Here is a 144,179-nt window from a genome sequence, read left to right as displayed (position 1 = left end):
TCTCTGCCAGGTGTGTCTGCAACGACCGCTGCTGAATTGTGTGATTGAATGCAAACCACAGTTGCCCTCGTCTCAGCCGCAAATATATCGGACTCATTTTTCACTCGCAACAGAAGCAATCTCATTTGAATCTATGCAGCTGTCTGCACTGGCGACGTGCAGCTTAACGGCAGCACGCTGTCTAACGCTCTCTGTTTGATGCTGTAAGTCCTGCTGCGTGTTCAGTTCCGTTAGCTGTTAGCTCTGTTAGCTCTGTGTGGTGCCAAACGGCAAAATCGTACTTCAAACCCAATAAAAACAAAACGTGCTTTCTGTTTAGGAATTCAGCACTGTTCCATGTTGACGCCAGCGCCGCAGATTGACTTTGTTCTATTGTGGCTCTCTTCTGGAGGCAGATGTGGTTTGTGGTAAACAAGCCATCGCCTGCGACTTCCACTGATGGCTCATGGAATAATAACTTCAGTGTGGTGTAAACTAGCCGTGGGGAGTTTGGGCTCAGGATGAGAGAAACGGGAGGTGGGATAGATCTGGGTTTTAAATGGTTTTATGTGGGAGAAATCTTGTGCAATTATTTTTGTTTGTATTTAAATCTGACAGCCTAAGTCTAGTAACTTAATTCAACAAATAATGGTAAAACACTGCATGCATGTATTGTCTATTGAATTCACAGAAACTGCCAAGAATGGAAGATCAGCTGTGGCTCATTAGTTCAATAGTCCAATGATTTCCAAATCTATTCATATTTTATAGTTCCAGCATTTGCTTCGTACAAAAAAGTGTAAATTGAACGGCTGTAATTAAGGGTGCGTAATAAAGTACTTACAGCGCATGAAGTTTCTAACTGCAGACACTAAACTTTGAAAAGAATCGGTACCACCACTCTTACGAAATGAGATGGTGTGGAATTTACAGTGGATCTGGAAATAGTTCACAATTAAAGTACCGAGGGAATAAATGAATTGGGCATGAAATTGTTCTGCAGTATATCAAAAAAATTGCTTTCAACTTGGACGGGAGCCTTGGGAGCCCTTTTTTTTTAAGATATACTCAAAGATATGAAATAGTGGCATTTTTCATTTCTGCTGCTCCAGACAGGAAGTGGGTAACAAGCGAGGGAGGAGAAATGAGAAACAAAGAAGGGAATCAGGGACAGTGAGGGAGGAAATGCATCTACTGTGCGTGAGAAAAGAGAGAATGGAGCCGATTCAGGATTTGCTTTGCCCGTTAAAAAAACGATGTATGCCTGTATTGAGACACAGCTGCCTTTCATGATTTGTAGATTTTTCTGTTGCTCACTCTCTGATGATGAGTGTTCAGCTTTGGCTAGCCCCAGTTTGGCTCTCATGTTTTGCCAATACATCTAAGCCGCAGAGCTAAGCATCTGTTTAAAAAAATAAAAAATACTCTGAGAGATATTTGCAAAAACCCAAAATGTTGTTTAACATCACTGATCGCTGGTCTCTTAAGTATTTTCAGAATCGTAAAAGAATCCTTTAATCATTTGCATTAAAAAATATGAATTGCAGCCAAATAGAAAAAGATTGTCATGAGAGAGTGTCATTCAATTTGCAGATACTTGATCATAAACCAAAATACCGTGCAAACTGATGACCTGATGGTGATGGCGCTTGAAGAAAGGTCAATGAATCCAAGTTGTTCGCCCTGATGGGGGCGTGAAGCAATCCATCCAATAGTTGTTGAGATATTGCAAAAGAAAATTACCTCATAGTGGCGCTATAGGGAAACGATTAATCCTCTGGTGACCATGCATGTTAAAAATGTATTGGGTGGAATATTGCATATTGTTTCAACATACCTTCAGAGCAGTAGATATTTTGACCGTCAAAGTCGGATACATTTTTTGGATGCTCTGTGACTGGAGTGTAATGGTCCCGCACCAGTAACAAAGATTGGGGCTTAGCTTTGACCATCTGCTTTTTCAACCCATAAACACTTCCTCTCGCAACAACAACAACAACAACAACATGAAGATGTGAGAGTGTGCGTGCAGACACTTGTGGGCCCTTTACATACTTAACGACATTAGCCATGGACCTCGGGCCGTCACTGATAGTGGAGCGACCGTCAACAGATGGCCCGAGTAGCGGTTCAGACGTATTCATTTGTTCCCCTAAACAAAGTTGTCGCCATCAACCGCCGGTCCGCTGACACCAGAGCCCCATTAGTGTAGTTTAGTGGTCTGGGCGGGAGACCGAACATGAACTGACGCAGCAAAACGAGCGAGAGGAACATCCATCTGTTCTCTCCCGCTTGCGCTACAGTGAGCGCATCTATCCTTTCATCCATCTACCCTGCTTTCCATTATTTATGAGACATTAGCTCTTTATGTAATTAATTGGTGCCGTTAATAGCAAATGCATCAAGTTAATGATTTTTAATTAAAGATATGTTTTGGTGTTGTTGATTATGCCTACAGGGCACATATCTGCTGTGGTTTATGTAAACTACCAGGCTCTCTTTTGTCTCCTTTTAATGAGTTAAGGCATGTTTTGGGGCTGCCATACTGTAGGTAATGCAGCACGAGGGCCTGTTTAATCTGGCAGCAACCCTGTGATGTGTGCTCGCTCCGGCATATGTCTCGATTATTTTGCCCCGCTCAGCCGGAACGCATTGACCTTTAGCAAATAGACAACCAAATAAAAGCCTGCACACAAACGTCATGATGATTGTCTTTCTCTTCCTTGCATCACCAGGGATAAACTACCATTCCTTTCCCACAGATCAAAGACTCCTGTCAAATACAATCACAACCGGAGACAATCTTTTTAACCTTTCAGATGTCATAGCACGAGGATGCGCAAAACTAGAATGGACTTGTATCCTGAGCAGCAGCGGAGTATCAATTAGGCCGCTTTGCATGAGATTAACGATTTCACATCTGCAGGTCTGTCTAGCTTCGAGTGCAGCTCTGTTCTGTTTTCGTAGGGCTCAACAGAGAAGCTGTGGGCTTTTCATCTTCGCCTCTGTGCTGTCGCTCTGTGCCTGCCTGCCTTTTTCCCCTTCCAGTGCAGCAGCAAACAGCAGCAGCGGTAGAAGTCGTAGCAGCCTATATGAGGACAGTTGGTGCATATCAATCAGAGTATAGGGTGCTTTCTGATGAAGACCACGTCCTTCTATCTTTTACCGTTATCGATACGTGCAGCTGCATCGCAGGGCTAAAGAGGGAGGCCGATGCTGCCAGTTGATTTTACACATGGAGTGAAGAGCAGGAAGACTGCTGTAATGCTGAGATGATAACAGTGCTGTCAGCATATGTGGGAGTAAGTATTAGTGTTAGCTGGGGCAAAAGGCACCATCTTGTTGGTAAATGATGGTTCTGCACGTCGGCGTGGTCGCGGCCGTCGGCAGTCAGCAGTTTCCAGAATGTTCTGTGGTGTTGGTCTGGGGAAGTGGATGTCTCGACTCCCACCACACCCATGTGTGTGCCTGCGGGACTGTTTGGTCTTTTTCACATTTTGAGGAGCATCAGAGTGCAAGTCAAAGAGCGAGAGCACATTTCTCCGAGCTCTGCTTTTATGCTTGAATGCCTGATTGTTGAATTATGCACCGGAGCCTCTAAAATGAGCGCTTACTTTGGTCTACTTGCTCCTGGGAGGACACGAGCAACAGATTTTAAGTAGCGGTGCTGACGTCATACATGTGGTCAAGTCTGTGACTCAGCCGTGTTGCCTGCACGGTGGCGACTGTTTATGCCCAAAGTGGCGGCCGCGGTGGGAAACCGTTCCGCCGCTTTTGTGTCTACGTGCGTCATTCGGAGCAGTGCATCATTTATGCTGCACCTCAAATGAGAGCCTTCTCGGGCTAAATAAAGACTACTGGCTCTTATGTAACCAAGGTCCAAGTCTGCAATAACAGTATGCCGAGTAGAAAGAAGAGACTCAACTTGTTCATGTTGTTCTGAAAATATCTCAAGGGCGTCACTCTGACAGGAGCTGTGGCTTCACTGAGATGGGGGGTACTTTAACTTTCACAGTTCCACAGGAACAGATGAGTCTCTTTTCTCAGTAGTTTATCTACCCGTACCCAAACTATGTATAAAGTTCAAAAGGTAACAAATACATTACAGTAGCCGGTTTCATGATTAACTACACAGCACATTATGACGCTAAATGTTGCACTACTTTTCCTTTGTTAGTTAGTAAGCATCTGTGTCTCTATTAGCGCTGAGAAGCTAATGCTACGTGAGAAGCTAATGGGTATTAAAACAACAAATGTAGCTGCAGGACGCTGTTTAAATGTGTTAATTCTGTGAATGAGATAACTGAGGGGTGGCGGCCAGCAGAAACCTGACCAGATCACACAGACAACAATTACAACCACTTAGCAAGACAAAAGGCCAGGAAGCAGAAGCTGAGGAGAAACAGGCTGGTTGTTAAATCCATGACTTTATGGATATGAGGGCATATTGAGGCATGAATTATTAAGGATTTAACTGAAACCACAATTACGTTATTGCACAAATGGAGGGTTTAAGTTAAAATGAAAACAAAATGGTGTTTTTCCACATGTAGTAGTCCTCATGTTTTTAATATCAAAATCCCTTTAGTTTTGCTTTCAGTAATATTTTACTAGTTAATTCCTGAAGGTCATTTAACGTGTTTGTTTAAAGCTGATGACCTATATTTTTAGAATGAAATGACTTTGTTTAATGTAGAAAGGACTTTTCCTCTGTTTTTAAGGGCTTTTTAGCGTCTTTCAGCACATTGTTTTGGCTTTCACAGCCTGCAGCTTTACATTTTTGGTTCAGTCTCATTTCTCTCATTGTTGTCCATCAGCAGCTTCATGCTGAGCACCGAACAACAGGCAGACACAGTTAGCAACGAGCTAGTGGTGAACATAGTTGTGCATTTAGCTGCTAAAGGTCCAGATATTTTGCTCAGGAGTTGGTGGAGACCAAAAACAGAGCTAAAGGAGCGTAACTGTTTCACTTTCATTGTCATCAAAGATATCTGAAGCGTTCCTTAAAACTCTTGCGTCATGCAAAACCTACAACATCACCAGTTTCAACGTGAAATTTGGTGCACTGCATGCTTCACTAAGAAATGCTTGAACCAACACAAGGCATCTATTACAAATAAAAACTCTTTGTTCGTCACAGTCCAACCCGCTTTCTTTTGAGCTGTCCCTCCCCACATTGTTCAACAAGAAAGACATCATCAAAATAGCATTTCCGTTTGACTTTAAGCTGTCACTGTAATCCACTATCTCATTGTTCACAGACTTTGTCTTCAGGCTTTGTTTCATCTTTTCCCCTCATTCTGCTCTTTCGTTTTTCTTCTTCCACGTTTCTACATAACCTCACATGCTCTTGCATCGGAGCAATTACTCGCATGTCCCCGCTGTAATAACGGTGGTTAAGGCGGAGAACAAGCCCTTTTTCACCGCCCGCTTTTCAGTTACTGGATCAAAGATGGCTCGAGAGGATGTGGATGGGAGCAGCACTAACAACACCACACACATAAAGACAGAACTAACAGCTCTGCACTGTCACAGAATCCGGCTCTAAGAACTTCAGAAAAACTCTGTGCACCAAATAAATAAATAAATGACCTCTCAACTCTTGGAATAGGCTGCTGTCACCTGGCTGGTTAATTACCTGCCAATCAGGGCAGTAGATGGACCCACAAAGAAAAATGGGTGGCAGTCAGAGATCAGGCTCAGTGGCGAGGATAGAGAGGGAGAAGAGCGGGTGAGGTGTGGGGAGAAAGCTGAGACAGAGAGGCTCATAATGAGACCTGTGAAACAGACACAGCTGTCAGAGCAGCAGAGGGAGACTGAGACGGTCGGGCTGGAAACACACACTCTTGTTCCTCATCTATGGATGCCAATTTGGGGGGCTTTTATCTGGGGACGCCATTGTGCTCCATTTTAGGGCTCTGATACTGTACGCTCGCGATTGTACAAGACAAACTAACTGCGCGGGATACAGCAGTGCTCGCTGCTGTCGAGCAGATGATTAGAAAGGAAAAGGGAATACGGGAACAAGGACTGAAAACTGGGCTACATCTTTAAATAATGTTTTGCCATTAGATGATGCCTATTTTTGGAAATGTAAGAGGAAGTAATGAATGGGCACTGATGGTTAATTGATTACATTATGTCTTCTTTTTTACTGTGTTTTTAGAAAAGACAGCTTCTCTTCTTTGATGGCCTGTTGATGTGAAGCAGCAAGACATTCTTTTCTTCTGTAGGATTTATTATTTAGGCCCGACCATGAATATTACATTGCTTGTAGTTCCTGGAGTGTTGATCCCGACTGTGCATCAACTTTGACTTTCAGGCACCGCCACTGACTGGTGTAGAAAATGGCAGCTGTCTCCAGTATGTTTTAAACAAGGTTTTCATGGCTGCAGGTGGTGGATTTCATTGTCAATAGTTAATCGAAAACACAAGAGTGGGAACTTCAGCAAAATACAAACGGAGCTTTCGTGCTTGAAATGCTGATTGTTGGATTGGGGATTTACTTTTCCAAGTTTCCAAGTCTTTGAGGAAAGACGGTCCCAAAGTGTGCACCGTTATCTCGATTTTAAATTGATTATCTTGACTATATATATCTATCATGGCATGCTGGACAGATATAAACACAACATAATGACATGGCTTGGCCTTCAAAGTTTGTCAAAATACTGCATGGTGGTTCTAATAATATGAGTTTGATTGTTTGGAAACCTATCAAAGGAAGACATATTGTATTTTCTGTCTCAATGATTGTGAGGTTAACAGTGGAATAAAGTTGATCTCTTGCACCAGTTTGTTTTGCCGCTGCAGTTCGTTGAATAATGTGTTATTGTGCGTTGTGTCTCATTATAATGAACAAATGCACCTCAGGTTCAGGGCTGTCCCACGGCAAGACCAACAAGTGCTTGAGGGATCAGGTTAACCTTTGAGCCCTGGCTGCACTTTCTGAAAATGAAAGTGTTTAATTCATATAATGTTGTAACAAAGAAAACTCTTGGGATATTACTACTGCTGCCTCCCGCTAGTTAAAAGCAACAACGCATTCAGTCTTTGCAAATAGACCTTCATCTTATGAATGTGACGAGGGATCCGATCACAAGTGGCCACTGGAGACGCATGTGGCGACGCAATCTAATGCCAGACGTGAACCGACGTACTGTGAGCTGTCCACTTGTGATCGGATCACCCGAGGGGCATATTAACGCCGGGTCTGAACAGATTCTCAGACGCGGATACTGATCATGCATGTGATGCCTTTTTGAAGTGGTCAGTGCTTAGAGTGGTCCCTGGAAATGGGCCGCTCTCTCTCATGAGAAGGAAAAGGAGCAGCGTTTTGCCCTCTGACCTCTTATTTTGGCAGAAAGCACAGCTTCCTGTTTGCAGTCTAGAAGGTGCACAGACAGGGAGCAGGTGGGCGGATGGAGGATCAGTGACCTGTGACGGATTGTAGATACACCTGCAGGAGCTGGTGTAAACAGACTGAAAGGTTTTAGTGGTGCTGCCACGCAAATGAACCCATAAGACCAGACATGGAATAAGACGAAAACGCCGATGAGAAGAGGAAGGCTGGAAGCGCAAGAATTGTTTCATTTTATTTCAGTGCTGCAAATGAATAATTTCGTACCAGTGTTTGCAATAGCCAAAGGCTGGAGCACTCCAGAGAGAATTAGCAACAATGAGGTTTATTTCACCTCACAGTGAACAACTTATCACCGCTAAATCATCCAGGCTCGTGGCCCCTAGTTAATCAAATAACATGTCTAAACAAGAGTCAAGAATGTTTTCTGAATTTCATCACATCTCCACCAGTGCGGTAAGTGGCCATGTTTAATTCATAGTTTTCTCTAAATGATAGGGCAGCGCTCGATATTGTTCTGGACAACGGCAGGCTACTTGAAATGATGGAAAGCCCGCTAATTGTCATTTCCGTCTTAAGTATGCACGATTCCTCGTCGAAGGCCGTGCTTCTGGGACGGAGCTCCATCTCAGCTCATTCAGGCTGTTTGGATCTTTGCACCATTTCAATCAGTCACTGCCATCCCTCCATCCTCTGCTTTGTTATCGTCTGTCTCATTATGACCGCTGTTCCTCCTTCCTTGTTCTGCTCGGCTTGCCTCCTGACAAGCTGAGGGTAATGGAGATGGGTCGGAAAAGCTCAGAGCGTCGCCCCCAGCACAAAGTTATGAAGAAACTGAATAGCTGTGAGAATTATGGAAATAGATTCATTTGGACTTATGATAGTTTGAATTTGCTGCTTCTGTGTTCTCCCCCCAATCCTCTCAGGCGGAATGCCAACAGGATATTGGAGTTGGGTTGTTCTGGAAATCAGCAAACAGACCAGCGATGACTCACCGTGATTTAGGAAACGTACAAGGAGAACATAATGAATCCATTTTGCCTTCGTTCAGGATACGTCTCGTTGTTTTTTTAAAGCACAATGAGCTAAGTGGCACTGGAGCTTGAAATGATATTTTAACTATATGTCTGAGCTGGGTGCAAAGTAATAGGCTTTGCCACTGAGTTTATGTAAGCATCGTACACAAAGAAGGGGATGTGAGTATTGATCAGTGGGACAGATTCACTCGCAGCCTTTTCTCCAGATGGACTGGTGCATCTCGTTAGGCCTTTATTATTCTGGCAAACTTCTTATATTAAGTATTCACTTCCTTTTGTCCAAGAAAAATAGTCTCTCTGCACACACACACACACACACACTGACTCTTCATTTCCTCTCCTGCTGTTTCTTCCCCATCTTCTCATGCTTTCCCTCCCTCAGCGCCCAGGGGTGCTCATTTATCAACAAGCTATAGTTTGCTGCGACCGGCTTGAGCATCACACACACAAAAAAACAACACACATGTGGAGCCGCTGCAGAGTGTTTGCATTATAGATCTGCAGAGGAAAAACAGCAGCAGCGGATACCTGGAGGTAATCATTGGGAAATTAATTTGAGGCGATTCGGGCCAGTGGCGATTGATTGTCTGCCTCCTGTGTCGCTGTGATGCCCAAAGGAAGGCAGCCAGTCTTCATCTGAAGCACCTCGACAATAAAAACATACATTCACATATACCCCAGAGCTGGAGCAGTGAGATGAGACGTATGAGGAATACTAACAGAGAATCGCTGGGGCTGGAGGTGAAATAAAAGCATGCAAGCTGACATACTATCTCATTACATCGGGTATTGTAGAACTCATGTTTCATGTTCCTGGATGGGAAAAAATAAGCAGATAGAAAATGTGGGAACTGTGCGAGTGCTACTAATGGATAATTTAACACATATTCTGGCTTTGCATCTTTCTCCACTTTGTAGAAATACTTTGTAGAAATATATGGCTCATTACAAGTGGCCACAGCTTTGAAAATGAGCGCTGGATTAACATTATGAGCTGTGTTTATGGATCTTTGATTAATGATGCTCCTCCCCGGCCGTCTGCTCCCTAATGCAATATGTATGCATTGTTTTTCCTCCGTTTTCTCACTGACTCTGAATGGACTGCAACTAATTACACACACAGCAAAATGAAAAACACAAACTGCTTTCGTGCATTCAATTTCCATTAGATCCGTCTTTAATGTCACTTAATTTTAAGCTTGATAAAAAATCAGAGTAAAAGCCTTTCTGAAAATCTGCTTCCACGGGGGTTGTTTGTGTGAAAATTCACACGGCTGCGTCTTCGCTTTGTTCCAGGAGACGAGCCCAACGTGGAATCGGAGTCAAGCTGGAGTGCTTTAGCTGAGCTCGGCTGAACCTCATTATAACTTTTCAATTAGAGGCTGATTGAAGTCTGGGGCGGCTGCAGAATCAGAAACTCTCCAACCAATCGCGGGGCTTTTTAATCATTCCCTTTGGTTCAAGGGGAAACTATGAATGAGAGAGGGTAATGAATGGCCTTGTGAGCTGCAGTGCCAACTGGAAATGGGGGCTGAATAGTGTTTTTGTTGGGGAAGTGAATGTTTTTGATAAATAGAAATTATTTGATTTATTTAATTTTGAAACAACAAAAGATGGAACATTGCCATTCACACTCGCATGCAAAGCACTCTTCCTGTAGACGGGTGGCACAAGATGCAAAGTGATAAACAAAAACAAAACAACAACAAAGAGATGCAAAATGAGATGCAAAGCAATAACAAAGAGATGAAAAATATAGAGAAAGAGATGCAAAATGACCACAAAGAGTTGCATTGTTTAGTTGTTCAGTCTTTTTTTTTTTTTTTTTTTTTTACTCATATCCCAAACGTACCGCCCAGCAAAGTTTGGTCTCAGACAAACAATTTAAGTTTGGTTTGTGTGCACTTTGAAAAACAGCAAAACTGTCAAAAACCAGGACACCCTCCTGTTTCCTCTGTGATACAGACACAATACTGTATGTTTGGTGATGTCAACTCATCCCATCTGCTGGCAGATCAACTCATCCCACTCACTGTCTGACATCCTTCTATTCTACTTCCTGTCTCTTCGGTAGCAGCAGGCCACATGGGGAAATCGTGCCGAATGTTTGGCTGTTACACGTGGGAGTTTTTTAATTTTTTTCTTTTTCTTTCACACCAGCGGCCTACTCCACATTCCTCCCAGCCTCCTCCCATCATCTGAAAGAGTCGTCCTCCAGCGCAGTTTGTGTAAAAGCCCGGCTCAGACGACACAAGCCTGCCAACAGTCTGCCACAAATTCCTCCAATCCCTCTTCACAGTCTTCTTATCCCGGGCCTCATTATCCCAAGGGTCTGGCAGTCATCAGCCGCGCTGCAAACGTCCACCGTATCCGCTCTCGCCGGGCCCAGAGCATCTTCATTGTGTCGAGCAAACCGATCGCATACATCACGGTCCGCCGGGAAGGCCTTTGTGCACGCAGGAGTCCTCCCCGAGAGAAAATAGTCTATTTGTGCAAAACGTCTGATACGCATTCATTTGCTCATTTGCTGTTTCTATGGTGAAGCCCGTCTCTTTTCTTCCAGGATCTCCCTCCTCTTTTCTCTCGCTCTCATTTCAAACATGAATCTTCACAATTCATATTTGACTGCTTTGATCAGTTGTGTGTGCTGCACATCATCATGCAAGTCGTCTCACACAGCCGGGGGCTACCATCATTATTATCAATCAAATATACAGCGTTGCAACGCTCCGACGTCCAGCCTCGGTTTCCTTAATTATACATCACAAACAAAGACCTGCAGGCTTCAAAAGGGGAGAGTGTGTGCATGGACGGCGTGATGCATAGTCTTGATAAGTGGACTTGATTACTCGGGTGTCTCCTCGACGGTGTTTAAGGGCATCTGGCTTTGCTTTAAATCCCAAACCTGTATTCGTCAACCTGCTCCCTGAGACGCCCTCAGCCTGCTCTCTGTTCTGACACGTTATTCACGCCCGTGTTTGCCATGTTTCTTTCCTCTCAAGCGGCCCTTTGAAGTCGGGCTTTCTCGACAGTCTGAGCGCTCCTACACTTGTCATTAGGAGCAGCACTCCCCTCCCTCTATCATGCATGTCTCCTCTCACCCAGGGGGGTGGGGGGGTTTAGAGCTTTCACCCAGCGACTGGCTGATCAACTCCCCATGGGGTTAAAGAAGAAAAAAAAGAAAGTGAGATATTGATGTGACGCAAGCCTTTAGTGTCACAGCGGAGAAATGAAAGCAGCACCGTCTTCTTCTTCATTAGTGCCTAATTACATTTTCTGCTTATAGAGTGAGACTGCTCCTTTGATGTAACACTAATTAATTGAGATTTAACACAAAAAACACAACTAAAGAAAATACATTTCTTCAGTAGCGTTGGAGAGGGATTAGCAGACGCACCATATATATTATGGTTGTGATTATCTGCTCTTTAAAATAGTATTTCAGCAATTAAGGTGATTAGACAAGTCGAGAACAATGAGAATCGATAATGATTACACAACGTTTTGGGGTAAATCGCTCGTCTTGGAAGCTTCATCATGCCGCTGGAGAAATACATCACATCCTGCAGACTGGCAGAAAGCCATTTGGTTACAGGAATAATGCAGAGAAGGAATTGGCGATAACTTCAGGTCACAGTGAGGTCACGAAGGAGGTCGACGTCATTTATTATCCCACGGATGCTCATCTTTTATCTCTCGGCTCCAGGTAAAGTTGACTTCTGCTAACAAGCTTTTAAACGGAGCGTGAAGGTTAATTTTTGACCTTGACAAAAACAATTGTAGCTCACGGTAGATTTACTGGCTTCCTCCAGGGCATTAAACCGCATCTCACGGTCGTAATCATCAAATTACGTTGGCTCAGTTGTCGTTGTGTGGCTGCGATGGTAGTGGAACCTTCCGTCTCCTCCACTTCCCCATGGAACTTAATACTACATGCAAAGGTCTGAGGGCTTTTAAGATGGCCTCATCTCGACAAAAACTATTCAATGAATCGTGAAGCAGCCACGTAGGAAATGACATGTGGAGGAAGTATAAGTGTACAGCGGCTACATGTCGGTATACATGTGTAACAGGTACTAACAGCAGAGATGTGAAGTTGTTAAAGAGGTTTGTGAAAAGCGCTGGACCTTGTGACATGAAGTGAAGGGAGGATGCTCGAGGTTCATGGTTATTTAGCAATATCTTTTCTGGTCTTATGCCTAGGTGGGATTCTCACTGCATTTCCTACTTGCTGTCGTCCACTTTCATAGTAAATGGAGTTAAAGGAATACTCACCACTTTCATGTTCGTGTGATAAGTATTCGGCTCGAGAAAGGAGGATAGCATCTTATTTTACCACTTTAAGTTTAAAAGCACCTCTAAAGCTCACAAAGGAACGTGTTCTTTATTTTATTTGTTTGATCCGTATAAAAATAGAAATAGTAAGAGGTTTTAGTAATAGTTACGTAGTGTTAACTTTGATATGCTAAAGTAAGCTAATCGCCTCCAGCGCCATACTTTACCCACAGAGGGGCGAGTGAGAGTATTCCTGTTTAAGACTGTTTTGTCAAATAAGTTGCTACATATATATATTTTAAGTGATGCTTTCCATCCCATTTGTATTTGGAAGCACCTTTTGATGCTTGTGAATTCAGCTGGCTCGATTATTGCATCGTTGAAAATGAAGCCACTCGCATCTTAGTTCAGTCTCAATCGTTCCAATTCTCAAATTCGCTACCTGTTAATTCCAGAATTGATTTAAAGATCCCTCTCCTTGTCCATGGAGCTCTTAATGGTCTGGCTCCAGATTATGTATCTGACATGCTTCCAATGTATCCGCCCGACAGATTTCTCAGGTCACGAGACAGATGTCTCCATCAATCTCCCAGAGCTGGGTCTGAATCTGGCGACTGAGCATTCAGTGTTTATGCACCTAAAGTCCGGAACAGCCTGCCGGTTAATTTGAGGATCCCACAAACACAATCTTCATCTACTTCGGTGAATATATGATTTGTCTCTCTGTATCTCTGTTTTAACTAATTGTTATAACCCTGCAAAGCAGTTTTAATTGCTCTTGAATGCGATTATGCTCATCAAATGAACTTGAACATGTGTACAAAACTAATTCAATGCTGCGGTGACCTCCAACAGGATAATAATCACACTGGTACATTGCAACACTTGACAGGACCCATTTGCAGACCTGTATTGGTCCCAGGTTGGTAGGAAGGGTTTCCTCCTGGGGGAAGTGTGATCATGATGAAAGCGTATCAACACAGCAGTCTTGGGAATCACGGCTGTGCAATATTTTGCAGATGGTGAGTATAATTAGTGTCCCGGTATTAAAGGCACTTTAAGTAATTGCTCCATTGCATCCTTCCTTCCTCTCTCTCCGTCTCTGGATAATATTTAACCTAGATAAAGTAATGCTTTTTTTTTTTCACTCATTTGTTGGAAAAATAAACTGGCTTACTTTGCAGTCCAACTTTGGTTAAACCTCTCATTCTTGTTCTGCTTGTGAAAGTCAACTGGCCGGGACTAACAGTCTTTTGAAGCAGTTCATTTAAAGATATAAAAGGAGGCCGACGAAACTTATGAGACATGTTGTGTACTGAAGGAGAGAATTTGACAGCTTGAGCAGGGACTCAAACCGAAACCAGCTCTGCTTTTAAACAAGCCAGGGTGAGCTGTGATGGTGGGGCTGTGTTGTTTAAAGGGGAAATATCATGAAAAACTCACTTTTTCTTGTATATGCAAGTGCCTATACTTTTGGGTATCTGGAGTGCTTACCAGCCCACAAACTGTGAAATAAGAGCGTTTTTTTTTTTTTGTGAGCTGCCGAGAACTGAAAAGACATTCAGATTTGGCTTCCCTTCCTGCAGTATGTCACATGCAGGCCCATCTGAATGCATTGCCACCATATTAGTATCTCCACAGCCTGAGAACTACTTTTTGAAGGTGCTCCATATTGTTCTTACAAGCCAAATCGCAAGCCAATTAAATTTATTTTGTATAGCCCAAAATCACAAATTAGCCTCCGAGGGTTCAACAATCTGTACACATACGGCATCCTCTCCTCTGTCCCGGGACATCACATCGGAACAGGGAAGAAAGACAGAGGGTGAATACCGGTATATTCATACAGACAGTGTGAGAAAAAGAGTGTGTTTTTTTTTTTAATATTAAAGCATGTAAACATGTTCTAGTTGAAACACAAAATAGAAGTTTGAACCTGAATATGAGCACGATACATCCCCGTTATACTGTTTAGACAATACAAATACAATTCAGGAAATCGAATTTGAGTAAAGTGTTCTGCACATTAGTTTGTCAAACTCAGAGACAGTATTTGACAACTCTGGAAACACAGCGTACATGTGCACTCACTGTGCTACAAGTGCAATATTCTCATAATTGATCAACATGATGACCTAAACTACGAGAATAGGACCCACGTTTAAACCTGAAATACTCTTAAAACCTTTCAGCATGGGACACATACGCTGTGAGAGTTTTACAGGAGGTCAGGGCATCAGGGACGTTTGCACCTCGAGTCATAAGCGAGCTCCAGAAGGGCTCGTCGTGCCCGAGCTCTGCCCGCAGCGCTCTCATGCGCTGCTTCCTGCCAAAACCACAGCGGGCGAAGGCAAGCCAGCACCAGCCTCCACACACACACACACACACACACACACACACACACACACACACACACATACACATACACACATACAGGAACACACAACTGCTTCAACAGGAGAACAGAGCGGACTCAAGTGCATTTTCCAGACTTTAGAGATTTGACATTTCTGTTCCATATTCATGCAAACATAATAAATGTGTCTCTCTGTTCACTCTGTCCTCTGTTGCAGAAAATTGACCGCATAATTAGCACTCGAGGACGACACCACAGGTGAATTTGCTTACTCATGGACTCTGCAGATAAATGAGAGCGCACACCGTTGCACACCTCGTGCTCATCAGTTACCCGAGTGAGACAGGTGGTGCTGGATAGTCAGCGTGTGTGCCCTCCCCATAGCAGTGTGCGCTGGCATCCTCCCCTGCCATACTTTCGCCACCTACGCACACGAGTGTTGCAGATGGGCTCTGGCGTAGCGTGAAGCCGGATGCTCCTTTACAGTCCTCCACGGCAGGAAAACACATTTTCACTTTCCCACTTTTAAATCTGACAAAACTCAAGGTCACGATGCGAACATGAGTTCACTTACACAACACAATACTCGTTGTCTTTGTACTTGCACTCTATGCAATGATAGCACATTTTCATTGAATCTAAAACAGTCCACTATTCCAGTGTAGTAAGTGAGGGATGTTTTTTTTCACGCGAGCCTTAAAGTGTATGTCTGGGGAGATAACTTGAGGCCTCAACACACTGTGGGATAACAAGGATCTTGCAGGTTAATTGCATCGTGCACAGTGTCATGTCGCACTTTCCAAAACGGGTTTAATGAAATCTTGGTTGCAATCTGTCTCTGACTGTAACAATATACATTGCGAGGCTAGTAAGCAGAGACACATCAGTACTCCCAGACTCACTTGAGGTCACTGTAACAAAAGAGAACAAGGGCCAAGTTAAAAAAACGATTGTTTATTATGAAGGCCGTCCATTACACTGTGTGTTTAATGGACTCAGAAGCTCATTAAGTGGGCGACATAAAGATGCCTCAGTGCTCCACTGAATGACTCAGAAGGTCTTTTGTTCCAGCAGCAGTCACTTTGTTTTAATGAACACTTTTTTTTATTTAGCATCTTTCTGATGCTAATCATGTCTCATGTGGCATTTTCTGGTGTTATTTATTAGTTGTAATGTGTTTTCTGTCTGTTGTTCACTGTGGGAACTTTGTCTCTTTTTATCTGTAAGAGTTGATTTGGTGGCAAATGAGTTTCCTCCACTGGGAGTTAAGAAAGCCTTCTAATCGAATCTAACTCGTCCTTCTTTAATGCTGTTATTCCGCCAGAGTGAGGGCACATGTTTTCAAATCTAGTTTTACAAAAATGCTGCGATGTCGGCCGGTGTAGTGTACGTCACTTCAAGCCGTAATCCAGTTGGTTAGCTTTTTAGACGCGAGTTGTAGCAGCAGCAGCCACATTGTGAGAATTGGGCCCCTTCATTTCTGGCTGTCTTAGATCACAAAAGCACTAAATTGTACGTGTGTGGACGCACCGCTTTGCAGTAAGATCCTGCGATTTCACCACCTCTCCCTCGCTATTGTCGTCTTTTGTGAGGGAGCCCAAAATGACATTGTGAAGAGGCGTTCAATTATCCAAGTCACAGGATAATGGTGCTAGAAGTACTCACTCACAGATAAGACCATCCTGACATCCTCTTTTCCTCGGGCAGTTTCACACCAGTTCACGGCTTAACTCTGAGGACGAGACCTTGATGACCCTCGGGTCACGTTATTGTGTCAACAACCAAAAGAAAAGGTCAAACTTCCTGGGACAGAAGAGAAGCGCCTCTTGGGCGAGTAAAAACACATCTTTAAGATTGAAGTACATCTAGACAATAAAGCTTTCCCACGAATACAATGTTGAAACCGTCGATGCCATATTTGTGTTGCTGCACCATTTGATCAAACATTATGTTATATGTTTCTCTATGATTCAGCCACACTTGACTATGATTTAACATATACGTCTAGTGTTTGCTGGTCCATGGGATTGTCAGTGATATGAATGAACGAGCCCAGCAGTTTCTCCTCCTGCTGTCAGGTTCTTGACGCAGAAGAAGTGTCATAAATCCCATCGGGGCAATCAAAGAGTTTCCGGCTGACCTGATCCGCCTCGTATTCACCCGTCTGTTATTAACCTTCCCTGATTTGAAGAGAGAGAGAAAAGATGAATGAATATTTCTGCTCCTTGCTCTCTTTCCTGGGATTATTGTCGTCCAGAATGGCTCCGACACATCTCATTACGAAACACAAAATGTGATTCGGTGCACTGCAGAGCTGCGAGCAAACGGAGGAATTCATCCAAATTGCCAATTTTGATAATAACGAACCCAGCATTTCAATAGGGTTGTAAAGGAACTACAGCTTTTTTTTTTTGGGAGCAGAGCAAGACATGCGTAAAGGACAAAAAGGTCAGACTTGTCGAATTCACACACTTTCAGTTGAGTTGAGTGAACATGCTGACCCTCAAGATTAATGGCCAACATCAACCTCCGCTCCCTGAAGGAAAACAAAGGCATTTTAGATCCTCCAATGTGTGTTTGCATGGATCAATGGTGAGCTCCGATACTGTACCTCCATTCGGGCATCCTCCATTGACAGCAGGTTATGGTGATTAAGTGCTCTTTTATCAGTTCTCGGGCTACAACAAAGGTCCAAAATAGGATTAAGCGGAGACGTGAAACACTACCACAGCTAATGCTGCGGCCCTTTGAGAATCTGCTGGCAATGAGAAGAGCCGCGATGCTGCAGGGCAGGATTACGGAACAAAGAGATGGAGGGATATGGAATGAGGTGTGGGAGCGCCCGCCTTCTCCCCCTTTTTTTCATCTTGACATCCAAGCCCCTTAAATGCTTCCCATACCATCAAATTCTGCTCAGCGAGGCAGCATCACTCACTCGTTTATCTATCGCTCTTGTCCGTGGCGTGTTGTTTGTCGCCAGATGAGTCAGTGCCGAGCGGCAACAGTAGATGTGACTCTTTCAAGTGGCGAGAGCAGCGAGAGGGACGTTCATTCATCAAGACGAAGTGCAGCGCAATCCAGGCAGTAAGCGTAAGTTAGATAAATGGCTAATAACCTCAAGGAGGGAGATGATTCATCGCTTCCTCAAATTAAGTTCATTAAAGAACTGCTTGAGGACATCCATCATTGTCTCCTACTGCAGATGATCTTGTTTGTTACAGTGTACCTGTACGGAAAGTTATTTCCTCATATGAACACAAAAAAAGGACATGCTGGCGGGTTGCAGCATAGTTTTTTTTTTCATCATTGATTCTAATGATATGTTTCTTGCAGTGGAGGAAAGTAAATAAGAACTGTACTTATATGTATATGGGCGACCTTTTTAGATTGTGACCTCTCGCAAAATAAATAAATCAGTGTAGTTTAAGGCCTTCCAGAGCAGGCCGGTTGCTCGGCTCCCGGTCTTGCCATTTTGCAGCATTGTTGGGAACTTCGCTTGTAGACTTCAGGGAATTGAAGAATTTGGCTGCAACGTTAGTTTATCCAGCAGCAACATTTGAACTTCAGTCAATGTGGCTGTAAAGGGTCAGTGAGACGACAAGCTCGACTGCCTCCACAGAGCCCTGAGGTCCCGTCCCTGCTGTCACTCGTTTATTAATATTGAACGCGTTGAGGGTCCAACATGCACCAACTTTGACTTGACTTTCGATAGTATACTATGATTATCTTCATTAAATATGACCTTTTACGACCATCCACTTTTTTGGACAAACTATACCAAGACTTTTCTTTGCCATTTTTCAACATACCATGTGGCATAATGACACATTTTCATAATATTTTTTTTGTGACATTATACTATGACTATTTTCACGTTATTTTTAGCCAAACTACATGACTTTTTTTCATCACTTTATACTATTAATTTTTCGAAATATATGTATTTTTCGACATACAGTATGTCATAACTGACTTTTTTTCTATAAATGTTTTCCGACATACGCCTCTGAGGATGCTCTGTGCTTTCCTCCGGCAGCGTGTCGAAAGTGTCCACGGAGAGGTCGGAGCAGATGAATCTCTGCAGCTTTAGTGACTCGTTGAAGAGATGTTCCATCAGCCTGGGTTGTGTTTCCAAACCACACGATGATCCCACTGGTGAGCATGCTTTCACAGTCCTCTGGAGGCTCGGTGTGAAGGGCTGACGGTTGAGTCCGGCCTTCTTCAGCAGCCTGATGAAATAAAGCCGACGCTGCGCTTTCTTCACTGTTGCTACAGGCCCAGAAACTTGCAGCTGTCAGCCCACTCCAGCTCAGACCTCTCCATGGTGAGAAGCTGCAGAGGGGAGGCTTTCCACCTGAAGAAATGGGTCTTTTTTTGGACATATGACATCACTTGAGGTAATTTATGAGATTTAGTGTAACTCCCTCGAGAGCCACAGAAAGAAAAGAAAACAATCACATATGCAGTGAAGACCTTTAATTGGACTTATTTGCAGAACTAGTACACTTCCCAGTGTAACTTTAAAAGGCAGGACTTTACTTGTTAAAAAAAGCATCCTTAAATTATGGAATTGGTACTTTAACTTTAGTAAAAGATCTGAGCACTAGTTCTATAAAATGCCCACAAGATAGTGATTAAAATGCTCGTCACATTTCCCCAGAGCCCAAGGTCACATCTTCAGACCTCGTTTTGTCGGACAACAGTCCAAAACCCCAAAATGTATTTAATTTACATCGGAGCAGCTGGAACCAAAGAATATTTGCTTAAAAAATACTAAAGAGATTCATCTTCTATCAAAAGTGTTGCAGATTTAAATTCTGACCATTTGTTTTTGCCCCCAAAAACATGGATTTGTTTGAGCATTCAGTGTGTGTGTGTGTGTGTGTGTGTGTGTGTGTGTGTGTGTGTGTGTGTGTGTGTGTGTGTGTGTGTGTGTCTGAAACCAGAAAAACAAATAGTGCATAAACCAGATTACTCTCCTCCGTGACCAGTCAGCGGAGCGGAGCCGCTGCTTACACAACACATGAGCCTGGGAACAAACAGGCGCTCAGGGTAACCTTGCCAACCAAAGTGGAAACTCCCCCACGCGTCCATTCATGTGCGGATGTGCGTCCGCCGCCGCCGCCGCTTCCCCACAATGCCGCTCGGACCGCGAGGCCAGAGAGGAGCTATCGCTAGGCAACAGGCGGGAAGGGAATCCGTTACTGCTGCTACAGCGAGCCGCACGGACTCGTGACGGATAACGGTCCGGAGATAATCGACACTGGAGGAACTAAAATACACAAGAGGGTCATATTCAATGTGGTCATCTTCATGGCGCTTTAGCTGCAGCAGCCCGGGAGCAGCATGTATATTATCTCAACAGGTTGGAAAACAAGAATTCAATTAAGGACAAAATTGGAGAAAACCCTCCACCCATATTCATGTTTTCAGGGGAACGATTACAATATGATTCTCATCATAGAATTTATCCTAACCCTTAAAATGATGGTATCAGAACATTTTATTTCCCCTCAAAAGATCCTTTGCCAAAGAAAAAGTGAGAATTGACTTGATTTAGTGAAGACTGGTTTGATTCAGATTGGCTATTTTCTATTTTGCCAAAAATAATGATTATTCCAAAACTTTACCAGGCGTTTTTCTGAATACGAGGGTCCATCGTTTGGTCTACAAAATCTACACTCTAATACATGTTAAAAGTATTAATCCCTCATGGATGTAATTAACCAAATAATTTGCTTTATTGAACATATAAGATGCCTTCACACAGGTAACAAAAACAGACAACCGATATGCTTGAAATGAAAAAAGAAAAACCCACATTTTATTGCACTTAAGTTATAAGAAAATAAAATTCTAAGTGAATCAAACAAATACACAATCCCTTTAAGGTTTTTTCTGTCTGTTTTCTTTTTTGCCAGGCAGTTTACATTAACTGAAAAAATAAAAACACCTGCAACAAATCTGATTTCTCAAACCAGATCATAAATTAAAACAGAGGGAGAAAACAACGAGAGGAGATAGAGCAAGATTGTTTTCTTTTTTTTTCTTTTTTAATATACAGTGTTATACCACTTTCACAGTTCAGCTTGAGTTGTGACTCTTGGAGATTGAGACGATTTTTCGTTTGGCTACAATGTTTCTGTTCACGTTTGTTGCCTTTTGTGTTTTTATCCCCCCCCCCACCCACTGACGATCCTCGAGGCTGCGACCGCCGCAGAGCAGCCGCCCCGGAGATTTTAACTGCAACACATGTAACACAAAGACTCCCGGCAGCTCGACCCCGTCAGTGGATGCTTTGTGATGGTCTCCTCTGTTGCTTCAGACATCTTTGAATTGAACACCAATCACACACGGATACGGACAGTTCTTTCATTCACGTGTTAAAATCAATACATCTGCTAGTTTTTTTTTCTTTTGCCAGTCCACACAGCATTTGTACATTTCCCCAAAGAACAACCTGAAAGAGCGTTGTCCCAAGGAATGTGTTTACAAGTTGCCCATTAACACGCTAGCACACGCACTCATGCACACACACACGCACACACACACGCACACACACACGCCAACAGTGTACATCCCCCTGGTTTCCTCTCCGCAGGCGCTCCCGTCAGTATCTGCCGGACGCGCTCCCTCCTCTCAGCCTCGTAGAGGCACGTTTGGCTCAAGTTTCAGTGGCAAAAACAAACAAAATAAAACAAAAAAGTTGGATGTTATCTTTTGTGATCTTTTGTTCCTTAAAGTCCAAACATATAGAGTTCAATTTGGAATTTTGCCTGGGACTAAAACGTCACAGCAAGTAAAAGTTCCATCTCTCTCTTTTTTTTCCATTCATCTAGCAGCATAAATACAGTTTGGCCACTGGGAGAAAACAGTAGAGGGGAAGGGGCTGGGGCGTTCAGGGGCAATAGTCCACAGCGTTGGAGCAAAGAACCGTTACTTCTCCTCATCACAGCGCTGAGGAAACCTCCCCAGCTAGACTGAAAAACTCTGGACAGCACTGATGTTTATGTGGAGACGGAGCTCCAGACTCAGGTATGTAGAAAAAAAGATAGGAAGAACAAACAACTCAAATAAAACGGAGAAGAAAAAAAAAAAAACCTTGTGACATAAAAACAGCAAACCTAAAGAGAGCAGGTTGTTAATACTGGGATTTGTTGCTGTTGGCAACCGCGAAGAAAGAAAAAAAATAAAAACACGAGTGAAGCCCCTTTCATGTGATAAATCAAGAACGTATTGAAATTCACAGTTGTGTATTGTAAAGAAAACTACAGAAACCGAGTGGAGAACAATAAGACAAGAAACGAGCCTGATTACAGGCCGAACCCTCCAACCGCCTCCTCTCCTCTGCAACAAGCAGCTGTGTGTGGAAAGATACCTCTAAATGCATTCCCACCTTCCTCAACATGTTCCTACAGTGAATGCTTCCCACTTTCTGGTTGGCCGTTTGAGTGTATGTGTGTGAGAGGGGGCGTGTGCGCTGATGGGAGGGGGAAGGGTGTGTGTATGTGTGTGGGAGGTCTTTAAAAAATAATATATCTCTATACATCTCAAAATCTGTCAGGCTTGAGCGGAACCAAGTCTCTGTGCGAAGCGGCCCCCGAACCGAAAGGGTTGAGAGTCACTTCAAAAGAGTTCAGTCGTCATCAGTCGTTCCTTTCTTCCTCTCTTCTTTCTCCCAGCCAAATCGAGGGACAGACCGGTGGTTCCCCCGCCGCCTCGTCTCCAGCCCGATTCCCCTCCGACTCCACCGCGTACTGGTGGCAGGGGGTCGGAAAGCGGGGGCTGAACACGTGTGAGGGTTCTGTGGCTCCGTCAGTAACATATGCCCAAAAGGGGGACGGGGAAGTTGATGGCAGAGGACAGGACTAGCCCACTGTCGGTGGGGGTGGTGGTGGTGGTAGATTTTGCGAGTTTGGGGTGCAGAGTTCTGGGATTCGTCTCATCTCCCCGTCCCGCTCTCCGTTCCTTTCCTCTACTTCATGTCCACGTCAAAGTCCAGCACCAGCAGCTTGGTCTCCTCCGTGCCGTTGCGGCTGCCCACCGCGCACACCAGCTTGGTGTTGGAGGCTCGGATGCGCCACACCACACCGCCGCTGCCGCCGCTCTCCAGGGTCACGAGGTTACGGATGAACTCGCCCGTCTTCAGATCCCACAGTTTGACCGTGCCGTCGTCCGAGCTGGTGATGACAAAGTTCTTGTTGAACTGGAGGCACGTCACGGCGCTCTGGTGCTTGTGGGGACCTAAAACACACAAAGAAACAGATTCTTAGAAGGACGTAAAGAAACATGTCACTGCATTCCTACCGGCAGGAACCACAGTCTAAATGTGTGTTCCTCGACCAGGCTCTCCACGTCCACTAAACAATTTCATGCCCGGGCCTCTGTACTTTCTGATATCATTTTGTCAAAAACAGCCGTTTGAAATAAATAGAGTAATGTCGTGGGTATAGAGACGTGGATGGGTGAATTTGAAATGAGACTTGAATACAGAATAAACAACTCTGAGACACAAAGGGAGAATTCCCCTCTTTTATTCCTGAAGCTATTGTGACAGTGTAGTCAAGACTTCCTGCTGCAGGCAGCAGGCTTTAGGACTCGTCACTGTCACAGAGGCTTACAGCTCCAGCTACACCTCCGTCTGCTGCGTTGGTATGCTGGTAGCTGGCAGGACGCCACACTAAGTGAAGATGGCGGCTGCTACTGCCTGCATTGAGGTGACTTTATTTGTGACACTGCGTGTGCAGTGACTTGAGATTTCCCTCAGGGCTTGAAAATGATATCTTAATTAAATCATTTAGGGCGACACAAAGCACAAACAAGTGCTGGCAAATGAACTGCTGTTTTTTTTTTGTTTTTACCGGAAGTCGCTATCACAGCTATTTCATTCAGACAAATTCAATTTCTTTCCGCTTTCACAATCCATTTGCAGAGAATTTCCTTTTGAATCTCACCATCAATAAGCTTTCACATATTTTCCATTTCTGTCTCCAGTTAGTTCAAAGGCTGTGTTATTTACTTGAGTATTCACTCATGCTCTGCACCAACCCCCAACATGCCAGCCTCTCTCCTCCCCTCTGCATTAGCACAACAAAGCCTGCTCCATCATTACCTATGCTCTCTTCAGCTGACAGTGACGACCTTGTTGTCGACCCATTGTTTTATCAAAACGCACTAATGAATAGCAGAAATTGTCCGCTGACCTAATTAGATGACCTACAAAGTCCCCCGTCCTCCATTCCTTCACTGTAGTCACCCCCATCTTTACAGGATACACACACACACACACACACACACACACACACACACACACACACACACACATCCTCCCCCCCGGTCCGCCGTGTCCCTCCCCTCTGTCCTTAGACTCTCACTGGGGCATCCCTTTGTTCAGCGAGGGGGTGTTTGGTGTTTGTAGAACTAGCATGCAGGGTTGTAGTTTGCTAATGAGGGCATTTAGGGGCGGGGGCGCTGCTGGTTGCTGCTGCTATTCAGCAAAGGATTTCCAACTTCCTGTGAAGCGCCAGTGCTGCTGCTAATGGGTTTTGAACTATTCAAACGGACACAAAGGAAATGAGAGTGTAATCAGGGCCAGCAGGGCCACGAGGTGTTGGCTCCGTACTGCCACACAGGCCGCTTGAAACTGACCGTCCAATTAAAAGCCAGACTACAAATGACCTAAGTCCCATCTTTTGTGCTTTTTGTTGTTCTTCAAGGCTGCTATTGCCATTTTACTGTTGAAGTTATACGTTTATAGTTATATGTGCATATTTACAGTCAAATGTACATTTGAATGATTTTAACTTTGTGTACAGTCAACACTAAAACATAGCTATACGACTGTAATCTAAATATTGTCGCAGAAAGCAACATTATTCAGTAAACATGGTGCATAAAGAAGATACTACCAACTATTACCAGATATTAAAATACCTACAATAGACTAAAAAGTAATTTAATGTATTGGTTTTTACCTGGATGATGTTTAAAAGGCGCTACATTTGAACATGAACATTAATATAGCAGCAAACAACCATTTGCTATAAAGACATAGTTGAGTGACAACAATATTCAGATTGTTACAATATATTTTTCGTACAATTTAACCGTCCATGTTCAGGTTGGTTTGGTCCAGGTAATAGTAGCACAGCTACCTCTTGGAGTGGCAGAAGCTTCCCTTAAAGCCAAACTGGGACGGCAGACTCACCTTGCAGTGTTTGCAGGCACTGGCCCGTCTTGATGTCCCAGATCTTGACAGTGGAGTCTGCGTTGCCTGAGACCAGGATGTTGTCTTTGAGCTCCATGCCGCTGGTGAGGGACTGATGCCCCGTCAGCGTGTGGATGCAGTTGCCCGTCTCCACGTCCCAGACCCTTATGGACGTGTCCAAAGAGCCACTCACCACGTGGATCCCATCGAACTAGAAGGCAGAGGGAATCAAAAGTTCAACCATACACGTTTGTGTCCGAGAGCAGACTGAACGTCGATGAAATTCATTTTAAACTGGCTGAAAATCAAGCTGCCACTTCAAGATGACAGTAACGGTCACTTTGACTTGCCGCTGAGGCAGGAGCAGCAGACAGTCATACCATTAACAAACTTAAGAATAAACCCATTGAAATTAATGAATTTTATTGATCTGTGTGAAACTTTGCCTTGTATTTGCACGTCCAATAGTAGAGCATCGACACTTTAAAAAGCCTAACGATGCAGTGTGCTACAAACACCAATCTATCAGTGCAGTAAACATCCTCCTCCCTGAGGTTGATGGCACCAGCTAAAAGTGCACCGTAATCACACAGAGTGGGTGAGAGGACATCTTAGAGGACACAGAGGCATGCATTTTAAAACAACCCCAACCACACACCCACACAGACAGACTTCATTAAACATTTAAAAACAGTAGATAAAAATGAGCAAGACAGATAAAAATGTTAGTGCAATCACATTACATTGACTTGTTTATGGCGCGTGTGCCACATTGACAAAGCAACAACCTTAGAGAGAATACAGACTTTCACTCTGTAACTGCCACGCTACAACTGAACCAACTGAACCAACTGAAACTAACATTAGTGTGCCGATATGTTTTGATGAATAGCTGGTTTAACCCAATCCTGCTGTATTTCCTCCAGCCCAAAATGTAATCTTGAAGATGAAGAAAAAAAATGCATTTGATGTACAAACAGAAATAACCCACTGCTGAATGTGTGTGTGTCTGCTCACCTGTAGCGAGTACACTCTGTTGGTGTGGCCCTGCAGCGTGTGGAGGCAGGTCTCCGTCTCAGGGTCCCACACTTTCACCATGAAGTCGTAGGCACCGCTGACCACCCGCCGCCCGTCGTACTGGACGCATCGCACGGCCGCCACGTGGCCCATGAGGACGTGTAAACACTGACCCGTCTCAATGTCCCAGACGCGCAGGGTGGCGTCACGAGAGCCACTGACCACCCTGAGAGGAAGAAAGAGACACACAACGAGTCAGAAACATGTGGTGAAACGATGTGACGTCTTAATGTTGAGCTTCACTTTAAGTAACGTCTCCCACAAGTAACAGATTCCGTATGATTAAATATTCAATAGACGACACAACACTTTGATTTCATACTGCGGCAGCTGCATTGACGGAATAATGAGACAGGTATGATCAGTTTCTTTCACTCCTCTCACTTTGAGTAACCTACAGCATCACATTCATGTTCATACTTGAAAGCACAAAAACACTCATTTAACTTAAACTGCCGCCCTCCTGCGTCTTCACCCCCCGGAGTGGAAAGATAGATTATATGCTAGAGAAAGGGAAACTCCCTTTAGGGAAAATTCCAGATTATTACTGTAAAAACGTTTTGTGCCAAGGAAATCATTCGTTAAGACAAATTTATTTAAATCTGGAAAATGATTGACACTGCTTTCTTTAATATTTATCAGATTCCCGACAGTACAGACACAGACATTATTCTAAAATCTAAAAGTATTTCTGTTTTTAAAATAAACGTGCCGTAAATACACACAGCGCATACTCTTTATTCATAAAATGCCTTACAGCGATACATAGATGGAAATCACCAGCATGTTATTCACTGTCTGCCTGCAGCATTTCCACTGAGTGAGTAATCAAATGCTATACAAAAACCTTGGTGGGCCTTAAGGCGAAAGGAGCACTTTAAGTCTCCGGAGTGTAATACTAAGTGAATGAGCGAGCAGCAGTTCACTTAAAATGGCTCACAGGGTTTATTTAATCTCTCAGAGACCACATGCTCACTTTCATAGAGACACTGTCCTCTAAGAATGTTTCAGAGATGCTCTTTTGCTTGGTGGGATCGCTGTGAAGTCGGGCGCAATGAATCTAATAATAACGGAGCACATGGGGCACATTGAAGGGATAGTCCGCATGTCCGTTTGTTTTCAACAAAACAAGAATAGAATGTCAATTGGTGAGCTATAGGTGTTGGTCAGACGATTTTATTGCCTTCGGACAGAGCCAGACGAGCAGTTTCCCCGACTTCCAGTTTCTATGCTAAGCTAACTTCCGCTGGGAACCGCTTCATATTCAATATCCATAAAGATCAATATCACTCCCGTCTACCCAACTATTTCGTGAAGAGAAATATTTTGTACAAATAAATCTTTAGATGCACGTGTTGGTTTGCAAAAAGAATATTTTTAAAGCTCACTAATTAACATGTTAATGGCTTTATTTAGGGATGCTACTAATGATCATTTTAATTTCCATCTGCCCATTATCTTCTCAAGTAACAGATAGTTTGTTTGGTTTGTTAGTCAGAAAAAAAAAGTGAATAATGTCGATCACACCTTCCCTGAATCTTATGTTCTGTATAACCAATAGAAAGATAATTATTCTGCTGATCAATCGATTTAGAAGTGAAATGGGTCTCGTACCTTTTCTCATGTAGGTGCATGCAGCGCACTGTTGAGGTATGCCCATAGAGGGTGTGGATACATTCGCCTGTCTCTGCGTTCCAGACCTTGAGTGTGCGATCAGTGGAGCCGCTGATAATAATGTTGTCTCGCATCTGGGATGACCACACGCCCCCCGTGTGACCCACCAACGTGCGCAGACACTGAAAAGATCGCAGAAGAAGAAGTCTTGATGAGCACGTTACTGCTACTGCAGATCAGAGACATGGTACGTTTCAAAGACATTCAGGTTCATTTCATTCATATACATCACATTTGAGTTGGTAAAATCACATTTCCCCCCCTACTGCTTTCAGGGGGAAAAAAGACAAGTGAAATGAAATGCATGTGACCTTTTCAGGGAAAGAAGAACCTAGTCGAATACCTGCAGCTGGGACAAAATCTCTAATTGCTTTTACTTATCTGTTGTTCTCTTTGCAGGAAGGTTTTACAACTGTCTTCAATTTTAAAAAAATCCACACATTCATCCTCATTAAGGATGCTAGATTAGCTATTGATTAAAGCAGTTATGGAAATCTTTCTGATCAGTTGAATTTGCATCTCTACAGCTTCTAATTTGTCCCTAAATTTAATTAACCTAAATGTTTTTAATTAAATTTATTTGGGTACAGAAGTGATCTGTAGACAGGGGTCAGTGCCGTAGTCATGTCAGGTTGGAGCGTGTCTGAGGTGCTCAACATGTGACCCTCGGAATGCAGCTGATAGAGAGCGAGAGCTTTTATTGCAGCGAGTGAAAGAGGAAGATGCTGCTGTGGCCCGTCTTCGCTCTCTGTTGCGTGATAAAGAGAATCACTCCATTAACTGTGGGCCAATGTGGCATGACCTGACAATCAACCTCAATGTTAAAAGTCTCTTGTTTTATCACTGCTGCCTTTTTTCTGAGCTTCAGACCGTAGTGAAGTGAATAATACTGCAGTCGCAAGAATATCTGGCTAAATTACAATGTATTCTGCATTTAAAACATGGCAGATGCATATCTAATGTTTTGGAATATTGTGGGACATCATGAGGATTATTGACAGCATTGTTGCCCAGCATGCATCTTAATCCACATTTGTGATAAATATTTGTTTTCCTCCTGTAATACTCAACCACAGGCCTGTGGTTTATTGTAATCATACTCTCAAGGGTGAAAGATTTTCCTTGTGAATCGGAGCCAGTGGTTGAGCTTCCAAAACAAGAATCAGTGTGTGTGTGTGTGTGTGTGATTAGAGCCTCCTCAAACACTGCGTGGGAAGAGAGTACCTGAAATGGAGGGCTTAAGCGTCTTTATCAGTCTATGAAACAAACATAAAATGAGGTCGTGCCTGAGAGTGAAAGAAGATGTGCATTCTTTTAATGAACCTTTTCTTGCAAACACATGAGGGGTTTTATACTATGCTTAACGTTTGCATTATGCGCTCATACATTGAAAGAAAGAACTTTGGGAGAGTGTATCCAACATAGCAGCCAGCCAAAGAGCTCCAGACCACGTGAGACATACTGGAGCTTTCTCTTTGGATGGAAAAAGCCACATACTTTGCCTTAGCAGGAAATATCAGGAAAAAAAAGGGATAACAGGGCTAAAAGCTGATGGAGCGAATGATTTGCAAATGTCAAAATAAAACTACATCAGGTCAAGAAATCACATTATAGACTCACTTAATGTTTCAGATATTACCCAGGCCACGGCTGAATCTACAGTAAAGACTGCTCACAAGTTTCCATATCATTTTAAATGACTGATTTCAGTTTGTCAGTAAAGACAGAAGCACAAGAGAGAGAAAGATCTCAGATGTCCCTGGGTGGTGCCAGTACTTCTACCACGGCCGTGGAAAATGTTCTGCTTGGCTGAACGCTGGAGTCTAATAACACAACTCAAAAATAGTTCTGCTCAAATGGTTTCTACATTTAGAGAAAGTTTGAACGACGACAGCAACTATGGAGATCATATATGCTGTGTTCATGTTGAAATACCCCAACAGCTAAGCAAACAAATAGTTAAACCAATAATGCCCAATATAATGGCGTCCATGGCATCCTGATAGATAAAGTAATGACTGCAGTAATTTTCCCCCGCAGCTGCTCAAACTGATCACGGTCTCAGCTTGTTTCACAGAAACATGCTGGGGAAGAAGAGATGAATCAAAATGGTCTGAAGACTGAAGGTGTGAGAGCCGAGCGAGGACGAGGTTCAATTATTCTGCCGCTGATTTGACGACATGGATATGATTTACTGGTCGACTCCAATTACCGACAGACAGACGGTTGCTGCGTCTCCTCCACAGTAAAAAGCTTCATCACAGAGACAATACAAAGCCACGGTTGCATTAATGCTAGATGACCACAATTACCTTAATTTATCTCAACAACATTCCAATTAAGTTCACAGCTCAAAAAGCAATCTCTTATCTCTGAGAGTTAAAGAAGAGGAGAAGTCAAGCTTGAAATGTGGCCGAGGACGCCTCTCCCACAGGTCTGCCATCTTAGATCGGCCTGACAGCCGACATTGCTGCTGACGGGCACCACCAAGGACATGTGCTGCTCTGTTGAGCACCAGGCCGCCACCTTTGAAGCGTTGAGATGTGTGTGGCCGTTTGTGTGTGGAAGATTGACATCTTTCACTGACGCTGGAGGACGCGCAGAGACAAAGGTCCATCAGGTAAAGACAAAAAGCCTTCAGGCGGCATCCAAGCATCTGCTGCTTCAGCAGGAAAAAAACAAGCTTTTTGGAAATTCCTGCAGATTGCGAATCGGATTAATCCTATTTAATCTCAAGACTCTGGTGTGCTTTTTAAATCTCCAATGAAGTACTTACACCGCAATCAAATCCCCATCGTCTTACCTGATCGCTAAGCAACGGCCCAGTGCTGCGGAGGCATATATAATAGAAAGTGTTCATATAATAATTTGGATTTCCACACAGCAAGGGTTCAATTCACTGTGTTTTATATAACAAGCTCAATCAAGGGCAAGACAAAACTGACAGCAAAGATGAAACACGGATTCACATTAACTCGGGGATTTGGCATTCCTGCATTGATGAGTATTTATTGAAATGTATTAAAATTAAGCCGCGTGTCCATGCTAAGAACCCTGTCAATATGATGGGACACTTTGCTTTCTGTGCTTGAAATGCAAAGTGAGTTTAAAAAAAAATACATGATTCACAAACAAATCTTTAACAAAAGAAAAGGATATTGGACAGATTCATGAAACAATTGATAGTAACATCAGTTGTTAATCTTTTCAGCATCATAAATGCTCTATTTAGAGCTGTGAAGAGGATACTGTGTGTGGAGACACATCATAGCATTTGAACGCTGCCAAAGTGATGTAACACCAAGTGATCCCCCCACATTGCCCCATCACAGTGGGAATCTTTTTGATCGTTCTAAATTGAACAAAAGGTTTCGGTGGAATAGCAGCAAAAAGTGGCGGAGAAGAAGCGTTTAACGCCGTTCCACCTCTGGCACACATCTGGTCTATTTCTACTACCAATTTCTTTCCCCATCCCCTCAAATTAAATCCTCTACCTGCAGTGAAAGCCACCAGCGCTGCATTTCTACATCTCTCATCTGAAGAAAGACGAGTGTATGAGCAAATTTACTTTGTAATCTGTAACTCATTATCGGAGAGAATACCGTTTATGCGAGGACAGAAACATCTTCAACATAACATCTACTGGCGACAGGTTTCAAAAGGAGAACCGTCAAAACATCAGAACTCTTCATCTCCGTTGATAAGAGTGCTGCCATCTCTTATTGATCCAATGCGGTCTCAGACCGAAGTTCTGGTGTTAGCGGCTGAGCTGTGGAAGGTCACCCTGAGCTTTCTCTGAAGTTGGAGGGTTCATGTGAGCGATAAACGGCGCATCACGGTCATATATGTCACTTTAAAAAAAAAAAAGGAAGATTATGGAGTAGATATGATTTACAACATGAAGGACAAGAGGAGTGGATATTGGCAGGTGGATTTGGAGCCAAGGGCTGTCGCAAACTGTGTCTTTTTACTCGACACCTTGAGACCACTGATAGCCACTTTACAGGCCGGCCTCTCACAGGGACAACTGGCGGAGAAGAAAACATAGCAATCAAGTCCTCAAAGCGCTGGCAGAGACTGTAAGGAATGTTGACAGGAGGAAAAACCAATGCAGATACTGGTAATACCATTGTATTCCTACTTTACTGGCTTCGACAGACTCCTCACCCGAAATGGTTGACTAGGCTTAATTGGCCATTTGTCTCCAGTGAGAGATTCTCTCTCTTGTGTTGAGCGCAAAGGAAGCAAAGAGATGAAATCCACAGAGGGGTTTGTGCTCTGAATACAACACCCAAACAGAAACGGATTTCGGCTCATCTCCTCTTCATGACTAATGTAAACAAACAAATCTTAGGCGGATTAGCGTTGTCGAAACCACAGACGATGTACTGTGTGGCCGTGACGTCGGTCTGAAGGCCGGGTGGTAAAAAAGCGTTCGGGCCTGCTGGTGATGTGACTCACCACAGACTTCCTCCACCAATGTGGATCCACTGCAGCTGGAACTCAACAACCCGTCATCCAGATGTCTTTGGGTGAAGGAGAGCCAAATTGTGCTCCGTGCCTATCGGATGACCTTGGCAAGATCTGTTCAGATCAGCAAATGCTGAGACCGATTTTGCGTTTAATCGCCAGATGGCTGAACGCCAACGTTACCATTGGTTTGGACCGAGTCTTTAAAGCAATGGAAAGCAAACTCTCTGGTATATTGTGCTCAACCCAAAGAGAGACCTACTGCAGTGTGATCGTGCAGAGCATCAACTTCTCGAAAGGCTTTTCTATGAATGTATTTTTTTGGGGGGGGAGGGTTACAACTCCACTTACCTCAATTCCTCGCCCAGTAAAAGTGAAAGGAACAGAGTGGAAAAGAGGAATATGCAATAAGTTTACAGAGGATATCTTTTAGTAAAAATCTCTTTTGTAAATGGAGTTCAACACCGAGGCATGAAAGAGCTGCGATTCACAACAATCTGTGAACCTTTCTCCGACACCAGAGTACAACCAATGCTTTTCTTTTTATTACACAGCAGCGTAAAGCTGCAGCCAAGCCCTGTGTAGCTTGAACCGGCCTCAGCGGTGAATACTAACAGCTCTTGCAGACATGTGCCGTGTAACAAGTCAGCAAAACCACAAACTGTAAGAGGAGAGAATAGAGAGAGAAAGAATGGAGTCTTGCCAGGATGTTTTCACCTGACGGGGCTAATGTTACTAATCACTAACTATGCTGATGGGACAGGGATCAAAGTTTTCCCTGTTTTTAATAATTTAGATGAACGTCTCACCCGCTTCCCAATAAACAAGTCTGAAAAATCAATGAAGTGAATTCAGCTTGAACTTGCCTACCGCCCATTAAAGTCTGACAACGGTGCAGAAGAAAAGGAAGCCATTAAGATGAAAAGGAGGAAACAGGTAATGGAAAAAGCAGTTAAGCCGTACCTTTCCTGTGATGGCCGACCAGACTTTGAGCGTGTTGTCGTCGGAGCCGCTGACAATGCGGTTGCCACAGAACTGGAGGCAGGTGATCACGTGGTCGTCATGGCCTTTCAGCACCTTCAGAAGAGACAGATCAAGAGAGATGCAATGAGAAGGACATTGACGACGAGGTGGATGCTGAGTGACACAGCAGGAATTGAGGCTGACAATGAGGCGTCTCTGGTGCTTTGTACATCAAAGGGGAGATAAGAGGAAAATGTCACCAAGTGCTGCTGGTGTACACGGCTCTTTAAGCAGCGCGCGCATGCGTGTGTGTGTGTGTGTGTGTGTCTGGGTCGCAGGACTGCTCGCACAGCAAACGACAGAGCAGACTACAAATGCAGAGGAGTATGAAGAGCACCAGCGGTGGCCTAAAACAACCCGCAGCTGTTTCAAAGCGAGCCAAAGCAAACAAGGCCCATTAAGGATCGGCTCCAGCATGCTGCTTGTGCTTTATGGGAAACTTCTGAACAGGCAAAGGACAAATACAGTCTTTACATTAAAGATTAAAAAGAGTAAGAACATCCTTTGCTGCAGCTTAATTGTTATTCAACAAGAATACTGTGGAGACCTGACCTCCCACTAACTTTCCATCATTTTTCTGTGACTCAAAGCCATTTTATATCAGGTCCATGAGATCATCCACCCGCTGGGGAATTTAAGTTTGAAGGCAAAGCTACCTTGGGTGATTTGAGGTCCCCTCTCCTCCAGTTGGTGTCTATTCTGTGCTGCCTGATGTAGGCACTCTTCCAGGGGCTGTGAGTGAAGCCAGGCTTGACGATTTTCCTCTTCTTGAGGGGCAGAGGCTCATCGATACCTATGAGGAGACGAGAGAAATGAAAGCAGATTGGATTACGGCTCATGTTTTGTCCTCTAAAAGTTTATTTTAAAAACGGGTGCAGCGGCACCTTTAAGCACAGCATTGCCCACAGCTGTAGCTCCCGACTGCTCCCGCTGTGCAACTGCATGTTCTCTGTCTGCATCTGTTGCAAAGACTTAAGACTCACCTTCTTCCCTGCATTTCTCCCTCCACAGCAGGTTGTCTTCTGCCAGGATGCGCCAGTAGCGACACGTCTGGGCTGCTTGAAGGAGGTCCTTCGGTTCCAGGAACGACAGCACGTACAAAGCCAGCTGTTGAAAGACGAGGAATGCGAAAGGTGTAAATGGAAAAAGAGAGACACAAAAAGGACACATTGTTCACCGCTGCGGGTGTATACAACAGTACAACCGCCCGACTCACCTTGAAGCAACTAAATCACGACGACAAAACGGAACAAACCGTGTGCAAAATATTAACAGCATGGGTCTAACTAAGCAAGGGTAAACAATGGCATTACCAGAAAACTGAATCAACATTTCCATTAAAGCCTAATAAAAAAATACACAATAGGATCCACACTGCGGGTAATAATGTCGGGGCTCCAGTTCGTTAAGCCAAAGCCGGCATAAAAAAAAAGACACAAAACCTGGTATAATGAGCATAAATCTGGACCCCTGAGCAATAGAGAGAGAGAAAAGCTATGGTCTGCTGTTTATATAAACATAATTGTAACAGGTATATATTTGGACAAAGGTCTCAACACACAATGTTTATTTTACCAAACAATGCGGCGGATCAACCTTTGGGACAAGAGATGTTCTGTATCATCACAAAAGGGGAAAGATTATCGGTTCATTTTGTAACCGGTTGTGTAAATATTGTTCTTTTATTGTTTTACAATAATCCGAGATGATAATGACCCTCGAAACACTGTGATAAATTCAGGAGTGGTGTCACGAACATCAGGAGAACCAGGGGCCGGTTTCTCAAAACCAATTCGCCAGTCTTAATGCTGCTCCTCGATCGTGTCTAGATTAAACTAAATATAATGTTTTCTTCATGGATCAATCTGCCCACTATTTACTTAATTAATAATTTTGAATTCATCACAGTCTGAGGTGATTTAGCCATATTACTTGTTTTAAAACGCTCAGATATTCCACTATCATCTAAGACAAAAAAATCCTGGTATCAAATCCTCACATTTGAGAAGCTGGTTGAGCAATTCTGTTGATAAAATGATATGAATGAATGTTGTTTTTATTATTATTGTTATACTCTCGGCTGAATATGTCTAGTAAAATGCTCCTGCAACGGTTGAGTTATTGCAGAAGGTAAACATTAGTTGAGAGGTTAGACTGTCAACCAGTTTTTTGTAGCGAGTTTATTTACTCTGAATTCATTGTGAATTAGTCCCGTTAAGATAGAAGACAGCTATTTGCAACAGATGAATTCAGACGTCAATCTAAAATCTATTCATTCGATTTAAGCCATGAAGTCAAAGCGAATCTGAATCTAAATATTGTTGTACCTTTATGAAAGATTTTTCAGAGATGTTTCTTTTCAAATATCCAACTTCCCGCAGTTCAAAACTTCTTTGACAACATTTTAAAGAGGACTGAGGGTCGTTATGAAGGGCAATCAGAAGGTTTTCATGTTGTTTTCTCAACCCGAGGAAGGCTTTCCGGTATTAAAGTTGAGTTTTAGGGTTATTTCAAATCACTTGCCCCAGACAAAACCCACAAACCTTGACATTTCTAAATCACCTGAGAGCCTGTCTAAGCCAGTTATCATTACCGGGATTCAGGATAATTCAAAAGTTTTATGAATGGACCTCGAGCCTCCAGTGATTGCTTTTTAAGCCTGACGGACCGTCTTCTGAAGGTTCTCTTCATGGTTTCAATTTCACCAGTATCTGTAGTGCTGCCACTGGGATGGTCCTGTTAAAATGACTAAACAGCCCCCCCTTCAATACATTTCCAGCAGCTCTGGCAGAGAGGACAGGCAGGATTATCAAAAGAAGTCAGAGGGAACAGAATATATAAATAAATATATAAAGAAGAGACAGAAAACTAAATGAAAAGAGAGGACCCATGTCCTGATGAGAACACACATGATGCTGTTGTGTATTTGGCTTTAGAGCAACGTCTTGCATTGTATTGCCTCACTCTCTATGCTAGCAGCCCCCAGCTTTCATCCCAACACCTGCCAGAGAGAGTCGCGGTGTAAAGTATTTGATCAGCTGCGCCAGATACGGTGGATTGAGGCTGTTGTGTACGAATCCCTTATGTGATCTTATCGTCAGCGTGGCACTTCAGAGTGTTTGTATTGTCAGTTATGATGCAGAGGAAAAAACAAGGCACCCCACTATGGATGTCTTTAAATGATCTGAGGGAAGATTGCAACAGGATTAGGGCTGGAGAGGAAGCCCCGTCTCTGTCTCGTACCTAAAAAACAATGTGTAACTGAAGGGATTCATTCCCACAGGAGTTCAGGTCAGACGGAAGGACGCGGAGTTGAGAGGAAGCCGTGTACAGACAAAAAAGGGGATTCAGGAACTCACCTCTTTGGGCAGCAGGGAGATGAAGTCTCGCTGAAACTGCGGCTCGATCACCTGCATCATATGCTTGACTTGTGTGGGCTCACAGCTGTCAATCAACTCATCCAGCGCCAGCAGCTTCTCTGGGCCAGTCCAGCTCTGCAACACAAAGGAACTGGTTTAAAAAAAAAAAAAAAGAAGCTTCTGTCTACTCTAAAGTGTGTTCAAACCTCGATAGGAACAAAAGTGACACAACATATCATACAAAATTGGAAGTGAATTACTTCAGTGCTGCATGGGCTGGCAGATAGATTGAAACTAGCAACTCTCAATGCACAACAGATGAACGTACTAGAGTAGTCTCAACTCTGCGAATTCTCATTTTTGTCTTGAATATTTTTTTCAAGTCCAATCAGGATGAAATCCAGTAACATTAGACTTTAGTTACATCTCAGCAAAAATAATGATGTTTTTCAGACTGCGTAAGCTTCCACTTTGACATTTTGGACAGTTCTGCATCAGAAGCATGATGTTCACTATGATTTCAAACACAGCGTAGCATTCCTATAATATTTCTATCTTACGTTGAGTAACTTTCCATCTTCTTGAATATATACACTAAATCATGGACTAACACTTTCTGACGTAGCTTTTTAGTGAGTTTCTCCTCATATGGTATCAGTACAACAATAGAGGAGCTGTTTGACTTGTTCATAATGTATGCTGCTGGTTTCTATTGTTTTTAATTTAACTGCAGTCTGTAGTCTCGAAAGAATTTAAAATTAAGAGGAAAAACATTTTTGGGCTATTACAGGTGGCAATACACTAGTTGAACTATGTCAGCAGAATATTCATTACACCTCCACACATCTGGATTGCCACAGCCAACAAAGCTGTGCTAAGTAAAAAAAACATAGCAGCGGACCGTAGTTGTGCCAATTTATCGTGGTCAAAGTAGACACCTCAGTGTGCTTGTGTAAGCTCTTATTTTACTATAATTGGAGAGCCCTGGAAACAAACAGTCTTGTGCAGTGCGCCTTTAACACATTAATGTTCCCTATGTGCCCTCCACAGCAGCAAAGAGTTACTTCAGGCACCTGCCTATTTCTATGAGCCGACACATTAGTGGAAAATATGAACATCAGAAACCAGACTTCATCAACAACATTATAAAACTCTGCGGGGCTATTTCTTCTGCTTGAACATTGCGTTGTTTAGCGCTGCACTGTATGTTGGACCCAACAGCCGCAGTTGTTTTTCTCTGTGGGGCGCGGAAATCTAACAATGATTACAGGCTACGAAGCAGGATGGAAAATCTGGCGCACGCAAACTACCTGTAATTTGGCAGCTAAAAGCTTTCGCCAGAGGTGCTGGTTCTGGTGGTAATCAGGGGGTTCAGAGACCTCGTCCCTGCTATTGGGACGGCCATGCAACAGCTTCTTGCGTTTTGCATACATTTTCATTACGTTTTGTTTAAACAACTACAGATTCACAATTCCCAACATGTGATGTTTTTTTTTGTTAAAACTGAAACCCTCTACCTTATAGTTTGAGAACTTTAAGAAGTAAGCTCCATTTCATTGTTCTCTATGGGGCTGAAAACATGGCAGAATACTGTTGAATATTGATCTCAAATCAGAATTCTGAAGAGCAGAGTATTCCAAGAGCTTCCAGAATCAAATCCAGTCCTTTTTTGTTGTTCATCATTTTTGCCAAACTATTTTTCCCTCAATAAGTCAGTCGTACTCTTGCTTTAGTTACCGATTTCGTAAATTTCCCCTGAGAATGGCTTTGAAAAAAAGACTCCAGGAGTCAACATCTGGGATCACAGTGCTGACACTTAAACATGCCGGGAATCCAGGCTGGTTCACAGATTGCACAAGTGTGAACCACTGATCATTTTGACGAGATGCTGATAAAATACGTGAAAAAGTGTGAAAGTATCTGCTCAGAAACACTTCATTTCATTGAGAGGTACGATTACGTAGGCAATTATTATATCTGTTATGTCAGTGATAATAACTGCTTGTGCCTCGTTGTCTGGATAAATTCTGTAGATAAGATATGTTGTATAAATATATTTAGAAAGAATTAACAAGCAATGGTATCAAGCCAGATGTGCCCCGTGTTGGTTGTGTAAAATAAATAGTTTTACATTTAATTAAATTTTTTAAACAAGGAAGTAATCCCACACATCACAATAATCACATGTTCATACACTTCAGTTTTTGTATGTATTAAACAAACCAGACATCTTGTGTTAAATAGTCATCTTTAGAGGTGACTGTAGGAAGGGGCCAGGCCAGCTGTTTACAGTCTTCATGCTAAGCTAAGCTAGTCGGCTGTTCAATCGGTGTTGATGGTACATGTATTAGATTGAAGCAATACATCCCTCAGTGCATGCTATATTGACCCAGAAAGCTGCAAAAATATTTTTCTTCGTGCTTCCAGTCATTTGACGTAACATTGACGTACATGGATACTAGTGAGAACTACCGGCTGTTTCAGCTTGGATTTCTCTGGTAGCCCGGAGCCATGCGCTCTACTAACTAACTTATTCTCTTGGCTTGTGTGGAAAACTGTGAAAATCCCAAAATATGAATGGATTGAGGGCGTTATGGCCAAGGACACGTTTTATAGTGTTTTTGCTTGGCTCAAATATTCAGCCGGATTTATTCGAGCCAAAGTGTACTGCCGAAGAAATGCGGCAGAGAAAGGCCGAGGACGCAGCGGGGTCTGAAGCTTGCCCACAATGCATCCTGGTACATGTAGCCACTGCCAACATTGCTCAGCGAGCAGGAGAAATCTGCTTCTTCAGTCAAAAAGGAATGTATTACTTCAATTGACTACATTCAACATCAACACTGACTGGACATCGACAAAAAAAGGTGGCGAAGTTTCCCATTTAATGGAGACACGCGAGTGTCCTCGATCTTCTCATCCAACTCTGAAAAAGGGCGGTCGAGTGTATTTCCAAACTAAGTTTTTCAAACTAATCCTCTAATGTAACATGTGACTTTGTCATGACCATGTGTGTCCTTGTGTTTGTCTTTGAGAGTGAAACGTCCCAAAATAACACTAGTAGTTTGGACATTTTTGTGAAAAACATTCTCTCGCTACAATGTGCTGCCTTGTAGTTTCCCTCTCTAATAGCAGCTGCAGGACAGGACTGGACTGGGGAATGTACAGAATGTAAGTTTGAGGTGTAGCTGCCTGAAGCCTGTGCTGTCAAATTAAAGACTGCAGCAGGTCAGGCCTGAAGACTAATATATGTAAAATAAACACTGAGGTGTCACAGTTTCGCCCAGCGAGTCAAAGAAAATGAGTTTAAGCTCTCCGAGGTAATGAAGTCCATGGCAACCCATTATATAGGAAATCAGAGATACCACATCAAGGCTAATATGTTTAAATGACATTCTATTCCCATGAAGTCTGGAATCATTAGAGCTGAAGTCTAACATGAAGGAATGGCTCTATTATGTTGCATTTGTACAGACTATGATAACATAGCAAAATGAATATGAAAATAGGGTAAACTGAAATATGGCGAAATGAAGAGTATTACCTCTATGTCTCCATCAGTCTAATGCACCTATTCCAAGTTTTTCTAATCATGGACACAACATGACCTCTTAAGAGAGACAGTCTGCATTTGTGTCCTTGGGTGCAGTAAAAATACATGGCCAGGTAAAAACAGGCTTAGATTATACCGCAGTGACTAACTTCCTTCATCTGAGCAGCATAGAAGACAACATCTGTTCAACAATTAGTACGGACTTTAAGTCTACAGTAGAAACAATTGATGTTATAACTCTGCTTTTAAGTCTGAACAGGTACGTCAAATTCCAATTCCACGCTACAGCGGTTATGCTAATGTGGTGGGCCCGGACAACAAGGCAGCAATTATCTCTGAGACTAAGTGAACAATTATTGGGCAGAACATCTGCTTTTTGATGAGCTTTTGCTCAAGGGCTTTGGAGTTGCCCATGGGAGGAGAAGGAAAAGAGAAGAAGAAAAAGAAGAAAACTCCAGTGTGCTCACCTGAAATGTTCGGAGCCATTCTTGGAGACCCGTGGGTGGCTGGATTGAGGTGATGCGCCGTCTCTGCTGCCCCTGACAGTTGGCTGTTCTAATGTGGCCAAATGTGGTGGGAGTGGCCGGACATGGGACGATTCCTGTCGGGCTGCAATTTACAAGGAAGGAAAAACGCTTTAAAACGAATAATAAAATTAGATCTTCACAAGCAAATGCCCGACTGCAGACATTACAGGGAGGACGAAAAAAAAATGGAAACATTAAGGGAATATTACAGACATTAAGGATGCACTATTGATGAGAACAACAAGCAGCTCAATACGTTGTTCGCGGGTTTGCTTTGCTGCAACTTCTGCAGATATTTCCACTGCAAACTTTAACATGGAGAACACAAACGATAGCGAATACTGCCGAGTTAAATATTTAATGCTACACATAAAACTGAAAGCATTTCGCCACTAACAGATTTGATTTCACAATGAAAACCGCAGCTTAAAGCATGTGTATTCTTCCAAGCAAATACAAAAAATGGTGTTTGGTTTGTACATTATGCAAATGTTCCTAATTTACCCCCATTCCTTTTTTTAAATGACAGTTTATGGCCAGCTGAACAGATGTGTTGTTATAATAAGGGCTGAATCTCTTTAAATTATAGAAGAATATTTCAGTTGCTGTTGGACCTGAAGAATATAATTACTTCTTGGCTGTGTAGTTTTTGTTGTACAGCTCTAGCCCCGAAAAAAACAAAATCTACAAAAGTAAATAAAACTTCGGACTTGCAGCTTCAGAACAATAAGGATATCTTTAATCCCTTATCACACATGTCCTAGTTTCAAACGTCGCGTTATCCTTAACGCTTCAAAGACTTCAAAGTGTGCACAATCCCACAGACGATCTGGTGAAGTCCAGTTTCTCCTGTTGTAACCTGAACCTGAATGTGAAAAGCAGCACACGACTTCAAAAGGGCGCCCGTGAGCACTCGTGATGTCAGGGCAGCGGGGGAAAAGCATCCAGAGGGCTCCCTTCGTTTTTTTTTTTTATTCTGCTTGCTGGAATGCTGGGGGTTCCATTTCATTATTGATTAATTTTTTATGAATTTTGGAAACTGAGCCGGAGCGAGCTACATGGCAACATTTACAGTTAAGTGACTGTGTTCGGTCTGAATTTTAATGCGGCTACATGTGAACACGGGCATTAAATATTCAGGGTTAGAGAAATATCGTTGACGGCTGGCTGGATGCTGGAGATGCAATATGTTGTGAAGCATCATTCTGTTTGAAGACAAAGTATCTTTGTTCATGCTGCTTGATATCTTTTCCTGTCATGGTAGATTTATTTAATACCTGAGTAGCACTAAGATAAGGAGATAAGACTCGTTAACGTGGAAAAGATCGTCTTGACCCCGAAGTGGGAAATGAATAGAGTTGAGGACAGTTGAGCAAGGGCATGTCTCTGACGAGCAACTGGAGACTTTAGGGGGAAATCTAGGATGCTTTACCTCGGATACTCTGTGCCTTTGCAGGGCTTTTTTCCTGAAGGGAAAGATCGGACCTCGGGGCCATGGTCCAACTTTCTCTTCATCTGAGGAAGAAAAACAGAGAAGAAAAACATTAGAAACCAGCAGGGCATCACAACAGAGGAGACTAGTATAAACAGAAACCTAATTATTACACTGCATCCTTCTGAGAAGTAAATCAAAATGTGCAGCAACAGAATGTGGTTGGAGGCGGCAGTTCGGGCATGTTTTGTATAATCCATCATTGCTTTCTTCCCTTCTAATAACCTTCTTTCAAAAACTGAGTCTATGTCACTTTATTTTTAAAGTGAGAAGCCAGTTCTTGAAAAGCTAATTTAAAAAAAATAAAAAAGGTCACACGTCATGTAACTTCGTTAAACCAGGGGTGGAAGCAGAAAATTGCTTTTGCAAAGTCACAGACTTTGTTAAAATGATGAAATGCAGCATATTCAAATACAGACACCACAGTCTTGCAACAGCTTCACGCAAATAGGAAATTAAACTCTAATGCATCGGGGAGAGATTCAAATGTACTAACATGTTTCATAACAAAGCAGAGAGGTAATGACCTATCTGTAGAGGAGACAGCTCGACGCTATGAGAGAGTGGGACACAACGCAGGAGCTTCTATGACAACGCTGTGCTTTCCTTTGATGATCTTCCATGTCGGAGGTGATCGTTGACAACCAGACACCACATGATATACACAGAGGCACTCTCACATTCACACCCGAAACTCCAAGTGGACAGCATGTTCATGCACACAAAATAACCACAAGGTAAATAAACTTGTTCAGGGAGGCGACAGGGTGCATTCTTCCTTTTTGAAGCTTGATGTATACGGACACTTGAGACAGAAAAACAGGGTTCTTTATCTCCTTCCATCACCTGCATGTGAACACACCACCCAGTCCCTGTTACCACCTACCCAACTGTGCAAACAAAGGAGCCTGTGTGAGCCCGGGCAAGCCAATTTTCTTCATCTCATGCCTGCCACTCTCTCTGGCAAGGCCCCTCACTACACATGCAAGTGATCACCATCTCATCGCCGGCCCCTCACGATTCACGAGCGAATGGAATAATGGAACTGGAGTGTCTGGCCAAAACAAGATTTACAATGCAACGGTCCCGTTTTGTTTCTTGAGTAATTAAACATGTTTCATGCTGAAATGAAAGCTTATTGTAGGTTTGAATGTGATCCTCTGAAACAAAAAGACTGTTCTCTCAACTGGATTCAATTAAAATAAAATGCTGGATCGTGGGAGCCACCAGCAGAAAACAACAAGGGTGTATTTTCACCAAGAAATGGGTATCACAGTGCAGATGAATCATGTATTACTGCACAAAAACAAGTAACATGTTTTACACAAGGTTCTCTTACATTAGTCGTGGCATAATCTTTTTTTTTTTGTACTTCCATTTAAGGTTCAAATCATTTGTCAACATTTGGTCTCCAGTTCCAGAGCAGCCTGTTTGTGCTGCGAGACGCAACCTGTCCTAGAAGCTGATAATGGCTTTTTGAGAGCAGAAACCGCATTCAAAATAAACTCCCCTTCTTTTGGGACAAACGATATGTTGTATTCGGATGTATTTTTGCCGTGTTATGGTAGTATTGGATGCTAAGAATACACTGGCACTGGATATGTGACTCCATACTGTCTGGCTCCTCAGTGACATGATTACACATCTCTCCTCAAGATGTGTTTTTTGTTTTGTTTATCACTATAATTTGGCGAGTGTGTCTGTATGTTTGTCCGCTCTGTGTTTTCAGCCTAAGTGGCACATTTGAGTGTTGAGAGCAGCAAGATGAACCGAGAGAAACGATTCAGAAAAGCAGAACGATGAGCAGGATATCAGCAGTTGCACCCACAGCATTAGGCATCACCATAGGCTTCCCTATCTCAGTATTAAATGTGGACTCCAGAACGAATCAATGCACCAAAGCAACTGACACAACTGAAGCCTGAGTCTATAGGAGGCATGTGGACATGACCAGCACACCAACTTGTCCTGCAGGTTAGAAGCCCCCTGGACATTACACTGGGATCTGACCAATGATTTGTGATCCGTGCCTTACAAGTCAGCTCCTGTGTAAAGCTGCGGGGGGGGGGGGGGGGGGGGGGGGGGGGGGCACACAGATCTTGAGTGATTCATTACGGGAACGTAGAGAAGAGGCACTGGGAAATGTATTCTTCGTGGAAAAACAAACAACATGTAAATATAGTCTAAATGTTTTTCAGAAGCTTGGTACGTATGCATCTTATGTTCCACTTGTCTCCATATTAAATATCTGGCTGACAGCCTGTTTGAGTGCTAAGGAACATAAAAGGGGGGTTTATAAGATATTCCGACTCGTGAAGATCCAGCTCTTAAACCCAACTGCCTTGTTCTTTAAGCGGTGATCTCACTGCAAAGGCAGTTCAGTAGCCAAGGAGAGCCTGGGTGTGTGTGTGTGTGTGTGTGTGTGTGTATATGTGTGTGTGTGTGTGTGTATATATGTATATATATATATCTGTGTGTGTGTGTGTGTGTGTGTGTGTGTGTGTGTGTGTGTGTGTGTGTTTACGAGTGGGAGAAAAAAGAAAGAAAAAGCAGGGAGTGCTGGCTGCCTTTGAGTGTGTGTGCGCCTGTGTGTGTGCCTCTGTGTGTACACATGCAAAAAAAAAGAGAAAAAAAACTCTAACTAAATGCATGCGTGAAAATAAGCAGCGTGGAACCGGCCCCTTCTTGTGTTTCAGCCTGGAAAAAAGGTAGCCAGAGCACGCAGTGTTTGTAAATCACCGCTAATCAGTCCTCCCCTCCTTCCTCTTGGCTTTCCTATCTGGCCAAAAGCACGACAGATGGATACACAGAGAGTTAATGATATTTTAAAGACAGCAATCACTCTTACATAATGTGTTGATTCATTTCAACACAGACTACATCCTGCAGCATCAGTCACTTGAAGGATCTGGTCTCATTTTTTTAAAACTGCTTCACGCAGACATGAAACCGTTCCATCGTGTCAATCGGCGTCACAACGCATCCGAGAACTGGCCATTTTGGAAAGGATTGGCAACTTGTAGAACTGACAGGGACCAATCGAAGTGGAAAATGGGTTTGAATACGTCTTAAATAAATCAGTCTTGGCGTTTCAGTATCATCAAAGAGCTGCAAAAACACATTTGAGCTTGAGAGGCTGACTTCCAAATCCTGATATCTTAGAATGAGCACAGCCACAAAATGGATGGAGAAAAACAAAAAAGGGCCACAGTTCAATTGTATAAACTATTGCCCATCGATTCAGTGACATTTTTACTCAATTATTAGGATAAATTGAGTAAAGGCTTCAACACTACACAGCCAAATGTGCACACAGCTACACACACAAATCCCTCCACCACAGGAGAGTCTGATTTTGAATGATTTAACTAATTTGTTTACATTACGCACACTGTGTAATGGATTCCCTTTCATGTTCATGTTTGCACTCTGCATTTCCAACTAAGGGAGCATCATTTCATGGCTGCCATCCAGCAGAATACACCCAACATCCTCGAGGATATTCTCTACCTCACGCAGTCTGACACAGTGACCCATTATCTGAGGTTGGAGCCAGAGGCGAGTGCACAATGTCAGGGAATAAGGCTGCTCCAACAGGCAACGGCAGACTGATCACATGCATGAATCCCAATCAGTCACTTTGGTCAGCGCGAGATAACCACTGCTGCATAATGTAGAATCATAATAACCAGTCACACTGGGGAGGCTATTGCAGGGGGAACGGGCAGCTCTTCCTGCAACCAATGGTTATTTACAAAAGTGGACATCTGCATGTTTTAAAAACACAGGAGGTGATATGAACCAATACGTAGTATATAACTAAAAGCAGCTATAAGATGATGATGGAGAGGGCAGGACCACAGCACAGGTGCAGGCAGCATTGAGCCAAAAATGTGAGGCACAATTAGATCTCATGCCAGCCAGAACCGGGAAATCAAGTTGTGTACAGGGCGAACATATTTTTCAATCCAGCATTGCATAGTTAAAAAAAACAGCCGTGAAAGTGCCACAGCAGGAACCTATTTAAAAATGCAACGATTCGCCCCCGAATCTGCGCGGTGGCGTTTGTTCACGCAGCCGAAGTTACTATACGGAGGGACACTGTGCCAAATGCGCGTCGTAGAAATCCCGACATTGAACGCAACGCGCTAACGTTACATATATATATATATAGGCCCGGGCAATTAGCGCGGAGTCTCCGGGGGTTCCGCCACATTGCTGTTCATCATCCGCAGTGGCCGCACAATCTGCCCGCGAGAGGCGCGTCAACGATAACGAGGGCGACGGCGCGAGTCAGACACCCCGAAATAATAATAGGAGACGGGTGTGTGCGTGTGTGTGTGTTGGAGGTTAAATACGAGCAGAAATCCTACTCACTTTGTAGAAAATCATCTTTAAAGTGCCGTAGAACCCCATCCTTGTAATCCGGTGTTTTCCCTTTTTTTCCTCTCTCTCTCCTTCTCTTCAGTGACAATCGGTGAAGTCCAGATCTGCGTGCGCGGTGGGGAGGAAGCTCTGACGGCGCGAGGGCAGCAGCGTACTCTCAGGTAAATCCGACGCCGTCTCTGGTGTGAACATGCTCGGGCACGTCACCGGACTGGCGTGCGTGCGGTAGATTCCCCGGGTGTAGGCATTCAACAACACACTTATAATAGCAGGAAGAAGAAGAAGAAGAAAAAGAAGCTCCGCCGTGTCACGCAGATTTAAATGGAGCTCGGTCGGTCGGTGGGGGGGGTGAAACAATGCGATGCGACGATCCCGGAGGCGTGTGCGCCGCCGACCAGCCTCACCGAGCAGAGGGAGTGAACAGATGAGGGAGAAAGAGGGTGACACTCGGGCAGAAAGTGGGAGGAGTGGACGGGGGAGGCGCGTCAGAGCGGTGTGGCAGTGCGCTCTTCCTCCACACAGGATCGGATTACAGCCTCCCCGGTGGAGACGACGGGAATGGTGCAGTCCAACACTCGCATCCTCCCGCGAGCAGCGCAGGGTACCGGGGAGACATATGCGTGCAGACGGAGGCAGCGCGCAGAGGCCGGGTGGGGTATATGCGCTCGTCTTTAATGCGTAAAATGAGGGACCCCCCCGCACTTGTTGCAGGACTAAAAACACTCACCCCGCCCAAGTCTATACGCTCCCTTCATTTGTACTCACTTCTAAACAAATATCTGCATCAAACAGAAAACTCTCCTCCATGTGAAGCACACGCAGTGGTGGAAAGTCACAAGTACATTTACTCAAGTACTGCGCCTCTGAAGCAAACAGAACGGCCATTATAATCCATCATTAACAGTGTGAATGGATCCACGTCCACAACACCTGCTTATTTGCACAGGCACACACACGCACACACACACACAGGGTCAATATTTGCATTTCAGTATGGCAGGTAAAGGGTGATAGCACCTGCCTGCCTAACAAAAAGAAAAAAGTCCTGCTTCAAGACTGCATTACAGCTCCTTAACAAAAAAAAAAACAGCCTCAAGATGGCATCTTAAGTTTAAAAAAAAACAAACATTTAGTGCAGGTGAAATTAGAATATTAAACAGTGTCCCTATGTGACGTCACAGTGCTGCAAGAGAACAAACTGAAACACACTGATGCATCAAACTGACCAGTTGACCTCTGCAACAGTGAAATGTGCGTGCAGTTTAAACTAAACTATGATCATGGGTTTGCCTTAACTCTAGTTTCTCTGCTTTAGATATCCAGTTCATACCAGTTTGGACCACACCATGAGTTTCTATACAGCTTTAAGATTTGCCACCCGTGACCTCACAAAACGTCTGCATTAGATCATCGAAACACAGAGCACAATGAAGGGTCATGGGAAGGGCTCTATTCCCAGGTGATTGAGGCATTGAGATATGACAGACTCTCAGACGCTCCCGGCTTACACCTGTAATTACAGCGTGTCCTGGTAGGAGGAGGAGGGGGTTATTAGGGCTTGTTATTGAAGAGCAAAACTTGGCGAGAGACTTCTAGTAAAAATCCACCACAATTTGCGCTCCAACTGTTGAGTAATTTTGGATTAGACGCTTGTAAATGTATGTGGTGTGACACTACAACCGTGTAGCTGATTTTCATGGTGATTTACCAAATCAAATAACAGCTAAATCCTGTTCAGTAAGTCTGACAAAACGTCAGTTTGAATGACACGACAGGTGTCAAAGGATTTGGCTGATCCTGGCATTTTAGTCACACTTTCTCACCACAGCAACACACAGAAAATCACTCAAACTAGGTGCACAGACAAAGCTGGTTGAGCTTTGTCTGTGTGTGTGTGTTTAAGGTGGCCCTCATGAGAAAGGCCCTCTCGTTGCTCTCTGCCGGTTCAACCTTTACACAGCACATTGGAATGCTTGGCATGCAAGAGCGCTTGCACTGTGGCCTTTGAATGGGCCGTGGCGCTCTTTGTTGCTCTCCTTCTGCCAGTTGGTAAAGCATTAACCGGCCTACCCCCCTCCTCCTGATACTGACCTTCTGCTTATCAAAACCAAAATCCTGCTGGTCAGTCGTTCAGCTGCAAAAAACAGTTTTTCAGGTTTTTTGTATTTTTCTTTTTAAAATCAACAAACAAACCTTCTCAGGTACCAGCGCTCCATCAGACATTGGATCATTTTAATGCAGTATTTGAACAGCAGAGGATGTGTAAAAATACACATATTACAACGCCGTGCAGTAGATAGCTTGTAGGGAAATGCAAATCTTGTCTCATTTGACTGTGCACAAATAATTGACAACATCCATACCACGGTTTCAGCACACTGACTCTGAACTGTACAAGCCTGCAGATTTGACGAGCATCCCTGGATGTATGAAGCAATTAATGAATGGGGAGGACATTCTGGCGGAAAATACGAATAGCAAGTAAATCCTCACATTTTGGAAGCAAGTGTTTAATCATTTTTTACTTGATAGATGGCTTAAATAATGAATTAATGTGTTGGTAAAACAATCAGTTGATTAATCGATGGACAGAGACTTAATGTGTAACAATTAATTAATATAATTGTAAAAATGCCAAAAAACTTACCGGTTATGCTTTTGAAATGTCAAGATGTACTTGTTTTCTTAGTCTTCTATGACAGTAATTTAAATATCTTTGGGTTTTGGACTGCTACTTCAACTTTTTTTTTACTTCATTAGACCAAATGATTAATCTATAAACCTGTAAAATGATCAGCAGATTAACAGATAAAAATAAAAGTTGGTTTCAGCCCTAAATTGACCGATCTTAATTGTCGAATAACATTTTGTTTGAGTCACCCATTAATCGTTTAATCCTTAGAAGAGGTTTTAAAGGTCCAACACCTGTCTCGCGCTATTGGAGGAACGTGACTGGCCTACTAATACAAATCAGCAGATGTTGGTGGGAAAAAGCTTCACGACAGGAAAAAAAGAAGCTTTCTTGAGCAAATGTTTGATGTGAGGTGGTGAACTTGAAGGAGGCAAATACTTCTCGGGCAGTGATGCATCACTAAACGGCGCCGTGTCATTGTGCGATTGTCTTCCCTCTAGAAAAAAAAATGAGGACTAGGGGGTCTCCTCAATAGATTTTGCTGAAATGGTGAAGCGTGAGCCTCATTCCAGGCTGGACAGATGCAATGTGTGTGGGGGAGGTTTGATGAATAAGGAAACCATGGATCATGGCATTCTGCGAAGGATGATAATAATAGCATCATCTGCAAGGCGCTGAATTATCATATCCTGCAGCCACCCACGCGACCGAAACATTCAAGTAGGACGGGGTCAGGTCAAAAAATAAATTAAAGCGAGTGCCACTGGTATCTCCCTTGTGACGTTGATGTTGTTCATTGGAAACAAATGAAAAACAGGAGGTCAGTATTTGCAATTATTGGTAATTATTTAGAAATTGGAGTTTCAAACAGACACAGAATTTTAAAATGTATACAAGCAGAGAGAAATTAATTAATAGGCCATGGTCAACACAATGAAAAGGAGAAATAATACCAAAAGCGCTACCACTAAGGGGAGAACATTACAATTCAAAGAGCTGGTGTCCCAGTGGTGTTCCCAACCGCACAGTAAAACACTGGGAAAAATGTATCCCGGGTCATATTTGTTGCGTATCACTCACTAAACATAATACAAATTGGAATTTCTGCCAGTTAATGAATGAGTGGTGATGTCTCATTTTATGATTTAAAAAGAAAAAACCTTGCGAGATGTCCTCCTACAAAACTGGTTAAAATACATTTGCACAAGGCCTGTCACAATAAAGTTAGCTTTAGCTTTTAGCTTTGAAGCAGAAGGCAGAAAGCCACAATAACGATGCAAAGCAGAAAATTAATTTAATTTCTTAGATATAGAAGTTTCTAATAAGAACTGCAGGCTGGAGGCGTTTGCATGGCTTACGAACAGAATGTGTTCACAGTCCGTCCGACTGCATTCGTACTGCCTCTATAGTCAGGATGTGACTTGTGATTTGCAAAGTAGAACTCAGGAGTATAAAAATAACAGTCTCCTTATTTTATGTGGACTATAAAAAGTAACCACAGAGCCCTCATTGAGGCAATAAAGGACAGCGAAGCTGATTTCCCCGTGAAAAATAAGTCAGTCTGATGCGAGTGCTATGGCAAGATGATATTGACACAAACTATTCATACAAGCAGCGACAGTTGCAACAAGGTCTGGGCAATATATCTATATGTTATTGATAATATCATAATATGAGACTACATATCGACTTTGGATATCTTAATATAGCATAAGCTGCATTACAATCAAGGGATGTACGTTTAGTAATATACCAGACGGTTCTAGCTGTTTCTACCATTTGCCTTGGCCCATTTAGTAATTATATACACTTTACTGATGATTATTTAAACAAAAATCTGATTATGTAAATATTTAGTGAAAACGCCAATGGCCCGGATTCTACTGACTCGGAGTAGTGTCTGGCTGAGGTAAATCGTTGTATAGCATAAGCTACTGGAAGCTATTTTATTGAGTTTCCTATGAGTGCAATTATTTTAGTGAATTTGCATTCACTCATGGTTATGCAGTATTCTCCATATGTTTATGACTTGTATTGTTAAAGGTAAGAATGGAACAAGAGCATCAAATAAAGTAATAAAGTTTGCCTCTGTCTGTTGAATATGTCTGTTTCACACAACGCGATTGGTTGATGCCTTTCTTTGTGGTGCAAAAGCTCAGACAAATTTGACCTTGTTTGTGTAAACTAATTGATGCCGCCTTTCTGCTGCTTAATATTTGCTTTCAGTGGGAAAGTACTCCTGACAAAAACAATATATTAAGTGCGAATAATCACACACCGGGGAAAACATATTCTGGTGTCTAAAGGCCTTAAACAAATGCAGGAAGTAGTATAGATATCAACGGTTTCCTGTGGCGGTAAAAAAAACAGGAAAGCTTTGCGTTCAAAGTACACTTGTGCCTCACTGATGTTCAAACAAGACACGTTTGTTTCATTCATTTTGCAACAATACGCACAATCTCACTTTAGGAGAATAATACGCACTTCCCGGCAGACTGCAGTTCTTCCCAGCGGGACTACAAGGACAACTGTCGTCCAGGTGTCCTTGTAGTACCACTGGGAAGCATTTTAGTGGTGGGGATGAAGATGGACACTGCATCACAAATGTGTCCTCAAAAAGGTGTTCATTTTTTTATTTGTTGCACTAGAAGTAATGAAGTCCAAGCTATCAATAGCTGAATGCGTGTCTATGCATTTTAAAGACTTGACCGATGCTCTCAATCGATATGTTGTCCAATCACAAATATCATGCCCAAATCCTGAGGCCATCAGGAACGTGTACAGCGGAACCATCTTTGAGGGAAACTGCTGTGAGAAAAAGCTTCAAACGGAAAAGCGTGACCCTCTCCAGGAGCCACAGCCTTCCTTCAGACCCTCATTACGTTTGACCTACGACATGGCGAGAACAAGTCGGCCGCCATGTGTGAACAACTTTTACTCTGCGTGACTTCTCTGAACTGCATCCCCTTCCTCCCCTCGTCCAAAAGCAAGTATATTTTTTTTTAAGTGTGTCTCAGAGGACTGTACAATCTGCCCAACAATGTCTGAACTGACACCCACCATCCTTACATCAATGATGGATGAAAAAGAAGCCTCACTCCTCGGAACCGAACAGGTCGAACAAAAAGATGCCGTGTGTACGCGAAGATAGTCGTAGCAGCGCTACAGTGTTGAGTGAATAAAATATAAAGTAAATATCCAGTCTAATATATTTAAGAGTTTCAAGCAAAGACCTGAGTATTTGTATGAAGTTTTGAAATGAGCAAAAGTCATCACAACATTCAGTCAGGACTGTTTAAATGTTTTAAAGCAGATTTTGGCTCCTGAGAAAAGAGTAACGAAACTTGGATTTTCTCAAAGTCAAATAAATTCTCTAAAATGTTGAATATACTACACAATAAGTACCTCAGGAGGAGGGTCATATACTAAACACTCAAGTGGCAAATTGTACCATAGGAGGTATTCACATTTTCCTTCATTTCTAATCTTTTCCCAACGTTCGGCCCATCTAGTTTTTGCATTTAGATGCAGTTTGAGCCATCGTATCTCATTCAAAAATGAAAGAGGGTTATGGAAATGTGTGTGATGAGCCAGGTGAAACTTGGCTGGGGCTGGCGTCAACATTTACACGGAAACGAATAAACCTCTTTAATCATCCAGAATTACCACTCTGCATCCGAGATGCAGCAGAGCGAGCCAAATTGTGCCTGCTGGGTGTTGCCTGTCATATGCAGATCCCTAAATGTGCTTGAGAAGGGTGACTTGGTCGCGTGCCTCGACCTGAACTTGTTACAGAAACTCATGCATAAAACTGCCTTTGGTACTTTATCCCCCTCTGTGATACTGATCTCATCTGGAACACCATCTTCTTATAAGACCCTTTATCTCGGCAACAAAGCAGTCATTTGCATATGTGCTGTTCCAAATACAGGATTTTCAAAAGAAAACATGCCTGAGTAACCTCTGAACGGAGATTTCACCTTAATCCAAGTGGATCGGATGATGCGATTTAACACGGCCTGTTAGAAGCAATGCATCAAGCACATATATTGATCAGTATTTGCCAGGATGAACTTTAGATCTGCTACGATAAATGGAGAGATATTTTTTAACAACTTGAAGAACTACCAAACTCGAGGAAGACAAACTACGATGGATCCCAGTGAGTCTCACTAACGAGGTCATCTGGAAAGAATGAAGTTTGAACATCTTGTAAATTTGCGCAGCTTAAAGTTGAAAAAGCAGCTATTTTTTTGTGAGCCCAATTTTTAAAGTTAGGTTAAGTAGAGAAGTGGTTCAAATGGACAGTGACCCAAAACATGTTGACACAGAAATCCAATTTCCACAAAATGAAGGGTACATTTGATCTTGTTTGGACGAGTCTACTGGCTATGCTTTGAAAGCCAAGGCTCTTGTCTAAAGTGTTTGGGATTATGGTTATCTTTGATGCACCACCAGCAGAGTGGGTGATAGCAACCCTTTTAAGTGCCCGACTTGACTGCTATCAACTGCCACGTCTGATAGCACAAATGAAAGATCAAAAAGACAGCAGTTTACACATCTTTGTATACGGACAGTTTGTCAGTAAAGAATGCTTGATGCAACGTTACAGCAATGCAACTCTGATAAAGACCATCGACTGGACTTGACCAGATTTTACTCAAGTAAACAATAACTCAATGAAACATCAGCCCAACCGCAGGCTATTGTTATGGTTAATATGGTAAACAAATCATTTACACATCCAGCAGTTACCCAGCGACAATATCCTTCACTTAAGTAAAAGTAAGTCCAATGTCCAGTCTGTTTTGGTCCCTACCATCCCTGAGGGTAAAGTCTGGTTCTATAGCTGTTAAATGCTCCACTACGTTCACCAGCTACTAACGTTCTGTGTCTGCTGTTCTGATTAGGTAGAGCGCAGTCACAGGGTTTTATAGCATTTCTTTGCAATTAAAAACACATAATAGCTCCTTTAAAGAATCTTAAAGAGTCTTAAGATAAATAGATTTGCTCATAATCAGGAAATAGAATAATTTAACAGGTTGATCAAATTATTATTAAATGTGCAAATTAATAACTCAAGTGATTCTCTAATTGCATAATTAAAATGCAGTTTTAATGAATCAATTTGTTTAATGAATTGATTAAATGTAGCTTTCAGGACTGTAAAATCTGTTGCACATAATTAAGAAATCTAAACACGTTATTTAAAAACTGAGAATATGAAATGAAACCTGGTAAATGCATCTATAAAGTTGGCCTAAATAGGTGGACCTAGGTGTCTAATTGCTTGTTTTTATCAGCGGTGTACAGACAATAAGAAATGGCAATAAAATGCATCTTGCATCTCTCTACATTAACAAATACAGAAACTCAATAATGGTGTGCACTGTGAACACAGAAGACGTGGAGTTATTTCTTAATAAAACAGCCTGAGGCAAAGAGAAAATTGCTTGTTGAGAAAGAATGCACCAGAAGATGATCAGCATTAACGCAATGATTGGGCTCACGAAGTGCACTGTGCTACGGGATCATATTTACCATGTTTAATCTGCCATCCAGGTAGGCCTGAGGATCAAGTAGCCTTTTTGGCTGAGGCAATGCAACTTAATAAGAAAAGTAATCTAGGTTGGAATTTTTGTACAATATGAGGAAAAGAGGGGATCTCTTTGTTGTGAAGGACACCGAGCATTCTCGGACAAAGTAAAGGGAGAATACTGAGCAAACAGAGAAGTGATGGAGAGAGAGAGAGAGATGCGTCTCCCATGACTTAAAAAGGATATATGGAATGACAAAGGTCAAGGGGCATAAATGTTTCATTTTAGGAAGGGCAGAGAAGTCGTGAACCTTGGATGCCTTGCAAGCATGTTTGTTTCACTCCCACACAGACATACAAATACTTGGTACTACTGCAGTCGTAGTATTTAAGAGAATGTGCTGCTAGATACTACTGCTAAAGTACTATTCAAATGTGAGGCTCCAGGGGGAAAAATATCAGTCCACTCTTTAAAGAAAGAAAGAAAGCTCAACAATAGACACATAAGATAAATCTGCTAAACAAAAGGAGATGAACAGCCCCTCAAATAAGAAGTTTATTGCAAAAGCTTTGTCTTCACCTCAATAAAATACATAATTAGTGTTTTTACTGCTGTCTATGTCTAAATTTGACTGATAGACATGCCTTACATAACAATCAATGCTTTAAACTTGTTTCTGGATTTTAGGCTGCAGACGCCACACCTGGTGGGGACTACAGATGAAAAAACTAGCCTTCTGGCATATCTGCAGTAATGATTATTAACATGCACTGCCCTGGAGAAAAACTGAATTAAAAAAAAGGGAAAGCTCACAGCATAACAATAAATATACAAGAGGTCTGCAGTTATACTGGGAACGGCTGATGTTAGGTGGCTGCCATATGTCCATTGTGTCTTGAGACTGAAATCTGTCTGGCTGTGAGGGTCGGCAGCATGGGGTCTCTGAGGAGTGACATCCCATGCTGGGCAACATGGAGACAGATGCAGAACAGAGGAAAAACCCAGCTGCTGTCAAAAGGAAATCTTGAATAGCTGGAAATGCATTTTTATGGAAAAATAAATGGAACAGTATGGCATATTTTGTGTTCTTCAAACGTCTGACTTTTGTTACAAGCCCTTGTTTAATTTATGTAGGACATCAGAAGATGAACTGGCATTGCCTTTGTTGAAATTATTTGATTAAAGTTGAATGTGTAGCTTTTCCAAGTTTCTGTTGGTGGCTTCACCCTTAAAAAAAAGAAAGAAAAAAAAGGCATACACACTGAAAGCAGGAGTTATGTGTCAGTGATTCGATTCAAACTTTGCTGCAGTCTTTTCCTCTTCCCTGCCTCCAACTCATCCAGCGTCTGACACATACTGCGAGAACACTCCTACACACCAAACTACACAGAAGACGCCACTATTACTTCATATCTGGCAGAGAATGAATAAGGCGAAGAGAGGATATCGGGTCATTTGGAGCAGCACCTTTAGGAGCCGAGTTGGTGTGTGCTTGTTGATTTGTTTGCCCGTGTGCAGCGCTTTATGCCATGCATAATGGATGCAAGAACTCCCCCAAGAGCTCTGGCAACAAGAACATACATTCCATTGTCATACACCAGCAGCAGAGTGCAAATCTTGGGCATGAGGTAATATTGTTATACGATACTAGAGAGTTTCTAGGCAGAGCAATGTCTTTCATGACATTATGGAAATGTTGCCGTTCGAAATGTAATACAAATTGATAATTTTTAACATTCAAAAGAGTCAAAATTAACAATACTTTCTGTAAACTGAATGTTTACTAATGTAACCCAAATGACACAGAAGATATATTCTATTGAAGCCATTGAGAGTCAACCATCAATGTCTGTGCACAACTATCATTGTGCTTCACAAAGTCAATATAAATATATATATTTATATATACACCCCCATGGGGTAAATACTGAATTTAGGAAGACTGCTTTATACTGTGTGGTGCTCTCCTCATAAATGAAATCAATAACCGAGGACTTTAAAACTTGAATGTCATCCAACCGGCTGATTTTAAACTTTAAACTTCAAATGGATTTAGCGATGCCCGTGATTGTCTCTAATGCTGTATGTGATATAGTTACGCCCAGCTGTGTTCTTTGTATGCATATACTGCCTTTGTTTGTCTGGCTATGTTTGTTTCCCTATGCTCAGTTCCCTTTCAAAATAGATCTTCATTTCAATGAGACTACCTGATATAATTAGAGGTTACGTTCCGTGTATTTCACAGTACGTAGTAAGTAAGTTCACAATGTTGACTATCGGCATCATTATGTTTTTTTTTTTAATGTTTTTTTTTTTTTAAATGCAGTCTTTAGTGGCTACAAATTAAAATATTGAGATTTTAGTATAAAAATATGCAGGAATATGTGGAATTTGATTACTCACTCAATTGCTGTTGTGGCTTTGTGTCTCCGTTCTTTGTGCCTCTATTTTCCCTCGGTAACTTGTTCAAAGTTGACACCAGATTGCCTGACGCAGAACAATCCCTCTGTATTTTCAGTTTAAGGTTAGAGGTGTGGCAATAACTTAAATATCTTCCTGTGTAACTTCGAGGTCAACCTATAACACACTGTAACATGCAAATTGTCCCCTTTGTGGCAGGAAGTGTATTGTTAGTTCGAGCTGTTAATTATCACGCTTCAGTCTCGAAAACCTGTCATTCATCTTGATGAGCTGTCGGCTCAGAAACGACATCCGGCTCGAGGGCGAGCATCTATACACATTCCTGCAAGAGGCATGGAAAAATAAAAGGAAGCATGCCTTCCTGTCTTCAATGGTGAAGGCATTCCTGGGTTCAAACGGCAAGCATGAACACTCAAAGTTTCAAAGTTTTAAATACTGGCTTTTAAATTTTGATACACGCGTCGGGATTGTAGTCACTCAATATGTTTGAGCGATGCGTTCAAACATAACTCAACAAATCAGAGGACTGTTATAACTCAGTCCATCAACTGCTTGTGTTGGTAGATGGTTATCAGAACTTTCTTTTAATACGCATGTCATGCTGTTACTTCTTTTTCTTCACTTTTCCCACAACTTTCCCAACAAAGAACCAACCAACCAAAGAGTGGAAAATGGAAGTGAGGTTGGAACAACTTCCCCAAAATAGACTTCCCTCAGCACACACTGTCATCCTCTCAAACCACGACAGCATGGGAGGCTTTAATGTTTTCCACTAAGACGCCACACTGTCTTTCTTTAAGGGATGTTAGCCTGCATTTCAAAAAATAGTGCAACTTTGGGGGTCAGTACCGCTCAGCGAGTGAGCTAAATGAGCACAGCAGCCAGAGTAGGTTATCCCAACCCTATCCCCATCAACGCAGTACTCTTCATTGGAGCAGACATTTGAGTGGGTGTTGATGTAACTCGTTTTAGTTATTCATAGCTGAAATCAATATTTTATGAAATTTAAAATTGATAAAGTACAGGATTTTGGGGTTTCTCTGGCAACTCATGAACCCTCAGTAAAACTCCAGCGAAGGTTGTTTCAGGGTATCATCACTTTTAGTCACTTTCTATTTCCTCAGCCTTCTTTCCTAACCTTTATGTCAAACTCAAACTAAAATTAGAGATTTGAAATGTCAGGCAAGTCAAAATGAGGCAGCTACTCAAAAACCCTGTTTACCGACAAGTCTAGAACTTTTGCTCCTCGTTTCATATGACAGTTTTTCCAGGGTGTTGTTTTACTTTGTAAAGTAGGTGGGTATACTATATATGGAGGCTACAATGGCGGTTGTTCATTAAAAACAATGAAATCAACAGGGTGGCAATATTATGTTTTTCTTATCGCAAAAAAACCCCATAAAAAAACTAAACCAACATGGTGTTAGTCAGTCTTTCAATACTTTGACTTTTTTTGTTATTGCCATTCTATGGTGCTTATTGTACTGCCAAGCCCATTTGTTCCTACTGCAGGAGTTAATCCCTGAAAGCAGGTGATGAATACATACTTTCATGAGTCATTTCCAGCAGTAGCTGGCAATGAATTTTTGGCAACCATTACTCAAACAGGAGTAATTAGTATATTTGTTGGGGACTATTTTCAGATGTAGACTTGGTCAGCAATTACGGCTGTATGTGGCATCAACTCAGAATAAACTTAACCGCACAGATTCGACCATAATGAAGAAACATATCAATCAGGGGAATAAGTTCATGTAATGTCTCACAAGCTTTTGATACACAGGCAATGCTGGTCAGTAGAATACGCGTTTTTGCCTTTTCATAGTGTTTTTATTGACAATAAAGGAGATTTTAGGAAAAATGTTAATAATGCTGCTGGTGCTAAACATGTGACCCTGCACTCTGACTCCTGCCTCCCCTTCGCTCGCTGTTTATTGATCCATATTCCTGACAAGCCACAAAGCAATCATTAGCAAGACCTTTCACCAACACAGTTCATGGATGGTAGGCGGGACTCACCACACCAATTCAGCCTTGACCCTATAGATGACCTTTAAATTTCACAATGGGCAGCCCACAATAGCGGCCATGTGCCTAGTGGTTTAATCTCCACGGCCCATCTGCTGCGGCTGCTGCCTGTGAGTTGAATCTGGTAGAGGAGAGGGAGTGCCCAGCTTCCCTCTGAAGCTCATGGGTGTCTGTCTCACTACATCCTGTGGGACAGCTGTATGTTAATGTGCACAAGAGGCCGGGGACAGCACCAGTCACTGGGATTGCAAGGCAGACGCAGAACAAGGACCCCCTTCTCAGTGGGTAGCCAAAGGCATGAACTTGGCAGATTAGACATTCAGGAAACAAATAAGGCTCCATCACAGACAGGCATCCGAAATCAAGAACAACAACCAAACACACAAGGCTGCAGAGAGAGCCCGAAATAAGTAAAAGGAATTCTGAAACTCTTTCAGTGATGAGACTAAGGAACTCTGCCTGCCACCTTGTGGTTTTCCTCCCTTTGAAAGCCAAATACATGCAGTAATTAGGAAAGACAACATCACAGAAAGCTTGTCCTCTATCCTCAAGAGTCCTTATGAAGGAAAAAGAAACTGCAGCATTAGAATTGTCAGTTTCGGAAGGAATTATTTATTTTACTCTAGCACTGCTGCAAGCGTTGGTTAGATTCTTTTAGTCTTGAGCCTGATCACTGGCGGTCAGTGACAGCTGATGTCAGATGGCTCGTGTTGGACCAGCGCAGGAAATGTTGGTGCTCGGGGAAATCTAATCAATAATTCAAGGCCAGGGAAGTTGCAGATCTAATCCTGACGCGACAATGACGAAGGACAGGCTTGGGCGTGGGCAGCAGTGGAGGACCCCGCTACCAGCCCCCCACCACCCTCCTCTATCTGTAAACTGTTGCCTGGCAACAGGATTCGCTCTCGCTGGCCTCCAGGCTGCAGTGTGCTGCCTCTGGCCTCATCCAGGGATAAGGCTCTTGTTAGCTATTAGAGTCAACCAATTCTGGCTCTGCATTCGGGGCTTGCCATTAAGTAATGATTTCTGCAGAGGCTGCTAATGAAGGCTTCAATTTCACAGGAATAAGGGCAATTCTTTCTCAAAATGTGACAAAAATCATGAAGCAGGGCTGGATATGCACCAGGAAATTCTTGCCATGTGCATTATTACAGTTTGCCACTCAGCTAACAATGGCATGAACATCAGGCCACAGCCCCTACAGGCTGGAAACAATGGAAACGGCACATCTTGAGTTTCTCTTTTCCCCTCCTGTATTGGCCATGCCATCTGTCTCTGATGCACACGGTGACGATGACACTTAATTGTTATGCAGGGGAGATGCGTTTACAACAAATGGATAGTTACCCAGCATTCAGCCAGTCTCTGAAACAGACACATCATCTGTGTTTCTCATGTATTGTGCTCACAGACACACACACACATGATGAAACCTAACAGACATAAGAGATGGAGAAGGTGTGGATAGGCTAAGTTAACAAAGATTAAACTTTTAGGCTTTCTTTATAACACTCAGCTAACGCCTCACATACAGGCTGAACTTTACCTGCCATTAAAATAATCCAAAGCATGTCTTAATGAAAGAACATCGTTTTCATTTGGAAATGCAGAGACTCACAGGGGAATACACCTGGCAACAAACAAAGCAAATCAGCACAGCAAAGAGAAACTGCTGGGAGCAAATGTTTGCATTGCTGGTTACTAATTGGTCTTAACAGAAAAAGGAATGCATGCTCTTTTTCTTTATAAGTGAAAGAACGCTTCCCAAAAGTGCAAAATATTCCAAAGCATCTTTGAGGATGAGTTTAAAGTCGCTGACAGACAAACCACACATGGTAATGTTCCTACCAGTTATATAACAGACTCCTTCAGAATTCAGCACTCAAGTTCAATTAAAACCAGTTGGTCTCTGCCTTCTAAGAACCACCACAGAAAACCGCCGACTTGTTCCCAGCCGACAGGTTTCGCTTGCCGCATTCATTTCTCCTGTCTTTCCTGGAAAGAGAGCCCTTCCTAAAGCAATTTCCATGGAAGAGATGGAGGAAAGAACGAGGACTGGAACTAATATTAGCCTTCAGCCACCTGAGTTGGACAAGTCACAGGGATGTGATCCACATTTACAATCTTTTTAGTACATTCTCCCACTTCTTATTTCCCTGGACACAGTTTCCTTGCCGAGCAGCAGTGCAGAGACAGTGGCACGAAGACTGAAAAGACTAACTTTGAAAGAGTCACTTATTCCACTAACAAGGCCGTGTTCCCCCAATCAGCTACACTGAAAGCGTTTTAGAAAGTGATCTCTTTATAGGCGGGAGGAATGATTACAGCAAGCCAAACAGGTTTCACGGTTCATATCAGCAACAGACATGAAAAAAAGATTTAAACCAATGCTTAAAAGTCCGAAAACATTGAACATACCTTGAACTAGTTTTCGTGGTTTCCATGATGTCTTAACACACACACGCACACACACACACACACACACACACACACACACACACACACACACACAGTACTTTTATGTGCAGGGAACAGCAACATAATTATTCATATGACCATTTACATTAATATGGAATTGTCCAGGTGTTTGGAGACTTTGTCTGCCATCTGTGTCACCTAAACACGAGACTCTTCAATTTCTCACAGGTCAGGCTGAATGAACAGTTTGAACTTTACAGCTGTCTAGACCGTTACACTGTCTGCTGGATACTCCCTTTGATCACCAGGGATATCAAATAAGAGCAACAACTCATCCGGTTTATGTGATTTGAGTCACTAAATAAATGAATCTGTGCCGATTTGGAGAAAGATGCACTCAACAACCCCAGCAGTGTTTTTCTTCATCTTAAGTCATTCTATCCTTTTTTAATGAGCGACAGTAAATATTTGTCCTTTGTAATGGCCATGTTATAAAAACACAAACTGTGAAATTGAGTCTCTTGTGCGCTTACCCTCCAGAAATGATTTTACAACACAGTTTCCTCTTTTACAAGATGTTGAGGGTCCACAAACTTTCAGCCTGCCAGCACAAGAGGTAGTGAAATATCTTTTTAAGTGTTAGAACATGAATTTGCATACTTGTTCCTGCGAGAGAACTCACATGAACTCAAGAGATTGGACACCAAATTATTCTTTAACCTAAAAGGTAAAATAAGTGCAAGGATAACTGGTGTGCAATGGGTTTACTTTAAAGAACGATTTCACCAATAGTACCCGAAGAAAAAGTGACAATTTTCAAATCCCTCGGGTCATAAAAAAGGAGAGTAATTCTTAGCTTGCCAATGCGACTCTTCCCAGTAGTGGTCGAGAACAAGAAGCTGTTCTGGGTAGCCGGCGCTGACTGAGCAGGTGTGTCTACAGCTGGCTGGAGGGGCGGAGCAGCAGCACAACCTGGCCACAAGGCTCTCCGGCATTCCCGTGAGGTCCCACTCTCCCACGCTCATCACAAATTAAAGCAGCCAGTTGGACCAAATCAGCACTTTCTCTTATCCACTGTAGCGTGCTGATGTTGTACAGGGGTGTGAGGGAGGCCCTGAGAAGATCCGGGGAGATGAAGCATGAAGTGCACATGTGGGTACTGTGAGCCTTAAGCAACTCCAGGGTGACTTCATCCCCACTGACTGTTAAATCTAATGTGCACGAGAACCTCTCAGAAAGATTTCATGATCGCATCCGACGTCCCTCTGGTGTTCAAGGAAGCATTCCTACTGGACTGTAATGTATATTGGAGAATTATGTTGGAATGTGCTGCTCAGCATGTAAAGTCAGGCTCATCCGATAGCAGCCGAAATAACTACCCCAAAATGGCATTTCAGTTTGAAGGCCATCTTGGTTTTTATTCAGGGTTATATAATATATAATACACCATGTATGGTGAGGTGTACTAAATGTCAGTAAATTGAAGTCAGAATCAGAAGGAAGTTTCTGAAATAAACTAATTTAAATTGATGCAGGTATTAAGATGGTGTGGGAGGCCACGTTTATAGACTTGTGAATAGTATAATTAGTTAACACTGCTAGATAAGAAGTACATAGAAGGGGGACTTGGCAGATTTTCAACATGATTTCACCTCAGTCATTAAGATTCAATGTATGTGTTGTCCCATTGTACACAACCAATCAGGCTTTAGGGGTTGATAACTGTCACATTTCTGACCACCAGTTGCTCTATGGAGTGACGTTTTTATGAGTGGGTTCCCGACAATAAAAAGGCAAGGTAGGCGGATGAAGAATGATAGATAGTAAACATGAACAATGGGAATTTAGATAATTTTTTTGCATTTATACAACTTTTTTGACATGGCAGTAATACTCTCAAACATCAGAAAACAGACTTTAATAGCATTAAAATGGACTGATCCAAAAATAAATGGATCAGTCCATTAAGACCACCAATACGCTCAAATGTATAATGGTTATAAATATTAAAGCAGGAGTAATGATTCATTACATTCTGTTACAGTATATTTGGGAGGAAGGAGTCAGCAACTAAGTATTGACAACATGTCAGGGGGGAGAATCCAGCAGGAAACGCCTGCCTCTAAAAGTTAACTTTGGTGTAATCCTGTGGAAACTTTAATTTGGATAAACCTGAAGGCTGTCTCCAACACAGTTGTGTTTTTCCACTGGACTAATGATAAACAAGTGGGAGGGGTAACAGGCAGAGTAATGAGGCGTTTCTAATTACATCAGAGCTCGGTTTAAATGGGAGTCTGTTCCTGCCTGGTTAGATGATGGAGCTGGAAAATCTAATGTAGCCATGGAATCCCTTTCATTGTCATCCATCACAGTGATGTAACGACTACTGACACGCTGCAGCTGTAATAATAACAAAACGAGTGTTCGTGTATGTGAGCATCTTAGTGTATGCTTTTTGATTTGAGGAGCCCATCATTGATTTTCCATTCTGTATTGGTAAATTAATCCCAACAATGTCCCTCCCTCGTCCTCATCAGAGGAGAGAATATTGATTGCCTGGTTAAAATGCGTTGAGGAGGCCATGAATTGCTTATCAAAATACAAATTCTGCAGGGAACTGCATCAGGGCAAATATTCAATTCCTAGTTATACAAAACAAACAGAGCCTAACTGTTGGGGGACATACAAAATGGAGCAAAGTCACTGGTTGTGAACTTGTATAATTAGTTTTTGTTCATTTGAAAATCCAGGAATGGCAAAGTTTCTTCTTTTTTTATTTTTATGAAAGGCTTCATTTAACGTTTAAAAACTTAAGGTTTGAAAACGTATCCTGTTCATGATTTACTTATGCCCAATATGAATTCGACTTTGTGATTATCATCATTGTCGACTGTTTTATGGATTTAGAACCCATTAATTACATATGTCAGAAAAGAGTGAAAATTACGTTAAATCACTCATTTTGTCTGACCAATACTGGCAATTAACTTCTCTTCAAGTTACATCCAAAGCAAATTCTCATACTTTTGTTTGTTTGTTGTTGGTTTATTTTGTAAACAACACTATAGCTGCATGCAATAATTCGGTTCTTGATAGCCTTCAATTGTAAAACATTGATCTACTTTTTTCCTACAAGAAAACACGTTAGTAACCGGAGACATTGTCGTTTTTGGTAAAACCGCATTTAAGCCCTGTGGCTGCTTTTGGCATACTTGTATACAATAAACTTGGGCTGAAAATACAAAGGCATATCACACAATTTGAATTTAAATTAGTCTTGGCAGCAACAGAAAGATTACTAGCGACATACTTGTTCTGGTCTGGCACTTAATTCCATGCTCCCGTCTACTGTAATGTCTCTGTGCACTCTGAGATGGTTATAACACTCCAGAAAACACTGAAGCGTTTGAAGTGCTGCTTTAACACGCACCTCCTTCCAATTGGTACTCCTCCATTATCATCCCTGAGGCAGCAAAATTATTTTCCTTCACGGTGAGACAAAGTGTGTATACTTTGATATACGCACACAGGCAGCTCGCTGAATACAAGAATCAATATGCGATGCTGAAATTAGATTCTTACTCTTTTTTTTTTATGTGGACAATGCTTTAATTCAGCGGGAGGTCAAAACTGTCCTGAGCAGTAAGAATACATAAGAGGACAAATGCTGCTTGACTGAAAAAAGGACAATTTATTCATCCATGTACAATGAGACGGTAATGCATCAACAGGGTAGAGTGCTGGTTTATGCTTTCCATGTAGCCCGACGTGACCTCAACATGAATGCAGATGTGCGGCCCTGCAACTGGATATATTTTCATACTTGCAGACACCTTGCAGTAAAAAAAGTAAAAAAAATTAAACTGTCCATATTGTTTCAACAGATAACATTAGAGGATGATGAATTTGATTTCACACGAAGCATATTGGACACTTGCTAAAGGGCCAATGAGATCGGGGTAGTGTGGTTGTTACGGATTGTGAAAAGTAACTTAAAGTACAAGAGACTGAATATTGGCAGAACCCTTGGTCTTGCAAGAGATTTTTTTTTGTTAGGACACTCTTTTTGACTCCGCAAAATGCTACCCTGGCCTAACATTGTGTCGCAGACTGGCCTTCTAGCTTCCCGGCAGCGAGACAGAAGCACTGAAAGAAACAAAAGATGCAGCTTTTGACCCTACACAAAAAAATCAGGGTGCACCGATGCAGCACGAGGTCCTCAATTATCCCCGCGCCACTTCACGCCGTGCACAGATGTGATACTGGGAGCCACTTTGCATCCATTGACTTGCGCCCCATCAAACTGTAGCACACCCGAGGCTAAACGCTGAGCAATTCCACCTCCAGACCGTTGCAAAGTGACTTGAGGGCCAAATAGTAAGGCAACAATTCATTTGACAAAGAATATCATGACGGGGGAAATTATTTTCAGATTGCAGATGATTGTATGGCCTGAAACACGAAACAGCCATTAAGGACTGCACCGAATTCACATTTAAGTTGTTTATCAAACCTTTAACAAAACCTATAGATCTTTTAGCACATAGCTTTTTGGGGAATTGCTTCAAGGATTTTCTGTACAATTACCTCCCATTGCATTAAACCCAAAGACATGTGCAACAGTGGAGGAGCTTCTTCAGACTCCTAATGTAGTATTGAATGCAGCACTTATAGTCGTCATAACAACCTGAACATTTATTGAAGCTCTTAGCCGGGAGTGTCTGCATGTGGAAAATGAGTGAGGAGGGGAGCGAGTTGGTGCTTGAAATACAGCAGATGTGTGTCCGAGGGACACGGGAACCGCTTATAAATACTAATTTCGGCAAGAGGCAGAGCTGTGTACAGCAGGAGTCAAACAGACTTCAGGCACTAAAGATGTGATTGGGCGGTGTCGAGGATTTCACCAAACTAAAGCATGACAGCGGAGAGCCACAAGACCGCTGCGGTTACGAAAACAACTGCAGCAAAAACATGAGGGATTCCTCCATTCAGACCAGAAAATGCCACAATGCTGTTAAAACAAGCTCAATTAAACACAGTGTGCAGACAGAGCCGTAATGCACAAACCTTCTCTGCATACTAACATGGTGAAGGTGCAAGGTTACACTGAGCTTTCTACTTCCTCAGTGATCATTGCACTTTTAGTTCATGCTGCCCCCTAGAGGTATCAAAACAGCATTTTGAATTGCTGCAGACAAAATACACCAGTGGAGACCACAGCGGGTTCTGATCAGCTATAATAATAATAATAATAATAACAAAAAAGGAGATTTTTCTTACCTGTGTGTTCCATAACAGGGATCAGGACATAAGAGAGGAAAAAAGAAAACAAATGCATGTCAGTAAGCGCATTAGAAGCAGGTTCAAGGAGCGATGAAGTGCTCCGATCACTTTCTGGTAAAACAGTGAGTCACCGTTGAAAAACCTTGCAGTGAACAGTTCTTAGTCAAACTACCTGGTACAGAAGAAAAGGCCCATATTCAAACTCTCCATGAGATTCTAGACTTATTCTTAGTAACAAGGACATTGTTTCTGAACACACACACAAGTTGTCCTTTTTTGGGGGCAGCAGGAGTCAAATCAACTCGACGTTTAGAGACTGATACATATAATTAATGGCAAATTAAGCCAAAGCTATGTATTTAGTTACTGTGCAACTCTGCATTGCTAGATACTGCTTTGACTTCAGTGTTAAATGTGTTTTTAAGTGTACTTTAGGTGAACTGAAACTTCATAAGTATTGTATTGTTCTCCTAAATACTGACAAATTGCAACACAAACAAGTGTGGTCTCACCAGGACTAACCACTTCCAAGTATCTGTCAAGCTGTTCGCCTGAAGCATTTCGTCTACCTGGTGAATTCACACAGAAAAAGAAAAAAAAGCAACACCTGCTCACTCAACCTGTAAACTGAGTATTAAAGAGTCACGGCTGCAGGTGTAAGGGTGTTAATCAATCTAAGGAATATGCAGAGGAATGAGTAATGAGGTACGTGATAAAAAGGAAAAGAGCAGCAACAACAACCTGCACAAAAATCATAAAAGATTCATACCAAGGGAATCGTTTTAAATCTATTAAAATGTTTGCAGGGTTAAAAAAAGGCCGACTGTTTAGCCTTCTGTGAGGCCGACTTGCAAAGACTACAGAGGGATGGGATTCAGTAACGAAGGTGTTTGTTGTCGGTGTCTGATGTTTGTTGGGGAGGTGATTAAACAAATTCACTTTTTTGGTTCAGAGAAATAAATTCGGGTTTCTTAGTTTCCTGACCAAATGTACAGACCGGCACCAGCTAAAGTGGTAAAAGCGCCAAGACGGCTGAAAAGTAAAAGCAATTTCTGTGTTTGGCTTAAAAGGAATGAACCAGAGCTTGAAGCAAAGAACAGCGTTCGTCTGAAAACAACTACAACACCCACGATCAAATCGCAGAGGTCCACATGCTGTGAGAAGGCTGAGGCGTCGGCGTCACACAAATATTTTTTCCCATTTTTTACTGTCACATTTCTTTACTTATTCATTTAAAAAAAAGTTATACTCAATGGGAAAAAAAAAAAAAAAAAAAGTGCTGCAGTCATTCCAAACAATTCCTTTTTTTTTTCCCTTCTTTTTTTAATCGCATGGACCAAAGACGGACAGCTCAAACAGATGTGTCGATTCATTTTAATATGAATGGTTGCCTTGTTGGCATTGCTACAAGTATTGTTCCGACTCTCACAAATAAACAGCTTGGCATAAATGTCAGTGGCTACAGCATCAGCAACGTCAGGATTCCCCCCAATGTCTGCGGGCCGTGTTGAACCACACAGCCACCTCACAGTTAAAAAGTAGCATATTAAAGTATTAGTTTGGTCTTCACCATTTCCAATATTTGTTTACATTACATGTACCAACATTTTTGGGTTTCCCACAAAATATTTAAGACCTATTTCTCAGTTATTATCTATGTCGACACAGTTCCTTTATGGCTGCACTTGACTGCCGTCTTATCTTCCTTTTGTATGTGTATTTATTAGTAGTAGTGAATTATTAAAATGCCTTCTAAATTAGGACAATATAGAAAGGAAATTGTCGCATTTCCTCTCCTGCTACACAGACTTTGGAGAAATGACATGAGAAAAGTGTTGCGACATGTTCACAGGAAACAATTACCAATACAATGAGTCTTCATATACAACTTTTATGCCAAATTTAAATCAATTTCGATATATTCCCGAGAAATGATACAAACTGCAGCTGCTCGCACACTCGGCGTGTAAAGATAGAAGGCATGAAGCCACAGGAGGATGGAGACGTCTTCTAAGTGTATTATGTTCTTCCCTCTGTCTCTCATTCTTACAAAACATAGATAAAATAGATTTTTTGGTTCATAAATAAGTAATTTGCACTTTTACAATGCCACCTTTTTGGAAAGTTAAAGTTTGAAAATCAATCATCAAACAGTTTGTGTTGGAGCGATGCTCCGTCAGAGGGAGTGATCTGTAGTGAGACTGAATGACTCAGTCGGGACAATGAGCTGCCCATCCAGAGAGGAGGGCGGGTGTTGACTCTGCTCCTCAGAGATAAGACCAGGAGTCTGCTCTCCTGACGGGAGGGAATGAATGAGCGAGCGAAAGAAAAGGCTGCAGAAGTAGGAAGAGCGGATGGTGAAATATAAGAGGGAGACAAAGCAAGAGTTTTATGAAGAGTCAATATTCTGCCAGGCACGAAGCCATCCTCTCTGTTCTAAACCCACATAGGGCAACTGAAAGGGAAGCTATAATTTCCACATCTTCATACTGTTAATAACACAAAGGAGTGGTTTGTCCTTGAAAGACTAGGGAGACATATTTCTGTACAGCTCAGAAGGATGAAGATGAAACTCTGATAAGAATGAAATCTCCGAAGCAAGAAGATTCCTCTTATTAAGCTGTATGCGTTATAGGGCAGCAGTCATTCATACATTATTCTTAACAGCTCTACTCCCTCAGACCCTGGTATGTCCCCTTTCAGTACAGTATTTTTTTATGTGGTGGAATATTGTACAATATTCTCCTCTCAACTGATAGCAAAGGGAAGCGGTCAGGTCTCTATTAATAGTCACCCGAGTCACTATTTACATTAGTAGAACTTTTTCAATAGATGCATCCTCCTCCTCGCAGCAACAATGACTTGATATTTTGAATAATAAAATGCAGAAAGTCAGAAGGTGGAAGAAAGACTAATTAAATGAACCATTTGAGAAGCTCGTTCATGCAATGTGGCCAGAAAGTTAAAAGAAAAGTAAGAATCTGGGGTTTGGCTGCATTCAGACCGATAACAACCCCGTTTCCTGATTCATTTCAATGAACCTGATGCGTTTGTAGTGTGGTCAGAAATGAATATTCCTGGGAGGATATTTGCAACATTAACAGTGGTAATTGTTTTGTTTACCTTGAGAACGTCATGTGAAAGTATTATAAACCCCTGTGCAGTGTTTTGGTATGCGATAAGCCTTCAAAGTCATTGACGTAGGCTTCAAACTAAACCTTCCGGATCATATTTCATTTTCTCACTGGTACCTGTAGCAACTCAGCCCCTTGCGGTTTGTTAACACCGAGTGCTATTTTTGTTCTGAAGCGGCCTTACGTGTCAGACCTGGAAGTTCAGCACACCAGAGCCACAGAGCCAAGGTCATTTTATAAACTGCACAAATTATAAATATGGATATCATGGCCCCAACCTGGCAGTCATCCATCATCCCTCACACTGTACATGTGTGCTAATCAATGTCAGGTACAGTGTCTCTCAGACCGGAAGGCAGTAGCTGGGCCACCGGCACCCGCCGGAGACTTTACCATACATCTCAGAGGATAATTAGCTCACTTTTGGTACTGGCTATTTGAATGTTTTATGATAAACTGAAGGATTAAGATCTTACGTTTAAGAATTTGCCTACTGTAAGAAAAATGTTCCATGAGGGTTTTTTCAGTGTCCAAGATAACAGCTTAAAATGTCTTGATTAGTCCAAGTAAAACATCCAAAACTCCAAATGGGAGAAGCTGGGACCAGATCATTTGATCACACACACAAAAAAAAGAACGAAAAGAAAGAAAGTCAAACAAAAATGTTACTGAAACATTTTCAAATAAATTAATCAACATTTAAAACCCCATTGGTTGAGCTGGAAAATGTATAGTCACAAAGCTGAAATCAAGGGCATTTTTATTGGCTCAGGATAACTTGGCGATTTAAAGATACATTTTTTTTCATGGATAATCGCTGATATTTTTATTTGATAACTGAGCAACCGTTTGGGCGCATGTCTCGCACAACATAATGGTTTTTCATAGCCCTTTGTCTTCTGGCCTTAAGATAATGTGTGCTTTAGATATGAATGTGTGTCGCCAACAAATCAAATCAGCTGTAGAAGAAAAAAACACTAAAAAAAGTCCAAAACCAACACTTTAATATATGCATCAAATAAGGTGTCTTTGTCCTGTTGCCTTGACGAACGGCTTCAACAGCCAGCAGAACTGCCCTATCAGAGAAATATGTTTAATCCTTTCCTCTTTCTATTCAAAACCTTTCGGGTCGTCTTGCCCTGTTAGAGGCCTTGCATTCTAAAAGAGTGTGTAATCCTGTTGTTGCTGAGCAAGTATTTAAAATTCTCCTTACCCTGAATAACAGACCTCTGTGACACAGACAAGATTCTCTCACACACACACACACACACACACACACACACACACCTCATCTTTCTGCTGTTAAATCACTAAGGAAGCACTTGATACTTCAACAGAAGCTGAAGCTCAATGGTTTATTTGGTTTAAGATGGAGAACTTTATGGTGTGGAGGGTTTTTCAACAGGATCAAACTTGACTTTGAGTGTGCTTTCGCTGAATGGATTTTGTAGTTAAGACGTTGTCACAATATTGTGTTTTTTTAGAGACACTTTAATCTTTTTGAAAAGGGGAAAAGAATTGAAGAAAAAAAGATGTTTACAAAGTGTGTTGGGTTGCAACTGCCTGACCGACAACGTCAATCTAACTTCCAAACTTTGGTAAACGGCATTCACATTACCAATAACTTTTACGATGCATTATAAAAACGGGGCAAACCCATTTCACAGACCTGACGTTACATATTGCTGTAGCGCGATCGTGCAGGAAGTCGAGGACTGCAGCGAGTGTCCAGACAGCACTGCAGTACGACACAAGTGCACATCAAAAGCCGGGGGCTACCACACACTGCGGCTCCGACAGCAGGGCTCATACAAAGATTAGACAAACTATGCAGACGGCCGCATCGGTTACAGGCAGCCAGCTCTCCATTTGCGGGCTTGCCTCCACTGACGGCCAGATTCTAGCCGGCAGGACGCCGTCAGAGGGACAGGGGCGGCTCGTTGAAGGTCAGCCGAGAGAAGTGCTGATACAGAGACGGGGTAAAGGGCCGGACGCGGTAATTCACGGCTCACAGTGGAGAGAGATCACAGCCAAGTCTGGTGGAGCGGCCAAGTTAGCGAGACGTAAATTATGTCCGATCGCATAAACGTCAAATTGATGATGACAATACAAATATTGTCACTGTGGTAACGCCGATCAGCTGAAAAGACAACTTATCAGTATGGAGGGTTTGGATCATGCACAAACTCACAGGAACTTTAACAAAGAGGCACGCAGGCAGTAACATTGTAAACAGTATCTGCATATTTGTTCGATTAGAAACTCAATCATTTGGGTGAACTTTTCCGATCCTCTGAAAGCCTGTGAGTATATCTCCGTCACATGAAATAGTCACAATTAAGCAAACTAAAAGTTGAGAAAAAAACCTCCGTAATGTTTTTTTTTTTTTTTTTTTAAATCAAGAATTTAAGCTACTGATGCACTTTTGAAACAAGAGGTTGCATCGTCTCGATTTTGATGCGTTCAAGGTCCACTCAGCATCATAAATCGACCTTCACTCGTACTCATTTACTCCATCATGAAATATTCAAACGTGATTTTGGAAAGCAATTCTTGGTGAGAAATTTGAATACACAGTTTGAAGGACATGTTTTCACAGCAGCTTTTAAAATATTGTTAAAAAAAACTAACGCCAAAACGTTTTCAATTATGCAAGTATTTCATTATAAATAAAACATGTATTTCTTAATCCTTTGAATTGTGTGTTTTTAATGCTAATAACAACTATGGATGACAATAACAAAGTAAAAAAAGATAACATTTAAAAAGTTTGACCTACTTTAGGATTATAGAAATTATTTTTCAGGACGATGGTGTCATGCTGTCAATTATAGCTTTTAGAAAGAAATTTGAATCCACAGGTCAGACTTAAAAAAAAAATCTGAATCAGCCAAGAAAATTGTATTCTAATTTTAACACACAAAACTATAGTATTCTGCGTCAACAGGACAGTGCATTTGTAGTTTGATCACATACGATTTGCAAACTAGATTTTGATTAAAATGTGCCAAAATGTAGATTAATTGCACAGTACATGACAGAACCCAACCCTAAACCAAGAATACAGAAAGCTCTAATGCAACACAGCCTTCTGTTATAGCTTTGGCAGAAAAAGGCGTGCTCATGTATGCACCCCGTCCCTAACAGTAAAACGCTGATTAAAAGGATAGGTTATCGGGCTAATAAAAAAAATATTACCATTTTAACAGTTTCCTTAAAATATTCATACATTTTCTGTATGCATTCTATACTACATACAAGTAAAAAAAACAATAGCGTTGAATTATGTAGGAGAATGTGTGTGTGCAGCACAACCGAGATGAATAATTTCTCTGGAAGAGTAATGAGAGTGTTTGTATGTGTGAAAGTGTTTAAGAGGTTCCACTTTGCTTCACATCTTCACTTAAAATAGTGTTTAGGAGCTTTCAGCCGTGACACTTTCCTAAAGGAAGCGTGTATCTTTTTTCAGTTCCTAGAGTATCAAACAACATGGGAAATGTCCGTGCCTTCAGGCAGCCCTGTGGCATGTGGGAGTGCATTGCTCTCCAGGACGCTCTGTATGTAAAGCACAACAAGAATATAACACCACACACCCACAGCTGAAACAATGTCAAAATGTAAAGACTGTTTTAACATTGTCGACATCTGGCTATAAAAAAAGCTGTATGCAGATATTCAGTTTATTGCAATAGGTTGTGTTTTTTAAGTCCCATTTTTAAAAACTAAATATAAGAAAGCCCAGCTAGACCGACGTCAATCAAAGAAGAGTATCTTTATCAACAAAATAATCCCATTTTTCGGGTGCCACAATTGGGTCTCGATTGAAACGGGGGGTAAACGGAACGGTTTGGCAGATCTGGGTGATGGCTAGCGAGCTAACTGGATCGGTGTGCTCCCTGGAATGAGACGGCTTCTCAGAATAGCCAATGGCAGATGCCTTCCTCCTCTCCGTGTTATTTGGAGCCCAAGGACAATGAATTCCAACCTCCTGCAGTGTGCTGTGGTCCTTACTTCAGAGGAGGGCTTAATGTCCGAAATCAAACGTTTTTAAATCAGACTCTGATCAGCAGTCTGCATGGGCTCAACAAATAGGGTCAACTGCATCAAGGTGACATCATAGGATGACTTAGTTGCAAAAAAAGCAGGCTTTAAAACTTGAACATACCACAGCAGCCCTTCTGATCAACGCATAGATTCAACCATCGTTTTCATTCGTGAAACATTTTGAAAAATACACCATTTCTTCCAATCCCAATTTCTTAAAACCGATTGCGAACAGCCTATGATATAAAAAGCTGCATCGTCTCAGTATCCAGTATCTGACCAGTTAAGACTCCCAGTGAGCTGAAATGAACCACACTCCTGATTATGTTTCGGCGCTGCATTGACGCATCGCCACCTCTACAACTTATACTTATCCACTATTCAAAACCAACTAAATACTAATTAAACCCACATTTTCATTATAGTTGAATTGTACTTGGTCGAGAAACAAGCAATTATACATTATTCCAGGATAATGCTGCAAGACAAAAATGTAGCCAAACACCAAATTAAGCAAGGAATCTCACTTCATGCCAACTTTACTCCAGTGTGTTTCAATACATTGCATCAGTCATAGAAGAAGGGGGGGGGGGGGGGGGGGTTCAAAAACTTCAAAAGATTAATTAGATTCTTATGCCGTCTAACCCAATATTCTACATTTGGCTATCCAAAAAAAAGGAGAAAACACGATTTGAAGGTCTGAGTGATGGTGTTTGTCAAGTAGCATGATACTGTCAGGGGAGCCTGACTTTCTTTACCCCACGTCTCTACAGACTCCGACATTAGCAAAGGCAGCTGCTCCTCCAGGGCTGCAAGTTTATCTTAAGTGAAACACTGACTGCTAATGAATAATGAGTCAGGTGGGAGCAGCAACCTTTATGTAGCACAGATGAATTTAAAATAAATGTACTGTTACGGAGACCCTGCAAAGATTAATTTACTTACATTTAATGGTACTTAATAAAGCGCACATAATAATCTGCATTGCTGATGTTGTTCAGACACTTTGGTATTTTAAATCAGGTTAGTGATCCTTATGTGGCTACTTCTCATCACAAACACAGTATTTCCTGTTTTCCCGATGCACCAACGTCTTAAATGTGCGCTGCTTACAATATATAGTTTTTTTTTTGTTAATATTCATTTCTTAATTTATTCAGTTTCCTGATCCAATGTGAGGTCCTGGGACAGGGATGTCATATGTGTACAGATTGTAAAGCCCCCACAGGCAAATTTGTAATGTTGGGCTATACAAAATAAACTGAATCGAATCCTCTGTGTATCCAGGCATATGTTCTCAAAAAACTGTGCATTCAAATAGTGAGATGGCTTTTTGATATCAATCTGATAGCACGATTCATAATCAACTAAAGAAAATATGCATAAAAACTCACATTTATTCAAGATGGATTGAGAAAAGCCAAAAAAGAAACCAAGCAAAACAGGAAAGAAAATACAGCTGTTGTGTGGCTCTAATTAACGAATCTGTAAACAAAACCCGAGGAGACCCAGAGGCTCGATTTCAAACTTGCGAAAGAAAGTTGCCACACATCCACAACACCTGCTCAGGCAGCAAATGCATCTCGCTGATAGCTGTTGATGCGGACATAGCTGCCATGGGCAGGTCCAGATCCCCTTACTCAACAGGCCTGCACTGCAGGGTGTGGTGGGTGAGAAAAGCAATACCTCTACTAAAATGCCCTGCTGTTAATGTTCTATATCTTGATCGCTTTATCCTGCAACAGCTGGATGCTAATTTTGGCTCCCGGAAATACGGCTTTGGCTTCTCCTGGACACGTTGGAATTGTAAATTTAACCGAGGACCATCTTTATCAGTACAGTAGGAGACGTGTTCGGGCCGGGGAAGATCTCACTTTAAGATACGAGACATCGTAGATACGAGAAACTAAATAGCCTCACAGAAAGTTCCCACGTCAAAGTCCAAATTAACATTTTTAATTGGAATAAAAGAACAAGTTATACAGTAGACAATAGAAGCATCAAAATATGTATTTCCCAATATAGTGTTTTTTTTTTTTAAGAGAGAGTCTCAGGCAACTTAAACTGGAACCAGACCGCTGAGACACTAGGAAATCCCAGCGATGTCATTCACTAGAGACAGCTGACATGTTCAGTGGAGCCGGCGTGGCGTCCTCCATTTAGTTAACAGACTTCATAAACAACCTTAAATCTCAGGTTCTTTTTCGTTAAGTCGAGAGCCTCCTGATGTGCTTGCCTTCTTAAACATGAAAAGCAAATAATCAAAAGTAAAAGTATTGCTGAGCACAAACACAGATGCCTCAGTCTAATCCACTGGCATACAGATTAAAGAGATCAACGATGTGCTTTTCCCCAGTTCCACTTTCTTCAACAGTCAAACCAATTATTACTCTGACAGATCTCTTCTCTGCTGCTCCCAATAACGCTAGATGTAAAGTTTGGCAAATGTGGAATAAGGCTTTCAACAAAAAGTCCATATTTGAAAATATATATATATATTTTTTTTTTTTTCTTCTGACATATTATATGAAAATGGACATGTAACAGAATAAAAATATATTACTATTATAACTCTGAACCTATTGCCGTTACTTATTTGTACTTGTTACTGTATGGTTAATTTCTGCATAATTGTGATTCTCAACCTCCCTATAAAAAGGTTAACAATGTGAATGTGTTGTACTTTAATGTAGAAACAGTTGAATTAACACTTCTGCATACACTTAGTGTTACTACTATAATTACTGCATATTAGATTTATTGAGAAACGCATATGAGAAAATGATGACATCCTAAATAGTAGTAATAGAAAAATGCAATAGAAAAATGTTACTTGTAATTGTTTTGGCTGGTATAAAAATAAGCTTTTCCAGCAAATTGTTTCCATCCACCAGCCAGAAGTTGGCCGGTAAGCTAAAAACATTATTTTGGACCCCAGATACACAAGTAAGACCAAGAGTCTCCCGCCAGAAAGGCTCAGCTGGAGCAACGCTGAGGCTCATGGGAATGTCGTTCTTAAACCAAAGACCAGACAAATCTTAGCAGTAAAGACCAAATGTCTTTGATGCTCAATATGACTTTATCATATACAAGGATACAGGCTAAATGTAGAGATGTAATTAGGGATGATGCATAACATCTTAATGTCAAAAAGAGGTGCAACACACAGCCTCCATCTTTGTTTATCTTTATTGTATTTTATGTTGTTGCCGCTTTGCCGTGCAACAAAGATGTGATGGGACGTTTTAAGGCCGTGGCTGGGTTATCTAAAGAAACCTCCCAGTCCGTCACAGCTATTCTTTGAAATTACTGTTAAACTGCTGTATAAACAGCAAGAACTTAAACTAAATCTCTATATCCGACCCTTTGTTTCATAAAGCTGGTCAACACAGCGGCAAGCTTTGATCTGAGAGAGAGAGAGAGAGAGAGAGAGAGAGAGAGAGAGAGAGAGAGAGAGAGAAGACACGTCTGTCATTGTGACGTTTTCCCTTATTTCTATTTTAGTCTTAATATTTCAACCTTTTTCCTCACTACCTCAATCTATCCATTTATTTCCTGACCGACTGGAGCATAATGATTCAACTGCCTTTTTTTTAATCTTTAGTGACATTAAAGAAACTGTCAGCACCACTCTAATTCAGAGGTCGAATACAGCCGTACAAACAGTTGGTGAGTCTTTCGCCAAGATGTTCTCAGTTTAATATTGTATTAAAAACCTGACAAGTTAATTCAAACACACTCAAATCTGGTTGGTCAAGTATGTAAACTAAATATAAAATATGAAAAAGAAAACTGAAGTTAAGTTTCAGGAAGTATATGTATTTCCTGGTGTATTCGTTTTAATAAACCCAAACTAGATATTGACAGCGAAAACCAAAGTGACAGGCGCATACATTCTCAAATGGCAGCAGGAATACATTATTTTTCTGAACAAATCTTCTAAATTTCTAAAATATCAATTAAAATATGATGGTTGAACTATTTTAAATGTGTCGTAACTTGGTTTAATCTTCGCGTTTGAGCGCTAGACTGCCGGTGACAGAACATGAAGAGATTAGCGTCACTTTGAGGGTTTATTCTTTCAAACATTGCCTCTGGTTCATCTAGCAAGCATCTTACTTGAAATGGAAGTTTAATATTGCCACTTCATCAAAGGAGACTTTTAATGCAAGCAGTTTTACTGTCATAGTTGCAAACAGGCATGTCATAGTTGTAGCGTAATGATATTTTGGAATCGCTTCAACCTTCAACTTGCTCTTACGCATAAGAGGTATGGCAAATTATAATGTAAGCATATCTTCCAATTAAGGCAACACCACCAATTTCTGTTTTTTTTTTTTACATTTTAAGACAAATAGATTAGGGTATTACAAAAATCCTACAACCCTATTCATAATGAAACCAAATGATCAATTTATCTGAATATTAAAGATATTAATTATCTAACAGTTTTTTTTTACAAATCTTCATCTAAAACATGACCTAAAAATAGGCTCATTGGGCGACGGCCTTTTTAAGGTTATATGTTGGTGTCCGCCGTCCGTCATGGGTGGAGCCGTGGAGAGAACTTTTATATCTGTGGACGTCCTGAAACGAATGAAGTCTGACAAATAGACAAATCTATCTATCTATCCATCGATTTTAAAAATGAAAAGTCACTCAATTTGTTCTTATTTATTCCTACCAATACCAGCAATGTAAAAACTATTAGATATTTATGGTCAAACAAGTAATCATTAAAAAGGAAGATATTCTGCTCGTTTGTTTTGGGGGGTGTGACTTCACATTATATATTTGGATAGTAGAACTGAAAAAGATTAATTCGGTAGTAAACGTGTAAAAGTGAAGGTTTCATTGTGCAACAACAAAAGGCATTTGTCGAACAGAGATGCAAGCAGCCAAGGAGCTTCAGTTTTGAGTCACCTCTTCGATAAAACAGCCGTTACACAACGCAACAACAACCTAGGGGAAGAGGGTGAGAGATGACCTTTGACATTTTTAGGTTAGTAGCTCAACTGTAACTGGCCTAATACGTACAAAACTCACCCGTCTGCGACAGAAAGGCAAACCCTGTGCAATGATGTTGATGCTGAACATCTTGAGAACTTTCTGGGGGGGTAACGGTTCCTTGGTAACGTGCTTGGGGTCTGCCTGGTCGAGCGGCTGCTTCTCCAGGGACGAAGTCTTCTCTTTCCCAAAAGCGACATTTGGCATCTTTCTCCGAGCGCCAGATGAGAAACGGGGAATGGGGCAATGCCTCAGCATTGCAAAACAGGTCGTCTACTGGATCATATCCCAGAGGGAGCTCCCGAACCTGGCCGACTATCGTCGCGGGCAGAAAACTTTTCTTACATGAACGTATTACCTTCCTCGGACCTCACGATCATAGGACAGACGTCTCAATGCTGCGCTCCCTGAGCCTCTGCACCTACCTACTCAGAACTCATCTCCCTGCTGACTGGCACCCTTTAAAATATCTCCGAGGTGTGAGGTCACTGTTGCGCCCAAGCCAGGCAAGGCAGCTGCCGTCAGGGCCTAAAAAGAGGATGGACCAACTCACCAACTCAGCCACTCCCCCTCAGACGGGCACTGTGGAATCTGCTCTTATGACCCCTCGGTGGTGGAATGTGAACCAGCAGTCGTCTGACACAGCCCACGAGTCCGGAGAGCTTCCTCATTGTGGTCATTCTCTGAACCCCCTGTGGTCCTCCCAATTTAGTGGACTGCATCATCACTGAGCCCAGTTAACTTTACGCCATGAACGCATGTCAGCATACAACAAAACTGCTCAGTATCCTCATCTGAATCACATTGGTAAGGCCAGGTGTTGAAGCTCAGATCCGTTTTACGCTTCTCTAACTCTTCCATGAACCAAGGTGTCCAGGAATGTCAGTCACTCCGCCTATGTCAGCAGAGAGGCTGAGGATATTTCAGGAGACGATCACACAGTAGTTCAATGTTAGTATGAGTAACACTCGCACTTAAAAAATGATTCACTTGAACAAGTATCAAGAGGGATTTTAAGTCGATTAAAGCGTGTTCACATGCAGCTACGAGAAGCAACAGCAGGATGTCGGTCTTTAACCACCTAACCCTTCATACACAAAGAGGCGCTAATGAAGTGACACTAAACACCTACTGAAAGGTGCAAATGTGGGGAATTGCTAAAAGTTATTAATGCAGGTAATGCTGATTCCCAAAGAAATTAAAGATGCCGCAGAAAGCAGCTGACAAGCTGATGAATATGTACAAATCTACAGAAAGAGCAAGTGGCGAGAGACAGCCTTGTCTGTGTGCATGTCTGAACACATGGTAACAGACAGACCTACAGGGCTTAACCTCTCTTCTATTCTCACATGTGCCATTGTTTGCGGAGGATTACGGAGCAGGAACATCTATCAGAGTAGGCCGAGGGCCCGAACACACCAGGCCAATGGACGCCATTGAGTGTTTGTGGCGGACCAACGGCCATAGTTTTTACAGTATGTTCAGCACAATTGGAGTAAGTTGGCGCCTTATCGGCAGCTGTTCAGCCAATTGAGCACGTTGAACAAACAGCAGAAGCTGTTGGTGATAGAGAGAGCTAAACATTCAGATGACCAACAAGTAGTGATTTCACCCGTTTAGGACAGCCTTTTCTTATTTTTCCTTTTCCACTTCTTCACAAGCAAAACAGCACATTATAACATGTACAACATATGCCGGGCAAGCCATATGCCGCTGCAGTTGTCGCTTTTAAAAATCAATCACCTCGACAATTTGTATTCCAAGCACTGAATGAGACTCAATCGATTCATGGTGTTGAAAAAAAAGTGTGTGAAATTAACTTTTGCCGTTGATTTTTGGATTCAGTCACGTTGCATCTCCATTAAATTAAACTCTCATGCCCCGTGACATCATGGCTCTGCAGCAGGTAATACATAAATATTGATGGGATCAAACACAAACTATAAACAGAGTGAGAGACCGACCGACAGTTTTGTGGTCTGGTAGTTTGATAATGTACTAAAAATGGTGATAAAACACTAGAAAGATAACTTCATTTACAAACCCAGCCATTTCAGAGTTCAGAGGACTGAAATGAAATGTGACCGTACCTTTCCATGAGAGCTGAATATAGTACAGCCGACTGAACATGTCAGTAGTGAACTTACCACCAACTGCAGTATTTGCAGGGAATTCACATGTACACCCTTTTACAGATAACTTCAGGGGACCCAATTTGTTTGATCAGTTGGCTTTTTTGGCACTAGGTCTTTAGGTTTCGCCTGATGCGTCAGGTCCTTACTAAACCTCTGTACTCCAAGACTATGAGGAGAGTGTAGGTTTTGTCTTTCAAATGTATACCGACAAACAGAACAATGTCTTTATGTAGACGTACGAGAAAATAAAATAATCTGACAACAGGCCTTATGCTTTTAGAATTTAAATTACTTCAACGGTTGGCCTACACTCATTTAATTTTTCCCTTTCAAATTAAAAAACATTTTTGACAAAACTCCACATGCAGTGTGAAGTGACCAGGAATGGCTGTGACTTGCTGACTCGCCCCCGGCCTTGTGGAGGTTACTTGAGCTTTCGGACTAATCTTAGGCCATAAAGCTATGTGACCGACTCACTGTTCCAGACGGCTACAACATGATCAGTCCAAAGTAACTCGTTAAATGGCAAGCCATGCAATCATATTCACCTTTTGAGCCTCTGCAATGCATGGAAGAACATTTTCCTTAAACATGATCTATTATGCCATTTTCCATCAATTGATCTGGGAAACACGCAAAAGAAATATCGAAAATATGGGAGAAACCGTGTTGAGTATCTTAGAAGATCTAGAGTATGAAGCTATACAACTCTAATAATTAAGAAAAAACATTTCATGGTCATATGAGCTTGTACTATTGTACAAGCTCATATGTTGCCCATGAAGCCCACTAACAAAGCTATTAAAGAGGTAAATGTCTGCTGCACATTTGTCCGCTTTCCTTGTGCCCCAGTATCCCTGACTGGTCATTGAGTTTACAATCCCTGTAGTGCCAGAGGTCAAGAATGTTTGGCTTCTGGTAACTCAGTACACTTACAAATCACTGCCTGCTTTTCAGCGCAATTGAGATGACGAGGTACCCTGTGAGAGGGGGACACTGTAGGTCATCCCCGTGTAGTATAATGTTATCAACGTTTAGAGTTCAAAGTATTCATCATGGTACTGGAACTAATGCTGCAGACCAAATGTGCAGGAAGCATCATTTGCTCAGGCGTCAATCCAAAACACATGAAGGAACCCCTTTCTTTATAATCCAATGAAATATTGACAAAAACAATGAACATTGGAAATACCTGAACACCGTACAGACGGTATCGAGATGAACTGAGTCACATCAGGTGTGAAACAATGATAAACTTAAGATTCATGCACTCCTACTCTCACAACAGTATTTACATTTAGAAGTAAAGCATGGACTGTTGTGTTTGCATACTGGTACGATCTTTTTGCTTCTCATAGCAGTGGTAATATTGTAGTTGAAACAGTGTTCCGCTCAAGCTACGAAACCGTTTTTAGTAGTATCAGTAAAATAATGTATAACCACATATTAACAGCACTGCACACTATTTTCTGCTAGCCAGTGCTGCCAATATCACTCATACATCATCTCTGCAGCTCTTTAGAGCATATAAAATGTTTTTAGGACATAGATGACATAACAAAATTATAAAATGCACATGAATGACAGGCAGTAATCCACCTTTTAATTTAGGTAAAGGATGAAACTATTGTGACACATGTTCTGCACTCTGCGTTGGACGATGCAGTGTGCCACCCAAACATGCAGCGGGGCATAGTTTATTACATTTAAATATTCATACAGTAGATACAAGTAAAGGTTTCTAGCTCAAAAATTGCTATTCGCCCCCACACTTTCTCTACATCAGCAAGTAATGACTTTAAACAAACATCAAAGTATTACTGGAGAAAGCAAACGCATGGAAGCTCACTCGCTTTCACGCACCGGTCCATGGGAGACGGACTACAGTTCATTACTGGATCAAGCCTGTGGTGCATTCTGAGCACAGCTGCAACAAGCACCCACAACCTGTAGGGTCACGGATTATTGTAGGTACATGACTCTCAGACCACTGCCTCCCTCTGGTGGCGAAGACCAAGACAACAATGCTGCGCTGCAAAATCCCCTAATATCCTGTGAAAAGAAGGTTTTTACAAGAATCTGACTGTGCTTGGAACCTTATGAACACACGACCAGGTCGTTTTTTTCTTGAATATAAAAGTAATAGTTTGTCTACTCTAGGTAATGCACAGACTATGTTAAAGTACCTCATACAACCCCACTTCAAAACACCTGAACGATCCCTTTAATTCTGAAATGCAAATTAAAGCTGTGCAGTGCAAAAACCAAATCACAACTAAACGAGGCTGCTGCTTCGCAAACGTGATCGTCATTGCAGACAACGGATTTGTGACCGCACAGACTCACGCAGGTTTAATGCAACTGTATGCTACTGTGGAAGGGCAAATCCTTTTGGTCCATGTGCCTTTGTCGTTACCTTCTAAAGCAGAAAAAAGCCGCTGACGGGAAGAAAAAAAAACATGCTGAGCATGCAGGAGTCGTGGGCCCGCACACACACGCGTAACAACAGAACGGTTATTTTGGTTTTCCAAGACTCATTTGAGCAAAGCCTACCCGAGGCAATTATATAAGTCTCAACAACTGGTGACGTTGACATCAATTAGCACGCTTGGATTTAGAATAAAAACAAAAAAAATCTCATCTCAAGCAGCACAGAAGACAATTAGCGGCAGTCTGCAGCAGAATTAGACGACCCAGGAATAGCAAGTGGGAAGCCAGTGAGGGATAACCTTCTTGTTGCTGCACTGGTGACTTCTTCTCGTTGGTCGGGGCATAAATTGGTTTGTTGTTAGTATGATGACGCCTTGAAACTTATTCCATTACTAATAACATTTTGTTTGTCATCTATGATTTAATGTCTTAAAAATATTAAGCAAAGAAACCGTGTTAACCAAGACAGATAAGCAGTTGTGATGAATAATCATCATCTTCAGTAGAGGACAGACTGCTGGGTAACAACCAATTCAACAGGCCTGTGGAAGTGCATCGGTATATAATGAGCTTCAGTGAAGATAATTTTCCGTCAACATACATTGGTAGTGACTCAACAGGTTGTTTTCATGTGGGAGGATAAGAACACTGGTCCTTTGTGGCTCACTTCAGCCGGTGTGACAAGGCCAGTGTGTGGGAGATGCCACCTACAATAAGCCGGCTGTCTTTCCATTGGAAAAATATTTAATTACCGACAATGAACGGTAATATGCGCGCGAAGAAAAGTGGAGCACTAAGTGCACCTCGAATTGTCCAAGTTTGCTACAGTAAAAACAATTTGGCTGACAAGTTAGTGCTCATTGCTATATCAAACTGTGATGCATTCAAATAAATTCACATTTTGAACAGCCTGCAGTAGAAGTCTATAGAAGTCACCGTGTCCCCAAAGCCATTAACAAGTAAGCATTAAAGTGAGAGTCTGACCTCTCTTTAAATGTCCTTTCATCAATATTCAAAAAGTAATAGCTTTGGAAATCTGAAAAGACATGGCACAAAGAGGAGGAGGACATCTGAGCAACTCTGGCTAATGCAAACAGATTAGAGTCAAATAGACACTTTTAGTCTTAGTCAAGACAAACTGAACATATCAGTCACAAGTCTCACTATACTAATATATTTATATCTTCTTTTAATCCAGATGCTTTTCTTCTTTATTTAGCCAGCGTTGATGTTAATGTGTCGTGCCGTCAATGCACTCGTGGCCTCCCCTTTGCCTCATCACAGCTCCGCAGAACCATTTGCCACCAAAGGTCTCCTGTTGAATCCATATGACACATCTAATCCTGTAAAATTGCATAATGCATGAGTAATTAGTGATGTTAAAATTAATTATAAAATGGTGGAGCAGCAGAGTACTGCATGTAGCCTAAAATGGGAAGAATATGTTCCAGTTTATTAATATCACATATCTTTTTTAAAACTATGACAGCTAAACGACTTGACGATCGGTTTTGGATTGGAAAAATATGCAATAATTAAAAAAATGTGTCTGAGGCTATCTCCTGTGCCGTGTAAAAGAAATTCGGATTGAAATTCCAGATCGAAAAGGTGTTTTAGTAGAACAGTAAAACACATTCAGTCATCTGAAAAATGACATAGGCCATTTCTGAATACTAAACAATTTATGCAGAGTTATGGAAATAAAGAAAAGTGGAACACAATCATAACATTTGTAATTTATCTACAGCCCAACAAATAAAGTATCTTAAATGTTTCAAGCTCGCCTACCATTTAATCTGTGAAGCTGAGCAATATAAAGGGCTTCTAGTAGAGTCTATAAAATTCACAATTGCTGGGAGTTCTGAAAGGGCCTCTGTAATAACGGCAAATTAATTTGCTACTGTACGACAACAATGTCTTCCCTGAACACTAATTCACAGTATGTGGCATAATGAATACTTCAAATTCTCTGAAACAATTGAAAGGATCCCTTTGCCAATTGCACATACCACCCACATTGCAAAGATACAATCTGCAAAGTAACCCTTTAAGGAGTGGAAGTATTTCCATTAGTAGTGGGATCATTAATAGTGAGGAAACATGTACTCCACTATATGGAACATAATATTTAACACACTAACCCATCTGCTACTGTCAAGCAATCTGCTTTCCCAGAGGCTAATGTATATGACACACTATGTAGATATCAACACCCGCTTCAGATACGCGCCTCATGTTCACTCAACCCTATATATTCTGTCATTCAACACATTAAAATGTCATATGACGCATGCCCTTCGTAGAGCCCTTGAATAGAAAGGCATCTGATATGTAAATCTAAATGAAGTTCAGACTCAACTTCAGAATATCTTTGCACATTAAACCTGCAGAGATGTTAATGCACGGCTTGAATATTGATTCACGAAGCTCTTTAAGAATTTAAAAAAGGTAAAAACGATGCGCATGACCCACTCCCGAGTATCACACTGTTGGCACAGGGTCAAAATACAAGCATGGCAAGTAAAGAAGGAGGAGGGGTGGGGGGTCAGTGTCTAAATCTGGTGACCTGAGCCGACCGCACCTGAATCCTGGGAACACAATCCGTCCTCAACAGGGACATGTGAAGACATGCACAGAAAGCTGAGCGTTACATTATATGTTGTAATAGTGCCACTTCTACTTTCCACATGTCTGTGTGTTTGCACCCTTGTGCCACACATACAGTGCGCATGTGGCTATCACCTGACCCCACATGGACGCACACATCTTTGGTCCAAACATGGGTACTGACCCTGCTGCCCTGTGTTTGACTCACGGATACTGCAGCTGTCAAAATGCACAGATCATAGTTTGCAAGACTGCATACGTGTGCTCCATGGGAGCAGGCACACAACCTTTAAATGTGTAACTTATATGAAGGTAATACATCTTCTACTACCTCTACCACTAACCTTAGTAACTGTGGTTTTGTTGAAATTAATAAAAGACACAAGAGTCATTGCGACTGATAAAACTAAAATGACATAACTACTGACTTTGTTGTTATACAGTACAGACAATTTAAAAAAAAAAGATATTTAGTAGTTTTATGACCACAGTCTATATCAGTCATTGTGAAGGCGACATAAAGTTTAAAACATACAGTATTGTGTACTTCGTAAAGCTGCTGTTCTTCAAGACGTCTGATGACCATCTGATTAACATCAAAGCCAGCTGGCCCACTGCAGTGACTGACAAACAGCTGTGTCAGACGGCAAGAGCCACTCAGGAGCATTTCAGACCAACTGCTATATTTAGGCCAATATAAGCAAGGACAATATCTCCATCAAAAGCTCAGCCACACACAGACACACGCGTAAAATCACTCTATATTAAGACCACAGGTATGGCATATAATACAGGAAACAACTGTGACGGTTAAGAGAGACGCATGCTTTTCAACCGTAAGAATCAGACTTCAACGGTGAGCCGCTATGGTCAGGAGGGTCATCAAACTTCGCTGCTGATGACAAATCTGTCACAGCTTTAGTCATTACCGTCTGTTGAGATGGTGCATTATCACTGGTGTCTCCTATGATACACAATTAAACATTGTGAACACAAGTATGGTTACATCACCAGTAATACAAATATCTGCCGCTGGTCTTATTTTGTAAAAGAAAAAACACAATTAAAATGAAAACCGGACAAATACTAGATTAAGGGGGTTAATTTCCGTTTTAATTTGTTTTTGTATTCTTAATATACTCACACTACCATCTGCTCAAGTGATCCTGATACTCCAACAACTCTTATATACTATATTAAGCAATGGGGTCTGAAGGACAAACAGTGCTGTGACGGTATTAAACCTAAATCAAACTGAGCACATTTGTTACAGAGAATAAAAATCTGATCTGTGCAACTTGTCTTTTGAACATCTCCTTACTCGTCACTCAGCATGTCAGCAAACTATGAGTGAGGCATGAACGCGCTCGGAGTTCTACCATGTCCTAAAACTGTCTTCCCTGCGTTCTGCACATGAATGAAGTGTCTCACGTGGAGGATGGGAAGCTATAATTACTAAATACCGGGCTGCCACTCCATCACAAACTGCATAACAAAATGGCCCTGGAATACAGCGTGTGATTAAAGAGGTGAAACAAGATGCAAAGAAAGACTAACCCCAATTTCAGTTGCGATTACTCATCGTTAATTGTTTTTCCCCCCTCAATTGTTGGGACCGCACACGGCAGCAGCTTTATTAACTGGTGACTAATGTTGTAATTTATCCAGACCCTCCTCTATGCGTTTCGGTATTGATGACGGCACTGGGATGTGCTTTACATCATCATTCCTCTCAGAAATGAGGGGAAATATGATATAATTAAGCTTTTATCTCACCATCAAGTGAAGCAAACATATGGAGGAAAGGCAGTGTCCTCAGAAGGGTCGGGCAATTTGACAAAATATCGTCAATGGCTAATAAGCCGTGTACGTCGCTGGTTGGTTATTTTTGCTGTTGGTCAATTTTTGCCATTTTATTTAGCCAATTTAATGGTCTGCCTCCAAAGAACGAGTGAAAGGCACTGCTCAGCAGGCTGGCAACAGCATAGAGAGACGGCGAGGAAAAACAGTGCAACATTAATGCATCACTTCATCAAACTTCCTTTCATCCAAATTTGGGATAGAAGTTCTGGAACACATCCACTCAGGAGTGATACACGATTGAGAAGGAACGTGACAGGATTGGAACGAGATGAGCAGCAATAAATACCATGTGACCAAGCAGGAAAGTGGATAAATAAAATCAGAATTTGGTGAGGTTCCATAAATGCATCTTTCACCTTCTCCCCAGTCTTAAAAGCTTCTTTGGTCCAGCCTCATGTTTAATCTTTTATTACTTCAGATCTGTCCTATTCCATCCTTATTTTTCATTGGTTTGTATGTGCATTGTCAATTATGAAATGTAGTTTTAATATCCTAATCCCTCCACTGGGAAGATGTTGTCACTGCCTGTTAAAGAGAACATGCATTGCTTTGCAGCGCAGTAACACACTTATGCCAAAAGAGGGCGCTGCCGTTTCAAATATGAACAGAGTGTTGCCAGTGAAGCACATTGCGTGGAGTTTTCACAGCAGTGGTGTGATGATAACCAAACACTTGCCTGTGAGAAACTTCTGGAACTGCTGTGCCTGCTGCAGAAACTCTAAAGAGTCCGTTCACTCAATTTATGAAGTCTGGAAATGCTTTATGTTTCATCTGCTCAAGATTTATGGTGTCCGTCTCTGAGATACAATGGAGGTGAATTGAATTTAGTTTGTGTTGCCAATAGTGTTGAAAAATGAGACTTCAACAGAAAATGTTCTTCCAGAAACAGTGATCCCGCTAACTCTGGAGGATTCACAGAACTTCCTGTGAACTGTTTACATTGGAGCTATTTATTCAATAGAAGGTACCGGGCTCCCAGTGAAAAGTCTTCAACAAAAAACAGCTGTGCTTACCTTCTTGTTGGAAGAGCTTTGGTGAGTACAACCCGAGTCCAGGTTGTTATTGGGGGCAGACACATTGTTCCTGAGAGAGGGAGACCGCAGCCCTTCCTCCCTCTCTCCTTCCTCCTCCTCTTCCTCCTCCCTCCCACTCTCTGCAGAATGTTCAAATTCATCACTGTCTTGGTCCATCTCTTCCTCGTCCTCATCCTCCTCCTCTTCCTCCTCGCCCTCTTCCCTCTCTTCCCCTCCCTCTGTCCTCTCCTCCACCGCCTCCTCCTCTTGGTGACTGCTGCTGTTGTTGTTCTCGTTCTCTTCCTCTTCCTCCTCCTCGTCCTCCTCGTCCTCTTCGCCCAGCGGTTGGCCTCGCAGTCGCCTCTGCTCGACCCCCCACATCCATCGGGCTCCTTTCTCTCCTCCGTTCACTTCGTTTGGCGGACCCTCCTCGTCTTCCTCCCCTTCCTCCTCTCCCCGAGGGCCGTTGCTGGCTCCCGATTCACTTGGCGCCCATGGTTGTTCTGCCTCGCCATCAACCTGCGATGCCTCAGGCTGTGAAGTGCCAGGAAATGAAAGGAAATACAATTCAAGGCCTCAGAGGAAAGGACTGACGCTAAATTAAATCTGTTGTATTTATACTTGCCTAAAAGTCCCTAATTGGTAACCATAGCGCACGCTTAAATCAAATTTCCACAATTACGTTGATTTGAGCTATGCATCTTCACACCTCAGCTCACAACTCGCTAATCTGATTTAGATTATAGGTCTTTATTTAAAATCCTTCAATATGACGACAGCGTTATTTGTTGAATGTCCGTTGGCCTTACCCTTTGCTGCAGCTGCTCTTCCTCCTCTACTACCCGGTTCATGTGCTCATCTTCATCACCCTCCTCTGCTGCCTGCTGGGGTGCCCGGGCCGTGGAGGAGGCGTTACCTCGGACTGCCGGACCGCCCGGCCCCCGACTCCGCCTGCTGCTGCTGCCCCCCGACAGCAGATCCTGGTTCATTTCCAAAAGCCAGCTTGCTACCTCCTGGACCTTCCCTAGGCTGTCTGAGGAGGAGAAGGGCTTGGCATTCTGCAAAGAAACACACAGAAACAGACAAAAGACACAGATTGTTAACATATTCCAATTGTTTTCTCTTGTCCACACTCAGCTTGTATTTCTGAGGCAAAAATCAAACTGCTAAAAAGAAAGAATCATTGCACAGTCAATCACTCCAAAAACAAGTGTGAATATCAGTCATCATATTGTACTCTTGACCTTAGCTTAAAAAAAAAGGACATTAAACATTTGCTCATGGAAGCACACTATCGCTGCTCAGCAGCAGACAAGGGAAAAAGGTGGGAGTGATTGTGTTTGGCTTCAGATCACACAGCGTTGGATGCCGTGTCTCACACGAAGACGGATGAGCAGAAAAGCCTGGAGAGCTACTCGTGTTCCAGCTTCTAAAGTCCAATCTGTCAAATGCGAAAGCAAAACATGGCTTAAATGTACCAGAAGCTAGTCCAACAACTGTCCTTTAGATTTGAGTCTGTTTGGGTCGTCTTACAAGTGGCGTTAAAATGAAAGACGTGTTGTTTATCATCTCGGTCAGCTGCCTTGCTGCTATGCATTCACGAAGACAAACCTACTGAATAAACACACGAGTCGCATAGCTTACTTCTGTAATATCTCGAACCGTATGTAGAACCGAAACGACGGGCACCAGAGCTTTATCTGCAAAGAGACAGCTTCTCCCTCCGCACACACAAGCGGCGATGCAGACGGGAGTCTAGCTCATATCTAATCTGTCACCATCAAACCGTCCTCTCTCTCTCGAGCTTGAAGTTGATTTCAATGCATATGTCCTCACACTTATGGGCACATATGATTGTGAAAACTACATTTGGATACCCTGCCTCTGGGTTTTGTGTCGTCATTTGAGGCTATAACAATAGTCATACAGCAAACTTTTCTCAAGGCTTTTGCAAATGTGATTAACCAGACCCTGCATAAGCTACCACTCCGGGGCTCACGTCCAAATCTTTTCCCATGTTGTTTCCCAAATAAGGCTCTAACCCAAAAACGTGTGATATGTTTTGACATTTCTAGAAGGCAAGGTTGTTCTACTGGGAGCTGTGGTTCATTACATCTTGTTATATTCCATCACACCCTCAAAAATCTGCAGTTGCATCCTTTTAACCTCTTCACAGGGTACCTCGGAAAATCAAATAGTATAACAATATTACGGCCGGGGATATTTTGTGGAGCTTTCTTTCTGTTATTTAGGGTCTAAGGAAAGACATGGTGCCGTGCAAAAGTGTGATATGGGGCTATATAAGGTAACCGACTAGACTGAGATATCCAACAAAGCCTTGAAACAGGACACAAAATCTCAATTGTCACTGGATTTGAAACAGTAACACAGCCAAAAGATGTCAATGAATTGACTAAATTGTTGCATCTAAGGTCTGATGACAGTCTGCTAATTTGATTACAAAACGGAAAAAGGAGTAACAATGACTTCCACCAATACATGTGAAGCTTTAAGACAAGTAAATTAGAGTACTTTATTAATGCAATCTATGAGCCATCCTTGACAGTGAAAAGGACAAAAAGATGACAGATATTTGATATATTCAATACTTTCTTATTTTGTAAAAGAGTACAAATGAAAAGAAACCGCTTGGCTGCAGCCATGTCTTTCTTAATGCAATGCAGAGCTTTTCAATTGTTATGCATATAGTCTATATTGGATTGATTTGAATAATTGTAATGTATTTGAAGTGTGGGACATCCAGTGTATCACAAGGCAGGTAAAACATTATAGTTGAGCACACACCTTTTTACTGTCGCTTAGTATGTTCATTGTGTTTTAAGACCATAAAGTTGTTATGCCGTGACATACATTTCTCAAAGTTTAATTTTGTCTGCTGAATTGTACATACCCTTAGCTAATGTAGCTTTTTAAAAAGGTGCCAATGAGCTTTTTCAAAGCCTAAATGAGGTCTTTAGCTAATCTTAACCGTGACAAATTAAGAATCGGCTATGCAGACCGCAGTTCCAAATCTTCTCAATGAACTACATGCGAGATGAGGACATACTCTATCTGTCTCAGTGAAAACGAAATGCTTTGACCTTGAAGAAAAAGCCACTGGTCCCTTTATGTGCTTCTCCCAGTCTTTGCTGCATGGCCCGCTGCTGTGGTGGGAAGCATTAGACCTATCTCAGATTGCACGGACCCTCTCTCGGGACTGCCAGTTCATTGCTGGGAGCTCAGAAGAGGAAGGCTATGAATAGCTAAAGTTGTCCCTGCCTTTTACCGGAACGGACGAGGTTTCCGTTATTAGTTTCCTAAACACAGAATGAAATTAGCTTGTTGTTGTTGTTGACGTTAAAACAGCTGTGTGTAGTACAAACAGTGAGAGAGGGTGACGCACAGTCGAAATGTGCTGCTGATGAGACAGGACCAATGTACCCGGGTTTTGATTTGTTTGTTGGCCAAGAGCTTTATTGTTTTTGTTCAATTAGTCAAAAAACACTTATTGTTATATATATAGTTATTGTTCACCTTTGTGGCAATTGTTTCAGGCTCCTGTACAGACTGGAATAGCGTGTACACAAATAAAACTGCTCTTCTGTTGACGCTTATAACGTGGTGGAACACAAACAAAGATTCCAGGAACACTTGTAGTGAACAAAGACTTGGGACATGGCCTTTAGTGTTGTGGGACTAAGAATAGAGACTGATGAATGAAACGTGTGTGTGCAAGAGAGATGTAGTGGACAAAAATAGCTTTGGGAAGCTGGAGGGAGCAGGTGTGAATGTGTGTCTCCTGACACAAACAGGTGACACAGGTGCCCAGGAGATAGAAAGCCACTGAAAGTAAACAAGGAAAATGAGATCGTAGCCCTTTTTTTCCATGTTCTGGGATTATTAAATTATGGGACACGCAGCTAATTCCTCCGTTTTAATTTCTTAATCCATCTTTTTTATTTTACATTTTCATTTCATTTATTTTTACTGGCAACTTTGGTATCAACAGTGAATCCAAAACTATGTGTGATGTGAAAGGCGGCCTCTTAAACATAGTAAAGCTAAAACATAGTAAGAAAAAAATGTCTACGATAAAATATTTCAAGAATTAGTATTATTTCATGTCAAGAAACACAGAATAGGAGAAAACTACAAAAACCTATAAAATACAAAGTATGTATAATACATTTGATTTCAAATGAAAGCTGTATAGAAGAGAGTTTCAATGACAATATATACAAACAAACAAAAATAGTGTCAAAAGAATATGCAATATAGAAAAATATAGCCGCAGAGAAGTGTATTAATGTAGCGCGTATAGACAAGTGTGAAGATGACTTTAAAGTTACGTGGCGCGTAGGTGCAGATGAAGCGTTTTTGGGGAGTCAGGTTTGGGTGCTGATGGGCCGCCTCCTGCCAGGCTGGGAGGGGTTGCCAACAATCGTCCTAGAGGGTTGGCAGAACGCAGCCAATCACCTTCTCAGTGGAGCAAATGATACGCTGCAGTCTGTGCAGTCCATCTCGTTAATTGTGCTCCTAAATTTATTATAAATGCTCGTCAGAGCAAGAACATGTATAAAGACCAGCCTTGATCGTGTGTGCCCAGCAGTCTGGCAGTGCGACATACATCCAGACAGTCCCAGGTGTAGCTGCTGATATGGAGGGGTTGGGATTTCATCAGCGGGCAGTGCCAAGTCAGCTATTCACTGATAAAGTCACAGCTGTGGCACAGACATTACTTCAGCCTTGTGCAAAGACCCAACATAGGGCACTTCAGAAAGAATGAGCTTCTCTTGGATTTGGACAGACTGATCTACATGATGTGATGGGTGGGTCAACAGGGAACCATGAACTTTCTATGGAGGGCATCTGCCCCACCACACAGCTGCAATACAAATGTATTTCCTATCACTGTGGACAAAACCTAAAAGTCAGTAAAACCTTATTTATGAGCAAAAATAACAATATAGAGTTTTTTTTTTTTTCTCTTTTTTTCTCTTCTTTCAAACAGCTAAAATCACTCACTCAAATCACTGCTGATTCAAATACATCTCAAAGGCAGTCGGAGATGTAATCTAATGATGGTTTCTGATGTTATGGGCCATAAGTAAGCCGTTGAAAACATTACATTTCATTTAGCTGATGTTTTTTTATCCAAAGTGACTTACAATAAGTGCATTCAACCATGAGTACAAACTCAGAACAAGAAGAATCAAGACAGTACAATTTCGTCAAGAAGGCCAAACTACAAAGTGCTATTACTAAGTGCCATTTTAGTGATGGCTTGTTATATCTGGCCACAGGGACTAGGGTTGAAATTTAGCCTTAGCTCAGACTGACACATTTACCCCTGGGCTGATGGATGTGTACGGTCCCTGTTCAAAAACATAAAAATGAAAGTGCTACTAAAGTAGCATTATCATTGTATTATTTCAAAATGATTTATAAGGGTGTCCTGAGCAATAAAGGCATTTTAAATTGTTTCAAGTTACAATAAATAGCAATAAACACTCCCACATGGACCCTGCATTGTTTTGGCTGCGTCATTAACTAAACCTACGGGGCATCAGTGGCTTTTTGATTTGGGTTTATTTTCTTTGATTTATATTTATTTTACTCACGGGACAAATGGCCATTACAGTAACGGTCCAGGTTACAGAAGTGAGGCACCTTTACAGTTGGCCAAACTCCTATTATGTTGTCCCGTTAGTCATGTGATTCCTCCACCTTTAAGTAATGTCCAGTAAAAGCCCGTTTTATTTAAGCTGGTTAAGAAAGCAATGTTTTGAAGGTCAAGAGAAAAGAGACAGTTTGGACAGAGGTGTATGAAGAGACTTGGGTCCCATTACTTTAGAAAGTGGTGCTAAAAGTCAAATTTTACATTTCCTTTCCACAAGAGTGTTTGCCTGAGCAAAACACACTTTATGTAACATCTGTCACAACAACTGTTTCCCATTAAGGGTTTCTTTGTCATTCAAGTCTGGTTTAATGGGGTGTGAATATTCTCTTCTTATTCCAGTGATTGAGGTTATATTGTACACTGAAATAATCAGTGTTCTACTGACACTTATTTATGAATCATTGATGTCTGATGGTGGTTGATTATGTAGAAACAATGAGGCATCTATGAAAAAAAAAGCCTCTTCAAAATGTTGAAGTTCATGATGCCTTAATAAGGGTATTCTGTGTTTGATGTTAGATTTGGAGAACTGAGATCCTGGGGGGGCTAACATGTGACAATGATCTTTGAAAAAGATGAAACTCTGACTTAAAAAGACACTCAATTGATTCAAGCCTGCTGGGTACAGCGAGCACATACACCTCGTTGAGAATAGGGAAAGAAAATTAAGAGGACTGAGCTGCACACCCTCAGATGGCTCCAATAAATCTCACCAATATGACCTTAATAGCGCAGCAGGAGAGAGTACAGAAATATTGGCTGTGCACAAGAAACATGGTAACCGATATAGATCTAGCTGATGTATCGTGGCCCCATCTTGTATTTTCAAACAGCCCAATAGCAGTGGGACATTGGTGGAGACTGAACGTGTGTGTCCATTTACATGCATGTTTTATTTGTTTACTCTAGGAATCCTGCTACTAAGTACTTTCATTATATTTTCATATTAATATGGGCAAATGTAAATTCCTTTGCTCAGATTGTACAAAAAGTAGTGCTATGATTCACTGATTGCATTTAAAAAGTAAACTTGTATTTATTTATGCATATTGTGGCGTGTTCTTTGTACCAAACAGTGTTCCTAAAATTAGATTAAAAAATGCAATATATCGCCTGTATTGTATCCCGACCCATATTTTCTTGCCAGTACACAGCCTTAGAACAAACCATAGACTGTAAGTAGACGTAGTCATGGTGACGTCACCCATTGGTTTGTGGACCGTCGTTTTGAAGCCTCAAATTCAGCAATTTGGCCGTATTAAAAATAAAAAAAACATTTTAATGAAATATATTTTAAAGAGTCTAGAAATCCTATAAATACTCTGTTTGCTGACATCTTTGTGTCTCCAATTCAATGCAGAAGCTAGTAATCAATGTTTCTATTTAGAGCTGGTGCCCTGTGATGTCTCAGGAGGAGGAAAGTGAAACCTCAATCCCCAAGCTGCTCGACAGAGGGATAACGTTTTGCCACATTTATTTCACACTTCAAATTACTTCACTCGACAATGCTTTCATGGGAAAACAATAACTTCTTTTCAACATAAAAGTGGCATTACGGTCTCGTCTATACGCACCACGCCTTCTCTAAAACAGTCACTCATTATCTCTTTATTTGAATTGTTGCCATGCAACATCCCAATAACATTTTCCTTGGTGGATTTCTGTCATTACTCAGAGCATAAATCTTCTTGGAAACAAAGACAATCCATCTTTACTGTGAGGATGGCCTTCTGCCAGAAGGACTCTGGAAGGGACTTGAAATCCTAGTCAGTGCCAGCCAACTATTAAAACTAATGCTATCATGTGCAAAGAAAACAATGAAAGAGGGAACCGTAGATGCTTTAGCCATGAGACTGAGGTCTGTCTTAGAGCAAAGTCCCACACACACCCACCCACCCACACGCGCGCGCACACGAGCACTTAGATGCAGTCTGGTTTGGCTATTATTTGTTCCATTAGAAAAAGCTTTTTCCCCTGTAAACCACAGTCGGTCTGAAGGCATCCATTTAAATGACTGCCAGCTGAAAGCAAGTCCACTGTTGTCAAGGCAGCAAGACAGAAGTTAAATCACTTGGTGCCATTAAATAATCAATTACTGCGCTGCTCTCCCTGGAAGCACACTTCTTATACCTGGGAAATTGTTTCAGACAACCGAGGCAGATAAATAAGGACGCTGTACTTCACACGCTGCGCATTCTGCAAATATGCTTTCAGGACCCATGAGTTTCTTGCATCGCACACAGGTGATAACACATAAAAAGCCTCCAGCTGACTGATCGGGAGGCAGTGGGGACGCGGCTGTGGGGACGCGGCTGTGGGAAGCAGACGTGGCTCCGTCAGCGGGCGCCGGCGCATTGTTACCTTTGGTTGAGGTGGGCAGCCGGTGGCCAGTCGATGCAGCTGTTCTGAAGTATGGCTGGAGAAGAGATCAGAGCAGCACGCCGTGCGGCCCAATCTCTTCATCAAAGAGGAGATGATGCTGCAGCCACAACCACACATCGACGTGCTCATTAGTGGCCTCGGTGCTCTGGGGTAAGAAGACGCGTGGAAAAGAGCGACGAGCTGCAAGCCACAGCCACTTCCTGGTCCTTGCCGAAACCCCTCAGTTGTGCTCACAGCTGGAGTCTTTTCTGTAATTATTCCACATGGTGCTGATCCACAGGTACTCCACCAACGAGATCCGTCTACTATCTTTCTACAGTCAACATAATACATACGCCGACGCTCACCTTAATCCACGGTAAACCGCACGCGAGTTGTGAAGTACTCCATTTCCCGCGTGATTGCTTCCCACTTACTCCACCCTCTCCGCTGTACTTCTATCTCTAGCACGCACCTCCTGCTGTAGTTCTCTTTCCCATCCACGGAACACTGATACTCGAAATAATACTCTGGATGCAATGTCTGTGCCACTACCTTCTGTCCCCCACAATTTCCATGTGTGTCTTTCCACTGCCTTTGGCTGCTGTGCAATGAGGATGCTATCACCGTCAATGCTGCTGCCACCACTGTACAGCCCCCCCAACTTCCCTCCCCCTGAAGCTCCAGCAGTAAACCACTCAGACTGCGATCCTCCAATTTGCCGATAAAAGTGCTTCCCATGACATCTGAGCTCCTGGCTGTTCCATTAATTGAGGAAGCAGTGGGCAGAATATTATAAGAAACCCAAGCCACTCTGCATGCACTAGAAGGGCCGATAAGCACCGATAATACAGCCAGAGACGCAGAGGGGGAGGGGCCCGGGAAAAGCGTTTAAGGGACAATAACGGGGCGGACGGGATTATCATGGTAATAATCTGTCACTGCGGTCGAGATGTGGCTGATGTCTGCTGTAATAATTTGAGAAATAAAATGACCACTTTCAAAGCCGAACATTTCTGCAAATGATAGACGGTGGAAAGTAAACACTGTAAATGACTGCTCATATTTCAGTTATTAAGCTTTCATTAACGCAAATATTCTATACGATACATGCAGCCAGCATGTCTGATTAGTGCCAATACAGTGCAAACATCTGCAATACAAATGTTTCTGTTTTAATTCCCTTGCGAGTCAACATCTGCCCCAGCTTCAGCGAGAGCGCATATTCACTGCACACCTCATCAGCGATGTTTAACATTGTTCAGCACAGTAGCTAATAGTTACCAGAGCCGATGAAGCTGTGAGGCCTTAGGAGGGAGCGATAGCAAGTGGGAGGGACAGTATTAATGGCAAGGCAAAGATAGACCAAAAAAAAAGGGTTCTCTGTTAAAGGAACAACAGCAGCGTGCTATTAATAGCACAAACATAATAACATTAAATGGCTCATTCAGATTCACTGCCTGCTATCGCCACAAATACAAAAGACAATGAAAAATGGTAAAGGGTATGCAGATAAGACAACAAAAGACAGTGAATGTTTGTAAACGGCTGACAAACTATATTTTGGTTCAGGAAAAAGGCAATTTTTTGGTACATTCTGCGTATTTTGTTGCCTCACTTTCATCACTCTGGACATCAACTGATTTTTGAGTTGCCATGACAAGTGTCTTTCTATTATTTCTAATCAATGTATGGTTTATTTATATGGACATCAGAGATAATAGTCACTGAATCCAAAAATGTCTCATGATTTAAGAATTATGACTCAACTACTGTGATGTTTTCATGCAAACTGCATCTCAGTTTGAAAACCTTGAATGACGGTTAACTAACATTTTTTTGTTTTACCTTTGTAACCGTTTGAACGTATTGGAAAATTTGATGGACATATATCACTTCATTCTGACATTTTATAACAATCAAAATGTTTCTGTGGTCAGGCTTAATTCGCCCCAAACAACCAGCCTGTACTCAACAAGCTAGAAACCTATTCAGCGGTCTTGTGTGCATGTGATGTCTAGCTTTGTGCGTTTGACAGCTCAGAATCGAACGGATGTCCTCCAGTTCGTTTTTCAACAACATTGCTCCTTTTCACCCATCGCAACTGCAGTGACGGCTGGTATTTGTTTCACCTTGTGAGACCATGTCTGAGTGTTCATACGTTTTGTCAGTAGACAGATTGTCACCACCATTGCAGTAAAATGCATTACAACTTTACAGATGTGTAGTTAAGTTTAAAATTGAGGTTGAGTTCGACCCTACGACACGTCTCCTCTCAGTTTGTCCTGCTAAGAGCAAATCTGGGTCTACATATGGTTTAGGTGAAAATACACTACCTCTTAAATTGTCGTCATGCTTGAATATGCCTTTACTGCGTCAATTGAAGTGTGTATCCACACAGGGTACAACAGTACTCTGGCCCTGGGCTGTCCACACTGTTGTTCAGTCCTCTACTACTGGCTGGCTGAGTTAAATGACGCAGAGACACCCACTCTAAAATCGACAGACATTAGTCTCTTTTCATCTGGATATTGCAAAAAATGACAAGAACGGTTATTGCTACATCCGTTTATTTGGGTGGCGTGCATCATAATTTGGTGTGCAGCTGTGACCGCCTGCCAATAGTGCACATAGTGCAAGTTTTTAAAAAAGGGGGGTGAAAGGGCGAATAATGAAGCACTTAAAGATGTTCTCCTCGCTCACTCACTGGCACATCTTGGTGCTGTTGATGAGAGTGCTACTAAAGGTGACACCTCACTGTGAATCATTGCAACAGAGGTTTCTTCCAACACCAGGTTGCCGTCTCCCCGGAACAAAACAGCGCATCAGGGGATAAATTGAACACATCAAACACAGAGACCTCTATCTATAATCATCTAGAAAGAAAAAAAGGTAGCACTATCAGACCGTAAACACAGACAGCTGTGAACATTACGGCTGAACAGTGACTAAATGTTTCGTCTTAAATCAGAACGCTCCAGACGACGAATAAGCATTGCGTTTAACGTTTTGTTCTTTTCTCGGCTGGGACTGAAAGACGGGGCAGGGTGAAAGGGTGCCCTGCTCATTATTTATAAATATTACTTTTCACAGTGTCAGCTCACCGCTCGCTTCCGTATTGATCCATAAAGAGGAGACTCTCTACACCATAGTGGAGGGTTACAGAGGAAGACATAATGACTCGAAGCTAACATGCAGCACGAATGGGGAGAATCGAATCCCAGCAAGCCAGCTTGACTGGCATCTCACATGGAATGAATATCTCTGTATTACTTGTCCTCTGAAGAAGAAAAACAGACTATATAAAATTTTACAATCTGCAGTGTGCCTACTCAAGTAATATCCAGCACTGCATTAACTGAACAAACGCTGTTCTGATCGATATTGTGCTCTATAACGATCTGTGTTGTTTCTTGCACTCAAAGGGGAGAATGAGACATTGGACAAAGCTTTTGATGAGTTTACAATAAGTGCAATTTACAAAATAAATCTAATGCTTATACCACTGTCATCCCCATGTAATGATTGTGTAGTCCTAAAACTGTTTATTGACTGGATTCAGAATCTACAAATATCCCACAATAGGCTTAAAGAGCAAAGAAATGGATGGAAACCCTGGCTAACCTACAGGCTGACTTTGAAACTTTAAGAAAATGAAAAGGCCATAAAATCTGTTTGATAAAGTCTATGAGACATGCATCTTAACAGTTGATGGAAAACGAAACAGCAGCCTGAAGGCCAATGCAGCTTTTTGTACTTCAAAATTAACATCAACCCATCCCCTGGACGACGATGATCAGAAGCGTAGTCATCTCACGAAACGCTCCGTCACTGTTGTCTCATCTTCTATTGTCGTCTGTTGTGTGGCATAATAATCACAAATTCCACTTTTTCTTTCCCCTGATACAAACTCTGATACCAAAATCCTTGTTATGTTTTTAAACACAGTATAGAGCCAAAGACACTGTACACCTCTATAAATAAATCTAACCGGGATATAACGGGTCACAAAAACATACTTTGCACCGATGATCTCTTATTATGTTTTGCCTCGTTTCACAAAGCCCGATGTGATATTTGTTTTCTTGGCGAGTAAGTATATTTGATTATATGTTGAAAAGCCTGTGCAAAGAGAAAACAAAATGCATCATGGCAAAATGCTTAAATGTATAATATACCATGTTCATATTGCCACCCCCTAAAAACTAAACTTGGGCAGTTGAGGTAAATATCAAATCGTTTCTTAATATTGTCCTGATGTCAATGTAAATCACTAATGTCTGCAAAAGAGATAGATAGATACGATTTACCAGCCTCTATATCCTGGATTTAACGTTTTTGTTGTTGTTTAAAGCCAATTGTGCTGCGTCTGCCGTCTGTCGAGTAAATCTACGGCACGCTCTTCACGGAGAAAACTGATGAAGTGAGACATTGCGGTAGACAGTTGTAAGTAACCACTGTCTAATGTTTATAGAGTCTATAAACTCAAACAATAACAATAACAATAGAACAATAAATGCCAGCAGAACGTCAGAGGTAAATTATTAACCCGACAGTGACCTAAACTTTAGTGTTTAAATATCAAAGTGACGAGCAACGCTCTGAGAAATACGATTTGTAGACAAATTACTTCAGTGGTTATTAATCAAGTGGCAAATGGTGCCATTAATCTCTTCAAACCAATTAGTGGTTGATACATTTAAGTGGGTTAGCAAATTGTGTCCTCAATTACCAGGAAGCTCCCAATTTTTGACATATTGAAAGGAAACGCACTGACGAAGTGGGACAGTTTAACGGTTTGTTAAAAAAGATGAGTAATTCAATTTTTAAAACCGCACACATCTGCGTGTCACTTTAAACAAAAATAAATCCTCAACATTATCACAAGATATGGTTTGCAGACGGATCGTTTTCTCTGAGTAGGCTGCACTCTAGTGGAGAAAAGGCAGATTGTGGATCATTGCTCACCTCTTGAGACCATTAAAATCATCAGCATGCATTTACGAGCAGAATTCTTTTATCTACAAGGTTGATTATCAAAAGGTTAAATCGAGGATGTGCTGAGGACTTATCATCCATAATTTATATTAATATAATTAAATAAAGTAATACATACATACGCAATAGGGCTGGGCAATAATTCAATTTCAATGGGTCATCTTTCAATTAAATCATATCGAGATGAAGTCATACATTAATAATAAGCACATCCCAACTCAAATTTCTCAGAAAATATGTGAAATCTTTTCTGAGAATGGGATTTACACTTCAAGAGTGTAGTTTTTACATTACACTTAACAGTATTATTCAGTTCAACGAGATTAACAAATGATGCACATATGGATTGTTTTACTTGAAACGGTTCATTTTGCACTAAACGTCTTAATTAAAAAGGAAAACATACTCACTTTCTTATTTGTTAGCTATTTAATTTACACGGGAATATACAACAAAAGGCTTTACCATGTTGCCATTTCATAAAAAAATATTGATTTTATTATCACAAAACACGCTCTACTGCAAGATATATAGTTAGATATGAAATTACCTATATCGTGATAGTTTATTTTTGCTATAATAAAAAAAAAGTCCAGCCGCAATATTGTACCAACAGAAAAATGACACAGAAAAAATACATTTGGCAATCATCAGAAATCATCTCTGGGCACTACGCCAAAGCCAAAAGAGGTCCAGTAAAGTCACAATTTCCTGTCTCAACATAGGGACAAAGCAGGATTTCCTGTTTCCAACAGGATCCCTAAAGCATGAATGACTGAGAAAGTGCTAACCACACCCCTCAAAGGATGACACAGATCCTCACATCAACGGCCATCTTGTCCTGTTACATTAACAATTTTACAATTGAACACAAAGCAGCTTGAGAGCATGACGATTAAAAAAAAATACATCAGTGAGCTATATATTCCAACCACTAAACGCCACCATAGGAAAAAAGAGACGATGCCGCAAACTGGAACTGAAAGCTGTTACTACTCATCTTCTGCATCCATCATCACATTACAGATACACACAACTTAGGAGGAAAGTCATTTAGAAGTTTGGTACCACAAAACGGTGCATAACTAGTTAACCATATATACTGAGCCTGAAGCAAGATTAAAAATACTGACTCCATTTGGCTCACATTGAGTGACTGTCCTTTAGTGTATACAATTAAAAATATGTTTATAGAAGATATACATGGCACCTCATACTTTTCATCTGCTCCAGACTGTTGGCTCCAGTGACGTCTCATTAGGACTTGTGGTTATGTGCATTGTAAACATGACGTTAAGGAAAATATGTCCAAATGTATGAATGAAATGATAGAATCACTGACGTTAAAGTTGTTTAAACTTTCTAGACTTCTGAATTGTGCATCAGCAGCGATTTCTTTACTGTCCCCTGCAGCTATCCTCCATTATCAATTGTGTGTACGGTCCTCTCTCTGGAGCAGTCAAAAGGCTGTTCTGAATTATTTACAGAGAATGAGGGGGTGAGAGGTGTGGGACTGATTAGGGAGCGACACCGAGGATGGCGAAATCTCAGACCTTTTACTTTTTGCTTAGGAAGCGGTTTCAAATTCAAATTTGTTTTAAAAGACCTTTCATTGAAATGACAGCAGTGCCCTTCTTCCTACATGGCTTCTGCAGATACTTTTATTCTATTCCTTCATGTTCAATCTAAAAAAAAATATCTCTGCCAGCAAATGTAACAGCGTGCTCAATTGAATGATTAAATAAAGTGATTTGGTTTCCAGATGATACTTTGTTTTTCTCAAGTACCATTTGTCAAAAATAAATGTAATAGATAAAAAAACGTATGTATCATTTCTTTTTTTTGCACAAAAGACACAGAGATTCATAATTTTCTCGAGCACAAGGAGAGGACACTGAGGATACACATGAGGAAGTTGCACATTCAATCCCAAACCCTCGTGATGAATTATTTAAACCCACATATCAAATTTCCTTGATCTGGTCCCTGAGACCAGTGGTAACAGTTTTAGGGGAAGACAATGTTTACATTTTGACATTCGAGTGCCAGTCCACACTTTAAAAATGCAGCAGCGAGCCAACGAAGGCACTATGTGCTATCGCTTTACCTTCAATTCACAGGCGCGTGCAGAGGATGAATAATTCACGCCTTGCACCACACTCATGGCTTTAAAAGGAAGAATCCTTCTCCCAGCGATGGGAACTGAATACATGAACACATTAACTGTGTGCCTTTGACCCTGTAACCACACATGCAACGACCTCAATGTATCACAATGATCGATATTTGCAACTTGACCCTCTGACCACGCGCTAAGCGTAAAAAATGTGAAAAGGTGCTTTATACAAGATTGGAAGCATTTCTATTGCCGCTCAACCTACCGAAGGCTGAGCTAGCAGCTAACTGTGCTAACAGCGTAAATGTGTCGACCGAGCCACTGGTGTTGTATACGTTTGTTTTTTTTAATATAAAACGCTGAAACCAACCCCTGCTTTTTATACGATTAATAATCAATTAAGCAAAGTAATAGTAAATAGATTAATTGATTATCAAAGTAGTCACTATAGCGGCAGCCCCCCCTAGTAAAGAAATATTTCATAATTGGACAAATTTGCCAATATTCAAGGTTTCCAAAAATATAAAAGGATCCCTATAAATAAATACCTTTTCAGCTTCTACAAACCCCGCCCACACCCACACCCACACCCACACACACACACTTGAGTGAATTCACCTCCTGTTTGTTCATAACAACTCCAACAACTTCCACTGTGTCTCATGCTCAAGTGTGAAAGGTCTGCATCCTGCCCAAGATGCTGACAATGAAACCCAGGGCGGGGCCTTCCGTACGAACACAACAGCAACCATGTTCTTGCCCTCCTTGATCTTTGTGGCACCTTGTTTCTATTTCATTAGCTAACACATGGCTTACACAGCTGATGAGACGACCCACTCTGATGTGAAACATGTCAGGCATCTTTTACTTTTGGCAGGGCACATTCTCACTTTCTACCAGTAAATATAACACCAGTATATAAAACAACAACAAAAGGCTAAGGACCATAAAGTAAAAGACAGATAGGCAATGAATAATAACAGAGATTGAGATATCAAAGTCATAGGATGTTGCATGTAGAGCTGAAACAATCAATTAGACATGTGGCAGACAATCAATCTGCAACTAACTGGATAATCAACTTGCTCGTTTCCATTTTATATCACTGAAAACAGCATATCTTCAGGTTTTTGACTGCTGGTATTCGAAGAAAACGACTTAGGCTCTAAGGACTTGCGATGTATTTTACATTCAGTAGACCAAAAATAAATCTGCAGATTAATTGATAATGAAGAACTGTGGCAGTCAGTCACAGTAAGCCTGTGCGGCGTTACCACTAAACCACGACATGAAACTGAAAAATGAAAACATGGTTTCTGCTGTTTCCCCATCATGTAAAACAAACTGCCTTTCATCTACATCTAGATTACTGACAAATATGCACTGTGTCATCTTTTACTTCAGAGTCGAACATCACAAGCCCACTTCTGTTCTTAAGACATAAAAAACAAGACTGTACAACAGCCAACGTGAGATACTTGATGTGAAACCCTCTTTAGACAGTTTTAATCTCGTCATAATCTTAATTGTACATTTTCTAGCCTTGAGTGTTCATTTGAAATCATATAGTTTTGATCTATTTATGTATTCAGTGTTTCTTTAGGTTGAGAACGTGTTCATTGTGGCTGATGCCACAGAGGAGTGGGAATAAAAGCTACTTGATAACGGACCCTGACATGGGAAATGTGTTGCTAGGAAACAACTGGGTTCAAGCTTACATCCCATCACCTGTTGACATCACCTAACAACAAACACTAACATGGCATTACCTTGAGCCCGGTAATGATGTTTGTGAATGTGTGAAACGTGTATAATGGTCTCTATACATTAGCAAACCGCATATTCACCTTTTTAATTGAAGCGTTATATCTTCGTTTGCTTTGTTCATCGTTTTCATCTTTGTTCATTGCTTTGTCAAGAATACAAATATGATTGCAAGGAGCCTTATAATTGGTGGTATAACGGCCCATTGTCGATCCGACAATAAACTCTTGAGTAAAAAAAAAAGAGTATTAAGCAGAGGTCAATTATAATTAGGTCTACAACAAACGATTATTTATTATTATTATTTTAATTTGATTAATCTGTCGATTTTATTATTAATATAATAATTTTAAGATTCGATTAATCAGATTATTTTTGTTTTAAAGCATCGATGTATTCTGTGATGCAGTCAGTCATGCTGTTGATGTCCTCCCCATGTATGCATTTGCATACAGTAGGTCCATGGTTTTATTGTTCTTTGTGGGGCAGTCGACATATTGTTGAAAAGTTGGCAGAGCTTTATCCAGGGTGGTGTGGTTAAAGTCACCAGTGATTGTCATAAAAACACCAGGCTGTTGACTCAGCAGTCCAGACACAGTGAAGTGGATGGTGTCCACTGCTTCCTCAGTGTCAGCTGCTGGTGGCACATAAACGGCGGAGGTGAACTCCCTCGGCAAATAATACAGACGCATCCCCACGGCTAACAGTTCAATGTTCGGGCTACAGAAACGCGCGCACACACACACACACGCACGCACACGCACACACACACACACACACACACACTAACCCCGCCACCTCTCTTTTTACCACTCAATATAACGTCTCTGTCCGTCCAAACATACCTGAAGACTGCACCGACGCCCTGTGGTCCGGAAAATCCGTGTGCAGCCATGTCTCCGTGAAACATATGAGGCTGCACTCACGGAAGACCCTCTCAAACATCTCCGCGACTTAGAGTGGCGCAATAGTCACATGCAATCTCGTAAAATGTGGTTTTGGTGAAAAATTTGAATATACAGTTGATTGAAGATAATTAGATATTCGAGACGTACTATGACCCGTTAATCTTTCTAACATTAGCACTAAGCTACTTATGATACATCATTAAAACTACTAATAACTGAAATCTCTGAAAAGCTACATTTGCTCAATTTTTTATTTTATGATCCGTTGCACTACTATTTTTAGTTGCCCGTTAGATATTCGTATCTCTGTATTTTGATCCCAACATCCAAACAAAGCCTCAGATACACCAAGGAACACTTTATACAGCCTCTTTGTCATCTACAAAACACCACACGTGTACTCTGATCCATTCAAAACAACCACAAACCTCACCATTCCTGTGTGTAAACCAATGCATTGAGTACTAGTTACACATACACAAACACTTCCTGACCCCTGAGAAGTTGACACAGTTGCAGTGTTTACTTACAGATCTCTCTGTCCGTCTTTGTTCGGGACACAATTGGTCTTCTCCACTCCAGGTCCGACTCTAAGAGTTGATTCTTTCTGTGGACAAAGAGAGGGAAAAAGAGCCGTCAGTGCAACAATCTCAGGGGTCATCAAAGAGTTAACAGGCCGTGGGGCTGTCTGGAATACGAGAGGAGACAGCAGGAGGGCCAGAGTGGTGAGATAGGGATGCTGGCATTTCACAGCTTATTCTCCAAAACCCAGGAAGAACACGCCAAAAAACTAAAATTTAACAACCTGGCACAACATACAACACCTGTATCAGCACTCAACAGTGAGTCACCACCACAGTTGCGTCAGTTCTTCCTCTGTCTCGTCGGAGGGAAGTGAACAGGGAGAAGCTGATGGCAAACCAGTGCACAGCTAACCGCATGAACACGATGCTGCCGCTTTGCAAATCAAACTGAAATTTGAATTCTCCTCGCTTTTGCGTAAGGAATAAGGCATGTCCTGATCCGTCTTTTTTGGTTAAGATCCGAATCACTTAACTTTGAGTACATGCTGATCCCGAGTCCGATCTCATACTTTTATATAACTGAATGTTCATTAAAGATATATATATATCTGACACGGTAAAAGCTGCCAACTCCGACACGCCTTATGTTTCACTTCCTCGTCCTGATACAGATCTATGTGTTTAAATTGTTGTTATGCTATGAATAAAGGTTTCACTGTTACAGCAGGACTCTTGCCCACTAAAAAAAAGACACTCATGATATGATAATAATTTTTTTCAGTAGTTCCATTTTAAAGTCAAGATTAAATGAAAGATGCTTTTAACCCTTTTAGATCACATTTCCTATCATATTGTACACATAGTTAACAATAACAAAAGAATTCTGCGTATTTTTGTATCAAAATCCAATCATCTTTTCTCCCAGTAAAACTAAATATGTAGTGTGCCAGTCCCAACAATATTCAACCAATAATATCATGACATCCATGATACTAGTAGAGCGACTACCACCTCAGTCCCTGATTGTTATCATTCTAATCCGATCTATAACTCAAATCAACACAGCGTAAATCACCCAATATCTTATTTCTGTACCCCAGAGTATAATTTGCTGACAGGTCAAACAGACAAAAGGTGTTTTAACATGAGTAATGGAGCTATTGGTTTTTGAGCACCTGCGTAGAAACATAATTAGACCCACCAGACTCACCAGCAGCGCCGGGGAGCTGGCTTGTGTGGAGAGAATAGGATTTCTAAATTGACGTAAACAAAACTGGATATGATCTTCCAGTTCTGGGAAATGAACAGATGTCCAGACGTCCAGCTGTTTGACATTTGATAACCGTGAGACAGAGAGATGGTCAACAGAATAAAAAGTCTCACAATTTGGGATTCTTCGCTTTGGCTTTTATTTGCAAAGAAGTACAGAATTGAAGCTGAAGGATCTCAAGATAAACAGGAGAATTATTACTCAGCCAAAGTCCCTTTGGCTCTAGAGTGAAGTACCACGTATTCACATACTTGGGCTATTCAGTAGGGGACTATACTGGTCTCTATAACCTCTTCTTAATATGGACACAAAGGTATGCCGCAGCTGTCACTTCAGACACAAAATAACCCACCTTTAAACTCTTATATTAAAAGCTTTCTAGGAAAAGGTCTGAATGTTTCCCATAGGCCTTTGAGTGAGGCAAACACACAGGTTATGGATGCCTGCAACTTCAGTCTGGGTCAACTGGGTCTGGATGTGCCAAATAAAATGAGTCTACATAGAGGAATGCAGCTGCCGTGTTTCCTGGCCGTGGTTCAGTTTGAATAACTCTGCTCACTGAAGACGGTTGCATAACTCAGTGCTTCTCTCATATTATTTATCAAAATCCTTGCTCTAATTCGGGCTTGCTGTGAAAAACCATACAAATTTCAATATCTCAACTCTTGTATGCACTTTTGTGTGCACAGCAGTGATCATCAATTGCTCTTCAATCTTTTACATAACTAAAATACATTACTTTGTTATTATTACATAACAAATTATAAAAGAGCATAGGAAACTAACAACAAAAGTTACGTCACAGAAATAACTGTGAAATACTTCAGTTACGCAAGCATAAAAACACTCGTCCTGCTTTAGGGCTCTCTTCAGAATAGTTGTCCTTTTTTGGGGCTCAATCTTGAATCACATTTAATTGGGAAAAAAGATAACATTTGAGACACATTAATTAAATAAGGGCCTGTAGTTTTAGAAGTCTTACTTTTCTAACTTCTTTATGAACCGCTTTGAAGTGTGGGGGGGGGGAAAGGGTTCGATCCCCAGCTCCTCCATGTCTTAGTGTCCTTGGGGAAGATATTGAAACACAAATTGCTCCCAAAAGGCTGTGTGAATGAGCATTAGTTTAGATCCAGATGAGCAGGCAGCACCTTGTTGAGCAAAGATGATAGAGTAACGAGTTAGCATGTCGTTCTATCCAACCATAAGATAGTCTTACCAAACATGTCTTTCTGTGGGGCCTTTTCCCTGTCCGCCAAAGATTTTACCTGCTCAGCCTGCTAATTTTCAGATTGGAATACATTGTATATTGTAGACTATGAACTGGTATTCCAACATGGTGAGACAAACTCTGAGAAGCGTTAGAATAATGTCTGTAATTCTTGCTGCAGGTGTGAACGTCGAGCCCTGTCTGGTTGACATGTTCTCACACAGCAGTGCCGCGAGTCTCGAACAGATTCATAATAAAGCAGGCCTCTTCTAGTCACATTGGACACGAGCTGTAGACGTGACTCATTCTGCATTTTTTTCAGCATTTTAGTTCCAAGCCGTGTGGTCCACATAAGCACTTTGTTCAGTATATTTCCGTGGTGAATAAAAACCAGTCTCAAAATGAGGATGCCAAGAGGGGAGGGGGGGATATGCAAGCAGGGAGGATGCATTAGGGAAAAGCAAAAAGAAAGGGATTTTTTTTCAAATGAAAAGCTCAAGAGCCACAGGTGAATCTTCAAATTAGAAGCTTACTTAGCTTATTGCACAGCATTAACTTTGCTCACATGGCAACTAATGACTACCTTTCAATATGCTAAGGTGGGCCCACCTTGCATATTGAAAGAGAACTGTCTGGAGCAGCTGCTAACTTGCCAACAGTACAGAGAGAATGAGAGACACTTCATAAATCACTGCTGGAATGCAGCCTCATTTCCTCTCCGACCCCACCTTCAACAGCTTCTTCCTCCAATTCCAGGAGCTTTCTACACCAAGCCGCTGAGACCTGACCATCACAATCATGACACAATTTGCAGCTGTGTTTCAGCAGTTAAAAAAAAGATTTCCCTGCAGCAAACTACCTCACGTTACAGTCATGCAAAGCAGGCGTTACAAAGTAAAATAGAGACTAATGAAAGGAGGCTGAATTAATGAAAGAGTAAGATCATACGTGCCGGGGTCGGGCTGTTGATTCGGAGTTGATTGATGTCATTACTTCAAAGAAAAATAATGTCAAGCTTCACAGACATTGTTATTAAACTTGTGATGGAAACTATAAAAAGGATGCGGCAGGCTCAGTTGCGATTTTAAACGCTTCTCCTTTCCTTTGTACTCTTCCGTTGCTGCTCGGAAAAGATTCACCACAATTTGTCAACTGACCAAGTCTGTGAGTTCCTTAAATCCTGTTTTTATCTGTAATGTCACAAAATTGCATTTGCTATTTTGTCACGTGGCTAATTTGCGTCACATCAACATTCAGTCTGCAGTTGTAATGTCGTCTAAAGTTCCAACTAATTGGAGAGAAAAGCAAGGATCCGAGTGAATTCTGCGGCACATGGAAATGAATGCAAAGTTTACTTCAAATGATTTTGCAGTGGAAGCGAGCTCATTGTGAACTGGTTTCCAGGAGCTACAACTATTGAGCCACAATGACTAGCATGTAAATACCATTTACCAAGATAAATATCAGGTCTTAAAAAAACATATGATTCAGATTTTATATCCTATAATTTGAAGGATGAATGATACGTTTGCATGAGATTGAGAGAGACATACGCCAACATGTGTCTACTGCCAGAGAATAAACATGACAAAGATAAACATAACTAATCTTTTGTTCAGGGGGCGATATCTTTTCCGCTTCCTGTTATGCCAACAACTACTAGTCCAACAGTTTCGTGGAGCTTATTATCATAGGACAGTTTACTTAATTACTTACATTCGTATGTTCTCCGCATCAAATTAAGTTATACTTTATATTAAATATATGTTATCTGACTCCATATTACATGGAAGACACGCTTGTAAAATAATCTTTTTGCACTAGAGAGTCATTTCCACAGAAACCCATGGGCAGACAAAGGTGTTCTTAGAGAGCAGATTAAAGGTGTTTCATCCCAGAGGAAATCTTGAGGTACCTGAGCAGCAACGTGCTGCTACCATGGAAACACAGATAAGCCAACAGATGACGCGACTTTGACCATTACCAAAATACTTAAGTGCTTGAAAGGTACAGCGGCCAGCCAAAATGTCCATCCATTACACTTTTTTTTCAGCTCAATTCCACCAATCAGAATTGGCTAAAACAGGATATTACCATTTTTATCACAGCAGTGGCATACAATCAAATGTTAAAACATAATGTAACCCGTTTCGTGAAGGAAAAGTGTCCCACTCAATATTTAGTGTTTAAAGAGCTGGGTCCAAACAAAAATACAAAGGAAAAAGTAATTGCCTTTCAAACTGCCAAACACAAGGTCATGAATAAAAACTGAATTACTGTGAAGCAAACAATTCACACCGGTGGCTGTCTGGAATATTTGATCTTTATAATTGCCATGTGATCACTTACAGGGGCATGCAGAGGGTGTAGACACGGTGTAATCAATCACTGATCCGAGAAAAGATACATTACCGTTTTTAAACAAGCAATGAATACAGCGGAATAGGAACAATTACAAAAAGTGGCGGCTAAACTAAAAGTATAGCCACACATGAAACATGAATCTGTGCCAAATATATATAATTATTCAAAGATGCATGTTAAAAAGTTAAAACATCTGGGTGCCCTATTGAACAAAACATGTATGTATGGATTGAATGTTCCCAGGAAAAAAAATTATAGGATTCCTATGCGTTAGGCCCCAATACTAAAATAAATAAAACATATTCCTTCTTAATCAAGTTTCGTGAGTATACACAAATTATGCAAGGCAACACTGCAATTCAAGTGGACATTTAAGTCAGATCAAGAGCCAGAGAGCTACTAGACAAAACAAAAACCTTTGAAAGGCAGCAAAGAAACAAGAGAAGCAGAAATGCTTTCCGACAAGAGACAGAAGGGGCCAAACCTGTCAATTGAGGGACTGCGTAGGGGCTCTGGAAAAGCTTGCCGGTGCTTTGGGGTACAGCGTGTTATCTGCAGCACCGCAGACGTTCCTCTTTGAAGTGATGCTGAACACCGACTGAGCCAGGGGCAGTGAAGGTGGAAGGTGGGAGGCTAGAGAAAATGAAGAGAGAGCAATAAACGGTGAGAAAACAACGATGGGTTGCAAAAGACACCGCAACACCAGAGAAATAAAAAAAACATGTCCGTTAACTTTCATCTTGTAATGTCAAAACAAAGCAAATGCACCTCAGAGATCGATTGTTTATAGCAACTATGACTATGTTTGAAGCAGAGCGAAACATTTCAGGTTACATAGGCCCGATTGTTTTTCCCCTATATGCCGCATCTTTTTTAAGGAGGCCATCTTTCCTTTGAGGGAGTAATGAAGAAAGCATATGGTGGCCATGTGCTGGGGCGCGATAGGCTGCATCGAGAGGGGATGTACGCGGGACACAGTCAGATGGCAAAAGTGAGGAAAGTGAAATGACAGACTGTTTTGCCGGCTCCTTCTGTTCACTGCAACTCTCCCTCAAGGATTATCCTCTCTAATAGACTTAAAGGCACTTTAACTGAGCCGCCAGCTGCCTGCATCTCCAACGGAAAGCCACCCAGGTCAAGTCTAAGGGAGGATATCCGACCATGACAATGCCACACATTCCTATAGAGCCTTTACTTCTTTATGACACCAAAACAGTCGATTATTGAGCTGAAGAGAGGATTGGATACAATGCAATTTGCGGGGAAAAAAGACTCTAAAAAATCTACTTAAAATAAATGTAGCTACCAAAACTGTCTTCATATTGAGGAGGAATTTAGAATCAAATTCATTCGTGGGATCAATTCACACAAGATACATTTTAGAGCTGCAGTAAGCGCATCCCAACCTACTTTAATTTTGATAAACAGTAAATAATTCATCCAGAAAAAAAGGGTATGTGGGCCAGTGAACTGTGATCTACATAAATTCAGAGACAATTTCTCTGCATTTTTTCTATGTTGGCAAACTGCGCCATGAAGAAAATAATTAATTGTGTTGAATCTATAGACTACATACAATGATGTTGACATAATAGTCACAGATGGTTATGTTGTTTTTTGGCCACATTAAAAGCTGGGTGCAGAACATAAAATGCATATTTATGGGAGAAATTATAACTATTCCAAACAGTGCAACTACACTGTAATCACAATTTAGAAACCGTATGAAGGGCAGACGATGAAGAGCATGTTGACTGTAGACACCTGTGTGGCAAAGAAAAGATGACAGGAAGCTGCAGTGACCTTGGCTTTTTAGTTGATTATGGTGAATGAAGAAATTCAGAAATAGGTCAGGTGTTCTTTTTCCTGCTCCACACAGAACCGACACTTGCTGCTTTTACTTCAAGACACCTAATCATGTACTAATTTAGACAAATAACCTGACTGACTACATAGAAAATCAACTGTTCATTCTTTTCTCTGCATTCCCGCTCTCTGGATCGTCTTCCCTGATCCCTTCGGGCCGATGAAATGCAAGCTAATTACTAATTTGTAGCTATTCAAAGGAAGACTTTAATATTCGGATGATCAGGTGATAAGCGCCATTGTTGTTTATGAAAAGATATTTTCTTTTTCCTCCATTTTAACCTGCACGTAAAGCAAATTTAATCAGAATCTTGTGAATATCTCCAATTTATCATGGAGTAGGTTGTTAATCTGCCAAATGGTCTGATTGTCTATCCACAAATGAAAGCATAAAGACTTCTTAAACTCAATATTTGTGAAAAAAACTGTGATTAGTTAATCACCTCAATTAACTTTTACCATTCAGTTCAAATATTGGTCTACTATAGGAAAACAGACTTTGATTAGAAAAAAATCAACCCCACATTGCTATGTAACCAGTTCAGAGAAATCCTGCGAGTTTGTGCTGCACAAACACAGAAGAAACAAAGAGGACTCACTGCTTGATCCAGCAACATCAGCATTTCTCTAAATTTTAGGCCCACATTAATTAGTGTGAACAGCAGATGAGTGAGAGAACTCAAGTGTTCACATAATCAGGTAACTAAGCTTAATATCTGCAGAAACACAACCACACAATCTTATAAATCTACAGTTAAGAAACTAAATAAAACTACAAACGAGGTTACCCAAAAAAGGACCATAAACCGACACAAACTCAAGTTCTTGTGAACTTTTAAAGGGCTGCCTGTAAGAAGTCTGACAGCTTCCTCTTGGACCACGAGACAGTGGGAACCCTCTGACCAGGCGTGTAAAAGAAGCCCCCATTCACAAAGACAGGCGTTTCCATGCCAACGGGACCTCTGCTGGGAGAGCCCTCCTTTCAAATGGTTTTTGTCCTGCATCTCTGCTGCAGTCTCAGAGAAGGACTGGTTTGGCATTTCAGAGGGAATGAGTTGTGGGTGGGAGTGAGGAGACGCAATTGTGTTAAAGCAAGATGGAAGAGGTCTGAGTGGAAAGCCACAGAGCCTCCGATAGGAAATCACACCGGAGCAAGGAGACGTATCCGTGTGTTGGGGAGATACTTACGTCATGACATCGTCACTCCTAATTAATTAAAATGTTGCCATCTAACTACTCAATGTGTAAAGAAAACATTTGCCAACATGTTTTACATATTAACTTAAAAAAGTGACAACATGTCAGTGTTGTGTTTCCTACAACTTCCTGCGCTCAATTAGTTATTGCATGTTTAAAGTGATGAGGTTAGTTAATTTGACGAAATGTTTAGGTCTTACATTTATTTTATAAAATGTGTTATATTATAATAGATAGTAATGCATTGTATCATGATACAAATGACGTACAGAATCATAGGCATCTAGAAGGGCACTCTTAGAGCACAGAACTCCTCCAAGCCAGTTTCCATTAGGGTAAAATAATGCCCAACAATTTGGAGCCACTCCAAAACTTAGTGGGTTCCTCCTCAGTCCCTGCTTCACCTTTACATTAAGTTTCATGAACATCGGGCCGGCAGTTTTCCCCGTAATCCTGACAAACACACCAACAAACCAAACCGAAAACATAACCGCCTTGGCAGGTGATAATAATACGTTTTTTTCAACAGGTTTCTAATTTAGTTTTAAAAATGTGTACAGAGTTAATAAATGCCTCTGAGATATGAATATTGATTCAAAATCACTAATTTGAACAGTGGTCGGTGACAATTTTGTCTTACGGCTGTAAGATCTGTGAGAAAACTGTCTTGTTACACATTCAGTTATACAGTGAAAGGATACTCAAACTGAAAAAAAAAAGTGCTTCTTCAGCACCAAGAGACAAAGAAGGTGTCTCTCCATGGAAAGGATGAAGTAGGACAGTCCTCTATTCTCCTATTTTAACTAATCTTTAGAAGGCTAAAGAATAGTCTGCCACAGCATCATTTTAAACTATAATATATCCGCTATTGACTTGGTATGTCCCAATCTACGACTCCCCCCACCCACAATGTCACACAGCGTTCACAGTATAGCCCACATCAAAGCAATATGCCTGGGAGATTCCTCTCTGTGTTCATTAACCAACTCGGCTACATGGCACAGCACTGAATTATTAACGTGCTCCTTGTGCCTCACAGTTACAGAGCAGAGGGCCATTCACACAACTGCAGAACCCGCCCACGCTCGGCTGTCTTTACATCTCTAGTTAACCCTGAAAACTCATTAAAGCAGACCAGAAGGTACCATCACATGATTGGTGACAGCAGTAGAGAAATAGAACGGTAAAAGCATGCAATAAAACAAATTAAAAGAAAAATACTGAATTTAAAGATATGTAGTTTTTTTGCGAGCGTGACAAGCGCATACATTACTAGGGTGTTGGATAACAGCGGGGCATGAGAAGTGGATAAATGAGAAGTTTCAGGGAAATTAATTAATTATTTTCCAACGTCAGTTTCCCTCCAGGATTCCACCTCAAACCCAGATTTCTCTCATGATGCTCCAAGACTGTAACCTCACAGCTGCCTTTGTTGAATGGCTATTAAATGCTAACTACAAAGTAACTGACAGTGTAGTTCAAAGATACTAGAGACTACATATAACAATATTTACCTAATGTACTCAATTTTACAAGTATCTACAACCCCCACAACTTCAAATTGATTCAGTTGAGGTTTAGCATGTGGCTCGCAATAGCTACTTCATGGAATGTCAACCCCAAACCAAAAAAGCAGACGATTACCATCACTATATAGTGTACTATATTTACCATCAACCACTATATTTGAGTGTCCAAAAGTGAAATGTATGATCTAAATCGTTTCCTCAAAAATGTACATAATAGAACTAACAAAGTAGTAGTATTAGCCAGTGATGCCACCAATTGATGATGAAGATTATAAAGCATCCAAAAGCTTGATTTACTGCTCACTAGTAAGCTACAGAGTGTTTACTATTTAAGAGCTAGTGTAAACGCGTCAACAACAAAGTTATTTTGGACACAGCAATCAGGCGTTCCTTCACAGCGAGATAAAAAGCCTCGAGTGTGTGCCATAATATAACATCTGACCCAGGTGCAGCCTAACCTCTACTTCCGCCCTCCTTTATTTGTTGTCCATTGTTGCTTTAAAGTCCTACTTGATGGGTTTCTTAGAGATTTCCTGGAGATTCAGTTCTCTTCAAGGTGGCTTGGACCTCCCAACAGAAAAACACTTTAATTTCCTCTTTCGTTGATCTCACTTTCTCTCAAGTACCTCTGCCACACACAAAAACAGCTGACAGCTATCTGGACTTTCGTAGCGCCTGCATTTCTCCTCTTAATATGCAATTTATTTCTTCATTCCAGCGTTTACAAACTTCTTTAAATATGTCATCCGCACACACTTTACTTCCTCCACTTGCTCCTTTCCATCTTTTTTAAATTTTCATGATTGAATAAATTAAAGCAAAATAAAAGAAATTGGCATGTTTGACAAGACTGACTCGAATGACACTACCAACTTTCAGTCTCCTCTAAACGAAAACTCTGCAGCGAAAACATTCCTAACACAGGCGTGTACTCTCAAGCCTCATGTGAACGTACCAGGAGGAAGTCCTCATTCCTTCCAAATTATCCAAATGCCCCTTTCACTTAAAAGTGTTTTGGGTCCCCAAAAAAAACCTAAAGGACTGCCCATTATAACCCGACAGCACTCGTTGCATTACTAAAGCCCTCTTCAACACAAGACGCTCCTCATCCTCCTGGTCCTTTCTACTTCACCCAAGACCATCGGCCAGCTGGACCTTGCCATCCTTGTTGACTTGAGGGTATTCCAAATTTATGGCAGGAAATTGAAACGTCTACACTGCCACCTCCTCCTCTTAAAAAAGAAAAGCACAAATCTGTCTACGGCCTCCTTTGGGCCTACAGCAAAGATAGCACTGGCCAAGCAAAGCAAACTGGGCATTAATTACAAAGGAGGAGAAAAACATCTGCAACATATCTAAAAAGTTGCAGTTTTGCTCAATAACCCAAGATTATAGGATAGTTTTCATAACTGGGTTAACATTCAGAGGGTTGAGTGATTGCCTACAGGAAATATCATATTAGCCCAGAGTGATCATCAGCCAACATTAGTCTCACTTAAGCATAATAAAAGTTCAGCCTGGAGCTACTAAGATCAGTCTTGTCTACAGGAATGTATACCACACTTCCCATCTATTGACATCCTTAATAACCAATCTGACGCATACCCCCTTCATGTTTTGTCAACATAAGCTTCAAAGCCAGGAAATCTCACTGTCCATATGAGAATGGTTTGAGGAAGGCCCCGGGGTCAGTTACACAGCAACAGTCAGGAGTGTGGGAATGTGAAGCTTTCCGCAAACAAAGTCGAGGATACCCCCTCGTCTCTCACTCTCCAAGGCCTCGCAGCAGCAATCAAAGCCAAAAAAAAAAAAAAAAAAAAAAAGGTATTTCCTCACATCGCTACTACAACTTTATATCGCCTCAAACATAGAGATGGAGGAACACATAAGTCCCACACAAAGTCATGCAATGAACTGAATGATTCAATACTTGCGCATGCACTTTACTCGTTTTGGGTAATCGCAAAAAAAACTAACCGGCCTCGTCCATTCATCACACTTGGATGCAAAATGATCAATTACTGGACCATGACCAGACCAAGAGTGTACATGCCACAAGGGCAAAATCATTCAAATATCAATATTTGACATCAAATCAACAGCAAAAAGTCCCCACACTAACAAGGCATTACCAAGCATGCCTATAAACTCCCAGATGTTTCACACTGCCACAAATATTCCCCAAAGCCATGGTCACTTGACAAGCCTGCAGTCTTTTTAAAGCCAAAAAAGGTGAAACTGAACAGGTTGCACTACATAAAACAAAATGGCTATTCTATGAATAACCTCTTCTACGGACATACAAGTATGAAACAAAGTTAGTCTATGTCCGCACAGGCTCGTTTGATAGCCCGCAATAACAAAATTGATACATTAAGGCCAAATGTTCTCATTTTGATGAGTAGTCGATACTATTGTGACTGTAACCGAAGTATGGGAGGTTGCCAGAGTCTCAAACCCACAAGATCAAACTAACTGACAACGTAAGCTAGATACAAATGTTACTGGCAAGGGAAAAAAATGACTCTACAAAGACCAATATAACAGCACTGAAATAAATCCTACCTCTGGGCTTTGTGTGTTCCTCTTTTGTTGACACAGTCAGAGAAATGTGTACTTCATGCTATGGTTTTTAACACTTATACGGAAAGTTGTTCAAAATGCATATATTAAAAGGAAAAGCCAATTTGTTGATCTAATTTGTCAAGTAGACAAAGTATCTATTCAGTCTATTGACTGTGTGTAAACAGTTGGATTCTGTGGTTAGGCTCCAGGCATCACATGGATCTTGTGCAAAAAGAAAAGCACCTTTGGAGGCGCAACTTTTGTAATCCCCGGGATAGAAAACAATACTTCAACTACTTGCCCTGAAGATGTTGAGTCGACATGAATCCATTTTGACATTGTCCTTAAAAACCCTGATCCAAATACAGAACACAACTGAAAAAAAATGTGATCACGTATCACTCTTTCATTTCCTTTTTTCTCATTAAAGCTTTCATACTGATCATCAGGTTAACTTACACATTTTAATATGCTATTTCTGTCGTATCGAAAAATCACCTGTGGGGACCGAGAGATAGATGTGGGCCTTATCCTAGTCGTCTCATGAAGGACATGCTCAGACCCGAGAGGTCAAGGGAAGGCAGGTAACTGGCAGGTAGGGTAGAGGGGCAGCTGTATTCTCCTGGAGAGGAAATAAGAGCCACTTGTCTACATCCTCTTTCAAAGTAACACAGTGAAGCAGTAGGTTAAACCTGTATTAACTGTGTCAATGCGTGTCATTTGACCCGACTTTAGTCCTCCTCTCGACCTCGGTTTAACAACAGTCGAGCACAACTTTTGTGAAATTCCTTTCATATTGCGGATGGTAAATCATCTAAATCTTAGTGATGTATGAATCAAACTTTACTGACACGGAAAACAGAACAAGAGAAAGACACCATATGGTCAAAAGAGAGGATCAGGGTGTGGAGATAAATGAAACTGAAAATCTATTTGGTGTTTATATAATTCTATTGTTTAGCAGTAATATGTAATGAACAGTTACAGACTTGAGTCTGTGTGAATATACACACCCACAGATTTCTCTAACCGTAAACATGAAGCAATGGGGTCAAACTCAGTTTGCGAGTGTGCTCTGGCACTATCCCGGTTATGTGTAGCACATGTAAATATATCTTATCAGGAACCTTGATACAACATTATCCCTGTTTGGAAACACCTGAATTTGTCCCCTGGATTCTTCCGATAGAAACCAGGACACTGGCACGTAAACAACACCGTATCAAAGTGTCTTAACTTTCTCTGCCACGTGTGCAAGGACCTCTTTGACGAAAGTAAATCAACACAACAACAAAAATGCATAATGATGGTCCACATATTGAAATAAAGTCAAAGTCTGACACCAGTAAGCTGAGAAATTGTGTTGCCGTTCCGTTCTTTCATTACAGAAGATTATACTGGAGACCAAAGTGTCAAATGCAGCAAGAAATCAAACTGGGTTCATCCGCGATGGTTGAGTTCACTCAGTAGAGAAAATACAGATTTTCTGGATGCCAAGAAGTCAAAGAGAAGCCTGTACTTTGATAATATTAGAATCGTGTACGGTGACATAAATAACCAGGTCTCTTAACGGTCCTTTTTCCACCTCACAAATAGCATCCAAACCAGGATGAAACTCACAACTATAATACTAGGGTTTCTAATATATTTTCAACACATACTTCAATAAACAGACTAAATGTAATAAACACCACTCAAAGTAGACCATTATGCAATTCAAAAGGGTCAGCAAACTACAGCTTCCAAAATGACAATTAACATCTCAAACCAATTCAACAAAAAAATGGATATCATAACCGTCATGAAGGTATGTCTTTGAGGGCTGTTGTTGCAGACCTCGGAGTACCTAATAAAGTGGCAACTAGACGGGGGAAAGATTGTTGGACCCTTCTTAAAATCAGTCAACACGCTGTTACGTCAAGGGATGCTTTTGTTCAAGAGTCAAATTGTCCACTGTGCATTGCGAAACCAGAGCAATCTACAAGTAATCCGAAACTTTAGCACCCCAAATCTATTAACATACAAACTGCTAGCGAGCCCGCGAGAACATCTGGATTCAGCAACAAAAAAAAGTTGTTACAAGTAAGGTAGAAGTTGATCGCGCATGTGGTCTGCAAGCATTTTTTTTTTTGACAAGAAAAAACCTCGACCATCCAGCTCCTAAAAAGTGTGTGCTCGTCGCACAGTGTAACGTGTTGCACGCGGATTCACCTCCTCGCACTTCGCCGCTTCTGACACAAGTTTGTGCGGCTCGTTCAAAAGCCAAAAAAGTTTTAGCGACAGAGCGAAGCCGAGAGACAAGCACCAAACTCGGTCCCGATTCTCTAAATAAACGGTGGAAACATTGCAACAGACGGAGGCGAGTCGGATCCGAGAACCGATAACTTCTCTCAAGTCGCCAACGAGCTTCCACATCAACAATAAGTGCGTTCAGAGGCGGCGAGCGCGAGCGCCGCTAACCCGACTCACGAGCGAGCCCCTCGCGAGGGGGCTAACGCTCGGGCCCACTGCTCCATGTCCACGTTATTATTATGACTTATTGTGACCCTGCACTTTGTAATTATACACACCGTGTTTACCTCAGAAGTGAGGAGGCGAACAAAAGACAGCAGGCCTCTCCGGTAATACTCCTTTTGCTCTGTGTATCCAAACAGAAAGATATCCCCGTCGGAGCTCGGTGACGCTAACGCTACGGGGCTCTCCGGTGAGGTGGAGACGCTCCTTCTTTCGGGTCTCGGTTTCCAGCAGCAGCGCGTCAAAGTGTTACCCGACCAACAGGAGCTAGCGCGCTAGCCGGGAGGAGCTAACTAGCCTCCACAGACCCCAAGTTCGTGTAACGTTAGCTGGCTGATGAAGCACCGTTGACGTTAGCTGCCGTGTCGAAACTGACCGTTGCTCGACCCGCTGGCTCCGTTGTTTCACTGGGCGACGCGTGAAGGCGTCCGCGCATCGCGAGAGGAGGCGAACCGCGTCCACTGAGACCAAACAGCGTGTCGGTTGCGAGTGATTTAGCCGCTCACGGGCTCTTCGACAACCGCCAGGTTTGTTCGTCTCCTGACTCTCCACCGACTGGAGCGAATGGCTGTCGCGACGTGATGACGACACGGTTTTGTTTGGTCGTGGGCGCTTGAATGTGATGTAACGATCATACTCCCTGAGAGACGTCCGTGTGAGGGGGGACGCTCGAGTGGGTTTTTTCTTTTTTTGGGGGGAAGATTTGTTGAGTTAAGAAAAAAGATAGTTGATGCTCAATGTGCAGTGCGGTCGCAATATGTTTGGTTCGTAAACAATTCAATTCGTGCGTAAAATCATTACATTTAAAAGAAAGGAATAATACGGTTAAGTTTATGTATTTGTTAACAGGTTAATTATAAACATAATAACGATAGAGCAACTTACATATATATTCAAGTAAAAGTGTAATGACATATATTACATATTAATGGTAACAAACCAAACCTTTTATATACGGGAATATTAAATATAATAGATATAAAGTAAATAAACAAACACACATATGATTATATATTTTCAATTATAATATGAATAATAATTATAGTAATAATAACAATAACAATATTTTTTGTATCGCACAAAGGGATTTCCAAAAACGGCATAAAAAGAAGAAGAAAAAAACAATCACAAAGAAAAAAAAAAGAAAAAAAAACTCCAGAACAGCAAAATACAAGCACAGAGTTAAAAGACTGTCGAAAATAAATCACTCAAAAGCTCAAACAAGTGAAACTTAAAATTGCACAACAGAGCTGTATTATGTAAACATTAAGGCTCATTTAAGGCTCAGAGAAAAGGGAAAGTCTGTAAAAATGTGTCTCAAGACCGGATTAAAAAGCAAAATCAGTATAAGCAGATCGAATACTAAGTGGAAGACTGTTCCAAAGCAGTGCAGCAAACGCTTGATAAGCCTTTGAAATTAACCTGGACTCTTGAACAGCTTGCAGGACTAAGCCAGCATATCTGAGAGGCCTTTTTGGACAGTAAGGAGTTAAAAGTTCGCTGATGGACATGAATAAAGCCTGAATAAAAACATGAGTGAGGGTAAACATGTCAAGCAGGATTTTGTATGCGTTTCTCAAGCATTATTGTATTTTTAGAATGTATATGTTAATGACTCCTTTGTTGTTCCAGTTATTATCTTCAGTTAATTGAATCCAAAATAAATTTGTGCATCTGAAATGTATTTGTATATGCCAATTTGTGCAACTTTAATCAGTGTTATCTAGACCACTGATTATATTCTGTGGTTCAAATTCGTAATGACTTCAAAGCCCATAAGTCTTTTTATAGAATAAAACAGACCATATGCAATAGCTTCACAAACAGAAGCAAATTCTCTATTAAGCCACCATGAATTCATTGTAAGCAAACGCATATTCATTGGGATTGAACAAATAAAATACAAGAATGACACCTTGAATGGTGGATTACTCAAATTGTGCACAAAACCTCACTTTATCTGAAGATAAGACATATTGTTTATATGCGATGGGGATCAAAATTTGCATCATATCATAAATTACGTTGCTTGAAAATGTAGACATATTTTTTCGTGAAACCACATTTAGTGGTAAAAAGTTTTAATGGATTAGACTGCTGCTGCTGCTGCTTAGGTTAGCCCTGTAGTGCCAGTCATGGTTAGCTTTGGCTCACGGTCATTTTCATGCCCTCTATCTGGATCCTCCAGGGAGAGTCTGAAACCCTGAGATATCACTAAGCACCAAACATGTGATCCTGAGAAGTGTGGAATTGAGACTGGCATCTAGTCAACGAAGACTGAAACACAGACCCTGCGATACAAAGAACGACTGTAAAAACTCTCACGTTGTCACTAAATACTCTCTCGCGGTGTGTTTTTATGGAAATTACTCCCGAAAGTGGACTCCTTTCAAAACTCTGAACAACGTAAAGCCTGAGATTTTCATTGGTATCCTCTGTCTATGTGCTTTGTCAGTGACACTAAATCATGCTCGATAATCTTCAGGGCCGCAGACAGGACTTTAGAAATACTGAGATTGTATCTCAATATGTTCACATACAAACTGCAGATTATTTTGAAGAGACCTGAATCGTCATATATGTTTATTTTATTAAATTCTCTCATCTTTTTTTGTCATGTAATGTAAAACGGTTCTCAGAGTTTCCCTATCATCCAAACAGTGACCTCTTAAAATAGTAATGTAGAGAGTGATTTCATATATACTTCAAATATACAAAAACGTATAAATAATAAGTGTTCGGTGACCCCCTCACATTTTTTTAAACCCCCTGAGGGTACCGCAAAATGGTTAAGTGTTATTATTTATTCAGATTTTTGTCTACAACAAAGTGGGTCTCACCATTTAAAAGTTCCATAATGTAAAGTATGTGCCTCAGATTCCCACATTTCCTGGGAAAACAGTACAGAGGACATGACCTCAGTGTCCTCAGCTTCAGCCCTGGTTGGTGGGTTTTATCAAATGTTTTCCAAATGGTGCAATAAGCAGTCTTTCATAAGAGGTAGAGGAAAGTTTCACACGTTTTAAACTGCTCATCACGATTGTACAAAGGACCAAATTCAAAACTATTGTGAAGTAAGTCCCCTATAATGAAACAAACACACTCTCTCGCTCGCTTTCTTTCTTTCTCTCACACACACATTCCCTGGTGTACGCTGTGTTTTCCACTCAAAGATTGCCCCCAAAAATGACTGAATGCGATGATTGCGACAGACGGACGATGCTCTGTAACATCACAGCTCTTGAAAGCAAACAAACACGGCTGTGAAATGGAACTGATAGAGTGTGACAGGCAGCCATAGTGCCTGCTGGGTAGAATGTGATTCAGTCTACAAAAGCTTAGTAAATTCAGAGCGACGGGTCACTGAAAATATGATGTTATGAACCTCTGGGGGATTACATCACATTTCTGTTCACTGTAAAAGACATGACTTTAATCAAAGTTATAAACATACCCTTCCTCACATACACCAGAACATATATATCGTACCTGGTGTGAGACTATGTGCGTACTGTCTGCCGGTCATAGTTGGGAAGAGACATTGCTGTTTTATTTGCCTATAAAACCAGTCAGGCCAGAACCTGGCACAGTGGGAACAATGTGGTTTGAGAGCATCTCAAGGTAGACGTTACAGTGTTTGTACTTTATCTATAAGGTAATATTGTCTTCATGAGCTGAGTATGAGTATTTGTGTGATACAATTAACGAGCACTTCTTTATCAGTTAATCTGCAGATTATTTTCTCAATTAATTGACCAATTGTTTGATTAATAAAAGATGGTGAAATACTTAGTTAGGTTTAATAAAAGATGATTAAATACTTAGTTAGGTTTAATGAAATGCGGTGAAATACTTAGTTAGGTCTAATAAAAGAGACATAGATACGTTATACTATCATATCATTGAGACAAATATATCATATTTCCGAAGCGGACCCCAGGGGATTTTTTTCTCAATGTGCTGATAAAAGCAAATGTAAGAATTTAGAGGAGAAAAAGGCAAAAAAGACAAAAAACTGACCTAGACTGAACTACTACAAAACAAATCCTACATACAAACATAACCTCAAGTGGGTTTTTCTCGTTCAGCCAGATCATTCCACAGCCTCTGGGTTTCAACTGCAAACAAACAAACAAAAGACCTCTGCCCGAAGAGATCTCAAGCTGTGCACTGTAAAAGGTCAGAGATAAACACCTTAAGTAGCCCTAAAAGCAGGTAAACACCCACGTCGTCTTTCAAAATCAAAGGTTACAAGATTTCCGTCTCTAAGATAAAGTCAAGTGATGGGTGGTGTCAAAATGAGTACCTTTGACAGAGCTCCTCCAAAGCCACAGAATCAAACTGTTTTCACAGAGTAGTAGCACTACACCCGACTAGTGAACTCACCGGAGTGCCTCTTTAAATATAATTAACAACATCATAAAATCAATTTCTGGGAGCCAGTATAAAGAGGTAATGACAGGTGTAATGTGATCACACAGTTCTAATGAAAAGCCTTGGCAGCTGAGGTGTGTACACAGTCTGTAGCCTCAATAGTTCTTTTCTTAAGAGCAGAGGCTTTTGCAACAATCAAGGTGTGAAAAGATAGAAGAATGTAAGATGGGGTGTGTTTTTCTCAAATTTGAAACGTATCTTACTTTTGAGTTGATAAAAACATGACTGCACAAGCCTTTAGCTATGTCGCTCCAATCATAAATTACCTCCAGACAAAAGGCAGCAGGTGTGATGTACCTGTGTAAACAGTAACTCAGTATTTCCTTGTATGCGTTACTTCATGATTATGAAAATACCAACGTTTAGTCAGAGAGCCACCAGACAGCAATGACAAAGCAGACACTGTGAGTAAAATAATAATGAGAGAGAGAGAGAAAGAGAGAGAGAAAGAGAGAGAGAGAGAGAGAGAGAGAGAGAGGAGTGAGACTCATTTCTAATTTGTATTCATTGGTTTGCATGGATTGTCTGCCCTTACCCCTTCAGACTTTCCACTGGTTTGAATTCCGTCACACATACAGAGCTCATCAGTGGATTTATTAGGAGTAGAGAGCGCAACTGTGACAGAAACACATATATGGGACAGATGTGAGGCACTTTAAACCCGCCGTTTTGTATTTAATGTAGTTGAAAACGGGAAGCAACTATCATGTGTGCCTGGATGGAATGTGCCATTAATCTTAATTATGTTCTATACACGTATACGACAAGACTGCTAGCAGCTATTTAGTGGTGCTTTGAGTTAAAACGTCAACATGCTAACATGCTCACGATAGCAATAGTAAGATGTGGATGTTTAGCAGGTGAAACGTTTGGAAGGTTCTTAATCTTAGCCTGCAAATGCTAATTAGCATCAAGGAAAGCTTAATTCTGCAGGTATTTGCTTATAAAGTAAAGTAAAACATTGAGATTGAGATCAGCAAACGTTTACCAGGTACAACTTTTATATTACAATTCGTTCTGAGGAGGAGATGAATGTGTGCATCTAAGTTATTGTGAATCCATCCAATAGCTGTCGAGGCATTTAACTCAAAACCACAGACGTCAACCACGTGGAGACGGCAGAAGAATAGTCGGGGGCGGGGCCACCAATGTCAGTAGGATTCACCCTCAGGGGACCATGAATGTCTCGCTGTGGAGATATTTGAAAAGCAAAGCAACGCTTCCATCCCATGAGCCACATCGTGATATTATTTATTGAAATTTTGTCATCAGCAAAACAACATGACAAAAGCCTCATATGAAATATTTACAAAAGGCATTCCTTGAAAATAATATCTTTTGGTATACTGTATTCTCATATTTACAGTGCAAGATAATGCAAAATACTGACTGACACATTAGAAAGTGGCACTCTCATGTGTTATTAGATTCAACACTTTTAAGCCCAAACCGGAAATATAACAGCATCTGTAGACATAAAGTATTCAGTCAGAGTTATTATCTATGGTACGGTGAGATGAAAATCTTATCAGTAGCCACTTTTTGAAAGCTGCTTCAGCAACGTGCAATAATTTATCAAAAGACTCGAGAAATGAGTGCAACTGCTTTCACACTCAAGAGATTTCATGAAAAACACTTTCTCTCCTTACCAGCTCTGCACAGGCTTGCAAAGGAGTGGCCTTCCCTGTCATGCATGCCTGCAATCTTCAACAGGATATTTCCCCATTAAAACCTGCAGCTGGAGGGAGTCACACAGTGTAATACAACAAAGAGGCATTGAGCTGAAGAGAAGCCATCAGCAGAAACTATGAGCGATCATATCTGTGGTGACCGCAGACTCTTTTTTAACAGCATGAATCTGCAGAAAAGGGAAGTACAGTGCTTTTTTAAAAGTTCAATCTAATTACTTCTCACCCTGTTAGATTGATTTAGGCAGAAATGACTGTGCAAACTCTTTTGTCAGACTACATCTTGGCCCATGAAATACAAACACATCTTTTTCCATCTCATATTGTCTCTAAATGTAGCACTTGAAGTAGATCAGGATGTTAAATAAATGTAATAGCTTGGTTCTTGCCCTTTTTTGGAGTTATATCCATATGGTTGAATGCACTTATTGTCAGTAACGTTTGGATAAAAGCGGAATTAACGTAATGTAATGCAATGCAGCAATACATGAAAGGCACAACACTGATCAAAGAGACACTATTTAACAAGTTTTAGTCCAATTGTTGTCCTCGGAATACTTTTATGGAGAATAAGTTGTGACAATGTTGTTTTAAGAATTCCTTTTTTCTTCAAAAATGAAAATAATGTTTGCTAGTGTCCTTTAAGTGTTGCGATGTTGTTCCCTGGCAGTCACATTAGTTGCTGTGGTCACAGATGTTTCTGGATTATTGTTGAAAAGGTCAGAACATCCAAGTTGTCATTGACAAATTGTGGACTGTGTGTTCTTGCATTCCTGGAGAACGTCCTCTGTTGACCTGCAGAAATCAAAAGAGATGTCAGAATCAGAAAGGTCACTGCTAAATATTATGTCAACACTGGTAGTCAGTTTTCTTTCCTGACCTTTGACTTAATTTAGAGCTATTTTGCTAATGTGGTTTGAAGAAAAAACATTTTTTAACAGCACTGACAAAGAGGGAAGAGCTGCTGCAGTGTGGAACCACAGCAGTAGTAACTTCCCATGTACTTTTGTTCTGACATCTCTTGTGTAACCTAACGTGTACAGAGGGCCTCCACATTGAATGAAAGTACCCTCTAACCCTTGCACAGCTTTAGAAATAAAATCCTGAGAAAAAAAAGCTGCGTGTAAATGATGCTAGTCAACATATTTCACGCTGAAGTGGACCTTGACCCTGCCTTCACCAGCGCTTCCAGTAAGGAGACTATCCTGGGGTTAAGTTGCGCCACACTTCAATACATGCCTGGCGTAATGACTAGCAGGTGTTCAAACGCTACCGATGTGCAGTGACGAAAGGGTCACAGTTCATTTCAGCTATTCTGAAACCAGCTGGTGCATCACAACAAACGCGGCCTGCCAGGAAATAGCTAACATTTTGGAAACAGCCCAAGTCGACTGTTGATCTGTATTATGTTGCATTATTGCGTAAGACAGATATTTACATTATTGTGTAAGAAAGATATTTTACATACATTATTGTTTTGAGTGTATTCATAATAAAGAAGCAGGTTGCATTCACACCTGCAGGAACAACACCTGCTCAATGAATAATTACTCATGCTGTGATACATGCTGCTTCTGACTAATCATTACAATACCAAATGACCTCTCAAGGTTTACAGAAAAGAAAATATGAACAAAGAGTAAAGCTAATGTATACGTATGCCCTCTATTTTATGCATTTAGATTTGTTTTGATACCTAAAAACTATATTTTAGAACTGAGAAATTAAAGGCATCACACATTTTAAGGCAAATTATGACTGAAGGTGATAATTTAGAGATCATTTTACAAGTTGATGATGAGAGCATGCTTATTGATCATGATGACAGGAAACTGAAAACAACCTGTATGTGTTCATAAACTAAATTAAGGGAAAATTGTACTCACCACAAATATATTCATGCATGTATAGAGTTCTCCGCAGGTTCAACTAGAACAAACAAAACAATGAACATACACATGAGATTACTCAAAAAAAAACTAAACCCTCACACTTTAAAATACTCAGTTAACAAAAATGACTTTGGGATAAACTGACACCAACAATTAGAGCAACAGTGACCTCTGCTGGATAAACTCCGCCAACTAATCTTAATGTAAGAAATGGATCCATTGTACCCCTTTTGATACTCAGAGCAGACAATCAGACACAAAGAATGTTGTGTCGTCCAATTAGAACAAATTATACAATAGAGAAGATCGTAACAACAATAACTTGGCTTATAACAGAGTTCCCACCACACATTTACCAGGAAAAGGAAATACATAAAAAAACATTTCTTTCAGAAGATAAAAGTGTAAACAAATACATTTTAAGAAAAAGGTTAATAGAATGAACTGTGAATATTTGGGGTCATTGACATCCAGCCATAACCACATCAGGAGTGTGTAATCCAACTTCCAGACATGGGTAATAATGAACGTTTATAATACTCCTCAATAGATCCCCTCAGAGTGACTCCAAACTTTTCTGCAGAAAACATGACCCTTCTTGTTTTTTCTTTGACAGATGTTTATACTATAATGTCTTACACACTTTATTTAGAGATACCTACCATCCTTTTTCATCCATTGTTCAAACTCTTCCATTTCTAGCTCCAGCACAGAGGCCACGTCTTCTTCAAACATGGGCCTGCAAGGTACAACAGTGTTTTCAACATCAAATAAAACACACAAAAAACAGGTTAAAGTGGCAATCTCAAAGATTATTATTGAAATAAATGTCTGTTAGGTTACTTTCAATTGCCAAAGAAGCAACACAGTGGTGTTTGAGCCGATGGCCCATTGACGGAAGTACTGCAATATTTGCAGTTTTACTAATGTGAGGTCTGTGGTGACATTCCCAGAAAGAAATGCTGTATTACAGCCTAAGACCCAATCAGTCACCAAGCAATGACAGACATCTCTTATCTTCGTCCCATAATGCCATAGTTTTTTTTTTTAGTTTAACAGTTTTTTTTTATTTCTTATTTCGTATTTTTTCTGAAATCAGTTTGCTGCTAACCTAGCTGTTAGCATGAAGAAGCTGATGTGTTGCTGATACAACACTGTTGTGCTAACATTTGATGTATTTTTACTCTTTTTACTTTTACTTTTGTGGAATAATACCGGCCTACATGTTTACTGTGCTGTACTTCCTTTGATGTGTTTTATTGGTGATAGAGTTTTGTGAATCCCATTTCCTTCTTACTGTACTAATTACATTTCACCGTCGGCTTCCTTTGGTCTTAGGCCGACTCTTGTTTATCTAATTTTCACTGATTTGAAAAATCATTGAATGTATTGTGTTTTTTTCAATAGTGTTTTCACAGTTTCACAATAACTTCCATAAAGACCTCAAGGCCAACGCCCGTCTTCAACCTCCCTGCATATATATATATAGCTGTGCACCGACACACACGGCTAGAGAAGAAGAATGCGTTTGCCTTGTATCTCAAGGCAAAAGAAATTTGGTAAACTCAATGGATCAAGATATAATGTTTAGTTTAGACAGATACGTAGCCACAAGGTCCGGCTTGTGTTAAACTAACATTACTTCAGCGTAACTATCGCGGTAGTAAGCACACAAAGCCTAAACCTCTTTTTCACAAAGATCATGTCAGAAAAAGTGTCATCTCTCTCTAAGCCTTTGACATTAAGATGGGCTACTGAATGTTTGTTTCAAATTTATATTTTTCCCACTGTTACCAACAGTCTTTCAAATTAGCAGCTACAAAATAAATAAAAGTTAAATTCTCAATACTTACATTGGCACCTTCTCTGTACTGGACCCATCCAGATATAGATCCTCTTTTTTCAGCTCTATGAGAAGAGAACACGGCTCAGTCATCTTCATTAAGATTAATTGTCATCTTTTATTTAAAAGAGCCACACACTAAATAAGTTGAGTATTCATGAGTTTAATTAATAGCTGAATTATTTTCAACAATATTAAGTCAATATAGGAAACAAGAATGTGAACAGTTCCTCAGAGATCTTTTGTGCTATTTTTCAAATGCTGAAGTAACCTACAATTTGACATGTTTATGATTTAGCAGGAAATGTGATGTTTGAAAGTATAATACACATATCTCTTCCAATGCTTTTGATGTGATAAACAGGAATACATTCACCCCCATGAACGTGTTCCCTCCTTACCTTGATTCCTTCCTTTTTGGTTCCACCTGCGGTTGATGAAAATACCGCACACTATCATGCCGATGATCATGACCACCAGCACCACAGGGATCAGGATGGTGATGAAACCCAAACCGTCCGTATCTAAGTCGCTGATAGAAACAGTATCATTGCCGTCCAATGATAGTTCGAAAGTATCTGCAGGAGCAAGGCAACGGTTGTCTGTCTTTAGATGTGTTACTTCTGTCATAAATGTGTGCTGCTGCAGGGTTGCTCTCATTGTCCTGACATTTAATCTAATGATGCAGGTAGTACATTACAATGACATACCATTCCCAGGTACGGTCACTCCTGAGCCATGATCTTCTTCATCAGTATTTTGAACTGGAAGAGGAAAGATTGGATGATTATACTGAAACATGTCAGTCAACGTTTTTCTTCTCTCTCCACGACATTGTGACAAGCAGTGACATGAAATTGCGTTTTGTTGTTACATTGTGAACGACTGAACAATGACTCATTTCTTGTATAGCCTTCCTGAGGGTAGATGGAAAACAACACCATGTAGATTCAAAGCTGTTGTGGACTTACTATCACCTGGGAGGGTGTAGTCCGGTGCAGCAGTGGCATCAGAATCAGATGGTTCTGTTTTAACAAACAGAGAGAGAGAGAGAGAGAGGCACGTGATCATGATGACAGCATTCTCAACGAGTAAGTCCCATGAGCTTTCAAGATGTATTACACATAGCCAAAAGTACGTAGACAGTTGAGCATTATCTGATTGTTTGACGTCTCATTCCAAAACCACAGGCTGCCTTTCACTAATATGCTGTTAGGGCTTCTACTCCTTTAAAAAAAAAAAGTTTACAACAAGTTATAACTTGTAGAAAGCCTTTACAGTTATTTTGCGTAGGCAAGACCAGGTAGGTTCAAATGCATTGAAGACGGCAAACCTCATGTTTTGACAGAATGAGGAGCCTTTCAGGGAAACCAAAGAAATCTTCAACACGAAACTACCATCTGTGTTTCAATCAGTGTATGTCATTAAAAAAAGATGTATTCCTATCTGTCTCTGATAGAAAAAAGGAACGCAAAGTCCCCTAACCAACCACCACTCAGTCCACTGACTATAGACCCTTCACAGGTGTCATACCACACACAGGCCGAAAAGAGTTTATATTCTACAATTAAAAATCTTCCCATGGTAGTTTTTTTTTTTCATTGAACAAAAGTATATCTGTGTTAATACGGTATTTTGCCCTGAAAAAAACACCATCTAACTTTAAAAAGTGTATTGTTTTACATCTGTAAATGTCTGATCATCATCAGCAACAGTGTTTCTTATGCTGCTCTCTTGACTAAGTGTGTGAAAAAATGGGCCTAAGAGGTCTAGCCCCACAGTGTCCACATAGCTTTTGACCACATAGTGTATTATTATCTCTTGATTTTATTATTCTCGTCTCACCTAAGGTTAATTCTGAATCAACGTCTGCAACAACTGCTTCATCTTCGGTTTCAGTTTGTGGGTCTGCACCATCATCATCTTGGCATATCCCTGTAATTCAACGCCTCTCATTAATTCATGGTACCGTCATTTAAGGAAAACATGTGCAGCGTTTATATTGAAAGTGAAACACAAAGAGAACGAGGACAGTTACTTCTGCAGGGATTTTATCCGCTTAGTATCTAAAACAACATCTGAGAAACTGTCACAGTCGGGTCACACAGGAACTTGAGACTTCTGCGAACATGTTTTCAAGCCGTTGCTACAAAGACCGAAACTGTTGCAAAATGCACCTTCAGGACATCGCAAAGTAGGTGGAGATATGCAACATGTTGAGCAAGTAGTTCCCGTCAGAGCTTTGTCATGATGCAAACGAGTTCACTTTGTGAGAAAAAAAGTTCCTCTTTGTTTTAAAACCAAAGAGGAACAAAAGGAGCAAAAGATCAGTTTTTAAAATACTAGGAAGGACTGCAGTGTACAGTATATTACAAATACACTTATTTGGCTGATCTTTAAAAACTTGGTTAAAATACAATTGGTTAACTTGAAATACAGGAGGGATTAAGTTGCTATACATGTGGCATAGCTTTCACAAAAAGTGCTTCAAACTGTAACTTAACCTTTCAGTACTTTGGGTCCTCAAGCATTGCTATTTAATTCATCCGCCATATCAAGACGTTCCACTCACAAAGTCAGAAACTAAAGCGCAAAAAGAGAAAGCAGGGAGTAGACAGGAAAGCGGAGGTGAGTCGCGAGGGTAAAGAAACTAATCTTCGAGTCCTACCTGTTCCAGTCAGAGTGGCCAGCAGCAGCAGCAGCAGCAGCAGAGGGGTCTTCATCCGGGGCCCTATCATGCTACCAGCAAACATAATGCCATTGTGTGCCCACTTCCTTCTCTACTGTCACAGCATCACACACTTCCTGATCTGACTAAACATGTTAAAAAGACGGAAAAGAAAGAAAAAAAACGCTCACACACGAACACACCCTCAGACTCACTCAGATAACTCACTCGGATGTGATGCAATCGACTGTGTGCTTGTCGCCACAAGTCTGACGGCTCCTCAGCTGCAGTACAATCGCATTCCTGCCGGTTCAGTATGCAGCCCTCCGGAGCGAGGGGGAAGCTGAACAAACTTTAAGGAAGGAAAAGAGACTATTTGTGTTTGTGAGCTGAGCGAGGGCCAGCTGGTCGTGGATCTCTTGAGAGAATTGTGAAGGTGTTGAGCCTCTGCTTAAAATAACTCTGCGGCTGTGAATGTGCTCCATGTTTGTTTGTTTGTATGAGAGGCCGGATTATGAGTCGCTCTTGTGTTGTAAAAAAAGAAAGAAAGGAAAGCTGGTCTTGAATATAATAGTCATGCTGTTATGATTCTCTACGGATGAAGACTGTTGGCCTACTTTGAGGAGACACGACACTCGTTTCTTCATCTCGGAGCAGAAACATGGTGGGAGCAGGTTCCCACAGGTTTGAGGTTTCTAACCCCTCATCTGCAACTTTCTCTGAATACTGGTTTTCAGTTTTCCAAAACCTGAAGAGGATTAGGCAATAGTTGGTGATTCTTACATGAGAGAAATCTAACTAAAGGACACGACATGTTCGATGAAAACCAAAAAAACGTTCTTGTTAAAATAGTCAATAACTTCAAGATCAATATGTTACAGTCTGGGTATTTAGTATGCCAGAGAGAGATTACACCTGTCCCAAGACATAGTATGTCAAATGCAGTATGCCAAATACACCAGGATGTACTGAATACGGTCACATTTTTCTGTATGCAAGCCAGCATTATTTTCCGGCTATTCCGACCCACAATCCTCTGACGCAGATATATGAGCAAGAGAGTCAAAGTTCAAGGTGCGATGTTATGAGGAAGTAGTGTGTCTCAATTGATTTCCTACTGCATGCAACAGTACATACTTTATAAGGGCAGCTGCAGTATGTATTAAAAGTACAAATAATGTTTAATCTCTCCAGCGTGTTCTTGGTCTACCTTGCGATCTCTTCTGGGTCTAACCTGATCCTCAAACCCTACCTGGGCTATCACCACGGGGCTCTATAACCTTAATAGCCATGTGGTGGAGGTGTGTGTGGGCTACATTGACCATGGGAGCTGTGTTGTCAGAGGCAATAGCTCCTGGTACGGCCTCCCACGGCAAAGTGACCAAGAGCGTTTCACTGACCCCTATATGAGGCGGCCAGAAAAGAGTAGGAGCACCCGGCTCGGAACAGGGGGAACCGGGGACTCCCTTCTGGAGCAAGACCTGGGAGGAGAGCGTCTGGTGAAACACGGGGCTCGGTCGGACACAGCCCCAAAAAAATTAGCATGAAGCCGCCACCCACCGCAGGCAAAGAGAGAGGGGGCCTTGGCGGGCTGCCCCTTGACATCGCAGACTGAAGATCATCAAAGTTATCGGAAAATCATTCTGAGAGGGACATCAACATGCGTCCCAAAGTTGTGTAAAAAAATCCTTTCAGAAATTGTCGAGACATTTCTCTAAGAAAAAGAAAAAAATCAATCACATGTTGGAGCTCGAGAAAAAGTCAGGAGAATGTCATACTCATGCCGGCCCTGTGACACAAACTTCTAAATTAACAGAGTTATTTGGAATAAACATCACACACATACACCCACACAACCACACACCCACACAACCACACACACACACACACACACACAACCACACACACACACACATCGAATATTACACAACATAGAATCATTTCTGAGCTCATTGCGTGAGATCATATTTAGCCTAAATTTTTTTTGCCATTTCCCAGAAGTGAATGACGTTTTCCTGAAGAAGCTCCTGCAGATATAATTCTTATCTGTGTCAAATAAGTCATTTGTCATTTAGTCTCCATGGCTCCCGTTGCTTTTTCAAAAGATGTATTTATCCAACTGTGTCATAAAATCTGAGTCGGGTGTAACTCACTTCAGTGGACACACACTTGCTTTATCACTGTGAGTTTTAAGTACAGTATTGAGGTATTTGTATTTTATTGAGTATTTCCATTTTATAAAACTTTGCATTTCTATACTCCACAACATTTCAGGGGGAAATATTGTACTTTTTACTCCACTGCATTTATTTCACAGCTGATTCTAGTTACTCTCTAGATTACAATTTTACATAACCAAAAATTAAGATCATGCTATGAAATACAAAACATTGTTAATGACTGAACCAGGTGTTCACAGTTGTTTTTGCAGCTTTACCAATTAGTAATAATGTTTTTTCTTACTTTCTCGCCCATTAATGATCTCACGTGAGCGCAGATTTATCTTGTGACCCTTTGGAGGGGCTGGACCCCAAGGTGGAGAACCACTATCTTAAAATGAGTCAATGAAACTTACTCCCGCTCTTGCTTACACTAGAGGCATCAGTATTAACATCTAATAATGTCATATATAATAATACATCTGTCATAGTGTACATTGTTCAGCAGAAGGAGTATTTTCAATGTTGATACTTTAAGTACCATTTCATAAAATGCCATACTTGTGTTTTTAAAGGATTTTGAATGCACTAGTTGTATTTGTACTAGGGTATTTCTTTTTACATCCTTCCAACACTGGACTTCATCGCTCACCAGAAAGAATTTTATTTCATTCATAAAGTAAAAAATATCAGGCGTCTCTGACCTTGGAAGTGTTATTTTTTTCTTCCTTTGGCATTGTGAAGAAATCGGAGTTCACCAAGATCGCACATGAAATTTCCTGTTGAACAAAAAAGGTGAAGACACACATTTATTGCAAAAAGCATATTGACTCTTGAACATCAAACCAATATGTGGTTGTTGTCATCTACACCACACAACCAAAATAGCCACTACTCTTCTTGGAAAGCTTTCTACAAGATACGGGAACCTGGGTGCATGGATTTTCTCCCATTAAGCCACAAGAGCATTAGTGACACTGAAGTAGGGCGATTATCTTTCAATTCATCCCATCTTGAGGTCAGGGCCTGAAAACTAGGAAATTCCTTAATAGATTGTGCTTGTGCACAAGGCGGTATTGTCGTGTCAAAGCACTTTGAAGCACTTTGAAACTCTGAACAACAGCTCCCTGATCAAAGGTACACACAAGTATGTGGACAGTATGTGTGTCCACCATAATACCACCAACAAATACAAGATTTGGGCCAAACATCAACCAGCTTTCAAAGTTGTTACTTTTGTTTTATTATAGCATGAAGCAAACCAGAGCTTGTTCAACCTGCCTCATATCTGATCTTTTAAACGTAGGTACCAAGCACAGCCTGAGGTGCTGCAGGAGTCTGACTGGTCTCAACTAGTCTCGCTGCAGCAGCAGCTTGACCTGGACGGATCAGTATCATCGCAATACTTAATAATAATGTGTAGGCCGAATTACATCTGTGCTTTACTCATCAGTGTGTAAAACACTATGTCATGCGTAGAAATTAAGTGATGAATAAATAAAGTTTGTGTATTTGTTTATCATAAAAAAAGAGCAAAAAAAACACAACATATTACACAATTTTACAATTTGTCATAATGGCCTGTTTCACGTTTCTCAAGCAGTTTAAACCAGTTCATGGTCAGACTGAACACCCGCCTCTCCTCTCTCCTCACCTGTCTGTGTGCTCTGTGTCAGTTTGGGGAACTATGGTCGCCCCATGTTACTGTGTTGTCCTGCTGCTTTCATTTCTGGTAATGAATGATCTCAGAAAGATGCATGTGATACTGAAAGCCTGGTAATATCATCCCCTACGAATAACACACAGGGGAAGGGAAACCGTAGACGTTTTTTCCCGGAGAACCACTCCACTCCACATTAAATTTGATTATTTATTTATTTTTTAACCTGCGGTTTGGTTTATAACATAATACAAAGTTGCTTAATCAGTGCTTGATTCAAAAGGGAGATGTTAATCCTTCACGGTGACCGCAGCCAACGTTGCTGACGTTAAAACCTTTTGATAACTCCAATCCCGATGACGACAACAGTAATTTGGCAAACAGCCAATCAAATTGCAGCGGAGCAACATGATTATACCAGCCAAGCGCATTTAAAAACACCATTTGAAAACTATAATCTTAGCCACTGACCTTAAATTGTGGAATACTTATAAATAACGGAGCAGCAAGCTAAGGATGTTTTACGTCATGCATCAATCCAGAGTTAAATTCATCTTCAGGTTTCTCGGTCAAACTAAACAAAAACTTTCTTCTGCTGCCAGTAGGTGGGGCTGACCCGTCGCCTCTAATTATGGTCATACATCCATATACCGCAATTTAAATTAAGCACATCCATCACAACATGTTCACGGGTTCATAATTATATGTCTAGCTATTGAGCCATCCAAATAATATGTTGAAATATTGCGATGATCCGTTTAATCGCTGTAAATTTGTGACGCGTAAAAAACAGGAATCGTTTAGTTTTTTCGCTGCAACACCTACGGACAACTTTAGATGACGGACCGTTCTACTTCCGGTCCAGTTGTCAACAGAAGAGGACCACACGTGTTTTCTAATCCCTTACAATGGTAAGACTCGTGCGCTGTAACCTAATTATTTCAGTGTACTATTCATTATTACAGTTATGAAAACCAAAATCGACAATTAACCTAATCAATATGTATTATTATGTTTCAGCCGAAGGCTAACAAAGGAAGAGGGAGAGGAAAAGCTCCGGAAAAAGCCGTTCACCCGTTCAGCAGGAAAGCTGCTTACCTCAACCGAGAAGAAATCAGACTGAGAAAGAAAGGAAGGTGTGTGTGAGGAATAAAATACAAACAAATAAATGCTGCACGTTTGCTAAGTTTGAGCACAGCTGACTTGACTCCAGTAAAAATTAAGCTAGTAAATGCTTTACAGACAACAGTTAAATATACATAAATTACCACAGTCTATAATATTACATTTCTAGAACATACTTTTCTTCTAAAGATTTAGTTTTATGAACTGTGTATATTTGTATTTTGTATGGAAAACCCTAACTAGCTACAACAGACGGATAAGTGTGTGGAGTGAAAAGTAAAATATTTGCCCCCGAATTGTAGTGTAGTAGAAGTATAAAGTAGCATTAAATGGAAATACTTAAGGAAAGAACAGTAACCTACATGCAATGCGTTAATCATTTTATGTAATCAATGATTGCTTAGCACACACACTGTTGTAGAATCGGATTACTTTCATTGAATCGTTTTTTTCTGACGCTGCAGGCAGAGGAGTGACAAAGCAACACGTCTGAGCGGCATTGGTGAGCTTCTTTTATCATTCATGGGACACTCACTGGCTGTGAGGGTCAAATTACTCTCCACTAACGCCTTGTTTTTCTTTTATTTATTTGTCTGTTGACTCGCAGGTGAGAAGCTGTTGTGGTTTCAGGAGAAGTTGGATCCAGAAAAGACAATTTACACCAGAAAAGATGCCTGTGACCTTGTTGAAAGGTCAGAGATTTATGATTAATGTTAATTATGTGCGTCAAAATATTTTAATGTGAAGCCTTGTGACGTCTAATGAGCTTGTGCGTGTGTGTAGTCACCTCCAAAGGTTTGATGTGGAACTTGAGCAGATTGAGCTGATGAACGGGATTAAAGGTCGGCAGGGTCGTCTCCATGGCGCCAGAGAGGCTGTCATCAAACAGACCATTGAGCGAGAGCGAGCGCTTTATGAGGGCATCGGGTTTGGTGAGTCCTCATCGTAGATATGAATACACACACCTATGTTGTTCAGTGTTTTGGGAAAAACTCCATGATCCTGTGTTTCGTCGTCTTCACAGAGATTCCAGACATCGTTAATGCAAAGAATCTCAAAACATTCAGGTGAGTCGGTAGAGATTTCGGCTTGTATTTTCTGTTTTTATTAAAAATTTTGGATTTGAGAAGTTGCCGTAATTATTCATCTTCCATGATTTGACAAACATGATCATGCAAATGATGAAATCAAAGGATGTATTCAGATTGTTCCTAAAATTACATGAATAAAAAAAAATAAAGCCTAAAAGTGTGATAATCAGTATATGATTTGCATGTGAAATGATGATTCATAAACGTTTGACATTTTGTTTGTCCGTTATTTTGGCAGGGATTGGACTGGTGATCTGAAGAAACTTCCAAATTTGAAACTGCGAAAGGTGTCAAACAAAGATTTGGAACTGAAGAATGAAGAAGAGGATAAACAAGATGATCACGATGATGATGATGATGATAATGATGAGGAGGAGGAGGAGGAGGAGAAAAAAGAGGAAGAGGAGAAGCGTAATAATTTTGATGACGACGCTAATTTTGAATTGGATGAGAATTTGCTGATGGACTGAAACGGAGGCTCTTCATTTTTGACTGTCGCTCCATTCGTCCATTTAGCACAAACGACTGTGGAGCTGAACATCAGACCAAGTTTCGAAAATACTTTTTATTGATATAAAAAGTTTGTTTTTGTGTTTCTGTGTCGGGGGGTGGGGGGATGCTGGTGCTCCACGATTGTCCAGAAGATGGTGCTGCACTCTCAAAGGCGTCAAACTCAATTTGTACCAGTCTGTCGTCCTCCTTTTTAAAGTCTTCTTGTTGCTCAGTAACTTCACACCAGCCTGTGAAGGGTTCTACATTCATTGTTTATTGTACAAACAAATTGTATATAACCTAAATACTCCATTGTATCCAATCGGAGATAGAAAAAAAGGTTTTGACAAAGACGTTGTGGCTACAAGACATGGAGAGATTTTCTGTAACGTAACAGAAAAAAATTAAAGCTGTAGAAAAGTGAATAAGTGTAAACCGTCGCCTTTTTTGAGACGGACCTGTCAGTCACGCACACAGTGTGTCAAGTCTGATGTAAAGACATGAATGAACAAAGTTACATTAATGTATAATTAACACAACCTCATGAAGCTGCAAACTGTCAAAACAATGTCAAAATTAACTGATACTTTTAGATGTTCTATTTTAAGAAATACTAAAAGCTGTTATGATAATAAATAAATTCTTTTTTCAAACATTACAATTTCAGACTGAGCTAAATAATTATTTTTCTACTAATCATGTGTTTATACTCTTTGGTGTCTGAAGACCTGATTGTCCAGAAAGATTTCCGGCCTCCTCATGCTTCAAACAGCGGCAACTGAAGCCTCCTTTGTGTGCACAGTTGGACAAACTAGCGCCGTAATTGCCTGTCAACAGAGACTGCGCTGTTATTTCTATTTCAATGACTACCACGTCTCCATGACTAAAGCGCGTTCTTTGGTACTTAAACCTGCTAGCTTGAGTTCATAAGTGCGTTCACACAGTCTATAGTAGAATGCAGTGGACACTTCACTGGACGCCATCTTTGCTGCGGTGCGGAAGGGCAAGGACGACCAAACTGAAAAAAATGGCGGCAATCCAGTTGCACATAAAAATAACTATTATTTAATTTAATTTGAATTGTTAAGTGAACAAACACAGTGACAGATCATTTAGCAGTTCGCCGTTAAAGAGATCAAATGTTGCACAACAGCTGTGTTTGATTTGAGATAACGGTACTTTGTCTAAATTAAGTGACTGTGCAAGTAAGATCATAGTGTACTAGATCAGGGGTGTCAAACTCATTTTAGTTAAGGGACCACATGCTATGGGCCGGACCAGTAAAATCATAGCATAACGCATACATAATGACAATATTTCTCTATGTTTAAATCATTGGTGAAGCTTTTTGGATGATAAACCCTATTTTAAGGTATTTCTACAATAAACTAGAAACATAAAGACCAAAAATTCAGACATCAGCCCACTGTTTATCTGCCTGGGCTCTCTGCAGATTCCCTCACAGTTGGGCAATATTTGTAATAATAGTGACTGTGGCTCATTGGTTACCATGCCTGTCTTATAATCAGAGGATCTGTGGTTTGTGTCCCAAATCAGGCAGCAGTTTTTTTTTCTTTTTCATATGTTTGACACCCCTGTACTAGATGATATCTGAAGTGAGAATATTTTTTTTTACGTTCCCTGGCCATGAAGGCCTTAAGTAGGTGCAAATGTTATTGTCTAACAGTAAATAAAATACCTGGGTGCTTAAAGCAATTTCATCTTTAACCACCAGACACCAATGTAGTAAAAGTGGAACCGCATGCGTACGTTTTAGCGTGATAGATAACGCGCCTTTAAGTGACAAGCCGCTCCTTTTGAGTTCCCCAGCATTTTCAATATATTTATTTTAACTGTTTAACTGATAGCGTGATTCAATAAAAAAATCTTGACAGTGATACAGTTGTCAATATCCATGGTTTGAAGCATACAATGAGACCTTGAAAAGCATCTTCAGGGTGTTCACAACTTTAACTCGTGTCAGTGCCGTTGGAGAAAGTGCATATAGGAATAAAACTTATATCACATAACTACAGTCTTTACAAATTTTTCTTGCTGATGGCTTTTTTAATTTTTTTAATTTAACAGCCCCCCGCCTCCTCTTTTCTCCGGCGTGCCACATTCTTCGGTACTTTGCACATTCCCGTCACTGCAGCACCTCATGTATTCCAGTTATCCGTGATCACTGAAGGACATTAAATCATCTCTTGTCTCTCAAGGTCAGTAATCACAGGAGCCGAGATGGACAACACTGAAATATTGTACGAGTCTAGCTTGTGTCGTTGGATGAGCAGGGAGTGATTCACAGTTCTTTCGGAGTTGGAGGACAACCGCTCAGACGGGGCTTTGTGCCGGCGCCACCGCGCCCTCCACCGACATGTCCGAGTCCGTCTCCGCCGCTGGAGCCGGGGTGGGAGGCGGACTGGCCGGAACCTCCACGGTTTCGTGCCGGCCGTTGGTCAGGGTGCTAGTCCGGGGCCGGGGGTTGTGCAGGTCTTTCTCGGGGCAGTTCTGCACGGTGATGATGCGGTTGAAGGCCTTGAGGCGGCGCCACAGCTGCAGGTAGACTTTACACTGGATGTACATGAAGATGAGGCCACCCGTGGAGCCTATGGCCACCACAATCAGCTTGGTCCAGAAGGGCCACTCGAGCACACCTGAGGACACACACACGCACACACACACATTGTACGTTGACCTGCAGCACGTGTAATGGATCATGATGGTGGTGTGTGCAGAGCTGTGCTTACCATTTGGCGTATAGTATTTCAGAAGAGTAACTCTCCAAAATGCGTCTGCAATCAAGAGTGAGTGTAATTTCTCTTTTATTCTATGAACTCTGAATTACTCGGGATGCACCGATACCGATATTGGATATGAGGTCGATACTGACTCATATAGCTGGATCGGATATCACTGACAATTAATCTAATAAATTAAATT

General features: G+C 41.3%; 4 protein-coding genes across 6 annotated transcripts in view; 1 reads left to right on the top strand and 3 right to left on the bottom strand.

The window, feature by feature from the left end:
* Positions 1-22,783: 22,783 nt before the first annotated feature.
* Positions 22,784-79,531, bottom strand: fbxw7 (F-box and WD repeat domain containing 7; the record flags this gene model as incomplete). Of its 2 annotated transcripts, none has more annotated exons than XM_079219495.1 (11): positions 22,784-23,248; positions 25,212-25,422; positions 26,229-26,454; positions 27,903-28,084; positions 33,396-33,509; positions 34,112-34,248; positions 34,439-34,562; positions 36,815-36,949; positions 40,832-40,973; positions 42,324-42,406; positions 79,313-79,531. In XM_079219495.1, the coding sequence occupies 11 exons, from the start codon at positions 79,529-79,531 to the stop codon at positions 22,980-22,982; spliced, it is 1,842 nt and encodes a 613-aa protein (XP_079075621.1). In that variant the 3' UTR covers positions 22,784-22,979. The 2 variants fall into 2 exon arrangements, with proteins under 2 accessions (XP_079075621.1, XP_079075622.1); XM_079219496.1 differs by lacking the exon at positions 79,313-79,531 and adding an exon at positions 46,761-46,799.
* Positions 79,532-127,848: 48,317 nt separating this feature from the next.
* tmem154 (transmembrane protein 154) lies at positions 127,849-134,849 on the bottom strand. Of its 2 annotated transcripts, none has more exons than XM_079219902.1 (9): positions 134,710-134,849; positions 133,887-133,976; positions 133,013-133,066; positions 132,752-132,805; positions 132,443-132,619; positions 132,052-132,106; positions 130,861-130,937; positions 130,193-130,235; positions 127,849-129,101 (listed from the first exon to the last, which is right to left on the bottom strand). In XM_079219902.1, the coding sequence occupies exons 1-8, from the start codon at positions 134,792-134,794 to the stop codon at positions 130,204-130,206; spliced, it is 624 nt and encodes a 207-aa protein (XP_079076028.1). In that variant the 5' UTR covers positions 134,795-134,849; the 3' UTR covers positions 127,849-129,101; positions 130,193-130,203. The 2 variants fall into 2 exon arrangements, with proteins under 2 accessions (XP_079076028.1, XP_079076029.1); XM_079219903.1 differs by having other exon boundaries at positions 133,019-133,066.
* A 4,543-nt stretch (positions 134,850-139,392) lies between these two features.
* Positions 139,393-141,823, top strand: tma16 (translation machinery associated 16 homolog). Its single transcript, XM_079219333.1, has 7 exons — positions 139,393-139,439; positions 139,549-139,664; positions 140,118-140,155; positions 140,261-140,345; positions 140,437-140,585; positions 140,678-140,720; positions 140,983-141,823. The coding sequence occupies exons 1-7, from the start codon at positions 139,437-139,439 to the stop codon at positions 141,212-141,214; spliced, it is 666 nt and encodes a 221-aa protein (XP_079075459.1). The 5' UTR covers positions 139,393-139,436; the 3' UTR covers positions 141,215-141,823.
* Positions 141,824-143,570: 1,747 nt separating this feature from the next.
* Positions 143,571-144,179, bottom strand: part of marchf1 (membrane-associated ring finger (C3HC4) 1) — a gene marked incomplete at both ends in the record, with an annotated part of 11,965 nt that continues 11,356 nt past the window's right edge. Inside the window, one exon of the mRNA XM_079219980.1 lies at positions 143,571-143,893. Coding sequence (XP_079076106.1) covers positions 143,571-143,893 — 323 coding nt within the window. The remainder of the gene's footprint in view (positions 143,894-144,179) is intronic.

This window comes from Taurulus bubalis, assembly GCF_910589615.1.
Source record: "Taurulus bubalis genome assembly, chromosome: 6".
Classification (NCBI taxonomy): domain Eukaryota; kingdom Metazoa; phylum Chordata; class Actinopteri; order Perciformes; family Cottidae; genus Taurulus; species Taurulus bubalis.
The sequence above is the reverse complement of the archived record's forward strand: the minus strand, read 5'-3'. Positions and strand labels throughout refer to the sequence as shown.

Excerpts from the sequence above, each read along its gene's own strand:
- tma16 (XM_079219333.1), top strand. Across the intron at positions 139,665-140,117 it reads AGACTGAGAAAGAAAGGAAG|GCAGAGGAGTGACAAAGCAA; the intron begins GTGTGTGTGAGG and ends CTGACGCTGCAG. Across the intron at positions 140,721-140,982 it reads AAGAATCTCAAAACATTCAG|GGATTGGACTGGTGATCTGA; the intron begins GTGAGTCGGTAG and ends TTATTTTGGCAG.
- tmem154 (XM_079219902.1), bottom strand. The coding sequence starts at position 134,794 with ATGTTTGCTGGTAGCATGATAGGGCCCCGGATGAAGACCCCTCTGCTG. Across the intron at positions 133,067-133,886 it reads TGATTCAGAATTAACCTTAG|AACCATCTGATTCTGATGCC; the intron begins GTGAGACGAGAA and ends TTGTTAAAACAG. Across the intron at positions 130,236-130,860 it reads ACAATGGATGAAAAAGGATG|TTGAACCTGCGGAGAACTCT; the intron begins GTAGGTATCTCT and ends TGTTTGTTCTAG.